The 144,179-nt window shown below is 37.0% G+C and overlaps 1 long non-coding RNA gene and 1 pseudogene across 4 annotated transcripts; one reads left to right on the top strand and one right to left on the bottom strand.

The window, feature by feature from the left end:
* Window positions 1-87,620: 87,620 nt before the first annotated feature.
* LOC118887728 lies at window positions 87,621-136,290 on the bottom strand. 4 transcript variants are annotated; one of them, XR_005018130.1, is made up of 13 exons: window positions 136,027-136,290; window positions 134,568-134,747; window positions 133,820-133,879; window positions 123,465-123,647; window positions 122,529-123,015; window positions 119,903-119,953; window positions 112,884-113,022; window positions 111,601-111,774; window positions 110,650-110,720; window positions 108,572-108,639; window positions 97,460-97,562; window positions 94,662-94,786; window positions 87,621-88,100 (listed from the first exon to the last, which is right to left on the bottom strand). It is a non-coding gene; the product is annotated as an uncharacterized LOC118887728 (long non-coding RNA). The 4 variants fall into 4 exon arrangements; XR_005018131.1 differs by having other exon boundaries at window positions 134,568-134,718; XR_005018133.1 differs by lacking the exon at window positions 97,460-97,562.
* LOC118887727 lies at window positions 121,071-121,438 on the top strand (annotated as a pseudogene).
* Window positions 136,291-144,179: the final 7,889 nt, after the last annotated feature.

The raw sequence follows: 144,179 nt of genomic DNA, 5'->3' as shown, positions 1-144,179 counted from the left end.
ACAAGAAGAATGAAGGAAACCCAGAGTTAGTAGAAAGAAGGAAATAACAAAGATCAGAGCAGAAATAAATGAAATGAAACTAAAAAGACAGTAGAAAAGATCAGTGAAACTGAGAGCTGGTTCTTTGAAAAAACAAAATTGAAAAACCTTTAGCCAGAGTCACTAAAAAAGGAGAGAGAACATGCTCAAATAAAACCAGAAACAAAAGAGGAGAATTACAACTGATATCAAAGAAATACAAAGGGTTATAAGAGACTACTATAAACCATTATACACCAAGAAATTGGACAGCCTAGAATAAATTAATAAGTTCTTAGAAACATACAATCTTCTAAGACTGAATCAGGAAGAAATAGAAAATCTGAATAGACTAATTACTAGTAAGGAGGTTGAATCAGTAATAAAAAAAACCCCAACAAACAGAAGTTCAGGACTTCACTGGTGAATTCTCCCAAATGTTCAAAGATTTAATGCCTAGCCTCCTCAAACTCTTTCAAAAAACTGAAGAGGAAACACTTTTGAACTCATTTTACAAGACCAGCATTACCCTGATAGCAAAATCAGACAAGGATACCACACAAAAAAGAAAAGTACAAGCCAATATCCCTGAGGAATATAGATGCAAAATCCTCAACAAAATATTAGCAAACCAAATTAAACAATTTATTTAATGACTCTTACACTGTGATCAAATGGAATTTATTCCAGGGATGCAAAGATGGTTCAACATCCGCAAATCAATCAGTGTGACACATCATATTAACAAAATGAAGAATACAAATCATATGATCATCTCAATAGATGCAGAAAAAGCATTTGACAATTCAACGTTCATTTATGATTAAAAACTCAACAAAGTGGGTATAGAGGGAATGTACTTCCACACAATAAAGGCCATATATGACAAGGGTACAGCTAATATACTCACTGGTGAAGAACTGAAAGCGTTTCTTCTTAGATCAGGAGCAACACAAAGATGCCCATTCTAACCACTTTTATTTAACACAGTGTTGGAAATCCTAGCCAGAGTAACTATGCAAGAAAAGAAAAAAAAAAACCATCCAAATTGGAAGCGAAGAAGAAAAACTGTCACTATCTGTTGATGACAGATTGTATATATAGAAAACTCTAAAGACTCCACACACACAAAAAAACTGTTACGACTAACATGGGTGAAACTTGAAGGCATTATGCTTAGTGAAGTAAGTCAGATAAAGACATACCATATGATTCACATATATGTGGACTCTAAAAAACAAACAAAGAAAACAGAACAAAACTAATAGATGCAGAGAACAGATTGGTGGTTGCTGGAGGGAAAGGGGTTGGTGGGTGGGCAAAATGGGCAAAGGGGGTTAAGAGGTACAAACTTCCAGTTATAAAATAAGTAAGTAATAGGGATGTAATATACAGCATGGTGACTACAATCAATAATATTGTACTGAATACTTAAAAGGTGTTAAGAGAGTAAATCTCTCAAGTTCTCAACTCAAGAAAAAAGATTTGTAACTTCCTATGGTGACATGGTAAATAGACTTATTGTGGTGATCACTTTGCAGTGTATATAAATATTGAATCATTATGTTGCACACCTGAGCTAATATAATGTTATATATATATATATCAATTATATCTCAATAAAAAAAAAGAAAATGGAATTACTTATACACCAAAATATTTTTGATGTAAATTACCAACAGTCAAATATTCAGTAAATTGCCAACATCCAAAATATAGAATATGATTACAGCTTAGGTTAACAGTCTTTTCAGTATCCTCATTAGGATCACAGTGGTCTCCATAGAAGGGACTCTCTGGGTCCCAGTCTCATTAAGGATGCTTTGAATGTGCAAGTCTATCTTAATTTTCTCAAATCATTTTTAATGAGTTACTTACAAAAGCAAACAACCAATATATTTACCTGCTCCTACCTCTCATATAACATGTACCAGAATATCAATAGAGCAATAAAATACTGAAAAATTGCAAATGGATAATTTGGGATGGGTTTTCACTCCATGTTTAACAATTAAAGGTATCTTTAATGTTTTCTTCAAATTTTTAAGAGATTTAAAGTGTTGTTCTCAGGCAATCAAAGCACATGGTAAGTAACTAGCAAGAATGTCCACAAAAAGTTGTGATAATAAAAATGGTCACATGGCATTCCTATAAATTTGGTAAATGAGTCCTGTCAAGAATAAATCCTGGTAGTAGCTGCTTTGTGTGCATAACTCACCCTTGCTTGGAGGATTATGTTTTAGAACGTCATGACCTTACTGAACAGTAATAAGAACTAGTTAGATAAGTCTCTTCTCCTATGACACAATAACTTCAGTCAACTCTTGGAGTTATGTAAAAATTAAGAAGGGTAGGCATCAGTATGGAGATTTGTCTAATTTTCTGTTATTTAATCTTTTTTTATATATCTTTTAAAAAATATTTATTTTATTTATTTATTATTTGTTTATTTATTATTTGTTTATTTATTTGGTTGCACTGGGTCTTAGTTGCTGCAGGCAGGCTCCTTAGTTGTGGCATGTGAACTCTTAGTTGCAGCATGCATGTGGGATCTAGTTCCCTGACCAGGGATCAAACCAGGGCCCCCTACATTGGGAGCTCAGAGTTTTAACCACTGCACCACCGGGGAAATCCCTCTGTGATTTAATCTTTCTTGGCTCCTTTGCCTTCTCTCAGGAAAGTTTCATGGAGAGTATTTCTTGGATCCTTTCCAATTAAGCCAGGTTTTTAGACCCACTTAGTGGAAAATATAGAAAATATTTCAACAACTCATGTACTGTATACTTTTATTTGTACAATACTTACTTCTAGTTACATAAGAAAAAATAACTGAGAGGGAAATCAAATGCTTAAGTGTGGAAGAAGAGAGGGATCCATTTAGGTTTCTGGAACAAAACCTTACCTTTTGATTTATCCATCTATTATGAGTGCTTTGGCCAGTCTCAGGTTCCCCTTCTTAAAATACAAATACTTCTTGCATTGGGATATATGTTAGTACCTTTTATTCTGCACAGCATTTCTATGAAGAAGACCTTACCTCATTTCACAGTTTCAAACTGGGAGACCCAAACCCAAGTTGAGTGCTGAGAGTTAATTCTATCTTCTGAGTACCAGAAGTGGATTTTTAACCACTATGCCTGCCTTAATGTTTTCAAGGGAATTATTTAAGGAAATGGGAATTTTAATAGAGGAATTGACATGATGGATTTGGAATTCCTATTTTCCTCATCTCCTATCAAAGCAAAAACTATAGTTCTATTCAATTCAATTAAAATTTATAGGGCATATCCTATGCTCAGGGCAGTGCACTCAGTACTGAAAGCTACAGATACATGAGAAGATTCAGTCTCTGTCCTCGAATAATTTATATCTAGCATGAAAAAAGGAAATATGATTAAATCAACCAATCTTCAACTATCCGATGTATAAGGCAAGCACTGTATCTTGTCCTATATAATATGTCATTAGAGAAACATGAAATGTTGTAGGGCTGGGGGAAAGGAAAAAATCATATTCTAGTGAGGAAGGAGGCTGATAGAGATGGGATGACTCAGAGAGAGGAGAAATACAAAAGAGATGGTGGTGGGGAGTCACGAACAGGTTTTCTTTGCTTCCGCCACATTGCTTAAAAGAAATAGAGCTCTTCTTCTGGTGTATCTGTTTCCTGTGTAAGTCGGCTTTGTGTGGTAAAGTCTTCTCCACCTAAAGACCATGTTAACAATGATGACAAACATAGATTGGGGAGGGTTTGCAACAGCTGACTTAAGCCCTAGGCAATGGGTCAGAACTGAGGAACCAGGAGCCCATGATGTTTAAGGTGCACAGGAGGTAAGAAGCCGCTACCTCCTCTCCCTGCCTTCAGGCTCTGTGTGCTTCTGAAATCTCCCTGGCCAATCTTCCCTCTCTCCCACCCCTTCCAGCAAAGCTCATAACTATTTGGATGGAGGCTGGAGTTTATGGTAAACAAAGGTGAATATTGTTTGGGAGCTACGTGGCCCTTATGAGTTGTGTTGAAAGGATTCCCTGAGGCAGGAGGAGAGATAAGACAGGACAAGAAAATAACCCAAGGGAAAAAGTGAGAGAACTAAGTTTAGAAAGGGAAAAAGAGTGCAATGAACTGGTTTGAGAAGAAAAAAAGAGAAAGTTGGAAACCCAGGGACAGCAGGAAGTTTCTACTTGTGAATAAGAAAGAAGACTATTTTCCTAGTTTGTAGTACTCTTCAAAATACACAGAAAATGACCCTCAGTTTTCAAATCTGTCCTTGGGATTGCTTCTTTCTAATAGTTTCTCATACACAGATTTTCTCATTTGAAAATCAGTTCATCTTGGTAACATTTACCACTTGCAAACTTTATTTTCTCGTCTTCATTGTGCTCTGAGAAATTCAGAGATCATATTACCCCATGAAATCACATATGCAGCATCACACTGTGTCTTTGAAATGTTGCTTATAGAGCTTGGAGATAGTCCCACTGCAAACAGAGAACATAGGAGGTCTTAAATCTGTTGGGGCTGCTATAACAAAATACCACGGACTGGGGAGATCATAAACAACAGAAATTTATTTCTCACAATTCTGAAGGCTAGACGTCTGAGATCAGGGTGCCAGCATGGCTATGGGAGAGCCCTCTTCCAGGTTGCAGACTTCTCATTGTATCCTCACGTGATGGGAGGGATAAGGTAGTGCTCTCAGGTCTGTTTTATAAGAGCACCAGTCAAATGTCCCACCTCCTAATACCATCACCTTGGGCATTGGGTTTTCAACATATGAATTTTGGAGGGATGGAAACACTCAGACCATAGCATAGAGAACTCACAAAAGATTATTCACCTCCAGGATGATTTTCCATGCTTTAAAACAGCTCATATAACTTCCTAAAAGAATAAAATAAGGAATACAAAAAGAGAAAGGCACAAAATTTGTGATGGAAAAGATAAAATAAGAAGTGAACTATTTGAAGATATCAAGGGAATCTAACTAAATTCTTTCGGTTCAATATAGAATTTATTAATAATTATACTTGCTAAGTAAGGAACCATTTTGAGTTCCCACTAAGTGATAAACATTTTTCACTGTTTGGTGATTTTGTTGTTTTTTCTCAAAATCTATATAAATTGAACAATATTATTCTCATATGACAGCTGAACTTAGTAATTAAAATAGTCAAGCTTTGAATCCAGCATTGTCTGATTCCTAAGTCTTTGCACTTTTGTACTCCCAAGGTAGCTAACTCAAAGGTCTGCTGGACTCAGGATATGTGAGGGGAAATTCAGAGTTGGGAATCCTCAGGTTGGGAGAGAATGGAGCTTAACAGCATTTTACCTACATAAAAAAATACAACAAAAATTTTTTTTTACACATTAAGTGTAACCCCCAAAAGGACAGAAAGAGACAGATTTGCCCTGAAGGTCACCATTTTGTGACTGCATCATAACATACTATTTCATTGATTTACTTGCTCTAATATAGACATGTTTTTGAAGCAATTTTCACTTGGGTTTAAAATTTGTTTCTCAAATAGAAGTCTGTGCTTATCTCCTTTCTATAATGAAAAATAAATGCGTTTATGCTTAGCAGAAAAATAGCTTTGCCAATAAGCAAATACACTAATGGTTTTCAGATTATTTTCCCCACTAATATCCTTGCTAATATCTCATAAGAAACAGTGGCTGCACTTGAGTTTGGCAGAATGCCACAAGGAAATACAACACCAAATGCCTGGAGTTTAAAATTTCCACATGGAGCTTCCACTATAACCACCATGCAGTGCTATAAGCCATGATAGACAGTGCCAAATGCCTAAGTTGGAAACCTTATATGTGTGCTGACATTGTCGTTGCCCTGGGACACTCTGTGGGTTTCAGATAGAAAATAAAGAATTACCACTGCATTAGAAATACACAAATGTGAGTTCAAAGGCAGGGGGGAAATACATGTGGATGAGAAGACAAATGTGTGATAAGAAAAGTACACAGATTCTTTGCACACTGAATCAGCTTTTGAAGAACAGTTGTTCTTTATATAAAACATGCCTCTTTAAGGAAGATTAAGACTTTATTTACACATTGGGCAAGATTATTGAATTTCCATAAAATATCTAATTTGGTGAGCACTGCACTAGACAGAAATGTCCACTAGAATCAGATGCGCTCTTTTGTTCATATCCTTTGCCCACATTTGATTTGTTTCTGTGTCTAGAATCAAAGACAGTTTTGTTGACTAAGCAAGGTTATATGGAAATGTGACAAGAAAGGAACATTCCATACAATTTACTATTTACTATTTGAATTACACAAAGGAGAAGACAATAAGATTTGTCTGCCAACAGTAGTCTCAGAATGAAAAGGGAAAGCACATTGAGGAAAATATGCTATGTTCTTCATTATTGTGATCACTAAAACAACATTTTTTCTTTGGCTTTTTTTAGGAGGTTTTTTTTTTTTTTTTTTTAATAAAGGATCTTATAAGGATTTAATATCCAAAATATATAAGGAACTCATACAACTCAATAGCAAAAAAAAGACAATCTGATTGAAAAAAGAGCAGAGAGGACTTGAATAGACATTTCTCCAAAGAAGACACACAGGTGGCCAACAAGTACATGAAAAAGGTATTTAACATCACTAATCATCAGGGAACTACACATAAAAACCACAAGGTATCCCTTCACACCTGTCAGAATAGCTATCAAAAAGACAAGAGACAAGAATGTTGGCAAGGATGTAGAGAAAAGGGAACCCTGGTGCACTGTTGGTGGGAATGTAAATTGGTGCAGCCACTATGGAAAACAGTAAGGAGATTCCTCAAGAAATTAAAAATAGAACTATCACACAATCCAGCAATTCCAATCCTGGCTATATATCCAAAGGAAATGAAATCACTATCTCAAAGAGATATTCATACCACCTCCATATTCATTGTAGCATTATTCACAATAATCAAGACATGGAAGCAACCTAAGTGTCCACCAATGGATGAATGGATAAAGAGAATGAGATATATATGTATGAATACTATAGAATATTATTCAGCCATAGACAAGAAGGAAATCCTGTAATTTGTGACAAGGTGGGTGGACCTTAAGGGCATTATGCTAAGTGAAGTAAGTTAGACGGAGAAAGACAAACACTGTATGATCCCACTTTTATGTGGAATCTAAAAACATCAAACTCATAGAAACCGTAGAATGGTAGTTGCCAGGGGCTGAGTGGTGGGGGAAATAGGGAGGTGTTGGTTAAACTTCCAGTTATAAAATGGATAAGTTCCAAGGATCTAAAGTACAACATGGGTGACTATAGTTAACAATACACTGAAAAGTTGCCATGACAGTAGAGCTTTAGTGTTCTCACTATAACAACAACAACAACAGAATAGTAATTATGTGAGGTAAAGGGTGAGTTAACTAACCTATTGTGGTAAACATCCCATTGTATCAATACACCTTAAGCTTATACAATGTTATATGTCAGTTACATCTCAATAAACAAACAAACAAAACACCAAATAATTTTCACAAGCATCTCAAACTTAACATTTCCAATCAAGCTTTAATATTTTTCTCATGGAATATCGCAGTAACCTTCTAAGAGGTCTTCCCACCACTATTCTCTCTTCGCCTCCAATATACCTTCTATATTGCTTCTAGAGTGTTCTTTGTAAAACAGAAAGCCAGGCATGTCACTCCACTATTCAGATGGAGGCAGATATTAAACCCTGCTTGATTCCTTAACATGGCATATGTGTCTTCATAATCAGACGCCCTCTCACCCTCCTAATTCCTACCATATATATCCCTTGTCTCATGGCCTCTCCCCTCTCTCTGTTTAGATTATATTATTGCAAATGTAACCATGTCATACGTTATTCACTTCCTTTTCTTTAACATGCTCTGCCTCTTTTTTACAAGATATTCTATCTCCTAAGTCGCCACTCTACCTCAACCTGGGGAACCTTTGCAAACCTGGGGAACACCTACTCACCCCTCAAGGTACAGTCCAAATATCACCTCCTTTCTAAAGCCTTCCCTAGCCACTCATTATTACTTCTTCTTGGGTTCCTCAAAACAACTTTCACGAAAGCAACGGTCCGATAAGATGTCTTCCTGTTTCTCCCTACTAAGGTGAGAAGAATATAACTTATTAAAGTTTTGCCTAGTAGTTGACTGGGCCTGGCTAATACCAGCTTGTTAGATATGATCATTAAATATTCAGGAATTTTGCAAGATGGTTGTTAAATTTTTAGTAGTTTAAAATCGACCCTGGTAGGAGAGTTTACACCCCAAAATTGACAAACACTACACATAGGACTCTTTTTTTTTTTTTTCCCTCAAAGAGGTGGTTTGTGAGCATAGCTGGGTTTGTCTCCATAGACTAGCAGAGTTCCTAAGTAGTCAATAGAATTGCTCAAGTTATTAATGTGATTTCAATTAGCTGAAAATTATTTGGGCATAAATAAAACAAAGAATTATAGAAATGATGGAATTTCATACATTGTCACAATTTGAATTACAATCAGATAACAAGAAACAAGTATGGATTTCAAGTTTATAAATACTTGGAGATTTTATTCCAGGACAACATGATCTGTAGGTCCAGGTAGAGTGGCTCAAATACAGGAATGTTGGCTTATTAATCTTTGTGTCATTATACATCATGCAGAATCTGGCATGTGGTTGATCCTCATTAAATTCTTATTAAGCAAATTTCCACATGAAAAAACATAGAGTATATTTCTGTATCTGAAGCTTTGGCTGTTTTTATCCACTCATATAGAATCACTGCTGGAAACTGGCAGCACCCATATGGTAAAATTTTTGTTCAGAAACAAAAAATTAAGCTAGTTAATTAAGCTAGTTAAAAGCAAAAGAAAACTTTTCCAAAAAAGGAAAATCTGAAAAATAATTGCTTTTTCTTCAGAGGTGTTGATTTTTAAGGATATTATATATTGAGCATTTTGTTCATTTGCTTATTTTTTAGTAACTATTATATATATTTATGTATAGTAACATTATTATATATAATAATCATATTTATATATTTATTATATTAGCTATTTACATATAATTTCTTACAGTAAATACATATATATATAGAGAGAGAGAGAGTAACTATAATCTTATAAGCAACTGAAGTTACTTATAGTATATTGTAAAAAATTATTTATGTACAGGGTAACCAAAATTTTTTCACATACATTTGTGTTTAGGTTTTTAGTCATTTCAAAAGTCATATATAACTTACATCACTGGTTGTCAGTTTTCACATCAGTAGCACCAGAGTTGCTGTATAAGACAGTGACTCTCACTGCATACATGGTGAAACCCACAGAGCCATATGGGAACCAGCCCAGGGTTAAGACTACCATCTTAGATAAACTTTGTCCAATACACTTATTTTACAGGTGAGGAAGTAATGTCAGAAGAGGTTGATTTTATTTGTTTATCTTCGTACAACTGGCTAAGGGCATAGCCAGGATTTTAAGTCTGGTCACTGACTTTTAAGTTGGCATGTTTAATAGTATGTAAGCTTCGGTGTGTGTGTGTGTGACAGAGAGAGAGAGAGAGTGTGTGTGTGTGTGTGTGTGTGTGTGTTTGTGTGTGTTGGCTGTAGAGAAGCTAAGAATGCTATTCAGAAATTAGTAAAGACTAAAGAACAAAAGAAGAAACATTTTAAATTTATGATATCTGTTTAGCAATCCAGTCATGAGCTGGGTGCCCACAGAGGAGTTATCACTAAGAATGACAAGCAAGTTGCAGACCCAAACCCACAGCTCGTATTCAGGTGAATGAATATGGACTCTCCCAGATTTTTTTTTTTTTGGTGTGTGTGTTCTTTAACCATTACTGTTTTGGTTTTTTTAAAGTAATTTTGAATTTCCCACCATAACATAGGAAGATTACTTTCTGTATCGTTTTCTTATTTCTAATTTCATATTTTTATGATTTTGCAATGTAGAGGAAAAGCATTAATAAACAATTTTATCAAACTATCAAATTTTACCATTGGTAGATAGTGAGGGTTTGAAAAATAGTTCTCAATGTATAAATGATTTTATCACACTTGATAATTCCTTTCTACTGGCTGTCCCATTTCCTTCATCTCTAACAGAAGAAATTTTGGAAATCCATTTCAACTAAATTTATCTGATCATTGAAAACTCTTACCTGAGTGTATTTTTCACATATCTTATTTTGGGCGAAATATTTCTGTCTCCCCAAATTTCTCCTTGATTATTCAGAAAGGTCAAGATATTCCTTACAACTTAGGTTAAATATGCCTCACAGCTTAAATTTTATTTTTTAATTAATTAATTAATTAATTTATTTATTTATTTTTGACTGCATTGGGTCCTCGTTGCTGCACGTGGTCTTTCTTTAGTTGCGATGAGCGGGGGCTACTCTTCGTTGCGATGCACGGGCTTCTCATTGTGGTGGCTGGTCTTGTTGCAGAGCATAGGCTCTATGCTTCAGTAATTGTGGCACGTGGGCTTCAGTAGTTGTGGCACGTGGGCTCAGTAGTTGTGGCTCGCGGGCTTTGGAGCGCAGGCTCAGTAGTTGTGGCACACAGGCTTACTTGCTTCATGGCATGTGGGATCTTCCCAGACCAGGGCTCGAACGAACCTGTGTCCCCTGCATTGGCAGGCGGATTCTTAACCACTGCACCACCAGGGAAGCCTTAAATTTTAAATTTATGGCCAAATAATACAGATTCTCTCTCAAGTGATATTATAATTTATGCTAGTGGATAACCAGTTCCAAACATTCATAGTCCCTCGTCTTGTTTTTTGTAACAATGATCTCAGTGGGATTAATTTCATAATTCAAGAGGTAAACCTACTGGAAAAAAGAAAAGTATCTTTAAGTTCTTGTTAAGGGTAGAGACCATATCATCTTTATCTCTTCAGTACTTAACGCAATGCTAAGTACAAATAAATTGTCAATAAATGTGTATCAAGTTGAACTAGATAAAAAAAATATGATCCAAAATCAAAAAAGTGTTAGCTGTCCTACAGGATTCATTTTTTTTCAAAATGTCTTTCAGCTTATACCCTGCATAATTATATTTAATGGATAGTTCTACAATATAATTTATGTTAAAAATGTATATTGGGACTTCCCTGGGGGTCCAGTGGTTAAGACTTCACCTTCCAATGCAAGGGCTGTGGGTTCAATCTCTGGTCAGGGAGCTAAGATCCCATGTGCCTTGGGGCCAAAAAACCAAAACGTAAAACAGAAGCAATATTGTAACAAACTCAATAAAGACTTAAAAAATGTATATCTATTTATTACCTTATTAGGTTATTTAAAAATAAAAATAAAAGTAAATGATTTAGGAAAATAAAGTTTTTCTACTTTTAATACAGAGACAATTTCAGAATCTTCTTCCAACTACTCAAGGTTTATTGACCCCTGAAAATATTTTTGTAATACAAAAAAAGGGCCAGGACCTAAAATGCTTCAGGAAAATAAATTAGGTACAAGTACGCCTTTATTACAAGTCCCAAATTGTAACCTATAAGAAAGCACATGTGTACTGTTGACCAATATTGAGAGACAGGGAGGCTTAGTGAGATTCTGAAGCAATGTATTTCTTCCTTTAACAGTTGCTCTTGTGAGATTCTTGTGAAATAATGAAGAATGGAATTAAGTAGTCATGAGATGGCTACCACAGAAAACTTATATTTATTTTAATGAATTGTGAATTGTTTCTTTACCTCAGTGACAACTAAATAAAGATTAGTGATTGAAAAAGTAAAAGGTACAGAAGAAAATGGAAAATAAAACTATATTGGAAAATTTATTTAATTCATTAGTTAAATAAAATAAAATTTTGTAAGATACATTGAACTATTATCATTTTAAATTCTTAGAAAAGATAAAGAGATTTTATATAATTTTGTTAAATTATCATCCTTTATTAATTATATAGTTTAATTCTGCAATCAACACCTTCAGTTATAATGAACATCTTAAAACTTGACTCTAGAAATGTTCATAATAAAATGCTTTGAATACCCAATGATACAGATGTGATATATACTTTTAATTATATTTATCTCCTAATTTTCCTCTGTTGTTCTAGTAGATGCATTGCCATATTTGGTATTACTTTGGGATGTATTTTCAAGTTTCAAATGTTCAGATATAGGGTTATACAGATTTTCAGATACTAATGCCTATTTAATTCCCAGATATTTAGATGCATTATATCATGCAATTTACATTGTAATAAGACAATAAGATGCAATAAAACTGAACACAAGAATCAAGTGCCTGTCTATCCCAGACAGATCATAAAATTTTTAAAAATGTTTATAAAGATGAGAATTTTAAATGTAGTCTAATGATACAAAATTTTCTTACAAGAGTTTTATAGATATCTAACCAACAATTTGTTTTACTACCAAAATAGGTGTGACTATATACAAACTAATATTACTGTATGCAGTAATATTACTTGTATGCAGAAAGATGATGATAGAGATAGATGATAGATTAGATAGATAGATAGATGATAAATTAGATAGATAGATAGATAGATAGATAGATAGATAGATAGATAGATAGATAGATAGATGATAGTTTTGTTAGTCAGCCTTAGTCTTTCAAATCAGAGGTAGAAGTCTAGAAATTTATTCTACTTCCTACAAATTATTTTTGTTTTGTTTTGATTTGTATTCATGGAGTACACAAAAAATGTGAGGTCAATCTGATAGTACCTACTCTGCCACTATTCTACTAGTTAAACTTAGTGTTTAGCTGAACACATGGCACATATTAGGTGCTCAAAATTGATGAATCAATTGCTAGGTATATGACTGTTTAGGTGGTTTCGAATATATTGTTATATGTTGTCAGCCTCCTTAAATACTTCTTGAAAATGAGTTAACGTCTATGTTACGCATTTTGAGATTTAGGCTAAGTAAATTGTTTGAAATAGTTCTATGAGTGAAAGTAGAGCAATATTTTGAATAATTTTAAACCTGAAGTGGATTTTAATAGAAAAATAATCTAGCTTGGTTAGGTAAATAGCCAGGTTATAAAGATTTCAGAGTGTCGGGGAGAATCACTGACACTACATGCTTTTAAAATTCTGTCCAAGGATTAGAGAAGAATTTAATGAAAAGTGAGAGTGAGTTAATCTCTTTAGTATTTATGATAATATATAAGAAAACCACATTTTCAGAAACTAAAGTGAAGTAAAATAGAATGGATAATTTTAATAAAAATGTACATAATATCTGTAGTGGATGTTTTCCTTTTATTTTATGTTGAACTTACTATAGATTATTAAATTTGTTTATGAATCCTGTTTATAAACTCTTCAAGTTTTATGTCTGTAATTTATGTCACCTTTGTTCACAGCAGCTCTCAAGTCCTTATGCTCCATCCCTGTTTAACCTAAGGATGGAATAAAAACGTTTCTGGTATCCTTAAAGACTTTGAATGATATTACCATTGTTCTGTAGGACAGATTAAGGAGTGGGTATCTACAGATTTCACAACATGAAGATTTTCATCCCATTCAGAATGTATTGGGCTGCTTGGAGGGCAGTGTCAGGTCCCTGATAGCAGATATTAGAGCTAGTGGAATGATGAGTCAGAGTGAGTCCTTACTTTAAGGGCTAGAATTCTTAGTCTCCAGTTGTGCCCAGGAATAAAATAGAAACCCTCGCTGAAACCTAAGTTACGGTCAGATGTCTCAAATACCAGGCAGTAGTTGCCCCACCAACTGCCAGGTGGTTTCTGCTACATTGTTTTGGGAAAGTATCGCTGTTCTACCTCTTCAGCACTGATTCACCTGACTCAGCACAAAGATCTTTACAGCATCCCTCTCTGACAGGATAAAGGGCAGGGGCACCTTTCCTAGGGAGCTAGAAGAGCCAAGTATGGTTCTTAATGCCCTTCATCTCAACCTTTAGGCTATTTGTCACTGCTTCTGCTAGACGGAACAGAGACACGGAACCCTAGGCACAGGAGTAATGAAAAGAACTTTCACAATGACAAAAATAAAATCGAATATCTCCCCGTGATGGACAGTCAACAGCACAGCAAAGCATTTCACTTTTGCATAAAATTATTGAGATCTTGTAATGTTATTTTACCCGGCTCATCTGGAAATCTGTCAGGGTAGCCACAAAACTGTCAACTCTACTGTAGTTACTTTGGTGGCACTGATTTTTCTGAAGGTTGGGCTTTTATTATAGTGGTTGTGGGAATAGAGGGAGGTTATTGATGGAATACTAGTAATAGTAAAGGCAGAGTTTTGTACGCGTTACTAAACCAAAGACAAGACAGATCATTTCCTGAAGAATTGTTATTCCATTTCTAAGGATGAAAATGAGTTTTAGCAGATGAGGCTTGGGTGTCAAAAAATTGGGATTTCTAGGATGATATTAAGGTTTATGGGACCAACAATATAAGAAAATGCTTCAGAAATCCCAGAGTCATATCAGAATATTTAGAGCAAATGGTCACGATGGATATAGTAAATAGTGCCAGCACTTAGGAGAGAATTGCTGTGGGATTTATAATATTTACAGCTTGCAAAGAACAAGGAGTCAGACTACGTAAGACGCTGCTGTGGTTGTCACAATGGACAAAGCCCACAGAGATTCTTTCATACTCACTGTGGCAACATGGAGATACCTAGTGTGACTTGCTCAAGAAATCAGTGGTTCAAAACCGATGAAGTAAACGTTCTTTGCATTATATAGAGTTCATGAAAATAAACTAAAAAAATAAAATCGTAGTGTACATTTAACTTGCATTTTCTCTGTACTCTCAGCATTGTCCCCAGACTGTGGGGTTCAGGGCCTGGAGCGGAAAAGTTCAAAAGCTTTCCACAGCCGAAAACAGCGTGCTCAGGAGCCTAAAGCATTCCGGAGTGACTGGAGAACTGACTTCTCATCAGACCCAGGGTGCTAACTGACCCCTCTTAGGTAATACATGTCTGCTTTTGAGTTTAAGGTCCTACAGGGCAGGATAAGTCTCTTTGCATGGTTCCTAGAACAGCTCTCTGCACATTTAAGCATTTAATCAGCGCTACTTGATAATGAATATAGGATTTTGTAGCACAGGATCAAATTGGTCCTGAGAGAAAAATATCTCACTCTCGGAGCGAAGCGCTTTCTTCTGAGTTGCGAGTAGCATCTCCTGAGCTTATCCTCAGGTAAAGAGCCACTTTCACTTCCCTTGAACTTCCGCAAGGTCAGACTCAGGAGTGAGTAACAATAGAAGACCGATTACATGGTCCACTTCACTTAAAAACCTAAAAAACTAACAGTGGTTCCTGAAGGGTCACCCATCCATAAGGCCACTTTGCAAGAAACTCATGCTGCTTCCAAACTGTCACAAACTGAGAAGCACTCAAGGCCCAGAGGTCCTTAAAACGTCTTGAGAGACTATTGAAAAGACACTTCACCTCTAACATCTGGGCCATAATTCTTTCTACTGTGTGAGAGAATACGATACGCACTACGTATCCACTCATTAGACTCACATCGCCAAGTGCAGTCAGGAGTCCTGACAAAGCTGTCAGGGTCCAAGGGCAGCAAGCCCAGTGCCAGTGCGGGTGGGAGGTGGGGGAAGGGAAGGAGGGTCTGAGGTAGGATTCCTAAGGCCAGTTCTAACCTACTCTTCCTCTTCCTCGGTTCCTGCCTAGACTGCCAGTTTTCAAATTTGACTAATTCTATGAGCTACCCAGTGTCCTTCCAATGGTTTCCTTTCCTCTGTAAATTAACCAGTTTCTGTTTACTTTTCTTAATTCAAGAACCCTGATGAGTAAACATGGGTACTTTATGAATGTCTTCATTAACAAGATGTATTGATAAATAAAGGGAACATTAGAACTATATTTATTACAGAATGCCATTTTTGTTTGAAATATATTAATACGTTCACAAGAAAATAGAAAAAATAACACTTTCGTCAGTGGACATAATGAGAGTCCTATTCGTCTATAAGCTATGCCTGATGCCTGGCCACTTTGGGTTCCTTGTGTTCAGAGACCTGCAGTTAAGAAAAGGAAAAACCAACTTGGCAAAGGTAATTGCCTTGACTGGGAGTAGGGCTGCGGGTCGCAGCGGGGTGTGGAGGAGTGTGTGGGGAACCCAGGTGGTCCCCTTGGGTCTCTCTTTGTCCTGCAGGGCTCAGGGTATAAGCGTCCTTCCCAGTAAGCCACGAAGGCAAGCAGAGGTGCCGGTGAGGAGGAGGGGAATCGAGAATGCGCAGCGGAGGAGGGGGGTGATGAGGGGCAGGTGTGGAGACAGGGATACTGGCCATCCTCTGCGAAGTTTCCTTTAGGCAGAGAGGCCCGCCAGCAGCCTTAGTTGCTGCTTCTCACATGTATACGAAGAAAGGGAGTGGCACCAGGGGTTGACTGTGAAGGACAAAGAGGACCACTGCATAGGTAGGACTTCAAGGTAGGACTTGTTGCCCCAGATGCTACGAGTCCTATCAGAGACGGCCTCTGTTTGTAGCCTCTGTCAGGCTTTGCTTCAGCCTCAGAGAGCTGCCTCACCCAAGGTCACATCCCTCCCAGGGTAGCCCACGTCTTATGACTAACATGATAGGACAAATGTCTGGCCATTTTACCCCAACATGGAAGGATTCTGATAGGTCATTTTCTCTCTGCCACTGGCCCCAGGCTGCTTCCTTCCCATCAGTGTATCCTAAACTCCGTCTCACATTTGTTCCCCAGGAAATCTAACCTGTGACATAGGACTTACAGCACAGGAGACCTTGAGGTCCCAAATAAAAGTGATTCCTTTTATTCTAAGGAAAATGTGAAAACTAAATATCACCACTGGTCATCTAAGGAATTATGCTATATATATATATATATGCTTAGCTCACTTAGTGAAATCACTTCACAGGCACCCGTGTACTCTGCTCTGTTCAGTGAGGGGAATGACCTCCAGCTAGTCATCTTGTAAATAGGTCTGATGGTCATAAATGGGACTAGATAGGAAGGGAAATGCCCATCTATCATTGAACCTGAAAACAAAACATTATCCCAAAATTCCCAAATGACACACCCTATGAATAATAAGGCTATTTCGTCAGCCACTGATTATTCCACTTACTACAATACACCTTTTGCCAAGGCTTCTCCCTAATGAGGAAGGATGGCAACAATATGGAGAAATTTCAGAGCCCCAAGCCTGAATTCTGTGCTTGGATTTAAAACCTTGTCCAAGCTCCTTCCTTTAAGCAAACTGTGAGCCCCTCTTTGAAGCTTTGGGGTAACGGGAGAACTTGTTTATCTATTGTAGAAGAGCATGCAACCTCCCAGGCTGGACAGGCCAGTGCCCAGGTGGCACTGAGCGAGGAGCTGTGAGTTGCTTGTGCTGAAGATGGCAGCCCTTTTGCAGCTTCCAAATTACTGCCAAGATCTCTTCTGGGTGCTGCGGCCCAGATGTTAGAAGATTTCTCTGTGTTTGATCCCAAACCTAGATACTCCTTATAAATTTCACGTGCAATCCTTTAAATCCTTAAATGTGTGGACTGAACGAAAAATAGCAATGAACTTGGAGTCACATATTCTGGGTTTAAATCTCAATTCTGCCACATAGAAGCTGATGAATTCAATATATTTTCTCAGTGGCAAAAAACAACAACAACAACAAAAATTAACCAACCCAAGAATTTTTAAGGAAAATTTAATAATAAAAATGTAGTTAAAAACACCCTTCCCAGGACCTGACATCTGTTACAGCTCAATGTTTACCAGTTTTTTAGGTAAATTTGGATTCTCAGCCATAGGACTACATTTTTTTTTGCCCTGGCTTTATTCTTCCCCCTTACCCCCTAGTTATTTATTTATTCAACTTGACTTTAGAATTTTAAGTAAAATCCAGACTTAAAATTTACACATCAAGATTTACTTAAGATTATGAAAATTAAAACAGTTCCAGAAACTAGATTATGCCTTTCTAGCATTAATTATGCTACCATTTTATGATACAAGCAATAAACATTTTTAAAGATGTGATTACATTAAATGCCTTGGCTTTTCATGTCTTCAAATAGTTTTAATAATTTGCATAGCATAGTAACAGGAATAATCTATTAGTTTCCTTCACTGTTTCTCTGTCCTGGTGAATTTTGTAATTATGTATAATAACATAAATTCTTATGAAAGGTATTCTTGTTTTAAAATACTTGCTCTCTCTCCCCTGGGTAAGGATTAAAATTAGGCTTGGCCCTATGACTTATTTTGGCCAGTGGAAAATGAGTAGCAGTGATACATGTCACTTCTTAGAGAAAGCCTTAAGGTCCTGTGAGCGTTTTGCAATTTTTTTCTCTCTGCCAAGGCCATAAAACTTCCAGATAGAGAATGTTCCATCATCCTGACTTGGAGACTAGAATCTCTAACCTTCCAAAGCCCGGAATTGCCAAGGTGGAAAGCCCAAAGTCTCCTACTGGGTTATCAAGAATGATGGTAAGCAAGGTCATCCTGCTTCCACCCTTGGGTTCCCCAACCAATGTGTTTTCCTTATTTGGGACACAGTCCTATTTAAGGTCTTTGATTCAAGGTGGATATTGCATCCTGAAGGAGTGTGACCCATCCTCAGAAAGTAGCACCACTGAGCTGGTGCTTTAGCTATACCTTCAGTGGGCCATTCTAATGCTCCATTTTATCTGCAGCAGTCTGTAATATGACTAATGGACCCCATGGTATGCTGTTTCAAATCTCCTTTGCTGTAAAGTGAGCCCACTTTATGCTGAATCCCATGCCAGTAGATGACTTTGTAAACACTTGGAGTAGGAAAGGCAAATCTAAAGCTGGAATATATGTCTAGTTCTGTGATAACGAACTGTTTGCTCTTCCAGGGTGGAAGGGTCCAGTGTACTCAACTTGCCACCAAGTGGCCAGTTCATTTTCTTGAGAAATGGTGCCATAATTGAGTCTCAGTGATGGTCTCTGTTGCTGGCAGGTTGGACATCAGATGGCAGAAACAGCTAATCAGCCTTGGTAAGTAGGAGTCAATACATAGCCTCCATTTCTTCCACTATGACCACTCTAAGCTGGCAGCCCTTTTTGTCACTAAGTACATGGGCCAGATTAGTATTTCCAGGTGTGGAATATGCAGCTTCCAAAACCCGAAGAGGCTTACCAGGTATTGTGTTTTCTAATTCATGGAGGGATGTGCCATGCAATAATTTATCTTTTACTTTGGCTGGTGTGTCTTGGCATGGTGCCCATGATCTCTGGCTGCCTACAATTTTTAGTGATGACGAAGAATTCTGATCATTCATAAGGTTTATATCCCACCCCCTGGAGCCCATATGTCTTAACAGGGCTTCCAAGGTACTGGCGCCTTCTTGCATATCCGATTTGATTAGCATGATACAGCAGCTCAGTGTGATAGTCTGCAGGCTCTCCAGACAGTTCTGAACATGGCAGATTATATTACGGCAGAAGGAGAGAGAGTTAACAAAGCCCCAGGGCAAAACTATAAATGTATACTTTTGTGTATTATAAGTGAATGCAAATTGCTTCTGATTTTCTTTTCTGATAAGGATAGGGAAGAAACTCGTTTGCCAAGTCAAAGGACGCATGCCATGTACCTCAGGTCCTATTAAGCAGAGATACAACATCTGGCATGGACACTACAGCTGGGGCTACTCCTTGTGGTCTGCAGTCATCCTTCGGATCCTTCTGGTTTCTGGAGGAGCCAGAGCATTAAATTAAATGGTGACATGATCCTTTAGATCTTAAGGGAGGCACTAATTTCTGCTATTTTCCCCATCACCCGGGGTGCAGTACTATTTTGATTCACTATTTTGGCAGTGTCAGGGATGACTTTTAAGGGTTTTCATCTGGCCCTCCCACTATCAAAGCTCTTATTCTCTAGGCAAAGGGCCCAGTGTGAACGGTCCCAAATACCAAGCATATCTATCCCAATTCTTCATTTGAGGGCCGGGAAAATGACCTGTGAGGGGTGAGCAGACCGTGCAGACCCGTGGCGAGCCTGGTCAGAGAAGGAGCGTTGTACATCACCTGACCTCACATCCCCCCATGCTGATAGAGGACAGCATCCCACACAGAAACAAATACAGCAAAGAAAGCTCAAGCAGTTCTAACGTTCTAGGCACTGAAAAGCAAGGATTGTGACCAACGTGTCTCAAGCACCTTTAAAAAAATGATCTTGGACTGTGGAAAACTGTGAGATGATTCAAGTAGTGACACTAGTAATGATATTCAGACCCTGATGTTAAAGATGCACATGAAGAAAATGGCTAGCTGGCTTCCCACTCCCTCTGTGCTGAGCGAGTCTTAGGGTATCATCCTCTCCTGACCATGGGATGCGTGGAAAGTCTGCATGAAATTTCCATGAGTTCCTTTTGCATCCCCAAGTTTAGAACCACATGACAGCTGTCCTCAAAATCGCCAATGCAATCCTTCACTATAAGTAATACCATCTATATAGAATCACCTTTTAATTCAATACGGCAAGGAGTAACAATGGAGAAAATTTGGTGTAGGAGAAACACTTGTGGAGGAAACAAAGAGGAGAAATAGAAGAGCAGAAAACTTGAGTTTAGAATAAAAGAAAGCTAGAAAAATAAAAATTCAGTAAGTGTACATAAACGCAATATTGCTCAGGGATAAATGCATTCTGCTATTTTAGGCATTTCATTTTATTTTATGCTCTGGGCCTTTGTGGACACATTTAGGAAATCTCATTTGGTGGACAGTGGCCTGTTTCCCAGAGTTTATCAGAATCCTATTATACTTTAATCTGCTCCTAAAGCATTTATCCTTGGCTTTGGATTGTCCACGAATCCAATTAGCACACTTTCAACTCAATTTACCAAGTATTTAATAGCAAGACTGAGTAGAATGAGATTGAAAAGGAATTCTAACGCACAAGTTATCATTAGGCTACTACAAATACATGCAATTCATATTCTAAAGTTTTCCCCTTAAGATTGGGATGAAATCCTAACTGTTACTGTAACAGCACTAATAATAACCAACATTGGTTTACTACATTTATTTTTATAAAACTAGTTCACAACCATCATTTTATTCTTTTCAATAACCCTTGGAGGGCAGCTAAGCAGCACCACATAAATTCTTGATACACTATTGATCTGACTTTGGAAGATGTGAAAATAGTCATCTATCTTTGTAATACTGATAAGAAAACCTAAAATGGCTTCGGCAGTTTGGAATACATAAAGTTTAAACTTCTGTTCAGTATCTTAGTATTTCCTATTAACCCTGTCCCATGATATCGAACCATATTTTTCTTGTCTCAAAATATTCATCCTTATCTATCTGTCATGGAACAAAAATTGGCTACTCTTTTTACAAATATGAAGGAAGAAGAAAAACAATCATCATCTAAATGTTCTGACAGCATCTATTCGTGTATGCAACACAACTGTACTGACTCACTTTATCCATCCCAGGATGGCTTTGGACACTGCTTTGGGCGGCTGTTATGTGTCTCATTATCCTGTCAGATGGCTTCTCCTCCCTTCCACTTTCCTGCGGAAACTTCACTGTAGTGGACCTCTGCTGACCACATGACAAATGACGAAGCAAGAAGGAAAGTTTCATTAAACTCTCTAGAAGCCTGAACCATCAAACAGTTTTTTTCGGAAAATGCAGACCATCACTATAATAACTATAATAACCATCACTATGATAACTCAGCATCCTCTGAACACTTAGCACACTGACATGCACCCCCAGGAGCGAAGTGTCATGCGGAATTGTTTTAGAAGCAACTGACCCCAAGATTCTCTAACCCCAATCAGGTGCTTTAAAGTTACCATGATGCCAACACAAATTTATACTCGCTTTGCCTGGAAGGAACACCTTAATGTCTATTTCTCTGTCTAAAGAGATTGCTAGGATCATTAGATTCTAGCCGTTGTTGACTGAGAAATCCACTGTGGACGCAGTGGTGGCTCTTGTAACGGACGGAGCCCCTGACGTGGTGGACGCCTGGCTGAAGCCACTCCAGGGCTTAGCGAGCTCTTCCTCACCTCCCTGGTCCCTCTTCTCTTTAACAGAAAGCTGTTGACTGAGCAAGTGAAAGGTTTTCCTTTCACACATCTCTGAGATGTCTCTGGATGTGCCCGGAGCTTTTTCCAAAGCCCCCAGAGCAGTGCTACACCTTTAAGGGTTGCTCTTCTGCACCAGGATTCCCACCCTCTACCCTCAAGCGCGTTCGAGGGGTCTGCTATGAGTCTGTAAAAATAAGTTGATATTTTATTTTATTTTTTTTATTTTTTGAAAGTGAAGTTTTTTGGTTTTTTTTTTAAGTATTTGTTTATTTATTTATTTTTGGCTGTGTTGGGTCTTCGTTTCTGTGCGAGGGCTTTCTCTAGTTGTGGCAAGCGGGGGCCACTCTTCATCGCGGTGCGCGGGCCTCTCACTATCGCGGCCTCTCTTGTTGCAGAGCACAGGCTCCAGACACGCAGGCTCAGTAATTGTGGCTCACGGGCCCAGCTGCTCCACGGCACGTGGGATCTTCCCAGACCAGGGCTTGAACCCGTGTCCCCTGCATTGGCAGGCAGACTCTCAACCACTGCCCCACCAGGGAAGCCCAATAAGTTGATATTTTAAAAAGGCTTTCTTAAAATCCTTGATATTTTTAATGATACTGAGTTTTGATGAGAATATTACTTTTCAATCAATCCCTTTTCTTTCAAAATTTCCTGTCATCTTCTGTGACTCCCTAAGGTACTTTTATTCCCTTCTGCCATCAAGGGTGGGCCGGCTGCCAGGCAAAGTCATAAACGTCCCCATCTATGTGGGAGGATAGATTCAGTTTTTACATGAACCAGGTCAGAAACTTTTCAATATGAAAGAGAAGAGTTGACTCATCACATTGAGTGTACTATGCAAAAATGGGTTTGCTTATTTTGATTCACTTTGGCTATGGGCCAAAGTGCAAAGTACAAAATAAATGTTACTGTCATTGTCTGAACGTGCGTCCCCGTATAGCAAAGACTGTGTTGGCAGATGCTGCTCTTTTACTAGGGAGTGTGACCCTAGGGGCACGGGAGTGGGTGGAAAAAGATGGTGAGTGAGCTCAGAGAAGAGCAGGAGGAGAGATGCCCCTTCCCTTCCTGTCAGTCCCTGATCACTGCCCAGCCTCCCACAGGCCTGTTCCCGCCGAGATCCACGGTTACCTGGCTGTAACTGTCCATGGAAGATAGGTACATATATTCCAAAACATTTATCCATGTCACTTTGTAAATGGTATTCTGAAACAGACTTCATATTCGAGCAATGCAGTCATAATTTTGGAAATAACATGGCATATCTTCTTAAACCCCTGATTAATTGTTCGGGCTTGATGAAATCAACAGACATGAATTAACACAAGATTTAAGGCCCAACAGGCTCCTCCCGCAACCACAACACCCGGAGGAACTAGGAAACACTCCCTAGAAAACAGAAGGAATTCACAGTTGTAGAAATAAAAATTTGGAACAGGAAAGGACATATGCCATGTTTCTAAGGACAATATAGGATCCCTTGTTTGCAGTGACCCGTACAAACTCTTAAAAGAGGAAAAGGACATCTTCTGATGTCTGATATTCATCCACCAAAGAACTGATTTAACTGATGTGTTCAATCCATTTGTGACTATAATACTTGAATTAGAATCAGGTGAACGGTCGTGATGAAATTCAACAGTAATCTCAGGCTTCTCTCACAGTGTTTTTCTCAGTTGAGGAGTTCTGACTTGTTATTTTATTATTCACACTTAACATGTAATGTAGTTATTCTATATATAAACTCAAGAGGTAACATTTGACCTCTTTTGTCATGTTTGTTTTTCAAATAAGGAAACATCTGTGAGACATGTACATCATCACTCTTTTTCCTGATTTGCAAAAATCACTTCTACCCTTTTTAAGCTGAGATACCCTCTGGTGAGATCAAATGTAATGAGATGACCTCTCTTGCATAATTCCCTTCAAAGATGTGCGGAGAGATACTCTTTTACTACATTTATAATTACAGACCAATTTTATAGAATCCTTAGCAACATTGCCTGGAAGAAAATTCACACAGATTGATATATGTGATGAGAAATGATTCCCACAATTTTGAGTTCTCTCACTCAATCTGCTCGTGGCAATGGAAAGCATTTATATGGAGGAGCGTATTCTAAAACGGTAGCAACTGGATGAATGGATCATTTGTCAGAAATGCACTAAAACAGTAAGATGGTTGGTTCCGCCATGGTGTCTGCAGGAGGGTGATGTGTGAAGTAGCTCAAGTACTCTGACCCTGGGCTAAGGGAGCTTCCACACATCCCTCCATCCTGTTCATGCTGCTTCTCCTCTATTGACTGCTGCTTGGTAGGAGGAAGGGAGTGAGTGCTGGATGAGGGAAGGTGGCCGTGGATGGGACCAGGGAACGTGATAGGGTAGGTGGCATGGCAAAGCTCAAGGACAATTACTTTGAAGTCGTTGGGACTTAACAGTAAGTTCCTCATGATGAAACAGTGGCTCCCCTGCTTTCTATAGTGTGTGTTTGATAGCCTAAGGGAATGACCCCTGACATTTCTGATTTATAAACAGCATCTCTACCTGAGAAAACTCCTGGTGGGTGGCAAGCGGGGGGATATCACACAAAATCAATGTGTGAAACATATCAAAGAGAACAAGTTACCAGGAATAAGCAGAATGCTTGATGAAGGTGGAGCAGGGTTGGCTGTTAAAGGGCTGCTGTAATCTTGTCTCATCCTATTTCAGTGAAATCCTTGCTCAGAGGAATAGATAAAAGAAAGTTGAGTGGGATTTTGAATGTGGGGAAGACTTTATATTTGATAGCCTTAGCATGTTATTACCCCCACGTACCTCCTGTATATCTGCATAGTTGCAGGACTTTTTTTTTTAAACTATCAGAAGTAAAAAGTGAGTATTCATTTTTGTATTAATGTAGAACAGCTGAGTTACTAAGTTCCATGTGGCATGCTTTGAAAAAGAGTATCTCCTCAAAGTTCACTAAAATCTAAAATGGATTAGAGGGCTGATTCCTTTGAAGATTATATTTTAATTCTCTGCTAGTCATTCAATCCCCCCCCCAAAGGAGTTTAATATATAACTAATTTTAGAATTTAAAAGTGATTAAATACCCAATTAAATTGAACAATGAAATATAATTTAACAGAAATTAACAATGTGTGAAGGATAATATTCTGGAGTTTTTTGATGTTTGATGATTTTTGTTTGCTTCTTCTTTAACACATGAATCATTTCTCTGTATTATAAGTACAGGGACTTCACTGTCTCCCTCTGAACAGTACTGTGATGGCAAAAATAGTTTCTATGGGTTAAGCTCCCCTAATCAGAAGACCAGGTAGAATAAATACAGATATATATATATATATATATATATACACACACACACACATACATTTGTAATCAGAAGACCAGGCAGATTGAATACACACGCATATATTATATACACAATGTATTATATAACTATCACCTATGTTTTCACAGGCTACAAACCTAAAGAGATTAAAATTATCCTCATAAATAGTTATAAAATCAGCATTTCCTAGGTGGTGCTTATACCTCAAGGGTCTGTAACAAAACTCAGAAAGAGGCCAATGTAGCCAAGGGTGTCTCCTTCAGAGATTGTGTGAATGGCAAACTGAATAACTTTTCCTCACTTGTGTATGATACAGCTGATGTCCCTCACCACTCAGGAGTCCCACTCCTTTCCACGTACTGGCCTCATGGTTTCCTTGACCACAAGTTACAGTTTTACCTGTCCCAAGGCCTGGATCACATCTGGTTATACAGCATGCTGTAATTGTCCCTGTATGGGCTGCCCTGAACTTAGAAGGCCACGTAGAACTTTAGTGAAATTCTTTTTCCATACCTTTTGTGGCCATCTCCCCTCTTAAGAGCTTTAACACAAGTCTCTGGTATGGGTAGGGCAGGGAGAAAGTGGAGCAAGAAACCACAGAAGCACGATCTCGCACTCTGACTCACTCTCCTGGGACCTGACTTGTGCACTTAGAAACTCTCCCTGCTACCATGGATTTCTTTCTGTCTCTTGTACATGACCAAACACATCTGAATTTTCTGGGGAACCAGGCTTAGGTTCAAAACTTGAAATACTCTCCCCCGTTACCTATTTTTAAATGTATTTTTCTAATATATGATGATGAGAAAGGGAAATACATCTACATCAATGCAATTTTACCACCGAGACACTGTATTCTGCTCTAGGGTCACATATCAACCGTAACGCCAAATGCCAAGCCCAGCTGATTAAGAAAATTGATAAACACAATGCAAAACAACCCTTTATTTCTCTACAGTCATGCAGTCAAAAGAGGTGATATCCCACTTTGCAAATAACTTCAAGTTCCAAGAAGAGTACTATTAGTAATTTATGCCTAAGTATATATATACTTATATCAAAATAGCTTCTGCTTTGCACCTCTTATGTTGTGCTTTAAAATCCTAGCACTCGGGCTTCCCTGGTGGCGCAGTGGTTGAGAATCTGCCTGCCAATGCAGGGGACACGGGTTCGAGCCCTGGTCTGGGAAGATCCCACATGCCGCGGAGCAACTGGGCCCGTGAGCCACAACTACTGAGCCTGAGCGTCTGGAGCCTCTGCTCCGCAACAAGAGAGGCCGCGATAGTGACAGGCCCGCGCACCGCGATGAAGAGTGGCCCCCACTCGCCGCAACTGGAGAAAGCCCTCACACAGAAACAAAGACCCAACACAGCCAAAAATAAACATAATAAATAAAAGTTAAAAAAAAAAAAAAAAAAATCCTAGCACTCATTCAATTCAGTCTTTTATTTCTTCCTACATTCATTTACAGAAAATTTTTTAAAATAGGTCTACTATGGTGTTAGTACTTCTTTGTGCTAAGCTAGTTTCTCCAGAAATACAAATGATCACCATGCAGTATCTTTAACTAGCACAGTTTAATTTATCACTTTGCAGTCCCTCACAGAGAGTGAGGTCCTACAGCAAAGAGTAGGTTTTGATGTGACTGTTGGAAATACGGCTTTTACTAGACACAGATTGCTTCCTGCGTGGGGTACCACATGGAGGGATTTTGGTTAAATAAAGAATACCAAAAGCATATGAGAGATGCTGTATGCAGGAAAGAAGATGGTACGTGGTAAGAAAAGGGAAGAAAAGGTGTCAGTAAGATGAGCTTGCCAAGACCACAGTGGAAGAGACATAGAGTTGAATGCCTCTGAGGCCAGGATAAGGTGGCCAGCCATCTCCATTTATCTGGCACTGAAGAGTGTCCTTGGATGCGGGATGTTTAGTGCTAAAACAAGGATAGTTGCTCATCCTAACCCTAAACCAACTAGAAACCACCGAATCCTAGTTGGGGTTGTGACAGTCGGTACAAAGATATAGGAAGCTTATGAAGTATATATACAAAGCAAGGACTAGAAGATTCTCATTGGGTATCAGTTTTATTTCTACTTTCTTATTAGGACCATCCAAAAAGTCACTTAGCTCTTAGAACTCTTTGTACTGCTTGAAAATAACTCATCCCCTAAATTCACTTGATGCTTCAAAAAATGGTTCTTTAAGGAAAAATATCATGGCTCATTAACTCACAAAAGTAGTTGAAAGGGCTCCAGACACCCTTATAATGCAGGGAAATTTACTTTTTTCTATTATTCAAAGTATTGCCTTTTAGTTCAAATAGCTAAAACTTTGTACATTATTGTGATTTATCAAAAATGCTCATATTATACTATTTTAATGGAATAAAATATATTCTAAAATCACTCATTTACTTTTGCTTACTTATCACTTCAAGCATTAAGAAATGTAATTAATATTTATGTCGGGCCACACAGTTAAAAAATGTATTAAGGTATTTCATTTTATTTATATATCAAAAAAGGTTTTTTGTTTTTTCAGGAAAAACTTAATTTAATATCATCCAAATAAATCTCATTGTGTCTTTTATCAAAGACTTCACATTCAGCTTAATTTTATTGTCCACATGTGGGCTTCAAATTGCTTCGTATTTATAAAAAACTACTTTTTTCTAAATACAAAGTATTGATGTCAACTTTTTACAAATTAATTAATTTTAGTAAGGTAATTTAACGAATTAAATACTCTTAAGTATCGATATTATTGACAGTTTTGAGATGTCTGATAACTAACTATAAGCAGTGCCAAAGTTTAAGGAACAGGCTAAAAGAGTTGTTATGCAAATAGTAATTGTCATTATGTAATAAGGAGTGAAGATCGCTGCTTCCCTGACACCCTCAGCTGACAAGATTATATCTTTTTTTTTTAAATAGATCTTTATTGGAGTATAATAGCTTCACAATGCTGTTGTTAGTTTCTGTTGTACAACAAAGTGAATCAACCATATGCATACCAAAGAAGACATACAGATAGCCAAGAGGCACATGAAAAGATGCTCAACATCACTAATTATTAGAGAAATGCAACTCAAAACTACAGTGATCTATCACCTCACACCCGTCAGAATGGCCATTATCAAAAAATCTAGAAACAATAAATGCTGGAGAGGGTGTGAAGAAAAGGGAACCCTCTTGCACTGTTGGTGGGAATGTAAATTGATAAAGCCACTATGGAGAACAGTATAGAGGTTCCTTAAAAAACTAAAAATAGAATTACCATATGACCCAGCAATCCCACTACTGGGCATATACCCTGAGAAAACCATCATTCAAAAAGAGTCATGTACCACAATGTTCATTGCAGCACTATTTACAATAGCCAGGATGTGGAAGATTATATCTTAAAGCGTGAGATGTGCCCATTTTTACTCTCTCCTCCGTCTATATATGTTCATTGTTATGGAATGCTCCAGCCATTCAGCTATGGAACGTAAATCCCTATGGGGCTTGCTATGGTGATGAATTGATTCATGATAACTCAAGGACATGAGATTTAGCTTTAAAAACATTCTCTTTTTATTTAAGCATTAATAATTGTGATTATCTAGTTTTCACATAAACCAATGTCCCCAAATAGATGCACTGAATCTGAAAGAAAACTCATCAAGCCTTCCAAACTTATTTCCATGTTTTGTTTGTGCTTGTTATGATTCAGGAACTTTTTTAAAAAAATGTTTTTAGGTTGTAACCATTTGACTTTAACTTACTGAGTAACTTGGTCCAAAGAAAGGCCAAGTTATTTGGTCCAAAGAAAGGCCAGAATAGAAAGGAAGAGGCACAATGGCATCCTTATTACTGTATATATTCAAGCTGAATTTTTATTGATCACTGGGAGTCAAAACAAGTTTTTAAAAAATAGAAGGGAAATATGTGGAAGAACTTTCTGGACCAGGAAAAGACAGTGACCTCTCTCTATCTACTACCAAGTAATGTCAGGTCTTTGATTAATTATTGATGATGCTCATCTTGAAGCCACGTAGTAAGCTTGTGAAAAATGCATTTGCTAGTCCAGCTTCATCTACTCCAGGAGTAAGTTTTCATTTTTGGTTAACCAACTTTTCTTCAAGAAAGAGAAAACAGAACTATATGTAATATATGTTTAACCAACTTTTCTTCAAGAAAGAGAAAACAGCTATATGTAATATATGTTTAACCAACTTTTCTTCAAGAAAGAGAAAGTAGAACTATATGTAATATATGTTTAACCAACTGTTCTTCAAGAAAGAGAAAACAGAACTATATGTAATATGTGTTTAACCAACTTTTCTTCAAGAAAGAGAAAACAGAACTATATGTAATATGTGTTTAACCAACTTTTCTTCAAGAAAGAGAAAACAGAACTATATGTAATATGTGTTTAACCAACTTTTCTTCAAGAAAGAGAAAACAGAACTATATGTAATATATGTTTAACCAACTTTTCTTCAAGAAAGAGAAAACAGAACTATATGTAATATATGTTTAACCAACTTTTCTTCAAGAAAGAGAAAACAGAACTATATGTAATACATGTTTTCAAAACCCTCGTCTATCCACTGCATGATCCTCCTCAGTTTTGTGAATTTTATTCTTTTGTGACTAATATTTAACAATTTGTCTCATTTTGAGCAGGTTCCCCATATGAGGATATTTTAGGAATGCGATCACAAAGCAGAAAAATCTGAGGAAACTGACAGCAGGGAGTATGTTTACTCGCTCATGAGCTTCGTAGGTATTGACTAAGCATTTACAGCATGCCGAGCGCTGCTGAATGGGGATATACTGGTAAACAAGAGGAATAAGGTCCCTGACCTCAAATAGCAATAGATAAGTAAAGATGACGTTGGAGGAGTTTGCCAGTGTGCCACAGCAAGCAACAAAGATAAAAACCTTTTTCATGTTGCGCTCAGCCTGAAGGTTGCGTCTTTCTGCCCCAAACAGCTAAGGCTGTCTATAAAGTCACTCCTGGTGACACTGAAGAGTGAAGATGCTCAGAGCAGAGGACCAAGGTCAGCAGACTCTTCCCGGGTAAGAGAGAGAAAGACATCACCTCCAGGGTAACAAGCTGTGCTCCGGGTTTGCAGGTGCACATTGGAAAAAGGCCTCTTTAAGACACTATTTATAGGATGAATCAGCAGTGGTTACTAGGAAGCAACTGAGATACAGTTGAAGCATCTGTGCTTAACTTTTGAGTACTTCAGACAGGGAGGCTGGAAATGCCACACAGGCACGATAAAGGCTCTGAAATAAGTGCAATGTGAGGTCGTCTATATGGATGGGGGCCCCTTCCCTTTAATATCCAAGTGAAGTGACTCAAAACTCCATCCTCTACAGGAACAGAATTTTTCTTTCTCACTCCTCCTTGGTGGATCATCTTCCTCTAGGACTTGAAAATAAGATTGGCTTTGTCTCGTCTGCTTGAGAATCGGTCTGCCTTCAGCCTGCCTTTCCACCCTCTCCTGGGCCGTGACCGCTGCTCTAGCTCAGCCTTGGGGGTCTACTTGTTTTGCTGTGGATCACAGCTTGCACACAAGGAGTCCTGCCTCCTGTCTGCATGCCCCAAAATTCCAGCAGCACAAGGCAAGTGTGTTTTCTTCATGTGTTTTACTGAGAATGTTTAGAACAAATAGCAGAAGGTTACTTTTCCTAGAAATGTAGCACAACCTTTCTCTGCTAAAGGGAATTTCATTGCCCGTGCCCACCAAGCGGTCTAGGAAGCCTGCCATGTCGCCAAGTCCCTCTTCCCGTTTTCCTCTCTACTATTCCAAAGTCCTCCCTCCTACATGTGCACCTCCAGGCACACTGCCAAATTCCTATTACTTTTTTTAAAATTAATTTTCATTGGAGTATAGTTGATAAAATTCCTGATACTTTATTTGGCAGAAGAAGAGACTGATGGAACCCAACTTATGATGGTTTGACTTATGATTTTTCCACTTCACGATGTTGTAAAAGCAACACCTTCATTTTGAATTTTGATCTTTTCTAGGGCTAATGAGCCACATGAGGTACGATCCTCTCTTGTGATGCTGGGCAGCAGTAGCTGCAGTGCCCAGGGACCCACAAGCAAGAGGGTGAACAACTGATACACTTAATAAAACCATTGTTTTTCACCTTCACTCCAGTGTTCCATACATTACACGAGATATTCAACCCTTTATTATAAAATAGGCTTTGTGTTAGATGATTTTGCCCAACTATAGGCTTCTGAGCACAGTTAAGGTAGGCAAGGCTGAGCCATGATGTTCGGTAGGTTAGGTGTATTAAATGCATTTTCAGCTTAACAATTATTTTCAACTTAAGATGGATTTATCGGGTGTAACCCCATCAGAAATCAAGGGAGATTGGTAATTCTTATCTAAAATATTTCCACTTAGGTCATCCCAGGAGCTGTTACACAAAAGCATGTGATCACACTGAGATGTTGCCATGATCCATATTTAAGCCATTCAAAGAGGAAAGCATATATCTGTGAAATCTCCTCATTTTAAGAAATACTTCTCATAGGCCGTACTTGGAAATCCAGTGCAACCTTCTTAACCTTAGACCTCATGTTTAATAGAATATAGAAGAAAACCAATGTTTGGATAGTATTTGGTTTTGTTGGTTTCTTTGTTGGTTTCAAAAGGTCCTCAAACACATACCACATCAACTCTGGGAAGCACACAGAGATTACTGCTTGAGGATACTGAAGATACAGGAAGCCTGTGAAATAGTCCAAGTTGCCCCCATGGAGTTAAAGATGAAAAGAAATGAACAAGCTGGGGCACACTCCTATACCCCAGAGATCAGCTAGCTCAATGAGAGGCGTCTCCATCCCCCAAGAGATTCTAGTCCCCAAGCAAGCAAACCATTAGGACTGTGTACTGGGGAAAGGGGTGAGGTAAAGTCTATCCACCATCTGCCCCTTATCTTTAAGGGGAAAATTTCTTTCCTTGTGCTCAAAAATACATCACATGGGGCTTTGTGATGTGATTTATAGTAAAAAATACATATTTGGTCTTAGACCCAGTTTCTAGCACAGGGGTCCTAAAATCTTTGAAATTTCCTAAGTGTTGAGAGCAGTAAATGTGTCTTTTTGTTATGTGAATGAGGTGACTTTTGGATACACTAAGGAAGGGGGCTGGTTGCCAGGAGAACCAACCTTGTGATTGGAAGGTTGGAACTTTCAGTCTCACCCCCTGACTTCCAGAGAAAGGAGAGGGGCTGGAGGTTGGACCAATAGCTGATGACCATTAATTTAATCAATCATGTCTATGTAATGAAGCCTCCTTAAAAAAAAAAAAGGATGGAGTTTGGAGGGCTTTTAGGTTGGTGAACACATGGAGATTTGGGGACAGTGGCACTCTCGGAGAGAGGATAGAAGCTCTGTGACATTTTCCCACACTTGCTCTATGCATTTCTTCAATTTGACTGTTCCTGAGTTATATCATTTTATAAGCAGTAATCTGGTAGATAAAATGTTTCTCTGAGTTCTGTGAACCCCTCTAGCAAATTAATTGAACCCAAGGAGGGGGTTGTTGGAACTTCCCATCTATAGCCCATTGGTCAGAAGCACAGGTGAAAACTTGGATTTGCGACTGGCATCTCGAGTGGTGGGCAACCTTGTAGGACTGAGCCCTTAACCTGGGGATCCGACACTATCTCCAGGTAGATGGTGTCAGAATTGAGTTGAATTGTAGGACACCCAGCTGGTGTCAGGAAACTGCTAGGTGTGGGGCAGAGACCCACACATTGGAATTAGGTGCAAAGTCTTAAGCTTCTTTCTGGGCTATCATTATAGAACTGTGCTCTCAAGGAGATTCTCATCTTCAGCTGAAAATAAGCTGAAAGTTAAGGCTTATTTTTGTCTGGGAGGCAAAATAGAATAGTGATTAAAGGCTTTAACTTCTGAGTCAGAATGTCCAGGTATGAATTTTAGATCTGCCAAAATTCTATGACATTAAGCATCTAAAACCCTCTAAACTGTAGTCCTCTCCTCAGAAAATGGTCCTGTTAATTGTATTTACCTCATAGGATTGCTGTGAAGATTAAATGAGATGATGCATGCAGAGAATTTGGCACAGTGCAGGATATAGAGTAAGCATAAATAAATATTAGAAATTATGTATAAGGACCTTATCTGCCACTCTTTAATTTTCTTAGGGAAGTCTGAGGTGTTTATGTTCCACTTTGTTAAGAAAGAGAGAATCTGGGTCTAACAAACTGAATTAATGACTTTGAGCAGAAAAACTCAAATTGGTTTTAACTGAAGGTTTCCAACAGTTGGAACGTATTTCATGTCTTCAGAGTGTACACTTTATAAAGGTAACTGGAGATGTTTTAACTACAGCATTCCAAGTCAGTCCCCATTTTTCCTCCCAAACACTCAATTGTCCTCTAAGATTTAAAAAAATTCCACAGCCAAAGTTATGTCATCTTGAAGAGACAAAGACCTCTTCTCTTATTCTTTTTTTTTTTGCATAAAATAAATTGTTCTAAAAGTTAACTCTCATCATTATGAAAGCAGAATTATTAACGGACTCTTGAAGATACACATAAGGAAAAATAAGCCCATGTTTATATTTCTCATCTGGCTTCAAAGAGAGATCATTTGGTCACAGCTTGGAGTCAGCCATCAGCTCCACCATGGAAAGAAATGACCTATTTCACTTCGGTATTTCTCACTGGAGATTAAAATATATAAAAGTTTAAAGGGTGGTGTCTGGATAGATCTATGCAAAGAAATCTGTATAAATATAGAGGTGTATATATATGTATATATATATGCTTAACTCTATAAAACTATATAAAATTATGATAAATGTATTTCAAATGCATGCATTTTACTTACAACTTAATATATTAAAATTCTATAAACATTTTATTATAGCTTTTGCTATGCCATTTCCAGGAAGAAAATACAATTTCAAGAAAGTCATCTTAGATTTGTATTTCATGAATGCTTCACTTTTTTTTTCTTTCCATCTGGGTTGAAAAATAAGGGCAGACTTAATTCCATTCAACCGTGTCTTTAAACAGCTCTTGGAGCAATGAGATTATAACAATGGAAAGTCGTAAATTGATCAGAGACTGTTGTTCCTCTCTTTACTTCCCCAGCCCTGATTTCTCAGGACCCAGCCAGGGCAGCAAGCAACCCCTTGGTAGGGTGAGGGCTTGCGTATGTATAGGATGGGACGGCTGCTAGGAGGAGGAGTTACTGTTGCCGTCCTCGCTGGAAATCAGCAGGTTCCGGAGTTGCCCTCTGCCTTCAGTCATCCCAACCCGCTGTGCCTCCAACCCGGGAAATGGCATTGCTAACAGTTTGATTATTTCTGAACCTCATATTTACCCCTTCATGATTTAGTTGTTTATGCTTCCAGAACAGTTGAGGAAAATAGAGTGACATATAGAAAATAATTAAAGAATAGCATCATATTACAAATTGATACAATGTATAACTAAATATCAAATTAAGTGCTAAATTAGGAAATTGATTATGTAAGGACTGAGGTATTCTAGAGAACATTTGATCTTTGAATTGAGAGAGTTGCCTGGAGATTGGTGCAGGTGAGCATAGGTGAGGAGGAGGAGGGCTTGATAAGTGTGTGCTCATTGGGAACTCAAAGAATATATTGTTTGATGGGACGGGTGGAGCCTGATTGGAGAGGGGATGGATTGACGACCAGATAGAGGAGTTTGGGATTGATGATGTAGAAAATAGGGAAAACTCAAATGTTTCTGAGCAGGAAAAGCCTGATGAAAAGCTGAATGGCAACATTAATACTAAAATCTGAGTTTTCCAATGTGTAAACACTGACGTGTTTGTGCACTCATATATTACAAATATATTGTGCAAGGAAAAATTTGAGGGAGGTAGGAAATAAATGTGTTACTGACATTCTTAAGTGAGAAACTCAAATCTTTCAATTTTGCATTAACGTTAAAAGCATAAACCCTTCTTTTCAAAGTTTGCTTGTAATCCAGTCATGTGTTAGTTCTGCCAACGGCTATGACAGCTCCATCTACATCATGAAAACAACAAAGGTAAAGAGCACAGGAGCTACTGTATCTGTGAGCGTTTAGGTAAAATAGACACTGGTACTGCTTTATTTTTGGTTTGGAATTATATTCTTATTTCCAAAGTCTTAAAATGCACAATCTAAAGAAATCTAAAGGAGCCTACAATCTAATGGGATCCAGTAGACAGTTTAGGATAACTTGCTGTTCATGGAAGCTGTGACGGATGCTGGCTCCCAAGAAGGGATGCTGGGCGTAGCATGCACATGGAGGCTGAACCAGATTCAGGTCTATGACAAGCAGAGGAATATGAGGCACCAAGTTCTTTGTGAGCCAGGAGCAAAAGGCGCCATCTTCACGTTGTGAGGTCTGGCTCACCCCTCTATTGGCTGAAAGAGGACTCTGGCCAAAAATAGAAAATGGGAAGTGATTTTCTAGAAAGCTTGCTTTCTATTCATATTACTACATTTATCAGGGTTCCTAAAATGCTTAATAAATTAATTTTTTTCTGAACAAATACTTTTAAAAAGTTATAATTGGATGGCATGTTATAAAAACATCACGCATAATACATATATATTTTTAAAATTAATTTCTTACACAGTTGTCGAAACACAAATTTTGTAGTTTAGTTGCTTAATGTGCCTAAGATGAAAATTTCTTTAAACAGGACAAATACTAACAGCCATCCTCTGCTTAGAATGCTTTCTGTTTTCCCCATATTAGAGAGGACGACTAGAATTCATGTTCTCAAATCAAGGCAAAAATATCTTTGAAACAGTATGATTATTATGTAGGTTTTCCCTTTTAGTGCTCTTTTTAAAAGGCACTGCAGTTCATCTTTAAAAATTAAAGTCCACTGACATGTAGAATGATCATAAAATAGATGTTTCATTGTTAGTGTGGAAAGTTTCTGTAACTGGGTTTTAATTAAGTTATTTTAAATGGATATTTCAAAACCTGAGTGGGTGTGTTAATAATGTGCTAATATATGCAGCTGGTAATGTCTTTTCTCCTATTGACAGTCAGTGAATTAAGCTTTTATCAAGATTTGCCCCTGTCATTTCTTCCTCAACACCCCCCTTTTTTTTCCCCACATAGGCATTCTGGTGGCAACCATGAAAATACTCCTAACCAGGAAACAAAACTGTGAAGCCTATTACCAGGCTTCAAATCAAAACTTCCACTGTACATCTTTACATATTATGTCCACATTACTTAGTATGTCAAACAGCATTGATGCTTCAAAAGGAAGCCTATGGTATGTCATCTGAAGGTCAGGCACAGAAGACATTGCTATGAACACAGATCCTTTAGCTTTCGTAACATGTTGGAGGAGAGGAAGGAGCTGGCGGATACAGGGAAGTCTGCCTGCTAGGGAAAAGTCAAGTCCCTCAATCATTTCATCCTGTTTTTATTACTGGGAACTCAGGGTTCTAACTCAGGGTACCACACAAACTCTCTGGAACCCACGCCTGATGGCTAGAGATGAGACTTGGATGAACTAAGAAGACTCCTTGCTCCCTGTTGCAGGGACTGATTTGGTAAGACTGCCCTTTCCCAAGAGTGTCCCCGTGGCTGGCCCACACGCCGGACCTTCTGACTCCAAACTGTGTTTGCAGTTCATGTAACAGGCTCAGCAGACTTCAGTTCTAACATGCCACCTGGTAATCTCTAGGAGCTGCAGCGAGTTCCCAAACCAGACATCCACTGTGACTCCAGCCTTCTCGTTCTGGTCCACATCTCCCATACGTGTAGCCCTCTCACGCTTCGAGCCCTCTTCTTATGGTTTATCTTCAGCATCACGTTGCTTCTGAGGCGCTGGAGAGCATTCAAGAAAAGGTAAGGCATCTGTGACTTGGATATACATCAATACTGATATTCTCTCATACCTTAAAAGGGCTGTGCCAGAGTGTCAAGAGGGCAAGAAGTAGCCTACTACTCTTTAACCCACTGACCAAATTTGGGTGGTTCAAGGTAATACATTGCGTTCTCATGCCTAGATGCTGCATTGGCGCCAGCATACTTATACATCAGTATCTTTATGATAGAAATATACTGATCTGTAGAAATGAGTTAGATGACTAAAACCTGAGAATATAAGGGAAAGAAAGTGCTGTCTTGGATTTAGGTTGCAAACTCTAGAATAACATGTGCTGTTTCAATAAAACAATGTGCTATGCTAGTTGGTTTGATAAATGGAGGGCAGGAGCAGGGCTAACTAGGTTCACATCCTGGTTCTACGACTTCTACGACTTGTGTGAGGTTTGGAAGAGTTCCTGAACTTCTCCAAGCCTCAGTGTCCCCAACTGTGAAATGGTAATGTTGACTCTCTCCTGTGATTGTTGTGAGAACTTAGTGAATTATTACATGGTTAGAAAAGCCTCAAGAAGTCCTCCTGTTACTGTTATCGGATCAGGCAATAACGTTTGAATGGAGCCCTGTTTGCACAATAACTTTGACTCAGTGAAAGGCAAGTGAAGCACATGTTCAAAGAAAAGCACATTCACTCTACCTTCATAACAAATAAGGATATGGCAAATATGTTTAATGTACAAATCACAGATAGAAAATGCAAATTCAATACATTCCAAATACATTTGTTCAATAAATTGTGTTCTACCCAGCTTCTAGTATCTGAGTGATTTAAACATTCCCTTTTAAGTGGCTTCATTTGTTAAGCCTCTGAAGCTGGTTTTACAAACTTGTTCTTCTGTCTCTTATTCTCAAACTTCCCATTTTTACCAAACCTATAATGCCTACCAACCCAGCTTTGATCTGTCAGTGCTGTCCTTACTTTCTTCCTACATCTTTACTAAGACAGGGGTTTGGAAACTAATATCTCCCAAAACTTCAAAACAAATATTTCACAATCCTCAGAAAAATGCCCACATTATCTGTATTAAAATGGCACTCAGCCTCAGCACAGAACCCAGAATGGACAAAGGAAATGGAAAGTTTATTATTTAAGGTAGGCTGGAAGAAACCACACATGCACAACCACTACAAAATGAGACGAAGTCCCTGATATTTAGCTACAGGTGTAGACGTGGTTCTTGCCAGGTGGGGTCTTGCTAGAATAGAGCATCTCAGTTTCCTGGTGTTTCACAGCTTTTTCATGCCCATTCAGGAAAGACATGCTGAAAATTTACACACTTATGGGCAGACATCAGTGCCCCTCTGGATTCTTGACGGAAACCAATGATCAACAAGGCTACACCTTCAGTTAGGAGAAGAGCAAAGAGTTGTTAGAATGACATTCCTGATCTGTATCTCTAACCCCACAGCAGTGCCGTTTCCACCTCCAGCTTTTCTTTATCACTTACTCTGCCATTGTATTGGCAATTTGATTCTGAATTTTGTCGACCAAAATCCAATTACCCACAAAATGCTATACCCATCCAAAAAAGAAAATAGCAAAAGTTGATTTCTTTACTCCAAATATAAGCCTTATGTCAGAGTAATTTCATAGCATAAAGAAAAAAATATATAAACATAAGTTACACATGTATACAATTATGATGATGTTTATGGGTCTGTGTATTAGTCTTCTTGAGTTGCTATAACAAAACACTGGGGACTTGGTAAGCTAAACAACAGAAATTTGTTTTCTCATAGTTCTAGAGGCTAGAAGTCCCAGATCAAGGTCCCACAGGGTCAATTTCTGGTGAGAGCTGCCTTATTGGCCTGTACGGCTGGCTCCTCACTGTGTCCTAACATGACCTTTCCTTGGTGAGTGGAGAGAGAGAGAGAGGGAGAGAGAAAGAAAAAAATTCCTCTTATAAAGCCACCAATCTGGGACTTCCCTGGTGGTGCAGTGGTTAAGAATCCGCCTGCCAATGCAGGGGACACAGGTTTGATCCCTGGTCCAGGAAGATCCCTCATGCTGTGGAGCAACTAAGCCCGTGTGCCACAACTACTGAGCCTGCGCTCTAGAGCCTCCAAGCCACAACTACTGAGGCCGCGAGCCACAACTACTGAAACCCATGTGCCTAGAGCCCATGCTCCACAACAAGAGAAGCCACTACAATGGGAAGCCCGCGAACCACAACAAAGAGTAGCCCCCTCTCACTGCAACTTCAGAGAGCCTGCGTGCAGCAATGAAGACCTGATGTAGCCAAAAATAAATAAATACATAAATAAAATTTTTTAAAAGCCACCAATCCTATCAGATTAGGGCCCCACACTTATGACCTTGTTTAACCTTAATTACTTCCTAAAACCCCGATCTCCAAATACAGTCACACTGGAGGTTAGAGCTTCAGTATAGAAATTGTGGGGGAGGGGTAAAATTCAGTCCATACTATATAACAACCATATTAACACCACTCTCATACAAATTTATTCAGAAAAGTAACATCTATTATAATTAATTGTAGGTCTTCCAACTTACTTTGTAGCTCTTACCAAACACTCTCTTTCATTTCTGGTCCTATCTCAATAACAAGATAGCTTTTCTTATCACATTTTTCTCCTGGTGAGTTCAGTTAACACACACAGCATTATTTCAGCAGTTGATGTATGAAATCAACAACCCCGCTTTTCCCATGCAGGCCAATTTCCTACCTTGTACATGCCAGTTCTATTTTATGAGATTTGAACTTGTGGTGCTTTTATTCTGCAGACTTCTCCAGTAGCTGAATTTCACACTAAGATTCCTAAAGTTGTTTATCCTCCCACCCTTCTGAGATCTGGAAGCTGTACCATAAGTGCTGGCCACCTCACACCCATATGTGTTTGCATCTCATGTCTGAAACCCAAGCTTCACACACTTCTGCAAGCTCACTGATTTGTCAAGGGAAAGGAGAACTTATTTGTGATCATCATATTTTACTCTGTCTCCCTGAGATTTTTCAGATTCCAACCAGTATATCACTTCTGATTTTCCTCTCTCACCATTATGTCTTCTGAGTACTCCCCTTCCTGCCACCCCAATTAACACACGCATCCTGGCCACCACACCTCCAAGGACATATACACCCTCCTTTCCAGGGTATGTTCCTCCATTACTGCCAAGTAGTGACCTCTTTTCAGAAAAAAGAGATCACATTTCATCCGCCCCTTAGACCACCTCCCAAATATGTACCCAGAAAATTTCATAGAATTCAAAGCAGCCTTCAGACAAAAGCTTAGCGTGTTTCCTAATTACAGGCAATACAGCTTAGGGTTTTCTTTCTTTTCTTTTTTTTAATTTACTTTTTATTGAAGTATAGTTGATTTACAATGCTGTGTTAATTTCTGCTGTACAGCAAAGTGACTCAGTTATACACATATATACATTCTTTTTTATATTCTCTGTCATTATGGTTTATCCCAGGGTATTGAATATAGTTCCCTGTGCTATAGAGTCGGACATTGTTGTTTATCCATTCTAAATGTAATAGTTTGCATCTGCTAACCCCAAACTCCCAGCTTGGGGTTTTCTTAAAAGTCACTGCAAACTACCTTGACAGTCCTTGTAGGCCCTGACTATGATAATAGAACACTAAACTCCATAGTTAAATTATGTTGTAGATTATACGTGTCTGGGAAGTCTAAATCTAGAAACCGTGTTAGATGGCCTTGAGTTATTTGGGGAATAGTTTTAAAAACTTAAATGGTTTCTCAATCAACATTGGAGACAGGGTGGGATGAATTGGGAGATTGGGATTGACAAATATACACTACTATGTATAAAATAGATAACTAATGAGAACCTACTATATAGCACAGGGAACTCTACTCAGTGCTCTATGGTGACCTAAATGGGAAGGAAATCTAAAAAAGAGAGGATATATGTATATGTATAACTGATTCACTTTGCTGTACAGCAGAAACTAACACAACATTGTAAAGCAACTACACGCCAATAAAAATTAATTTAAAAAAAGAAAAAAAATTGGAGACAGTATACAAACTTATTATTTATTATTGATCTCCATGGTATTGTGACTTTATTTAATGCCTGTCCCTTCCAGGACCTCAGTCACCTGACCACACCCTGGCTATAGCTGAAGGAACCCATGGGAGGGGCTGGATCTACACTGGCCCGTGAGATCGCTTTGTTTTAGGAAAGTAGGATTGAGAGAGGCCGGTCACTCTCCATGGGCCTCTTGAGCTAAAGGTATGTAAGTCTAAGATCTACAGGGTCCTTTTCCACCGTAAAGAGAGCCAAGCTACAGAGAAAAATGATGGACGCTGACGAGCAGAGAGAAGCAGAATAAGGATCCAGGTAGCCCTAGAGGAAGACAGACGATGACTGAGAGAATGAGCTTGGTTTCCAGGGGAACTCCCCACTGCTATCTCCCGTGGCTTCTGAGGCCCAGCTGCTAGTTCTTCACTTGAGTTCCATGACTTTCCCTTATATAGTGGTTTGAATGGTGTTATGGTCTGAATGTTCAGGTCTGCCTCCCAAATTTATATGTTGAAAGCCTAGTCTCCAACGCGATGGTATTTGTGGGAGGGTGGGGGGTAATTAAGTCATGAAGAGGGAGCCTCATAAATGGGATTAGAGCCCTTATGAGGAGAGATGTTACAGAGCTTGCTTCCCGTCTCTGCTCTTCACCATGTGCGGACCCAGCAAGAAGAGGCTGTCAGCAAACCAGGGAGTAAGCAGCCTTCACCAGACGCTTGATCTGCTGACACCTTGACCTTGGACTTCCCAGCCTCTAGAACTGTGAGAAATAAATGTTTCTTATTTAAGTCACCAAATCCGTTGTAACTTGTTATAGCAGCCCAAACTAAGATATATGGTGACCCCCAAAAGATATGTCAACCCAGAACCTCAGAAGGTGACCTTATTTGGAATAAGGGTCTTTGTAGTTACAAGTAAGGCAAAGATCTCAAGATGAAATCATCCTGGATTAAGGTGCGCCTTAAATCCAATGACGGATGTACTTTTCAGAGACTGAAAAGGAGAAGACAGAGACATAGAGGAGAAGATGATGTAAAAATAATGGTGAAAGATGGAGGCTGAGCTTGGACTGATGCTTAGACAAGCCAAGGAATGGCAAGGACGGTTGGGCAACCACCAGAAGCTCGATGAGAGCCAGGCGAGGATTCTCCCCTGGAGTCTTCAGGGGCAGCGTGGCCCTGCTGACACTTGATTTTGGACTTCTGGCCTCCAGAGCCATGAGAGAATAAATTTCTATTGTTCTAGGTCACCTGGTTTGTGGCAGTTTGTTACAGCAGCCTTAGGAAACTAACACACCCCATAAATCTTACAATTCATTCTGTTTAACAGGAGCAATATTTAGTTTTACTAATAAGCAAAATTATTTCACTAAGACAGAGGTTATTTGTAAATAGAAGTTACTTCACAAACACGATTTAAAATTATAGTTATTATAGGACAACAAAATATTTTAAATAATATTAAAATTATTTAACAAACTTGAATCATAATGAGGAGATAATGTATAATTAGGACAACAACCTCCCTATAATCATTGTTTGGCCATTTTTTTGTTTGTTTTTTTGTTTGTTTCTTTGTACTGCAAGTTCTTATCAGTCGTCAGTTTTTTACACATCAGTGTATACATGTCAATCCCAATCGCCCAATTCAGCACACCACCATCCCCACCCCACCACGGTTTTCCCCCCTTGGTGTCCATACGTTTGTTCTCTACATCTGTGTCTCAACTTCTGCCCTGCAAACCAGTTCATCTGTACCATTTTTCTAGGTTCCACATACATGCGTTAATATACGATATTTGTTTTTCTCTTTCTGACTTACTTCACTCTGTATGACAGTCTCTAGATCCATATACGTCTCAACAAATGACTCAATTTCGTTCCTTTTTATGGCTGAGTAATATTCCATTGTATATATGTACCACAACTTCTTTATCCATTCGTCTGTTGATGGGCATTTAGGTTGCTTCCATGACCTGGCTATTGTAAATAGTGCTGCAATGAACATTCGGGTGCATGTGTCTTTTTGAATTACGGTTTTCTCTGGGTATATGCCCAGTAGTGGGATTGCTGGATCATATGGTAATTCTATTTTTAGTGTTTTAAGGAACCTCCATGTTGTTCTCCATAGTGGCTGTATCAATTTAAATTCCCACCAACAGTGCAAGAGGGTTCCCTTTTCTCCACACCCTCTCCAGCATTTGTTGTTTGTAGATTTTCTGATGATGCCCATTCTAACTGATGTGAGGTGATACCTCATTGTAGTTTTGATTTGCATTTCTCTAATAATTAGTGATGTTGAGCAGCTTTTCATGTGCTTCTTGGCCATCTGTATGTCTTCTTTGGAGAAATGTCTATTTAGGCCTTCTGCCCATTTTTGGATTGGGTTGTTTGTTTCTTTAATATTGAGCTGAATGAGCTGTTTATATATTTTGGAGATTAATCCTTTGTCCGTTGATTCGTTTGCAAATATTTTCTCCCATTCTAAGGGTTGTCTTTTCGTCTTGTTTATGGTTTCCTTTGCTGTGCAAAAGCTTTGAAGTTTCATTAGGTCCCATTTGTTTATTTTTCTTTTTATTTCCATTACTCTAGGAGGTGGATCAAAAAAGATCTTGCTAAAAAAAAAAAAAAAAAAAAAAGATCTTGCTGTGATTTATGTCAAAGAGTGTTCTTCCTATGTTTTCCTCTAAGAGTTTTATAGTGTCTGGTCTTACATTTAGGTCTTGAATCCATTTTGAGTTTATTTTTGTGTATGGTTTTAGGGAGTATTCTAATTTCATTCTTTTACATGTACCTGTCCAGTTTTCCCAGCACCACTTATTGAAGAGACTGTCTTTTCTCCATTGTGTATCTTTGCCTCCTTTGTCATAGATTAGTTGACCATAGGTGCGTGGGTTTATCTCTGGGCTTTCTATCTTGCTCCATTGATCTATGTTTCTGTTTTTGTGCCAGTACCATATTGTCTTGATTACTTTAGCTTTGTAGTATAGTCTGAAGTCAGGGAGTCTGATTCCTCCTGCTCCATTTTTTTCCCTCAAGACTGCTTTGGCTATTCGGAGTCTTTTGTGTCTCCATACAAATTTTAAGATGATTTGTTCTAGTTCCGTAAAAAATGCCATTGGTAATTTGATAGGGATTGCATTGAATCTGTAGATTGCTTTGGGTAGTATAGTCATTTTCACAATATTGATTCTTCCAATCCAAGAACATGGTATATCTCTCCATCTGTTGGTATCATCTTTAATTTCTTTCATCAGTGTCTTATAGTTTTCTGCATACAGGTCTTTTGTCTCCCTAGGTAGGTTTATTCCTAGGTATTTTATTCTTTTTGTTGCAGTGGTAAATGGGAGTGTTTCCATAATTTCTCTTTCAGATTTTTCATCGTTAGTGTATAGGAATGCAAGAGATTTCTGTGCATTAATTTTGTATCCTGCAACTTTACCATATTCATTAATTAGCTCTAGCAGTTTTCTGGTGGCAGTTTTAGGATTCTCTATGTATAGTATCACGTCATCTGCAAACAGTGACAGTTTTACTTCTTCTTTTCCAATTTGTATGCCTTTTATTTCTTTTTCTTCTCTGATTGCCGTGGCTAGGACTTCCAGAACTATGTTGTATAATAGGGGTGAGAGTGGACATCCTTGTCTCGTTCCTGATCTTAGAGGAAATGCTTTCAGTTTTTCACCGTTGAGAATGATGTTTGCTGTGGTTTTGTCATATATGGCCTTTATTATGTTGAGGTAGGTTCCCTCTATGCCCACTTTCTGGAGAGTTTTTATCATAAATGGGTGTTGAATTTTGTCAAAACCTTTTTCTGCCTCTGTTGAGATGGTCATATGGTTTTTATTCTTCAATTTGTTAATATGGTGTATCACATTGATTGATTTGCATATATTGAAGAATCCTTGCATCCCTGGGATAAATCCTACTTGATCGTGGTGTATGATCCTTTTAATGTGTTATTGGATTCTGTTTGCTAGTATTGTGTTGAGGATTTTTGCATCTATATTCATCAGTGATATTGGTCTGTAATTTTTTTTTTTTGTAGTATCTTTGTCTGGTTTTGGTATCAGGGTGATGGTGGCCTCATAGAATGAGTTTGGGAGTGTTCCTTCCTCTGCAATTTTTTGGAAGAGCTTGAGAAGAATGGTTGTTAGCTCTTCTCTAAATGTTTGATAGAATTCACCTGTGAAGCCATCTGATCCTGGACTTTTGTTTGTTGGAAGATTTTTAATCACAGTTTCAATTTCATTACTTGTGATTGGTCTGTTCATATTTTCTATTTCTTCCTGGTTCAGTCTTGGAAGGTTATACCTTTCTAAGAATTTGTCCATTTCTTCCAGGTTGTCCATTTTATTGGCATAGAGTTGCTTGTAGTAGTCTCTTAGGATGCTTTGTATTTCTGCGGTGTCTGTTGTAACTTCCCCTTTTTCATTTCTAATTTTATTGATTTGAGTCCTCTCCCTCTTTTTCTCTTTTCTTTTTTTTTTTTTTAAAGAGAATCCTTATTATTATTTTTAATTAATTAATTTATTTATTTTTGGCTGTGTTGGGTCTTCGTTTCTGTGCAAGGGCTTTCTCTAGTTGCAGCGAGTGGGGGCCACTCTTCATCGCGGTGCACGGGCCTCTCACTGTCGCAGCCTCTCTTGTTGTGGAGCACAGGCTCCAGACGCGCAGGCTCAGTATTTGTGGCTCACGGGCCTAGTTGCTCCGCGGCATGAGGGATCTTCCCAGGCCAGGGCTCGAACCTGTGTCCCCTGCATTGGCAGGCAGATTCTCAACCACTGCACCACCACGGAAGCCCTCCCTCTTTTTCTTGATGAGTCTGGCTAATGGCTTATCAATTTTGTTTATCTTCTCAAAGAACCAGCTTTTAGTTTTATTGATCTTTGCTATTGTTTTCTGTTTCTATTTCATTTATTTCTGCTCTGATCTTTATGATTTCTTTCCTTCTGCTAACTTTGGGTTTTGTTTGTTCTTCTTTCTCTAATTCCTTTAGGTGTAAGGTTAGATTGTTTACTTGAGATTTTTCTTGTTTCTTTAGGTAGGCTTGTATAGCTATAAACTTCCCTCTTAGAACTGCTTTTGCTGCATCCCATAGGTTTTGGATCATCGTGTTTTCATTGTCATTTGTCTCTAGGTATTTTTTGATTTCCTCTTTGATTTCTTCAGTGATCTCTTGGTTATTTAGTAACATATTGTTTAGCCTCCATGTGTTTGTGTTTTTTACGTTTTTTTCCCTGTAATTCATTTCTAATCTCATAGCATTGTGGTCAGAAAAGATGTTTGATATGATTTCAATTTTCTTAAATTAACTGAGGCTTGATTTGTGACCCAAGATGTGATCTATCCTGGAGAACGTTCTGTGCGCACTTGAGAAGAAAGTGTAATCTGCTGTTTTTGGATGGGATGTCCTATAAATATCAATTAAATCTGTCTGGTCTATTGTGTCATTTAAAGCTTCTGTTTCCTTATTTATTTTCATTTTGGATGATCTGTCCATTGGTGTAAGTGAGGTGTTAAAGTTCCCCACTATTATTGTGTTACTGTCGATTTCCTCTTTTATAGCTGTTAGCAGTTGCCTTATGTATTGAGGTGCTCCTATGTTGGGTGCATATATATTTATAATTGTTGTATCTTCTTCTTGGATTGATCCCTTGATCACTATGTAGTGTCCTTCCTTGTCTCTTGTAACATTCTTTATTTTAAAGTCTATTTTATCTGATATGAGTATTGCTACTCCAGCTTTCTTTTGATGTCCATTTGCATGGAAATCTTTTTCTATCCCCTCACTTTCAGTCTGTATGTGTCCCTAGGTCTGAAGTGGGTCTCTTGTAGACAGCATATATATGGGTCTTGTTTTTGTATCCATTCAGCAAGGCTGTGTGTCTTTTGGTTGGAGCATTTAATCCATTCACGTTTAAGGTAATTATCGATATGTATGTTCCTATGACCATTTTCTTAATTGTTTTGGGTTGGTTTTTGTAGGTCCTTTTTTTCTCTTGTGTTTCCTGCCTAGAGAAGTTCCTTTAGCATTTGTTGTAGAGCTGGTTTGGTGGTGTTGAATTCTCTTAGCTTTTGCTTGTCTGTAAAGCTTTTGATTTCTCCATCGAATCTAAATGAGATCCTTGCTGGGTAGAGTAATCTTGGTTGTAGGTTCTTCCCTTTCATCACTTTAAGTATATCATGCCACTCCCTTCTGGCTTGTAGAGTTTCTGCTGAGAAATCAGCTGTTAACCTTATGGGAGTTCCCTTGTATGTTATTTGTCGCTTTTCCCTTGCTGCTTTCAATAATTTGTCTTTAATTTTTGCCAATTCGATTACTATGTGTCTCAGTGTGTTTCTCCTTGGGTTTATCCTGTATGGGACTCTCTGCGCTTCCTGGACTTGGGTGGCTATTTCCTTTCCCATGTTAGGGAAGTTTTCGACTATAATCTCTTCAAATATTTTCTCGGGTCCTTTCTCTCTCTCTTCTCCTTCTGGGACCCCTATAATGCAAATGTTGTTGCGTTTAATATTGTCCCAGAGGTCTCTTAGGCTGTCTTCATTTCTTTTCATTCTTTTTTCTTTAGTCTGTTCCGCAGCAGTGAATTCCACCATTCTGTCTTCCAGGTCACTTATCCGTTCTTCTGCCTCAGTTATTCTGCCACTGATTCCTTCTAGTGTAGTTTTCATTTCAGTTATTGTATTGTTCATCTCTGTTTGTTTGTTCTTTAATTCTTCTAGGTCTTTGTTAAACATTTCTTGCATCTTCTTGATCTTTGCCTCCATTCTTATTCCAAGGTCCTGGATCATCTTCACTATCATTATTCTGAATTCTTTTTCTGGAAGGTTGCCTATCGCCTGTTCATTTAGTTGTTTTTCTGGGATTTTATCTTGTTCCTTCATCTGGTATATAGCCCTCTGCCTTTTCATCTTGTCTGTCTTTTTGTGAATGTGGTTTTTGTTCCACAGGCTGCAGGATTGTAGTTTTTCTTCTGCTGTCTGCCCTCTGGTGGTTGAGGCTATCTAAGAGGCTTGATGGGAGCCTCTGGTGGTGGGTAGAGCTGACTGTTGCTCTGTTTGGCCATTTGACACGAGCTCAACATCCAATATAAATATTTTCCCAGCTATTCTAAGATGGGAAGATCCTGGCATGAATTTAATTTTTCAAAGTTTTGTTTTCTAATCATCCATGGGAATGATAATGCGTTTTTTCTTTAGATACCAAAATGAAGTACAAATCTATAGAATACTATATTGAAAACAGGAAAAAACCATCTAATGGGAAAGGGGAAAAGAGGCATTAGATTCCTAGGGCTCTATACTAGACTCACCACCCACGGTCTCTTTCTCAACTCGATGGGAATGTTCTCTTCAGCTGTAGCCCGTTAACTAGCTGATCTTCTAGTATTTGGGGCTATAGTAAGAGATTCCATCTTCCCACAGGGGGACATGCAAACTATAAACCCACAAAGACCTAGAAAATTGACCAAAACACTGGAACAGGGTATGATTTAGCCAAACTCACTCAATTTACAGAGAAAAGCTATGGCCCAGAGAGGTAATGTGAATTCCCTACTGCCGCATAGCCAGTTAATGCATCCTTACCGTTAATAAGTGCAGGACCAAGGATGCAGTAGGACTGGACTGCTTAGTAATGCACAAGCCTGCCAAGGAAAAGAAAAAAAAAAAATCAAAACAGCAAATACAAAACACTACAAGATTTTAAAATGCTATTTTTGATCACTGGAGGAAACTGATTTCTGCTTTCGATTCCATCTCTCTGTCCCTGAAGTGAATAAGAAAGAGAAGTTCATGTTTCTTTTGACAGCTATGTTGCCTGTTAAATAAAGTCTGAATAGTAAGGAATTAGGTTCTGCCCTGTCCCCGTCAGTATTTTTCAGCTGGGTATATATTCCCGAACTATGTCACACATCTGCAAGTAAATTAATCCAAGAGAAAAGAAAATGGTGTTTATTTAAGTCCAAAGCGTTTCTTAAACATAAGCATTTGGTCCAATGGCTCCATTTTCAGAGCACTGATAACAAAATCCATACATTTAAACATTAAGAAAATAATAATAAGGAAAACCTTTTACTTGTTTTTGCTTCTTCTCCATGACATTTCTTGAGGGTTTAGGCATTTGGCCCCTAATTTTATTTTCACTCCACAGCTCTGACAGCTGAGCCACATAGCTTGGCATTTAAAAAAATCAGAATAAGTGGTTGAAATATATGATTTCCTTGGTTTGGGAAGGCTCGAAATATCTGGACACTTCCTTCCCAGCCATCTTTGTTGGTTTTATTGACACGATGGGTCATACAGCTTTTTGATGAAAGATGAATCGGAAAGAAAAGAGGAATATAATTATCCGGTTTCGGGTCCAGTGGAGTGGAGATGAACTGGATTGCTTAGTGCAAACCCGAATCCCTGTCCTCTCCCCCACAGCAGGACATGAATGTCAACTGAGGCTGCTGATTCCATATTCTTGTCATTACTCAGACAGGAAAGTAGTGTTTTGTTTTTGAAGCATTGACACTGTGTTTTCTGTAATCTTTATAATCATTTACTTCTAATCTCCTCTCAATCCTGCAAACTTAGTCTTCAGTTTCACCAGTCAGATCATCATCCTTATCAGACAGTGCTTCTCTTAGGTTTCCCAGCTGAACGCTGTCACCTTGGTAGCCTTGCTTCCTCAGGCCATTCTCAAATCTATCCTCATCTCAGTTCCAGCCCCTCTGTAAACAACCTTCAGGTGAGATTTTTAGATTCCAACGAAATTCAAGGCTCCATTCCTGCCTTCCTTTAGCTATATCTATGCTGGCTATTATTTCTCACAGGGAAACGGCAACTTGCACAGAAAGCACTCACTTCTTGGTATAGAGTATTGAATAGCCTCAGAATCTTTAGCTACACTGTTTGGGGACAGAGGCAAGACCCTGCCGCCCTTCAAGCTCCAACAGAAGCCATACAGGGCCATTTTCTTAACTAGATTTGAAAACAAAAACACAAGCAATGCCTAGAAATGCCTCCATTTGCTGAGTTTATAAATTGTGAATGAATTGTGTATGTTTTCCATTGTTGTGGAAAAGGAAAATCTAAATTTTAAATATCTGCTCCTCAAAAATAAACACAAGAAGGGATAATCAAGAGAAAATAAAATGAGAGCAAGTTGCAGTAATTTTTTTTTTTCTACAAGGCCTAACGCGGGGCTGCAGTATAGCTGTGTGGGCTGTGAGGGTGAAGGAGTGGGTCATATAGCAAAGGTGGAGCTGGGAGTGGTTCTCCCTGGCGTTGTTCAGTGCAGTGGCCTCAGCTTTGGAGGAGTAGGCAGGTCGGGGACAGATCCCTTCTTAGCTTAAACTTGACTGAATGGTGCTAATTGTCAGTTAGTGCAAGAGCCCTGGTAGAACACCCTCAAAGCAGCCTCAAGATGGGGAAGAACCCACCTTCCTATTGAATTGGAGGTCTAGAGACTGACATGTATTTTTTCCCAGTCTCTCAGTGTATTCTGCTTGGAACTGGGTTCACCCAACATTTAATGCCCCCTTGCCCTTTTAACGTAAGGATATGCATATGTTATTTCTCTCTTTTCTCCATTCTTGTATATTCCAACCTTTCCAGGTTATTGCCATTATTTATGACTCTACTAAAATGTAAAACTGGCTTCAGAAATGTCAAACAGAATAATGGGAATGGAGAAATCAGAGAAGTCAGCTATAACCAGTCCCATAGCTCCTGCTTCTACGTGGCAAATGTGACTTATTTTCTTACATAGAGTGCTTTTGTGGCTGTGTGAAAATGCCATTCTTTAAAATGCAAACACACACACACACACACACACACACACACACACACACACACACACACACACACACACACACACACACACACACACACACCAACTTGTCCACAGAGGTAAAAAGACCATTTGCTAAGATGTCAGTTTACTGAATTAAGTCTGTATTTAGTACTGCCCCAGTTTCATATTAAAGGGCTTACATGCTCTTTTTGGAGACAATATTCAGTACAGTCCTATGTAAGCTCATTTTGATAGGCTATATTTCAATCAAAAGGAAAAAATGGAAATGAAAAGGAAAACAAAGCTAAATTATTCAAAATGGAAAAATTTTTGCAAAGCAATAAATACTGGTAAGTAAGGATTGCAAGTCAAAAATAATTGACCAAATTTCTTTTATCATTATAAGTTAAAAAATAACTATGAAGAACTAGGGAAGTGGGGACCCCCTATGTCTAGCTGTGAATCTTTTTCTAACTAATCATATAACAATAGACCAATTTCTCAGTATTATGTTATCTCCATTTCATCTGGGAGAAAGAATTTGAATAGACAATCTCTAGAGTCTTCTGAGACTCTTAATTTATATATACTTTTAAGTCATATACAAATTCGGATTGAAAAATATCCGAAGAGGTTAAAAGTGCATGATTGTGAAAAATTCACCTATTATTTTTAATAGTGGTATTTCTCTTTTAAAAATATGATTATGTTCATAGATGATAACCTATTTCTAATTTACAAATTTATTTTTGTGTCTAATCTCATTTGGAATATTATTAGAAATCCACAGGGTAGATGCCATTAAGCTGACTTTTAAGTGCAAACACTGATACATAGAAAAGTTAAGAGTAAAAAGTAAAAAGTATAATCCAAGTTTTCTGAGTCCTTCGCACTATGCTTATTCTTTTAAGCCAAGCTACTTCTTCAAAGGTGCAAGAGACATAAATAACTTCTTAGAGAACCATTGAATACATACCTAAAATACTGAGATTAATTTCAGTAAATCTGAGGGAGATAGTAGAAAACAGAAAAGAAACTGAGCTCTGAAAGACAGTATCACGCATACAAATCTCTCCCATTTGCAGGGGCAAGAGTGAGAACAGGCTGTTAATGTCGATTATGAATATATGCTGTCTTAGCTTGGTTCCCTGGAAACAGACTCTAAATTGGAGACTTGTGTGCTTGAGATTTACTGGGGATTGGTCTTGGGAATTATACATGCAAGGGAGTAAAAGAAGCAGGATTTAGCACAGGGCAAGGCTGAACCATGATGCAGTTGCAACATGGACCTCAAATGATTCTTCAGGGAGTTTTAGAACTGAGATCCCTACAGAGCTGTCCTCTACTGAGGCAGGGGAACAGTCCTTTATATGCCCTCATTGATCACCATTGGAGGCAGGCTTCCCCTGGGATGCAGACATGACGTTGGACTGAGGGATTCCCTTTTGCCAAGGGAGATTTTCACATAGGGACTCAGCTATGAGATGTCATCACCCAGTAGTCCCAGTGGCTAAGGTATTCAGTTCTCTCAGCTAGTAAATGAGGACTATAGTAAATAGGTTATAAGGAAGGGATATAAGCAAATTGGCCTTCTAAAAGGCATGTAAGAAGCATGCAAAACAGATTGGATTAACGGGACAACGCAAGGGTCTGAAATAGTCTTTGGCATTCAAGAGCAAGTTGACTTTCTCGCCTGCCAACTTGACAGGTGTGGATAATCAGGTTTTTATGGAAATGGCATATGAGGTAAAAATTATCAAATTAAAATTTCTGTATACATTTTATCCCTATATTATATTTCTATTGTAGTACTGTTCAAAAAGTTATATGTTTTCTAAAAAATGGAGTACTAAGCAATCATTTTATGTCGAAGCCCACAAAATACATTAATTTTCCCCAAAGCTAACCTTTTTTTCTCTAGGGTTTTGAATAACAATAGAACACTTTGAATGCATTTGTCTAGACTATTTGAAGGTTTTTTAAAATATTTTTCAAGACATGTTACCTTTGTTTCTCTATGTGTTTAACTTCTATTCTCTCTGATAATCTTTCTTTTTTTTCTCTCTGACGATCTTATATCTAGCTGGAGATCTAAACATTTCTTTCCACTCAAGAAATATATTAAACTGCAAAAACATGATATCCAGGGTCTGAATAAGACAAAACAAACCAACCTTGAGATATTCATGAACTTCAAATCATTCAAAATTCACAAATCTGTATACATTAGGCTGCAGGAATTTTAACAATACGTGTAATGTGACATGCTGTCTGCTTTACATCTAGACAAAATAAATAAAAACGGTAATGGTTTTGTGGAAATCTTAATACACGTGAACATTATAAGATACATTAGGTAGGAAGTCTGTTATGAACATTAAAACAGCATCTTATGACTTTTGCAATAAAGAACCTGACCCAGATATCTGGAGAGTACACATGATCACACCTCTTCTATTTTCTCAAGCATCCACAATTTAGACAGTTCCTGGTAAAGAGAAAATGTGATTGATTTTAATGCCATTTTCTTTCAGTCACTGCCATTTGGATACAGACTCTATGCATGAACCTCCTCCTCTACTTACCTTTTAAATATTGAAGTATCTCACAGCTAGGTTCTAAGCATTCTTTTCTTACTCATATACACTCTGCCCCAGTTGATCTCAACTATCCCCATGAATGTAGATACCATCTGTAGGCTGAGAAATACTAATTATACCTTTAACCCAAAATGCCCTCCTAAATCTAGGCTTATATCCATTTGAGATCTACAATGAATGCCTCTTAAGCATCCCAGATAGCTTGATTGTCCCAAATATGTTGTCTGACTTTCCCAGACATATCCTGTCATGGTCATCTACATTTCAGGGAATGGTGCTGTCATTCATTTAGTTACCAGCCAATAACCCAAGATTCCCCTTTGACCCCTCCCTTCTCTCATCCCTCACAACCACTTCTCAGCCTCTCTTGGTGCTTCTTTCCATATCGATCTTATACTCACCTACTTTCCTCCACCTCCACTTTCATCACCCTGGTCCAACCCACAGTTATGTTGTTCCTGGATTATTCATTCACTGTTCTCCTGATGTCTACTCTTGCCCTTTTCAACCTTCTCAACCATGAAGCTGAAAAAATAATTTTTTAAAATGTAAATCCTGGGACGTCCCTGGTGGTGTGGTGGTTAAGAATCCACCTGCCAGTGCAGGGGACACGGGTTCGATCCCTGGTCCAGGAAGATCCCACGTGCCGCAGAGCACCTAAGCCCGTGTGCCACAACTACTGAGCCCGCATGCCACAACTACTGAAGCCCACGTGCTGCAACTACTGAAGCCCGTGCATTCTAGGGCCCACATGCTGCAACTACTGAGCCCACGTGCTGCAACTACTGAAGTCCGCATGCCTAGAGCCCATGCTCCGCAACAAGAGAAGCCACCACAATGAGGAGGCCGCACCCTGCAACAAAGAGTAGTCCCCGCTCAGTGCAACCAGAGAAAACCTGTGCGTAGCAACAAAGACCCAACGCAGCCAAAAATAAAACGTTAAAATAAATAAATAAATAAATAAATAAATGTATGTATGTATGTATGTATGTAAGTAAATCCTATCCTAGGAGCAAGACACTTCCCACTAAAGTCTTTCAGTGGCTTCCCATGACTGAGAGGGCCCTACATGGCCTGACCCCTGCTTTTCTTTCTAGTCACCCCATTTCCCCAGCCACTGAACTCACTGTTCCATTCATACACCAAACTTTCCAATCTCATGATCTTCAAAGTTTCTCTTCTCTTGTCTTTTCATATGACTGGATCTTTCTTATCCGAGTCTGTTTAAACCTTACTTCCATAAAGGGCTCCCTACTCCAAACCATCTTAAAGTAAATTATCTAGATGTTTTTCCCTCTATTTTAAAGACCTAATTATTATTAAATAAGGACCCGGAAATACCATCTTTGTTCTTTGTAACACTTTTCACAGTCTGGATTTTATTTTATTTGATTATTTGTTTGTCTCCCTGAGAAGAGTATGAGTCAGAGTCAGGATCTGTTCAAGTTAGATTCCCTAAATGCAGTGCCTGTCTCATAGATGATAAGCCACAAATATTCTGGAGTGAATAAATAAATGCATGGATGAATGAAATTTGGAATTTGAATTAAAATATCAACAGTACTAAAATTACAAATTCCCTTCTAGAAATTATTTTCTTAGAGCTTAGTAGGTAAGCGTAACAGTAGAGATGTTCAACAACCACCATCTTGGAACAAAGTTCTTCTTAAAGTCATAGTATGGAAAAATACAGGGAGTAAAATATTTCCATGAGAAAAAAATAGACCATTTGTAATAAGGTTGCCACAAATTTCTGGCTGTTTCAGAAGGAATTGGCTCTCTCCAGTTGAAGCCAAGCCAAGGACAGTAAATAGAGTGTGGTGATGTATCTCAGAAATTGTGTACATTGGCAAAGTTGGAGGAAGACAATTTTTCAACTGCTGCTTCTATTATATTTGGGCACAGGATAGTATCATTAGTCTTTTTCTTCCTTTCAAGAATGACACAATTTACAATTTAAGAAAACTCGTTTTATTTCTAAAAATAAGCTCTAATTTTATAATATTCACATTTAATAAGGTGTGAATTAATAGCCCCTTAAAACGATGTCATAAATTGGACATTTATTAAACCCTCCAGTTTTATTTAAATTTGCAACAAAATCACTATTGTAATTAAAAAACTCGGGCTTAGCCTACCCTGGCATCATAAAAGAGGACAAACTAGTAAGACACATTTTTATACTAAAATAAATAAGTAATCTTTGGTAACTCATTTTATAATTTTGGAAACAAGGCTAGTTTTCTTCTTGAAGGGAGGAATTTTATTCTCACCTCTGACATTATCCCTATTTACTGGGGTTTCAACTTCATTGCCAAAATTCCAATCCCCATTCATGATTTTGACAATGATGTATTTTGCTTTCCTGAGGCAGAGACAAAGCTATACGGCCACCAAACCTTTCTCATTTTCCTTTTGGGCACACCATGAGACTGTTTCCCAGTCTTGCTTACAGTTAGGGTGGGGCTATATGACCCATGTGCGTAGAAGTGATTTACACCACTTGCAGGTTTGACTTCTGTAACACCTTACAGGATCCTGTTTCCTCATCTGCTGGGCAAAGGTGGAGGCCTCCAGTGGAGGAGTCCGAAGATTTCAGATCCACAGCAAAGAAGGAACCTACGTCCCAGAGTAACTTCATGGAACAGAGACACCATCCTTCATCTTGACCCTGCTGATTGGACTCTGACGGATGCAAGAGTTAAACCTTTATTTTGTTAAATAACTGAGATTTTTGGACCAGTGTCTTTATAGAAGTTAGCTTTTCCTGACTAATACATCTGCAAAACCCCACTTTTCTATTTAGTTAAAAGTTGTGACCACTTATTGTTTTATTTTTTTTTAATTAATTAATTAATTTATTTTTGGCTGCTACTCTTAGTTGCGGTGCGCAGGCTTCTCATTGCGGTGGCTTCTGTTGCTGTGGAGCACAGGCTCTAGGTGTGCGGGCTTCCGTAGTTGTGGCACGCGGGCTCAGTAGTTGTGGCTTGCAGGCTTTAGAGTGCAGGCTCAGTAGTTGTGGCGCACAGGCTTAGTTGCTCCGCGGCATGTGGGATCTTCCCAGACCAGGGCTTGAACCCGTGTCCCCTGCATTGACATGTGGATTCTTAACCACTGTGCCACCAGGGAAGTCCCAACACTTATTGTTTAATTATATGATTATGCTAGGTACAGGCCTACCTTGTTTTATTGCAATTTGCCTTATTATGCTTCAAAGATATTGCGTTTTTTACAAATTGAAGATTTATGATAACCTTGCATCGAGCAGTCTCATGGTGCCATTTTTCCAATAGTTTTTGCTCACTTCATGCCTCTGTGTTGCATTTCAGTAATTCTTGAAATATTTCAAACTGTTATTAGTATTATATTTGTTATTATGATCTGTGACTGGTGATCTTTGATGTTACTGTGGCAAAAGATTACAACTCGATGAAGGCTCAGATGATGGTAGCATCTTTTAGCAATGAAGTGGTGTTTTTTTTTTTAATTTATTTTATTTATTTTTGGCTGTGTTGGGTCTTCGTTTCTGTGCGAGGGCTTTCTCCAGCTGCAGCGAGTGGGGGCCACTCTTCATCACGGTGCGCGGGCCTCTCACTGTCGCGGTCTCTCCCGTTGTGGAGCACAGGCTCCAGACGCGCAGGCTCAGTAGTTGTGGCGCACGGGCTTAGTTGCTCCGTGGCATGTGGGATCTTCCAGGACCAGGGCTCGAACCCGTGTCCCCTGCATTGGCAGGCAGATTCTTAACCACTGCACCACCAGGGAAGCCCCCGCAATGAAGTATTTTTAAATTAAGGTTGTACTTTTTTTTTTTAGACATAATGCTATTGCACACAAGACTACAGTATAGTGTAAACGTAACTTTTATAGGCACTGGGAAACCAAAAAATTTGTGAGACTCACTTTATTTCAATATTCACTTTATTTTGGTGGTCTGGAACTGAGCCCACAATATCTTTGAGGTATGCCTGTACTATACTGCACACATTATGTAAATTTTCTTATTTAAATAGATAAGAATAATTATTTAAGTACCTTTCATACTTGCCAGTTTTTTGTATTATTTTATTATTAACTGCTTTATTTGAAGGAATACAGTTTTTGAAGGCAGTCCCTTCATATAGGACCTGACACTCAACAAAGAGTGACTTAAAAATATGTGGTAGCATATATATGGTAAAACAATACCTTTACTTCTTGGAATATTTATCAGTCATAATGAGAAGATAATGAATAAGAAAAAAAATATGCCAGAAGGCTTTTTTTTAAACATATTTTGATCAGTTTATCACTATAAAAGCAGAATCTGTTGTATTAAAAGAGTTATCAGACTGATTAACATGGGGAACGCTGATATGTAAACAAGCTTTACATTGTTAAGATCCTGCTATATAGTCTACAGTTGTGAACATATCAGAACCAGCAATAAAATAATAGAGATATTCAAAGGAGATCCTTTTGATTTCAGGGAGAATTTCCTCTTATTTATGATTATATGGGTTAAAGGAGGATTCCAATATTTAATGACAAATTAGGAGAGAACACACAAGGAAATTCACAGTCAAATTATAAGAACGAAATAAAGTTAAATGTCAAGGCACAGTTGGAAAAAGTATTTTATGCTATTATTTACAAATCATAGATACAATTTTTGTTTCAGTTTATTTTCTAGTGACTAAAATAATCAAACTAATACAAAAATCAAACTAATAAAAAATATTTAATACTTTAAACATTTTTTAAAGTATAAAATATTAACTTATAAAATCTCCTGATACAAAAATCAAACATTCTTCCACAGTAAAGAAATTATTCATATTTTAAATGCATGCAGAGCACTGAATATTTGCTTTTTAAGTGTAGAATACCTTTTAAGACTCTTGAGAAGCATGCTGTTGCACATATTTTACTTTACCCAGTTAGTCCAGAGCATTCATCTTATATCTTTCCATTGAATTCTTCTTTGAGAAACTTTTCTGATGGGCACTGAAGTTTTCCTTTCATCTTATAAAAAAGCACATGTAGATTTTAAAATTAAATGTTTAATATTATCATTAGTTCCATAATAATCAGGGATCAAAAGTAACCTCTCTCTCCTCTTCCTTCTTTCTCTTCTCTTGATACAATTAAGATCATCTTGAGAGTATCTTATTAAATACTCTCCTATTAGATACTCACAATATGACTTTAATGGTATTTATAATCAAGAACAATTCTGTTTCTCGTGAAGTTCCCACGAGGTACTTTAGGAATTCTGAATCCAAAGAGTAGTCATCCTTATCATTAATTGCATTCAGGGACTGGGCCTAAAATTCCTCATTTTATCATAGTGGAAGGTGAAGGGGGGCAAAAAGCCTTTCAACAACAGCACAGACAGGAGAAGCTGACCCATAAATCAGCATTAGTTCCTCCACCTGAAGCAAGAGGTGACCCTCACTCAGCCATAATTACTATGAACAGCCACTGTAAGACTCAAGGGGAGACGGCTCAGTGAGGAATTTAGGAGTTATGGTGTGGATAGTACAAGTTCTTCTGTCTAATGATAGAGTCTCAAAGGAGCTATCAACTCCTATCTCTGCAGTGCCTTATGAAACATCCTTTCTACAGCCTGAAATATTTTTCCCAAAATAGAACTATTTCTTTAAAAAGCAGACACCTTATGCCCCAGCCCCCCACACAATGAACTTTCCACTGACAGTTTTCCCAAGTGGTACGATGGCTTCATGTGTATCACACAATCCCTCAGAAATTTTGTTTTTTTTAAATTTTAATTATTCGTGCATCTGGAACAAAGTTAGCAACTACATGGTAAATCAATTTCAGATTATAAGAAATTCTGGGAGACAGACATCACATATACACATAAATAAGCATCAAAATAAATAACATGAAAACAAAGTGTCTGGATGTCAATATTTTTTTCACTGCAATGGCTCTGATTAAAAATGCAGGGAGGAAATTTCTAGTACAATCGAGATTTTTACAGTCTCTTCACTAAAAGATTTCAAGATTTTTGGTTAGTGCTTAGAAATGAAAAGTTTCTCAAAAACCCTTATCACCAAAAATACAGGACAAGCCAAAAAACATGATATTTTAAAAATCCTTAGAGGATTTCTAGGGGCCCACTCCAAAGCCACTGAGCTTAATATAATAACTTGAATAGTTGAAAGATTTTGTATGTATTGTACAAGTGTCTTAGTTCACTTGGATTGCTGTGACCACATACCATAAACTGGGTGTCTTTTAAACAACAAACGTTTCTCACAGTTCTGGCAGCTGGGAAGTGCAGGATGAAAGCACTGATGGATTCAGTATCTGGTGAGGGCCCCCTTCCCAGATCGTAGATGGCCGTCTTCATGCTGTAACCTCACGTGGTAAAAGGGCGGGGGAACCCTCTCTGGCTTTTTTATAAGGGCACTAATCCCATTCATAGGGCTCTACCCTCATGACCTCATCATCTCCCAAAGACCCCACCTCCTAACAAAACCATAACCTTGGCGGGGGGATGTTTAGGATTTCAACCTAAGAATATGTGGGGGACAAGCATTCAGTCCGTTGTAACAAGGTTGCAGATTGGGTCAGATATGGAATTTTAAATTTAACCTGAATGAGATACAGGGGAATCTGACTGTATTGAAATTGGAATTGACATAAACCATAAAAGAAGCAGACTTAGGAAGTTTGTTCCTAACAATATGAGGTTTTTAGGAGCCCCAGAGTTGTCTCTCCTTCCAACCCCATGGGAATTGTGTGATGTCACTTTCCACCAAGCACAAACCCAGTCTATGAACCATCACTGTCACTGCCATCACCACCGCCACCACTGCTGCAACTCCCTTTTGGGGAGATGGCTGCAGACCTCAAAGAAGGGAGCAGTGCACACGCCCAGGGCATGAGGAAGTGTGCAGAGCGTATTAGCACAGTGCATTTAAGGAAATGGGAGGGTTTATCATTCATTCATTCAACAAGGATTTATGAAGATCTTCTGTGTGGGACACTCCATGCTGGATGCTGGGTATAGCAGTGAACCAGTCAGACACGGGCTTTGACTCTGTACTTATGCTCTGGTGGGGAAGAAAGATATTGACCACACAATAGATATGTACAACTCCAAATATGGAAAGTGGTATGACAAAAAGATAAAGTTACTCTATGTATTAGGGGGATTAATCTAAGGGTGGTCAGGGAGAGGATCTTGGAGGGAAAGATAGTTCAGCTGAGAGCTAAAGAATGTGCAAGGAGCTAAGTAGGTGAGAAAGAAAAGTAGTACCTTCCAAATAGATAAAGCATTGTGTGCAGAACCTGCAGCAAGTCTTGATCAAAGGGAGCCTGGGTAGCTAGAGCGAGGAATGAGAGCAAGTGTGGTTTGGGATGCAGCTACGGTGGTAAATCCATGGACTATGTTAGATTTCTTTTTATCCTACAATCAGTATAAATCCATAAAAGCACTTTAATGGAGTGGCACAATCAAATGTTTTTCTTCAGAAATTATTACACTGGATACTGAATAGAGATTGCTTAGAAGCTTTGATAAATATGAACTACTAAACACTGATATATATAATTTGAAACATATATATAATTTGAAAAGCAACAGGTAATGACTAGGCAATTCATTTTCTGAAACTGCAAACTAAATTCAACTGCTTGGGCCTAGAAGAATCAGATTTTACTTCTTAATACATGTACCAGCATGCCCCAAACTCTGATGGTTTATTCATATTTTTTCTTAGTGACTAAATATGACACCTGTAAGATTTTTTTCATGATATTTAAGAATAAAAGATTACAGAAAGTATATGTATACATACCATTATCAAAAATGACATTCATTTTTTTAAACTTTCAGAATTCAAGTTTTGAAGAAACCAAACACAAAATCTATATGAGCCAGTGCAGGTTCGAGCCCTGGTCTGGGAAGATCCCACATGGCGCAGAGCAACTAGGCCCATGCGCCACAACTACTGAGCCTGCGCTCTAGAGCCTGTGCTCTGCAACAAGAGAAGCCACCGCAATGAGAAGCCCGCACACCTCAAGGAAGAATAGCCCCCACTCGCCGCAATTAGAGAAAACCCGCACACAGCAATGAAGACCCAGTGCAGCCAAAAATAAGTAAATCAATAAATTTATTTTAAAAAATCTATATGAGCAAAATTAATATTTTATGGAGAAATTCAAGACTTATTAGATTGATTACCTTCTCTCCCACAGATGTTTGTAACTCCCTGAGGACATGGAATCAAGCTAATACTGACAGTCCCCTAAGTGACCGCCACTGTACTCTTCAGGCTGTAGGAGGTTAGTGAATATTTTCTGACCCAGTGAGTTTTCTAAGTACTAATATATTCTACGTTAGAGGAGCATTTTGATTTAGTAGTTAGGGTAACAGCTATGCACTAGGTGTTTTATGTTTTAGAGAATGGAAATGTCTAAACTATGATGTTCCAACTTTAGTAAGATAAAAAGAGTTTCCTGTCTAGTAAAAAACATGTTTCCCAATAAAATAATTGACCCTCACTGAAATTACTATTCAAAGAACTAGGAAGCAGAGAATCAGTCATAAGTCTGGAATGGTTAAAAAGAGGCTGCTGAAAGCACAGCTGATTTATAGTGCTTGGACTCGAGGAGGAAGTTTATGGACAAGACACTTTCTGTCATGTATTTTCCCAATGACAGGGCATTTACAGACTAGTCAAGTGTTACTGAGATGAAGAATCTGACTGACCTGACATCCCAGGGAATTTTTTTTTTTTTTTTAAGTTTTAATTTATTGATTGATTGATTGCTTGATTGCTATGTTGGGTCTTCGTTTCTGTGCTAGGGCTTTCTCTAGTTGTGGCAAGTGGGGGCCACTCTTCATCGCAGTGCGCAGGCCTCTTACTATCGTGGCCTCCCTTGTTGCGGAGCACAGGCTCCAGACGCGCAGGCTCAGTAGTTGTGGCTCACGGGCCTAGTTGCTCCGCGGCATGTGAGATCTTCCCAGACCAGGGCTCGAACCCGTGTCCCCTGCATTAGCAGGCAGATTCTCAACCACTGCGCCACCACGGAAGCCCCCATCCCAGGGAATTTTGATGTGGGGCACTGGATAGCCTGGCTATGAGACCTTTAGGAGCTCTCCTCCCACTCTCTTGGAAGCAAAAGCAAATTCCAAGACAGTTAGTGCGTTCCCTTTGGTTTAGGAATATCTGGGCTGGGAGGTAGGATCCCAGACATGTGCTGGCCTAGAGGCCTTGCACCGGGACAGCATGGCTGCAGGAAGGCTCAGGGAGAGAGTGCAGACTCATCTGGGGCCGCCCCACTGTTAAACTACACCCAGAGAACTTCTGGAGTCAAGATCCTTCAGGATATTCTAAAGTCCTACAGATAAGTGTTGAAGCAATTACATACTGTTCACTTTACAGGTATGCATTCCAGTGTTTCCAATACAGAGCTCCCTTTAGAGCTACTGATATGCCCAAGTCAAATGTTTATCTCTTTGAACTTCAATCCTAGAAGCAGACTATTCAAATCTCTAATGCAAAGGCTTTGAGAGAATGGAGCTATGGTACCTTTCATTGTAACTTCTGGGGCTTTATGATTACACACATTTTTTTTTTTTGGAGGGGAGTCGGGGGGGAGGAAAGAAATAGATGAGAGAGATTAAGAAGTACAGACTTCCAGCTGCAAAATAAATGAGTCAAGGGCATGAAATATACCCTGTGGGGAATATAGTCAATAACTAGGTAATATCTTTGTATGGCGACATATTGTAATTAGAGTTATTGTGGAGATCATTTTGAAATGTGTAGGAACAGTGAATCACTATGTTGTGTAACAGGACCTAACATAACTAACATGCTGTAGATCAATTATACTTCTTTTTTATTTTTTAATTTTTTAATAATTTTTATTGGCATATATGTGCTTTACAATGTTGTGTTAGTTTCTTGCTGTACAACAAAATGAATCAGTCATATGTATACATATATCTACTCTTTTTTCGATTTCCTTCCCATTTAGATCACTGTAGAGCATTGAGTAGAGTTCCCTGTGCTATACAGTAGGTTCTCAGTAGCTATCTATTCTATACATAGTTGTGTATATATGTCAATCCCAATCTCCCAGTTCATCCCACCCCCTCTTCCCCCCTTGGTAACCATAAGTTTGTTCTCTACATCTGTGACTCCATTTGTTTTGCAAATAAGTTCATCTCTACCATTTTCCAGATTCCACATATAAGCGATACTATATGATACTTGTTTTTCTCTTTCTGACTTACTTCACTCTGTATGACAGTCTCTGGGTCCATCCACGGCTCTGCAAATGGTACTATTTCGTTCTTTTTATGACTGAGTAATACTCCATTGTATATAGGTACCACATCTTCTTTATCCATTCCTCTGTCGATGGACATTTAGGTTGCTACCATGTCCTGGCTATTGTAAATAGTGCTGCAATGAACATTGGGGTGCATGTATCTTTTTGAATTATGGTTTTCTCTGGGTATATGCCCAGTAGTGGCATTGCTGGGTTATATGGTAGCTCTATTTTTAGTTTTTTAAGGAACCTCCATACTGTTTTCCATAGTGGCTGTATCAATTTACATTCCCACCAACAGTGTAGCAGGGTTCACTTTTCTCCACACCCTCTCCAGCATTTATTGTTTGTAGATTTTTTGATGATGGCCATTCTGACTGGTGGGAGAATTCTGACTCATTGTAGTTTTGATTTGCATTTCTCTAGAATTAGTGATGTTGAGCATCCTTTCATGTGTTTGTTGGCCACCTGTATGTCTTCTTTGGAGAAATGTCTATTTAGGTCTTCTGCCCATTTCTTGATTCAGTTGTTTTTTTGATATTGAGCTGCATGAGCTGCTTGTATATTTTGGAGATTAATCCCTTGTCAGTTGCTTCATTTGCAAATATTTTCTCCCATTCTGAGGGCTGTCTTTTTGTTTTGTTGATGGTTTACTTTGCTGTGCAAACGCTTTTAAATTTAATTAGGTCTCATTTGTTTATTTTTGTTTTTATTTTCATTACTCTAGACACATTCTTAAAGAAACAAAAACTATTGTATCATAACAATTTTAAAACATACAGAAAAACAGAAAAAAATACGCAAAAAAGACATATACTTACCATCCAGATTCAACACCTGTTAACATTTTGTCTTTTCTGTTAATCTAGATCTATACTCTATATCCAAATCTATGCTTGTATCATTACTTATGTTTATCTTTTTGGCTATATTATTTAAAATAATTTACAGATATCACGATTCTTTCCCCTAAATTCTCTAGTATGAGAAGAAATGCTCTCCTAGTATGATCATATACCTAACAAAATCAACAATAATTCCCTAATAACATCAAATACCTGGTCTGTATTCCAGTTTTTCCAAATGTCTGTCCACCAGGATTCAATCAAAAAGTACTCAATACATTTGTTTGTCTCTTAAGTCTTTCTAAATCAAGTAGTTTCTCCCTCTTTTTTTTTCTCCCCAAGCTATTAACTTTTTAAAGACATCAGACCCAGTGTCCTATGGAATGTCTTAAGCATCCTGTGTTTGTCTGACTGTGTTTTCGCTTATGATTTATGTTTCTCTATCACCTGTATTTTCTATAAGCTGAAATTTAAAACTCACATCATGATTAGATACAAGTTAAATACTTTTGTGAAAAATAGTTCATGGAGAAAATCGGTTTTCTTGTTGCATTTAATTTACAGAATGTCTGAGTTGTTCAGGATTAAGTGGTGCCACTGGATTAATGTCATTAGTCAGATCTTTCCACCATAAATGTATGTTTTCTCCTTTGCAATTAACAAGTAATCTGTGGAGACATACTTAGCATTATGTGAATATTTTTTTACCAACATTTCCCCGAAAAGTGTTAGCATCCATTGAATTCTCTTCCCTTAGGTTTTTCATTAAGATTAGCAAATGGTGATTTTCTAATTCTACTTTTTTTTACATTTATTATTATTATTCTGCAAATAAGTAAAAACTTTTTTTTTATTAACTAGGGTCACTTTTTAAAAAATCCTTGAATCTACAGTTCTTATTGAAAAAATGGGATATTCTGTTTTGTTCTCATCTTTTAATTACCAATCTTCAAAGTAAGGAATTGGTATATTATTCATCTCCAGTGGTGATAAATTAGTTTGTTTGATTTATAGTGTCTTTTCTTAGTATTACTATTAACTCAATGATATGTATTTATATAATAGATTCCAATGAATTATAGTTATTGTTATTATTATTATTATTGATGTTTGACCTCTCCCAGTTTGGATCAGGAGGGGTCACTTCAGGCTGGCAACTGCATCCTTTTAACACAACCCATTTGTCCTTGAATACTTTCTCTCTCAGAATATGTAAAACACTCATGGTGTTAAAGGCTCAGGCTGTCACCACACCCTGCCACCTCCCTCCCACTCCCTCCTTTAGAATCAGCCATTTCCTAAGGGTCTCTGATTCCTTCAGTGTGAATAATAATTAGAAAACAAAATCTGGGTGTGAGGAGTGCTGATTTCCACAAGGAACATTATTGTTTCTGGATTTTTTCCAATGGAGAGAGCTAGAAAATTTATCTTGTAAAATTATATTTTTATTTGGTATTTTCAACTTTTAACATTACATGGTTTTATTTGACTTTTAAAAAATTTTATACATATATCTCTTTTCTATTTTATTGCAACTCTTGGGTCTTAAATAATACAATTACTATGAACACAAAACAACCAAGATAATTTTAAGATTCCCCTGCATTTTTAAAAAATTAATTTATTTATTTTTGTTTTTGGCTGAGCTGGATCTTTGTTGCTGCACGAAGACTTTCTCTAATTGCGGTGAGCGGGAGCTACTCTTTGTTGTGGTGCGGTGGCTTCTCTTGCTGCAGAGCATGGGCTCTAGGTGCGCGGGCTTCAGTAGTTGTGGCTCTCGGGCTCTAGAGCGCAGGCTCAGTAGTTGTGGCACATGGGCTTAGTCGCTCCATGGCATGTGGGATCTTCCCGGACCAGGGCTCAAACCCGTGTCCCCTGCATTGGCAGGCGGATCCTTAACTACTGCGCCACCAGGGAAGCCTCCCCTGCATTTTTTAACTTCAGAATACATCTCTAAGAATAAACAGAGTATGTAGTATGTTCTAAAGTCATTCTGATGTGAACACATATTTCGAAAAGCTTGTAAGTGCTACACATTTTTTATTTGTCTTATAAAAACCATCTCTTTACATTTCCTTTCTCTTGTTTTAGTGTAGACCTTCTAGTAGCTTCCAGTTAACCTGTAGTATGAAATCTAATTGATTTGGTCCTCCCAACCTTTTATTCTACATTTCTATAATCTCTGTTATTACTTGTAAACCAAGACTCCTCCCTCCAAATAAAGAAAAATTTCATTCTCTGACACTCCAAACCCGATGCCAATTCCTTTAATTACCTCCTCACTTTCAGAACTAATCCAACATCTTCCTCCAAAATTAACAGGATCTTCTCTAGTAATACCAGCAATTATATATTTTGAAAGACATTTGATCATATTTTTATGCTGTTTGACATAGGTGTTGTGAATAGAAAGTCTTTTTAAACCAATCACAACATGACACCCAGATACCCAGAAGTTAGGTGTTAGCTGTTGAGCTGGAAAAGGGAAAGCCTTGAGCTGAACCAATTATTCTGACAACTCAGACAGGAAAAGGAACTTAACTAAAGAATACTTCTACAGTGGAGAAAGTGGGAGAAATTTGGCTAAAGTTATCCCAGTTGAGTGTCTAGTTTGATCAAATCCTCAAAATAATGGCTGGGTTTTCTATTTCTTTCTACCTGACACCATGGGCTTTTTTGCAGTCTTTGAAGCATTGTGGGAAATAATTTCGTAATGCATTCTTGTCCATTATAAGATTTGCAGTGTTTTCCACCATGGCTTTGGGTGTTTTCTTTCTGTAATAACTGACCCTCACTTGATATTTATCATTTACTTAATTGATGATCTATTTCTCACACAAATAATTTTGGGGGAAATTTTATGAAGCAGAAAACTTGCAGTGCTCCATGTAAAGTTCTGCTATTTCTGTAACCTTCACTAATAGTCTGCCCTGATTCTTGTGACAAATAAACTAACTTTTACCTCATTCTAAGACTCAGTAACAAGATAAAATGATGTTAAAAATAATTTTAATTTACCTGAGAATGTTATCAAAGTATGCTAGATACCCGAGTCACATTTTAAAAATAATGTGAACAGAGTTGGTTACATATATTAAACAAGAATATTTAATAAAATTTGTACTGGTGTAGATCCTTCTAGATCTTTAACAATATACTGTAAAATACTAATTTACTGTCTTCTATGCGATAGTTTGCATTCTGTTTTATTTAATCTCAGAATGTATACTTTAGACAAAAAGAACCCTCAGATGGAATAAATAATATTAACTAAAGGGAAAACTGAACTGTAGTAATTTTTAAAGGAAATACAAGTATACAGAATTTAACTGCATGCAAAGTCTTTACTCTTATGTGTTTTCAAATGGATACCATTGTGTTTGTTTCATTCTATGCAATATTTCACTTTCTATGTGCATTTTAAGGGCATCTAATTTTGAAGAAAGCAAACAGAACTACGTGGAGAAGAATATGTCGAGATGTTTACTGCTGAGTATCTTGGTAGCTGGAGCACTGACCTTGAAGATTCATTACTAATAATGAAAAGGATTGGCATTATTTGTGGGTTCACATTAGGAATATTGAAATCTAAGAGCAAGTTGTGAAGCTCAGATTCTTTTAAAATCCGAAATTCAATTTTTCTTTGGGATTTAATATTAACAGTAGACAGAGGAATCATATGAGGAGACTGAAGATCATCTATGTTAGTTTGTTTGAGAGAGAACTAGACATTAAAAGCGTAGTGAAGCAAAAGAGAAGAAATGAATTAAATTCACAAAATACTAAGATAATGTTCTTCAGCTGCTGAAGAACACAAGCAATAATGTTTCCAGCCATAGACATCTTAAATAAGAGCATTTGATACGTGACAGCTGTGGCAGTCAGATAAGAAAAGTATTGTGAAACAGTAGAGAAGTAATTTTCCTGCAACTTACTTAGAGTCGCCAGGGCTACAAAGGTGCTGGGAGAGGGGTGTTGGGGGGGGGCATATAAAAATCAATCCCAGACTTGGAGAGAAAAAACTCAATACTTATTTTGTAAACATTATACATTGAAACAGTGATACCATTATTCCACTTCATTTCCCACGGTTTTGAAATATAAATCAGCCCAGTGAAGAATTCTTATTGATACCAAGATGCGTTTCTTGGTAGTTGTCAAATGTTGTGAGACAGCTGTAAAACTGCTAAGAGTAATTCAGTTTTAGCAGATTCTAATGACATTTGTGTTGACAGAATAATATTCATGGCATGTAGCTGGACGGAGCCTCGTGGAGATCTAATAACCTCCTGGCCTAATGTGAATGCCTATTATATCTCCCTAAAGAAGCGAGGAGAGTTATTTGAAACAAGGTGCAGAGACACACTGTCTTCTGTTTCTGAAATTTCCACTGGGCATCTAGCCCAGATATCAGTGCATTTACAAAGTATTACACACTTTAAATAGGAAACACAAAATCTAACTATAGACCAGCAAATTGCTGGAGCATCTTTAAACTCTTTCCTCTCCCCAAGACCGCTGAGTACAGTTAAAAGAGCAAGAAAAGGGGGAGAAAGAAAAGGAAAAAAAATTTACCCTTCTATGAAGGAGAGGCTATGAAATCATAGGGAAAAAATGTTCTGACAAAATACAGTGTATAATCTTTTCAAAATACCCTGGATGCCCCTTTACCCTGAGTGCTTCAACTGTGAAAATAATATGACTTTAAAATTGTAAAATGCATCTTTTAAGAATTTGACTTTTAAAGTAGATTAGTTATAACACTGTGGCTATTATTCCCACAGCTTCCCTGAGGGGCTTAGCTTACTTTCTCACGGAAAAAGTAATGCTGTGTATTACAACTCCTAGAAAGAACTCAGTCTGCTCTTGAAATAGCTACGTAGTATTCCAAAAATAAGAATTTTATGACTATGGGAATTCCAGGGTCAAAAATTTCGCCACCAGGGACCATAGTCCCATGCCAGCTTGCTTCCTCTCCTTTGAGGGAAGCTCTAAGGCCAGTCTTTTTCAGAGGTGACCCAGAGGCCTTGTGGATCAGATAGAACGAAGGGGTGTTTGCATAGGTCAGCAGAAGTGGAAAGAATAGAGAAGAAAATCAAAATGAAAGTCAAAAGAAAACCCATTTATTCTGGAACATGTAAAATCAAATATAGAAAAACTGGGAAAACCTAGTTTCTCTATACAGCTATTGCTGTGAACCAAAATATGTTTTTTTACTAATTCTTTTAAAGGGTCTGTTAAATCATCTGGCCTTAGAAATCTTCCTTTATCATTTATTTTTCTCTTCATGATATACACGTAGGGTGCTTGGGATGTAACTTAAATGAAAATAAATTCAGGAAGACTCGGTCACCCCTGCCTGAGGCATATACTTCATTTGCTCCGTTCACCTGGCACTTGTCACACACTGCCTTACTTCCTGATTTTATAGATTTGTCTTATTTCCCTTAATAAGGCATAAAATTCTTGAGTACAGGGATCCTGTCTTATTCAACTTGTCTCCTTCAAAGTGTGAAAGATCCCAAAGGAGGACCAGAGGTGGCAAGATAAACTGGATCCACAAAAGCACAGCCCGAAGAAAACAAAATCACGTCACAGAGAAATGCCCTTCATCTTCTCCTTCTCAGACACTGATGACTATTTCTACAGAAAGAGCATGAATATCCTGACAGAAAATTGGATGGATGTGGCCATAGTAATGGATTCCATTTTTAGAAACAAACACATAAAATTTTTAATATATTGGAACTTCCCTGGTGGCGCAGTGGTTAAGAATCCGCCTGCCAATGCAGGGGACATGGGTTCAAGCCCTGGTCTGGGAAGATCCCACATGCCACGGAGCAACTAAGCCCGTGCGCCACAACTACTGAGCCTACGCTCCAGAGCCCGCGAGCCACAACTGCTGAGCCCGTGTGCCACAACTACTGCAGCCTGCATGCCTAGAGCCTGTGCTCCGCAACAAGAGAAGCCACCGCAATGAGAAGCGTACGCACCGCAACTAGAAGCCCACACACGGCAACAAAGAGTAGCCCCTGCTCACCGCAACTAGAGAAAGCCTGCACACAGCAATGAAGACCCAACACAGCCAATAAATAAATTAATTAATTTAAAATTTAAAAAAAAATTTAAAATATAATTTTACTCTTATTTCCCAAAATAAATTGTATATTTAACCTCAGGGTTGCAGGGTGACAACCACAGTTATGCATGTTTGGAAGTAAAAAATTTTTTTTCTATAATAGGCTAATATTTCTTCCACACCATTCAACTGGGAAGTAGAAGAAAAGAATACTTTCACTTGTTCATTAAGAGTGCATGTCATTCTTCTAGTATTTAAAGAGTAACTGCACTAACTGCCCCTACTTCAGATAAAGACTCGGTCTTTTCAATTGCAGCTCATGCCACCCTCCCACAAGCATGTACACAGCACACATACGTGCACACACATATGAACTATATGTGCACACAGATACATACACATAGCTCCTCCACAAGATGGTGTCCAGGTGAATGAAGAGGAAATTGGATGCCTTTTTAGCAAAGGGGGGAGAGAGACTTCAGTCAGCAAGCTTCTATTTGCAGCTTCCCTTGTCTTTGTTCCAAAGTCCCAGGTGAAACTGAGGCTCGTTCTCATTACTCTGGAAGGATGTTCCCTGGTGACGGGTGCTGCTGAGGCCTCTGCGTCTGAGCCTCAGCCACGCCGTGGCACCTCATGGGCCTCTGCCCAGCAGTGGCTCTCTCACCGTGGTGGTTCACGGGCAGACTTGTTGGCCCTTAGCTCAGGGACCTCCTGCTTCTGAATCCTTTCCATGACACACAGAAGCTTGAAAATGCTAACTCAGACCCACTTTCTGTCTCAGTCAACAGTGCCGCTTCCACAGTTCAGTGGCCCTGGTCCGGCTGTCCCTTGGCAGATGGGCCCTGGGGCTTCACGCTTTTTATTATGCTGGTGGCAGTTCCTCTGCGGTCTCCATTGTTAATGTGGGACCTGCCTGTGAGCAGCCTTCTCCCAAAGTTCGAGTTAGAAAAAGGAGCGTAAGCCCCTTGGATTTGTTTCCCCTTCAAATGATCTAAGAGTCCCGACCTTCCCTTTCATTCTAGAAGAGTGAATTGAAAGAGAAACATATCTACTTTCTTTTCTTATCCTTTTCCTCTTCATCATTTCACCATCGTTTAAGGAGCAGATTTCTCCTCTTTTTTGTCTTCTGGTTTAGAAGGAATTCACACTATATAACATCCTCTTCTTTCTCACGGTGCATTTGTTCTGCTTCCTTCCAGAGGCCCTGAGGGTGGACAAGGTGCAGAGAGAGAGGCTGGATAACTAAAAAAGGCTTTGCCAAAAAAAATGTTTTCTCATTATATAGCAAATGAGTGGCTTTACAGTCGGGTCCAAAAAAGGAAAGCACTTGGTGAAACTGAATTATCCTTTTAACCACAGGCGACATCAGAAATCGTAGCGGAATCTAAAGCAGCCAATGTCAGTCCTTCTCTAGAAGTTTGTATCAGGATTCTCACCACTGTGAAACACTCCTCCCATAAGGGCGGTTGAACACAGCTGCAAAGTCTGCTCTTGAAGGCATGAGGTATTCAACCACAAACATTTTTTTCTCAAAATATCATAGTGGTTGTCTCATGAAAAAATCATTCATATGATATTACCTTAAATGTTTAAGAATAACACTGAAAAATAGCACTGCAGTATTAACTAATAACAACCACGAAAAATTTTTAGAAACACTGAAGAATTTAGTTGGATTATATGCCCAATTACATTATCAACTGGAAAATATTTTTGTACGGGAATAATATGAAAAACATGGATCTAATCCAGAAAATCTACTACCTAATAAACTGAAGTAACACCTTTTAAAAATTTTCAAAATACCCTTAATTTAAGACCTAACTCCATGGCAGAGTGAGAAGAGGTGAGTCTAATTCTAGAATCAGTACTATTTCCTTAGTTCAGTTCCATTCAGCTAGTGCCGTCAGCATGATCTGTATGCTTTTTCCCTGGGCCTATCTCTCAGTTTAGCTAAATGTTCCTTGATTCTTTGCTAACTGTCCAACATTGTGATAAGCATCAAAGATTCAGCAGTCCCTGCTCACAGGGTGCTTATAATCTAGTAGGGAGAGATAAATGTACAGTTAATGATAATTCAAAGTACAGGAAGGCACATGTCACAAGAACAGTATAAAAGATTAGCTAAGGACCATGCAGATTCCATTACTGATGTTTCTTTTCAAGTTTTATTATAAGAACTTTATTTGGTATGTGTTGTTAGTGGAGTTTATCCAGACTACAACAAACTTAGAATATTACCTTAAAAGTTTATTTATTGATAGAAAGTCTCTTAGAAGAGTAGCTGGTTAGGGAGAAGGAGGTAGAGACATTAACTTGTAGGATACGAGACTGATAAAACTATTATTCTTAAACCTCCATATATTATCACAAAGGAGAGTATAGGAGCAGTTTTATTTTTTTCTATAAACAACCATCAAGATACACTTCACCTGTTTAAAACATCTATTCTCCATCAAATAAACCCTTATAATTTATTTTAACCTGTTTTTATCTGTACTGTTGTATAGGGAATACAGTATTTCCCTAAATTTTATATTCACTTAAGAGTTTTGTGGCACTTGTTAGTAACTGTTCGGATTGACATATGTAGACCTAGGAGAAAGATAAGTGACTGTATTCTGCAGCACTAAAAAATATAAAAATAAAAAAGAAGAAAAGAAGGAGTCAATGTCATTGTGCCAAGTTACCAGATGGAAGAAAATAGTAAAGATTAGACCAGAGACTAATGGAAAAGAAAATAGAAAAACAATACAAAAGATTAACAAAACTAAGAGTTGGTTCTTTGAAAATATAAACAAAACTGACAAACTGTTAGCTAGAGTAGACAAGAAAAAAAGAAAGATGATCCAACTATATAAAATTATAAATGGAAAAGGAGACAACTGATACCACAGAAACACAAAAGATCATAAGAGACTACTATGAACAATTCTACCCCAACAAATTGGACAACCTAGAAGAAATGGATGAATTCCTAGAAATATACAACCTACCAAGACTGAATCGTGATGAAATAGAAAATCTGAAAAGATCAATGAGTAAGGAGTGAAGGAGTAACCAAAAGCCCGCTAATAAAGAAAAGCCCAGGACCAGATGGATTCACTGTACAATTCTACAAAACATTTAAAGAAGAGTTAATGTCTGTCCTTCTCAAACTCTTCCAAAAAATTGAACAGAAACATTTTCATACACATTTTATGAGGCCAGAATTACTATTATACTAAAGTCAGATTAGCACACTAAAAGAAAATAAAATTGCAGCAATTTGCCTAATACAGATGCAAAAATTCTCAACAAAACTGTAGCAAACTGAATTTAATAGCATATTTAAAAGATCATACACCGTTATCAAGTGGGATTTATCCCTGGGATGTCAGGATGCAAATCACCCAATGTGGTATACTACATTAATAGAATGAAATAAAAATCATACGATCACCTCAATGGATGCAAAAAAAGCATCTGACAAAATTCAACATCAATTCATGATAAAAATTCTTAACAATTTAGGTATAGAAGAAACGTACCTCAACATAATAAAGGCCATGTAAGACAAGCCCACAGCTAACATCATACTCAACAGTGAAAGATTAAAAGCTTTTCCTCTAAAATCAGGAAAAAGACAAGGGAGCCCACTCTCACCACTCCTACTCAACATAGAAATGGAAGTACTAGTCAGAGCAATTAGGCAAGAAAAAGAAATAAAATGTACCCAAATTGAGAAGGAAAAAGTGAAATTGTCCCTGTTTGCAGATGACATGATCTTAAATATAGAAAATCCTAAAGAATCCACCAACAATTTTTAGAACTAATACAAGAATTCAGTGAAGTTGCAGGATACCAAATCAACATACAAAAATCAGTTGTGTTTCTGTACACTAACAACGAACTATCTGAAAAATAAATAAAACAATCTCATTTACAATAGCATCAAAAACAGTAAAATAATTAAGAATAAATTTAAACAAGGAGATAAAAGATCTGTACACAAAAAACTATAAAACACTGATGAAAGAAATTGAAGAAGGCACAAATAAATGGAAAGATACTCTGTGTACATGTATTAGAAGAATTAATATTGTTAAAATGCCCATACTACCCACGGCTATCTATAGTTTCAATACAATCTCTATCAAGAATCCAATGGTATTATTTACAGAAGCAAAAACAATCCTAAAATTTATATGGAGATAAACATAAGATCTTGAGTAGTCAAAGTAATCTTGAGAAAGAAGAACAAAGCTGGAGGTATCACGCTCCCTGATTTCAAACTATTTACAAAGCTATAGTAATCAAAACAGTACAATACTAGCATAAAAACAGACACATAGACCAAAAGAACAGAGTTGAGAGCCCAGAGGCAAACCCATGCATATATGGTCAATTAATTTGACAAGGAAGCCAAAAATACTGTATGGGAAAATGATAGTCTCTTCAATAAATTATGCTGGGAAAACTACATCTTAACACGCAAAAGAATGAAACTAGACCCTTATCTTACACCACTCACAGAAATTAACTCAAAATGGATCAAAGACTTAAATGCAAGGTCCGGAACCAAAAAACTCCTAGAAGAAAACATATGGGAAATCTCCTTGACATTACTCTTTGCGAAGATGTAATGGATATGACACCAAAAGCAAAAATAAACAAGTGGGATTACATCAAATGAAAAAGTTACACAACAAAAGAAACAATCAACTAAGTGAACCTACAAAAGAGAAGAAAATATCAATATTTGCAGACTATATATCTAATAACAGGCTAATATCCAAAATAGATAAGGAAATCATACTTCTCAATGGCAAAAAACAAACAAAAAGTCCACAAATAATAAGATGGACAAAGGACCTTAATAGACATTTTTCCAAAGAAGATATCTGAATGACCAACAGCTATATGAAAAGATGCTCAATACCAGTAATCATCAGGGAAATGCAAATCAAAGTCACAATGAGATAGCACTTTATACCTGTTAGAATGGTTATGATCAAAAAGACAAGAGAGAAAAAGTACTGATGAGGATGTGGAGAAAAGGGAACCCTTATATACTTATATACTGTTGGTGGGAATGTGAATTGGTGCAGTCACTATGGAAAACAGTATGAGATTGCTGGATCAAAATTACATATGATCCAGCAATCTCACTTCTGGGTATATATTTGAAGGAAATGAAATCACCATCTTGAAGAGATATCTGCACCTCCATGTTCACTGCAACATTATTTACAATAGCCAAGACATGGAAATAACCTGTGTTCACTGATGAACAAACTGATAAAGAAAATGTGATATATATATATATATATATATATATATATATATATATATATATATATAATGGAATATTACTCAGCCATAAAAAAGGAAATCCTGCCATTTGAGACAACGCAGATGAAACTAAGGGGCATTGTGCTAAGTGAAATAAGGCAGACATAAAGATAAATATTGTATGATCTCACTTAACATACGGAATCTAAAAAAGCAAAACTCACAGAAAAAAAGAACAGTTTGGTGGTTACCAGAGGCAGGGAGGGAGGTGGGAACAATGGGTAAAGATGGTCAAAGGGCACCAACTTCTAGTTATTAGATAAACTTTAGGGATGTCATGTACAGCATGGTGACCATAGTTAACACTACTGTATTGTATATTTCAAAGTTGTGAGAGAGTAAAGAGTAAATCTCAAAATTCCTCACCAGAAAACAGTGGCAATTACATGAGGTTATGGATGTGTTAACTAACCTTATTGAGCTAATCAGTTTGTAGTAAATACATATATCAAATCATTATGTCTGTACATCTTAAACTTACACAATGTTATATGTCAATTATATATCAATAAACTTGGAAAACAAAAACTCATCAAATTGCATACATTAAATATGTGCAGTTTATTGTGTGCCAATTATACCTCAATAAAGTTGTTAAAAATGAATAAGTAAAATATTTTAAAAAAATAACAGGAAGACCGTCTCAGGAAGAGAGAAAGGAATGTGCAAAGCCGTGGAAGCTTGAGAGAGGAGTTCTGGGTCCCTCAGTTAGCATAAATTTCAATGTGACATCAGTATAGGTGTGGGAGGAGGACCCATGAGGAAAGAAAGGACAGCAGAGTGGAAAGATCAGTCCTAAAACTTTGGTTCATCTTAGAGGTAAAAAAGTTTCATCTGTTTATGCATTTCTATTCCACTTTGCTCTAGAAAGAAATTCTGGCAACTTAATAATTTACAATGAAATGATTCTGTAGACCTTTTCATAAGCCCATAAGTTGGATGGGCTCCCCAGCAACACTACCATATGCAATTTCTTTGGTGGAATGTGAAAACCTAGCAACCAAAAAGGAAACAGTTATTAAATGTAATTTTAACAGACTCCAATTTGGAAAAATATGTAATGAGAAACAAAACAGAAAAATTAAAAATAGTCATTACTTAACTAGGGAATCCTGGATAGACATCAGTATTGAAAAAAGAAAGTGATGTCACATACATTACTCTTAATGTTGTCGTAAAACCAGGCCAAACAATAAGAAAAAAATCTGTAGACAGTAATCTGTCATGAGTCACAGGAAAGTCTCAATCATCCATGAAAATTTTTCCAATTCTAATTGATCTAATTCTGTGAACATTGAGAGATTTGTTTAAAGAAACACAACAATACAGGAAAGAAGCTAGATGGAACTTGCCAATAAACAAAGTATGCCAACTTCTATGCCAAGTTATGTTGCCAATATTCTTTAAAAGCAAAGCCCAGAATTACTATTAAGTGATAATTAAAAGAAAAACACAGGCTCAGGGCCAGCTTGATTTACTGGGGGAGGGTAAATTTTGACAGCCTTGTACTTCATAAATTTGTGAGTAATTCTGTTATATAGTGGACTAACCCAGGCTAATATATACATGCTTTAATTGATTAAAAATGCCAATCTATGCTGATCAACTTACTGTTTCTTTTGCCATAAATTTAATCATTAATTCACTGTGAGTCACTATACAACATAAAATACATTTTTAATTATTATAAATCCATATTTTGAGAGAAAACTAAATCTAGCAATGTTCCAGCAAACAAAAGAAGGAAAGGAATAGAGCCTTAAGAATAATCTCCTCTCTGAAAAGTTTTAACCAGATTGGAATAACTGTAGAGACTTTTCTTTATCTAAAATTAATGTCAGTCTAGGGACTTCCCTGGTGGCTCAGTGATTAAGAATCCGCCTGCCAATGCAGGGACACAGGTTCGAGTCCTGGTCCAGGAAGATCCCACATGCCACGGAGCAACTAAGCCCATGCACTGCAACTACTGAGCCTATGCTCTAGAGCCCGTGAGCGACAACTACTGAGCCCACAGGCCACAACTACTGAAGCCCACGTGCCTAGAGCCCGTGCTCCACAACAAGAGAAGCCACTGCAATGAGAAGCCCACGCACCGCAACAAAGAGTAGCCCCTCTCACCGCAACTAGAGAAAGCCCACGCGCAGCAACAAGACCCAATGCGGCCAAAAAATTAATTAATTAATTAATTAAGTTTTAAAAATAAAATAAAAATTAATGTCCGTCTATACAACAAATAATCTCATGCACTAGCATGGGCTTATACAGTTCTGATAAACCCAGAGAATAATGGGGAAGTCACCAAGTTAGGCCATTGTCTCTGGAAATATTTGACTTCTACAATACTTAGTACACTTATAGACACTTATAACCAACCTATATGCCTTTTTGCCATATGCCATTTTTATAGATGTGCTTAATACCATGATATTTTTGATCCTAAAGTTATTTGAACTGTATTTCAAGGCCCAGTTCACTGTACCATGAGTCCAGCCCACAGGAGTAGATAGAAAAAAGAAAGAGGCTCTAATTTCTCTCCTTTAATTCTCAGAGCACGTTAGAATAACTCCATGACCTGGTGTCACAGGGGAAAATGAAATGTTACTTTTTGTTTCAGATAGGTGCTTGAACACCACTATGGAAAAATCTCCACCATGTGGGGAGAGTTGGAAGGCTGTAATCTGGGTGTCCTGCAAACTCCCCATTTCTAAGATTATATTTTGTTTTACAAATGAAAGTTTGTTTCATAAAAAACAGTACAGCTCTACTTGGGCTTGTTAAAAGACTGTACATTCCACAGTGGCTACAGAAAATGGATGCAGAAATCAGAGCCCTGGGGTTATTTGCCTGAAAGGATCTGAAGAAATACAAAACTGCTTTTATAAAAGTCTTTCTAGAGATCAGACTGCTGTGATTAGGATGTGAAAATTGAGGGGTTTGCTTTCTAATATTTCCATTTCCATGCTCCCTTCTGGGTCATGATAATGAATTGGCCTACTTGGGGCTAAGTGCAGCCAGCTCTGTGATAATTGCTAAAAAACCTATCCTGGAGCCAAAATAACTCCTTGGGAATTTCACTTTTCAGTCAATGAGAGACTCCAGGACAAATACTTAATCTCTGTCTGATACATTCTTCCCAGTTACCTTTACAGGATGACTAAAGGGTCCACATGTTGAACCTTGTGAATTAAAAAAAAAAAATGTGTGCAGTCTGAAGTTATATTGTTAAACATTAGAGTGGCAAAATCTTTTTAGAGCTATAGTATTGAGTCTTGCTGACTTTCATCTAGTTTGCCCATGACTGGAGTGATCCATGTGGATTAGGCAATAATTCAATCTGAATGTTTGCTTTGTATGTTAAAAACAAATGAAATGTTGAACCGTTGTCAGGTGTTAGCTTGATCTTTATTGTAACTCTTTGCTAAGATTACGAGGATTACACTGAGCACTTGAAGTAAGATTTGAATAGTGACAAATACCAGGTTACTACTATCTGGTTTCAGCATCAATCAGAGAAGTGTTAAATAATCAGATAATGTCCCCAAGCTCTCAAAAAACAAAATCCCTTTATGCTAATCCACACATGCTACTAATCATGAGGCAACCACAGAAACTACCCAGAAAACAGTATATATGGTTGCATTCACAGATCCTATATTCAATATAAATTAGGAATTAAGATACTCTGTTCTGATTCATCCACATGTCTTATACCTTTAGGCAAGAACAATTATCTATGGGTTGCAGGATCTCTTCTGGCTTATGAAACTCACTGTGAGATCCCCATTCTTGCTTCTGGTGATTCCTTCCTATTTTTCACTTGTCTTTGGACCCAACTTTAAAATGAAAACATAATTATTATAGAATCATGGTATTTTGAGTCTAAATTAGACCTTCAAAATGGTTTAATCTAATCCATTCACTTTATAGATAACAAAACTGAAGCCTACAGGATTATAGTTCATTTTTAGTAGAACTCAAAACTTCTGATCCAGAGCTCAATTATATTTTTATGACACCAAATTAGTTTTTTGTTTTGGAAATTTATTTTCTGTCTGCTCTCTAAAGTATCATTATTTATGAAGAGGAAGACACTTAGAATTTTTTAACAAAGCTCTAGAACATTGCTTTCCATTTTCATTTGATGATATGGGTGCCTTTATGAACATTTTCAGTGAGAAGCAAGGATTCTAAGCATACCAAAAAGTCAACATGTTTACTTTAGTATACAGTTGATCCTTGAACAACATGGGTTTGAACTGTGCCGGTCCACTTATATGCAGACTTTTTTCAATAAATATATTGGAATTTTTTTGAGATTTCTGACAATTTGAAAAAACTCTCAGGTAAAATTTGTGGCCCCAAAATATTGAAAAAATTAAGAAAAATGTCATGAATGCACAAAATAAATGTAAATAGTAGTCTATCCTTTCATAGACAGAAGGTGTGTAATATTTAATATGAAATACTGAAATTAGCAGACAATAATTTTAAACCAAGTATAATAAATATTTTTAAGAATTTAAAGGAAAAGGTGGCATAATAAGTAAATATATGAGGAATCTCAGCACAGCAATTAAATCTGTTATAAAGAATCAAATGGAAAAGTCTAGAACTGAAAATTACACTATCTGAAATAAAAATTCATCAGATGAACTTTACAGTAGACTGGAGATCAGAGAAGAAAGGACAATGTAATTAAAGACAAAAAATTAGAAATTATCCAATTTGAAGAACAGAGAATAGAGTATTTTTTTTGAAGTGCAGTTATTTGTGGAATGACATTAAGCAATATAATACTCATGTATGTTTTGTGCCAGAGAGAAGTCAAAAAAATTCTTGAAAAAAATGATATCTCAAATTTTCTTCATATTTGATAGAAACCATCAACACAGATCCAAGAATTGCAGCAAACCCAGAACAAGATTAATGCAAAGACAGCCACATCTAGGCACATTTAATCAAACTGCTGAAAATCAAAAATAAAATATCTTAAAAGCAGCCAGAGAAAGAGACAATTTTTATAGAGAGGAACAATGATTTAATTGAGAGCTTACTTCTCATCAAAAACAATAAAGTCCGGAAGACAATGGAATGGCATCTTTAAAAGGTTTTAAGAAAAAAAAAACTACCAGAGTTACAATATTCTTTTTTCTAATAAAAGTATCCTTCAAAATATGAGTTAATAGAGATTCAAATAAACAAAACCTGAGAGAATCCATTGCCAGTAAATCTTCACTACAAGAAATAGTAAAGGAATTCTTCAGAATAAAGAGAAATAACACCTAAGGAAAACTTGAAACGATAGCAAATACCTGAAATGGTAAATATGTGGGTAAATAGAAAAGATTTAAGAGAAATTTGTCTTCAAATTCAGGGGCTCACTGTTGTGGTTTTCTGTCTCTGACCCTCAGGTTTTAATAATTTCGGTTACCTACCTTTGCCTCCAGAGCACAGTGAAGCTCTTATTATCTGCTTGGGCTATTGCCCTGAGGGAATAAACCAAGGTAATTCTCTGATTTCTTTTTCTCAAGTACTCTCTGTGCCCTTGCTCTGCAATGTATTCAAAGAGCTGTTTTCTATATTTTGTCAAGGTTTCACTTTGTTGTCAGCAAGAGAGTCTTACAAGCTAGTCAGTCATGGCTGAAACAATAAGTCAGCCAAGCAACCTTTAAGGAGGAAACCAAAGCTAAAGAGCTTAACTTTGTACTTCCAGACATTACAAAGTTACAGCAATTAAAACAATATGGCTTCATGTAAGGAGAAAAAAAAATACACAAATTGAACATAATAGAGTCCAGCATAGACACACGTAGATGGAACTAAATTTATGACAAAGATAGCACTTGATCTCAGAGGAAAATGTACAGACCTTTCAAAAACTGAAACTGGAAATATATATATACATATATATATATGTATATATATATATATAAAATCTGTACACCTAATTCACATTATATGCAAGAATCAATTTAGATGAATTATAGATCTAAATGTTAATTATAAAATAATAGAGTTTTTTGAAGTAAACACAGGAGGATATTTGAATGATCTTGGTCTAGGCAAAGACTACTTAAACTGAACACAAAAAGCTTTAAAGATAAAGGAAAATATTTTAAAATTAAATTACATTAAAATTATAATATTCTGTTCAACACCAATAAATCAAACAACACCAATAACAGTGAAACTACAGAGTGAAAATTGTGTTTAGTTTTTGTTTTGGTTTCGTTTTGCCACAGTTAAGGATAGAGATAGGACTAAACACCTATCAGAATAAATATAATTTATTTAAATTTATTATAAAAAATTATAGTAGTAAGTGTTGTCAAGGTTATGTAGGAAAAAGGACTCTCACATATTTTTTGATAGGAGAGTTAATTAGTGACACCACTTTGAGGAACAATTTGGCAGGGTCTATTAAAGCTAATATTAGTGAAACATCTAAAACTGAGAAATTCCATTTCTAATATATGTCTAAGAAAAATGTACACTTACATTTGGTAAAAGATATGTATAAGAATATTTATAGTAACATTATTTATAATAACCAAAATGTAATCAACCCAAATGCACATCAGTAGTATAATAGATAATTAGACTTACAGATAGTTACACAAAAGAATACCATCCAACAATGAAAATGAACAAAATCATGCTACTCACTATAACATGGATGGATCTCATAAATCGAATATTGAGCAAAAGATGACAGAATCAGGCATACAAGAGCACTTATGTATATAAATTTATATGAAGATCGAAACAGGCAAAAGTAATCAGTGATGTTAGAGGTCAGGATAGCGGTTATTTGGAAAGAGAATCAGAGACTGGGAAGGAACAAAGAGGAAATGTCTAAGGTTCTAATTTTTTTTACCCGAATAAAGGTTACAGAAGTGTTTAACATGAACAGTCTTTGAGCCCTGTTTTCTGGTTTGTATGTTTGTATATAAGCATACTGTGCTTTGATACAAGAAGCATCTTACGAAACATGAAGCTTGGTAGAACAGAAGGTGTAGGTACAATGATGAATTGGCAAGAAACAGCAACAACAGCAAGGTTACAAAGATAATTGTTTTGAATTGAGTTTTTCTAGGCTAATAGCTTTCAAACTCTTTTAAAGCCAAAAACTCACATTGTGTGTGTGTGTTTATACTTACTTAGGTATATATAGAAAATGAAAGAGAACTTTTACAAAACAGTACCACACCAATAGCAACACACTCTGGTAACTTCTAGGTACTTTTCAATTATCTTTCTCAATCTGAAAAAGATCATCTACAAAAAACTATGGCAACATCATTTTTATTGGAGAAAATTTGAATACTTTCTCCATGAATTTGGGAATAAGACTAAGATGTTCACTAACACCACTACCAGTCAGCATCGTACCAGAGGTGTTATCCAGTTCACTTAAGCAAGAAAAATAATGAAATTATAAAGATTGGAAAGAAAGTAAACTTAAATCACGTCAGGATTGTATATGTAGAAAATCCAGTGCTTGGTTGGGAGATTCTTCAAAACCAGGATTGTCCAATTCCCTAGTTTATCATTTTAATCAATAATCTATAATATCTTTATTTTCAGTTAATGAAAACATAGCATGTGTTCAATACATACTTTTTTTTGAGGTAGATACATACAATGAGTGAGAGTGAGATTCAAATTCTAATTGTAGGTAGGCTTTGAACCAAAATTGTAAATTTTCATAACATGGTTTTAATGTCTAAAATCATTACAGTTTCAAATCTCTTTATCAAATTTTCATACAAACTTCTTCTTTGAATGAATAAATTTCTTAGCATACAGACATTAATACTATTATAGAACTATTAAATCTAATAATTTAAATGCCCAGTGAATGCCTAACAAAGTTAGTTTAACTATACTAGGAATGAGTATATAAGTTATCAAATGCTAAGTACAGACTTAAGTATGTAGAATAAAGCAAATACCTTCCAAAGATTGTCTTTCCATCTTTAGCTCTATTCTGCCTTTTATTTTCATGTTATCAAGTAAAGAAATTAGGTGTGTATGGGTATTTGTGTGAGTGTGAATGTGTGTGTGTGTGTTTGGGTGTGTGTTCTGCAGGTAATACTGGGTAATTCTACAAGTGCTCCATAGCCAAGACATTTCTAGGGCAAAGGAGCTGGAACTTTAGTACCTGGTTGCCTCTGGGAAAACTACCTTGGTTAACAGGAATTGATCCAACAGGCTTTTTGGCTAGCATCCAGCTCAATAGGAGGTCACATTTTTCAAAAGTGAGTTTTTAATTTTGTATGTTTATTTATTTATTTTGGAACTCCACTGGGACTTTTCAGGATTTAAACTTGTATTACTTTTTAAATATATTCTCATAAGGATATTTAAAAGTTCTCTTTCATGTATAGCTTCAAATTGAGTTCAGAAACTCAAGGCAAGGATATTCTGTGTGTCTTAACCCTTAAAGTTAATGACTTCTAATTAACCCAGCAAGAAGCTAATGACTTGTAATCACTTGCCAATTGATTGAGTCTTTTTTTTTTTTTGTGGTAAAATTAGTCTGGGTGAAACTGAGAGGGCTCTGGCTGGTGGGAAAAGGCAGAGGAGGATCCAGGTTTAAGAAGTCACTCACAAGGTGAGTTCTGAAAGATATTCAGGGTAATGGGAACCATATTTGTGGTCTTTTGCCAATTATTATAAGACCTATGAATGGTGTTGTAAATAAAATGCATGTATTGGAGACTGAATATAACTGAAACAATGAGGCAGTCATTATCTAATGTCATTTCAGTGACCTTAGTGCTTATCACTCGCAACAATTCAGTTACAAAAAGAGGAATACACAGCAAAACTATGCATCAGATAATTGATTTTATGAGATACTTCACTTACAAAGATATATATACTTTGGTTGATGAAAGTTGTTCTATAAGAAGATGGTAGAACATGTATGATTATGAATCACATAAACATTTATTAAGAATCTGCCTTTGAGCCAGAATCTGGGCTATCCATTGGGCATTGAAAGATGCATAACCCACAGACCCTTTCTCCAGGAGTTTACACTGTCCCAGATTAATAAATAATCACCTAGAGCAAGGAACCCTATGACAAAGAAATACTTTACAGAGTATAAATTTTGAAAATGCATGCATAATCCTCTCAGGTCCTTCATACAGAGCACAAATATATTTTTATACCTCTTAGAATTTGCCAGTTACTAGCAATATTGAAGTTCAGGAGGCTGACAAAGGAATCTCAATATAAGGAAGATTTGATGAAACAGTGGTAGTGGCTAGCCTTATTTGAATTGTAAGAAATGTTTCAGAGAACATTCAGAAACAGTCCCTACAATTCCAGCTATGAACAAGATATCTAGTTTAAGACTAACACTATTCAAAAGCATTATGCATTAAAAAGAGTGGTTTGTCATTAGGTATAATTGGTTGTAATAGAGTGATAAGAAACTGGAAAAAGTTGTCATTATTCGTTACTATTTTTCAAGATAAGAAAGCATACAGAGAAGCCTGACATTATGGAACAATTTTCACAACCATGATGTAAAAAGCTGTACCAATAAGGAGAATTTTAAAAATAAAATAAAGCAAAAAAAAGCACAATGCTTCAAACACTATCTTTCCCCCTTAGAACACGGTTGAGAGCAATTCAGCCCCACAGCTTTTTCCAACAGAGAAACAAGACGGTCAGGGTTATCTGCAGCCCTGGGCACTCACGAAGCCATGGCCCTTTCCGCCTCTAAACGTGGTCAATACCTGCTTCCTCATCGGTCCTGCAGCAGAATCACCCACTGACTCACTCATTTTTAGCTGGCACCGCTCTTTTTAAGTGCCTGTCAAAATATCCTACTTACTACTATGGCAAGAAAAAATCATCAAAGTAGGAGAGTAAAGGAAAAAAAAAAGTAGATGTTGTTGTTTTAGACCAGAGCCTGGCATTTCTTCTGGTTTCTCTTCTCATCCCCCAAAGCCATTCATCCCCCAAGGCCATTGTCTGCGCAGGTACCTTCCAAGCTGGCCTGTCACTTTCCCTGGGAGGGAGCTCTGAACTGAACTGACTGCCTGAAGTCTTAGGTTCTGCTCTCACACCAACCACTATGATTCCGTGTGAGCTCAGCCAAACTCTTTGATCTCACCGGCCCTTCCTTTTTCAGAGGGGAGACTGGTTTTGTGTGTTTGCTTGTGTCGAGTATATATGCTCAAACTTCTGGGTATGGCTAATCGGATACCTGATTGGCTTTGACTTCTTTGGGGTGTATCACTTTAACTTTTGTTCTGTTTTATTCGATGGTGTTAGATGATTTCAGTAATTCTGATATAAATATATAGGTATCTATATATGTATTATGTCTGTATATGTGTAAGTGTATATATATAACACATAATGTGTGTGTAGCTTTATAAAAGGTAGCTATGTAATAAGCACATTGTTTATTGTACTTTGACCAAGTACAAAGGCTAATTTGAAAGTCCTTGGAAAAGCAGTCAGAAATTTCTATTTTTTAAGGATTCATTCATGCATCTGCATGCCTCTAAGGACAGAAATCAACATGACAATTCAGCATGATAAAGGTGACAGTTCAGAAAATAAAATAAACTCGTGATTTTGATTTGATTCGATTTTCCTCACAAAACAAAAACTGAAACATGACAGAGTTTTGTTATTGTTTTTGTTTTAGACCAGAGCCTGGCATTTCTTCCGGTTTCTCTTCTCATCCCCCAAAGCCGTTTTCTCCTACTGCTCTCTATCTGATGACTCTCAGCACCACAAATCTCCAGGGGATCTAGTTTGAAAACTCAGGTAAGTTCAACCCTACCTGCTATTTGTACCAGTAAAACACAGCATGTTATCCTTGCAAATAAATATACATAAAGATCATCAATTAATCTTTCCTCCAAACTACACAATCCTCTGAGTAAAATTAATAATTACAGACACAATTATGCTCTATTAGCATGAGTAAAATGTTTATGCAAAGAACCTTAGCTAAGTAAATGCAAATAACGGTAAATCACAGGCACAGAATCTTTACTTTGCTGTTTCCTCTGTCTGGAAGGAAATTTTCTAAGATCTTTGCCTGCTTTCTTGCTTCTCATTTTTGAGGGCTCAGTTCAGATGCCATCTACTGAGAATGGCCATTCTTAACTATCGCCTTTCATGAAACACCCCAAACTCCGTTTTCCACATTACCTTGTTTAGTTCTTACAGCACTTTGATTTTTATTTATTGTTCTTTTGTTAATTAATTGGCTGTCTGAATTTTCAAATTCAACTTAATCTGAAAAAGGTACTTCAGAATTGCCTATGAATCAGAGTTGGTAACAGAAAAAGAACTCCCATTACCATGTTGATTTCTGTTCGTCTCCTTTCAATTTCTAGAGTTTGGAAACAAAATTAATATTTTCATTTTTATCTTAAATTGAAGCTTAAAAGTGGCATGTGATTAGGACACTCTTAAGATTTGTTGGAAGCATTTTTGACATTTGTAAAATAGAATTTGTGATAAAGTTAATATATCCAGGTGCTCACCAAAGAAACATGTAACAACTAAAATTAGATTTTAAAAAAACTGTTCAGTTCACTCGTTTATAATCAGTAGGAGAGACTGTCTAGATGTTGGGGCAGCTCTATGATTTGGGTCTGTAACATGTAATAACTGAATTCAGTACCCTAGTTTTATGTTAAGCTATTAGGATTTTCTTGATAAAAGTTAATCCCCTTGCCTCCCCAGCCTACCTGTATTTCTCTTCATGACTTCTGGGTCCTGAGCTCCCTGTGGAGCCTGAAGAAGGTACTGCAGTCAGAACCATGTACTGATGATAAAAGCCTCTGGTAGCAATAAAAGTTGTCCTTAACCTTAAAAAAAAAAAAAAAAAAAAAAAGAAAAGTAAGAAAATTTTTAAGCTAGATCTTGAAGAATTAGTAGAAATTCTCTAAGTTGAGAACATTTATCATGTTAGACAGAGAGGCTAAAGCATGAACACAGGGAAAACCATAGTTTATTTGATGAATGATTGAGTAGCGGGAGGACAGATAGACTTATGGGAGGAAAGGTATTTGGAGTGATAAAGAATGGTGGAAAATAGACTCAAAAGACAGGTAGAGAACAGGACTCGTTAAAGCCCTTTAGGCCATGCTAAAAAAAAGAGATACATTTCTTTGTATTTGACAGAATGCTATTAAAGTTTTTCTTAAGAAAATCAGCATACTCCTTTTGTTTTAGAGAAATAAAACACAACTCTTTTAGATAAGATTTCCATCTCTGATCAAAATTGTCTACGGAATCTAGGAATTAATAATACACTTATTATAAGACACTGATTTTGACTGCTCATCAATTGAATAAGTAGGAAGAGCAGAACTCTTCCACTTTCTGGGAAAGACTTCTTTTAACTTTACGGTTCAAGAGGGAGCTGATATAATCTTACAGACAAACCTTCCTGGCCACAGGTATATCCAGGGATATTCTTGAGCCAAGTAAAGTCAATCATAGTAACCGTGACACGGTCCAAAGTCTTTGGTCCTTTGTCACCATTTTTTTTTTCTCTAATTGGGACTAAGAAATGAGATCCCCTTTCTGTTTGATGGTAAAACTGAAAAAGTAAGGTAATCCAAAAGTCACTGATTTTATTGGTGCCAGTGTCATAGAGAATGTCTGTTTACGGAAATTAAGTAGAAAAGCAAAAACTGGCAGCAGTAAGAAACCAGGGGCGTCCTGATGGTATTCAAATCCATGGTTCTAGCACTCTCCGAGGCCACACCCTGCCCCTCTTGGTAATGGGAGCCTAATTTCCTCTTTTGGGTGAAGCTGGTTAAAGTTGAATTTCTGTCACTTGTGGCAAAATATTTCTAACAGTAGTAGAGTTAGCCAGTTTAAGCAGTCACTAGTAGATACTTGCTGGCTTATTTGATGCACCACAATTTATCAGCCACCTGATATCTATGACCTTCTGGTTTGGCTAGAACGTGGATATTAAACTCAGAAGCAAGAACAATGTGTGTGTGCTGTGAAAGGGGAACTGAAAAGGGAAGAAATGAAGAAGTTTCATAAATTTTTAACATCAGTTCCTGGCCGATAGATGTTATTATATTCTAAATGGACACATTTACTCTTAGAAAGTCATTTACAACTAAGAATGTAGGTCAGAGATTCCAAATATCTAGCATGTGTGTCAACTCTCCCTCCATACTTTTGGCAGGCATGGCTAGCTGACAACAGAATTTTACTAAACCTGGATGTGCCCTAGAATTCTTCATGAACAGCCCTCTAGGAAGCCACTGACAATTAAGTAGAGTTTGCATGCAAGATAAAATCTACTTGCCAGCCTGGATTAGGTTAGTGATAATTATCTTAATAAAATCATTATGACCCCTTTTCTCTCTTCTCTATAAAGTTAAACCTTACTATCAGTTTAAGACAGAAAGCCTGCTTTCAGGAATCTATTACTCATGTATGCCATAGTGTCATTTTAAGCACGGGGTCACCTTTCCCAATGTATGTGCATTTTAATCCTTTACTACAAACATTGGATGAAAGGATTTCCTTTTGGTGATAAATAATTTCAGGCATCTGAGAGCAAATGGAAGAGTTATTTCAGGAGGACTTTTCCCCAGAGTTCCTGAAAGCCCACCATGTGTTTGGGGCTAATCCCCCCTTTTCGGAAGTCATACCACCTCTATTCCACCCACCAGGCCCACTCTAGACAAAGAGAATTTGAGAGAAAGTTTGACCTGGTTCATTAAATGAACTGCCCGCAGTTCATTTTATAGAATAGTTCAGAAATCTGTCAAATCTGATTTCAATATCCCTCAATATTCTATAGACCTAAAGTTAAAAATGATATATATTTTTTCTACCTGGTAGATTCTCTAATTTCTCTTAGCCAAGGTAGGGGTGGGGGGATATCAACCAGCTGCTTCTAAAAGCTAAGCTCCTGAATCCTTGCAACAACTGTCAGGAGCCTGTTCTCTTACACACACACACACACACACACACACACGCACACACACGTGCACACACGCGCGCGCGCACACACACACACACACACACAGGACTATGACAAACTAAGGAAATCATACTAATTTAATTTAAGGCACATACACACATTTATACCAAAAGTGGAAATCCAGAAAGTGTGCATGGAGCAAAAACCTTGTCTCCTTTTTCCCCTCCTAAAGAAGTCCCATTGTTCTTTGTCTTTTTCACGATGTTGTCAAGAACAATGAAGGGCCTGAGATTTTATCCTAACTAGAAGCTAATTAGGTAGCTCACCAAAGTTCCATGGATTCTGTCAAAAGTCATGAGACTCACAGGTCAGTGACAAATGACTTTGTTATTCAAGAAATAACAGTCGCCAGAATAACAGCATTTTCCTGCTCCAGTTCCACAAGCCTAATTCCCGAAGGGCAACTCAAAGAGGTTCAGGTGACATTTGTACCTGCAGTGGGTTGTATTAGAGGAGAAGAAAACTGGGTTTAGGGAATTCAAGTCTTTTATAATGGGCAGTAAACGTGTCTGCCCATTTGTGCTAGAGGAATATAGTATGGTATGGTATGGTATGGTATAATATAGTATGGTATATATAGTATCTTTAGTATTATTATTATTATTATTATATTAAGCAAATCTGCCTTTTGCTCTAGAGACACTATCTGTATCTTCCAAGGCTGTTTGATATTTTAAAAATCCTTAGAAAAATAGCACAAGAACGATAGTAGTCAGTGCCTCTGCTCACAAGACATGTAAAAATGAGACACATGGAAAATTATCTCTCAACAGATGTGTACAACAGATTCTTATTTGTTAAGTCAATATAGGTTGATTATATTAAAAGTCATAGAAGTCCAATTAAATTAATAATGATCAATAGATTTCATGATAAATGTTCTCATTGAGAATTTCTGAATGTAATATTAACTGATTATTGTCATGTAATGGTAAAAAATACTGTCAATGTATAAATTCAGAAAATCAAATTTCAAAAGGAAACAGGGGCCATTTTCTCCCTATCTTATTCCAAGTGGAACGCACATTGAAAACAATCAGGGAAGGATTTTATAATTAGAGCAGCAGCTTCATCAATCTGAAATCAACCATTTAAAGATGGTGTAGTACATATTGGACATTGGTTTGCCTTTGTGACAAATGTGTAAAAAATATGAAAATTAATTGTGTGTGACCCAGAAAGCCAGCTTTATTTTAGATAAAATATGTAACTGACTAAAGTAAGCATCATATATTTATGCCCTCAAATGACAGCTCACTTCAGATTTTATAATGTAAATCTATAATCAGTAGTAGTTTAAAAGTATGCTATTGCTAACTAGAAATAAAATTTGACACGCACTCCCCTTCAATCACTTAATAAAGTGATTGAAGTAATTCCAATATTTTTACTATAAACTTGTCAGGTGTGTAAAATGCCATTACCACGCACATGACTCACATAGAAGCTGTGCTTACCACTGTGGAACAGGTGATGATCTCACTTCCAAACTTACTTCTGCTCATGAAGGGCCCTCACCTCTCACTTCAGGCACAAATTGAGCCCTGCCTTCCCCTATAACTTCAAGGTCTTATCTTCCCTAGGTTGGCATCTCACATAGGGACCCTAAACAAGAGAGGCATTTTTAGGAGCCGCCATATAATTGCTGTACATTATTTGAGTGATACGCCAGTCGCTAATCCGGCATGAACTTGATCCAAGACCACATCTGGTGGGCGTCGGACTGGATTGAACCTTTCGGGCCACCTGAGCTCCATGCTATTATCCAGGACTGTATCCATGGTTTCAAGGCTCTAAAAACTCCAAACTCTAATAGTTTCCTTTAGCTCCTGTGCTCCCGATTTGTCTGTTCCTTTCCAGGCATACGTTTAAGGGACCATATACCAGGTCATTACAGTTCAATTGAAAGACTTTGTAGAGGCAAAGTTGCCTTTCTTTAGAATAAGCCTGCATAAGTAGATATTCAAATACTTCCTCTCTGTCGTACTCCTTGTTTATATATCACACACATGCCTGAATGTTAACACACTAATGTTTCACTTGTCATCAGGCTGGCCTGTGCCTTGTGCTAACAATTCCTTCATTCTTTTGTCACTGCACGTAAATCTTCACCCCGTTCAAATTAGCCCATTTCAAGTTGTTCTCCTCGAGTGTGGCTCCCTGATCAACATATTGCTGTCAGTTTCCAACATGGAAGAAAACCAGCATGACTTCCACCTTCCATGAGGGTTGGTTCAATTTTAAGAACGCTGATAGCCAGCAGCTTAATGACCACTTTTTTTTTTTTCTTCTCTATTTCCTGCCTGTCTAAACAGCAGAGTGTACGAGACTGAATGAACCCAGTAAATGTGGTACTGGTTTGTATTTTTCTTGAATGAAAAGCCATAATTAGTTTGTTTCCTTTATACAGTGTAAAACGAACAAGATGGATTAGAGTGGTTGCTTCAAGTAATTATGCAATTAAGATGTGTGTGCACTGCTAAGTGAATTCATAATCTTTAGGAAATTCTTTTCAGTTATGACTAGTGCATCGTAAGCAATGTTTTAGCTTTTAAAATCTCAACAAATGTTTACTTTTTTCCTTAACATGCTGAACTAGACTTTATTGACATACTGGCCTACAAATGTTGGTGTTTAAATTTTAGTTGGCTAGAAATGCTCTAGAAAGGTTCATAATCAAGCCTGAAAATCTGGATTACCTAAAGAGCACTTGTTAAAAATTACCCTAATGCACTCACTGAAACTAACAGTCAACAGCTTGGATTTTATGTACTTCTTGCTTCTAAGAGTTTGCTATGAATTAAATTTGTATGGCCTGACAATAACATTATCTGAACATTCAAAACTAATTACATTGCTGCAAATATTCTGCAGGAAGCTAAATCAATATGAAATTCAAAAGTGCACAGCAAGCTTATTTGCTTCATAATATACCTATTTACCATTTTTAAATTATAGCATTGTGATTTTTGAAATTCCATCCTAATTTGGTGGAATGATGAAATTCCATCATTCCATCCTAATTTGTCTTTCATTACTACCAAAACATAATCAATCAGAAATGCACAGAGAATTTGTTCATTCAACAATTATAACCACCTTTCAATAATTCATATCTAATGAACCAGAAAATATTCTCACTTGTATTATAATTATCTTTGTACATGTTTTATATTACTCTGTCTCATTTTCATCAGCCAAAGCACCTAGTTTAGTACACTGAACATACATACACACATATTTGTTGAAGGGAGTGTTGGAGGGAAGCGGGGAAGGGAAGGAAGCAAAAGGAGAGAGGGGATACCCACTTTTAGATTTTTTTATTAATTATTTTACACATTTTCAAAAGTTAAATATAAGTTTAATTGTAACTGGGCAAGGGTATCATGAAAAGATTCTGATTGTTGCAGTGAATCTTTAAAATTATTTCAACCCTCTGCATGAAATTTACTTTTAGAAGAAGTTGAGACTATGATGGTAAATACTTTATCTCAGGGATAAGTTAATAGAAATATTTCCTGGTTTTAACGTCCTAATATTTTACAAAGGTGTTTGGTATTCTCTAAATTAAATATGTTTAAGTATATTTACAGTTTATAAACAATTAACTAATCCATATTTTCCCCAAATGTGAAACCGTTCCATCACCATTTTCAAATATGTTTACTTAGCTTTAACTTAAAAAGAAGTAATATAGGGGGAGGGCGGGAGGGTGGGGGGGAAAAAAAAAAAAAAGGAAGTAATATAAAGACCAATATTTGTGCTAATGATAATCAAGTTCTTCAGTAACTATGAATTTTCACAAGAATTTTTTGGGGGGGTTCCTAAGATTTTGGGTCATCAAAATACGGAAGGTTTTCTTTCCTTTTGTTAACTTTGAGGTTTTCTGTCTTTCTCCTGTGACTCCAGCTTTGGAAATGGCATCTTGTGGTTAGCCTCAAAGTGAGCATCTTAGCCCTTCAACTCAAATTATATTTATGTTGACCAATTCTAAATTTTAATTTCAAACACAGTTGTTTCCTCCAAGCTCCGAATATCTCCAACTGCCTAATCAACATTACAGTTCAAAAGTTGTGTTATTTTCACTTAAAAATGAACTTAAATGTCAGTGTACTTTTTACTCCTTATCTTTCTGTTTGGATCAGTGGCACCTATACCCCATGTGACACATGCTTGAAATAATTGTTGACCCTCCTGCATGGTGACAACCACCTTTTCTCTAAATTGTGCTGGAATTGGACTTTTCTTGGGAAAGAATTGTAGTCACACACTGGAAGGCTTGTGATGCTTTAACGTGTGAAAATAATCACCCACGTACTTCTTCCTGATTTAAGGATGTTAGATACAGACTCAGTAAGAAGAAGCATGTTATTTAAAAGCAAAGCTCAAGAACTGTAATATGACCTTTTACCTTGTGTATCAAGTGATCTTGAATGTCCAGGTGACTACAACATTGAGAACCTGTACCATATTCAAGAGTCAGCAGCAAGATGCCACAAAGTCCTTTTGTATCTCCATCAGGATTTACAAGTGTTTCTGACAAAAGATGAAAGGTGACACCATTTGAGATACACCATAAACTAGTGAAGATTCAGTCTGCATGCTGTACTTTTTCTAACTCTCTTTCAAGCTTTACTCATCAGTTATTGATTGTTAACCAGTGTATTACAGGTGATCAAATACTTATCCCTGAACATAAACTATTCCAACTATTCCAAATAATTCCAAACTATTCCAAATATTTTCTATACTCTTCCAGTATTTCATGGAAAGACTAGATTTCTAGGATTCTTGGTGTTTCCAAATTCCATGATGTCCTCTGTAACTTGTTCAGTGAACAAACCTGATGTGTGAGATGCTTATCACAAAGCAAACTTATTTGAATTATTATTTTCATTAAGTTTTCCAGAACTCTACTTTATCCTACTTTTGGATTAAGAAAAAGAAAAAAAAAAAGTGGTCCCATTATTTTCTGAACATTCTTAGGTAATACAGTGTCCGATGGTGACTTTTAAAACATAAAAAAACAAACTAAATTTTTAACAAAATAGAATGTCAGAATGTTTAGTTCCATGAAATAATCAACAGTTTGATCTTCATTCAAAGATATTCTTTCTCCTCTATCATCAGCTAAGGTAAGGGAAATGATCAGCCTCTTCCCTTCTCCTTCTCCCTCCTCCTTTCTCAGTAGCTACTACCTCTGCCCTCCCAGGTTTGGGGCAGGGAGGATTGGAGGGTAGGAAGAGGGACCAGGAAAATCCGTACTGAACTGGTAGGCAGGTTTCATTCTCTTGAGTCTGGAAGTTGTTTGAAGAAAACTCTCTCCTCTTTGCAAGTTATTAGGTTTTCCGGAGCCTCCCTTTCCTTGCTCTACCCCTCCCTCTGTTCATTCGTAGGGATCTCTGACTTGTAATTCTCCTCTATTCTGGTCTCTTAGTCCTTCTGTAGCTTTTCAGAATTCAGAGGTTGAACTCTAGCAATTCTCTTCATGAGTAGGTACACAGGGCTGTGGGGAGTGGGGACAGGGCAGGAGGAAAATAATTAAACCATCCATAATCTTATTTCCACCTTGTCCTAGTCATCAGTCAACTCAGCCTTTGAGTCGGGAGAAAAGAATTGTAAAAAGACATTTTGAGACGAGACACTGAGGACACAAGAATTATAAAGGAAGTTTCAATGGGCCCTATAGGAGAATGACTTCCACTCAGCGTATAAAGAAGGAAATAATGTGATTCAAGTTTTAGACTCACAAATTAATTAAACTTGCACTGTGTTTCCTAAAAACTCTGAGGATCTGTGAATCTATTAAAAAATTCTAGAATATTTTTTCTTCCAGCAATAGGAAGATAGATGCTGCTTTTTGTGCAGACTTAGAAAGTAATAGTAAAAAACCCAAAGGTTTTAGTTTTATCCATATTCACCCATGGCTGTGTGGATCTGACCTAACTTGCTCACTGGTAGAATTCAGTCTCAGCCTCCATTCTGTCTGTTACATGGCATTGTAAAGCTGAAATTGCCTAAGACCTTGAATTTAAATTCCAAGCAATAGTTTGGAAAATCCCACAATGGCAAAAAATTTGGGCAGCAAGAATGGAAAAGTGAGCTTTGTCAGGACAAAAGGACAGACCTGACCCCTGAAAGTAATCAGACGCTCTTTCAAGAAGGTTTCTTAAAGTCAAAGCATGTACTGGCTGGTTAGAAACTCCACTCCAACCAGTTCTCTTGGAAGGTTAAAATTACACCAATTCAATGTCAGAGCTTTCAGTGCAGGGTTGATATTGAAGTGTGGTATTTAATTCAATGGGATGGAATTTTCTGGTACAATTAAATCCAAAGCTATGGCTAATGTGACTATAAAAAGGGCATTTGATTATCCAAGTACTGTGACTCAGAGAATATGTTTGTTCATTTAAAATGTTCAAGATATTGAGAAGTAAATTGATAAGTGATTTGTTAACTGAAGAGGGGAGGGGAATAGTAGGAAGAGGACTAGCAAAAGGCAAGAAGATTAGACGAAAATTAAAGTAGACTTTTAATCTCTTTCTATAATTTTTTCTTTGCTTTTTAAATATATAGTTAAAAGCCTTAAAATGTGCTTATTCATGGCCTCACCAGAAACAAATACATAAAGAGAAAGAAATCCAATTGCCTTTTAATTGTTGGACACCAAATTATCAATTCAGAAAAATTTCTAGGAGAAATATAAAATTAGGTACTAATGCGAGCACACATGTCCTCTGCATCTTGTGAAGCTACAACATAGCCCGGGGAAGCTGAGCACACATTAACCAGGGCCAAGATATAGCCAATCAAGACCATTAAGCAGCATGAAGTCAGTCTAGAAAACTACAGGTCTGGATGGGGACTGCTTATACTTCTTCCTATGATAGATATTATTTGACTACTGCTATGAAATTTGAATTTATATGCCCTTTCCATTATGTTCACATTATCAATGTATTTATATCCATGCCCTACATACTGTCAACCTATTATAGTCTATAGTACTTCTTGCAAAGTCAGCCATGTTATTAGTAGCTTATTTATTTAATAATGATGATTGCTAATAATTTATTTCATGATGCTCACAACAAAAACTGAAATTTTCATTTTTCATATGGAAAAATAGGAAGCTTAGTTTGTTCAATTAAGTTCCCCTAGGCCATTTACAGAACTAGGAAGTGTCAAAGTCAGAAATGGAATACATACGTGTCTTAACTTCATTCAGGGTGCATGATCAAAATACAGTTGCTCTTTCTTTTCTCCCCCCTTTGGCGTTGGCTTCTCATCCACAATGCTTGTCCAGCCCTACCTGTCAAAAGGAAAGTGTTCCCTTAAATCAATACTCACTATAGTACTTGTTCTTAAATAATTTGGCCAATTTCCATTGCCCACCTAGTGAACTGCATCTTTTTTTTTTTGGCTGCTTTGGGTCTTCGTTGCTGTGTGAGGGCTTTCTCTAGTTGTGGTCAGCCGTGGCTACTGTTCGTTGCAGTGTGCAGGCTTCTCACTGTGGTGGCTTCTCCTGTTGCGGAGCATGGGCTCTAGGCGCACGGGCTTCAGTAGTTGTGGCACATGGGCTTTGTTGCTTCGTGGCATGTGGGATCTTCCTGGGCCAGGGATCAAACCCCTAGTCCCCTGCATTGGCAGGCGTATTCTTAACCACTGCACCACCAGAGAAGTCCCATGAATTGCATTTTTAAAGAAGCTTCTAAATACCTAGAAGGGCAAGGCCTAATTCTATCAAGCAATTTTCTATCTGGGTGCATTGGAGCCAGTGGGCAGGTGAAATATTGGGGACTAGATTTTCTCTCATACCACATTATATAAACAACTTTTAACTCCACCAAAGTGGAAGGAAAGGCCGTCTTCTCTTGTAGTTTCTCTGCTGTCTTGGGACTGTAACTTGCACAGATATAAATGTCCTGGAGGGACGATAATGACTATGAGAGGCAACAACACTGAATAGAAAACTCTTCCTATGCAATTGTTGAACATTTAATTTTTATTTAAAATCCCTATTAGTATGTAAAACTCAACTAAAATCTTTTAAAAAATTATACAGAGAACAGCATACATGTCTCAAGCCAGGCATTATCTTTTATTAACAAATTTAATTTCCAGCAATCAAATAAGCCATCCTCCTCAAAACATCATTTAAAAAATCCAGTTGTCTTGCTTCAGCCATTTCATTAGCTGATGCCCACAAATGAACTGACATCCTTAGAATTTTTATAAATTTTATTTGCAATATATATTTTAGCTGAGCAATTTTTCCTCATGACCTAAAATAACCTAAGGGCTCAACTGTCGTTCTTCATATAATACTGACTTCCCTTCTGTCAAAGTTAGAAGTCCTTTCACCCTGTGATATGCTGCCTTCCACCCCTTGCTACCAAAACTCCCAGGTTCCTAAAACATCAATGGGTCTTCTACCTGAAGCTGCCCTTTGAGGTAATGCACTCTTTTGAGTCATCTGTCTTTTAATTTCCTTCCTTTGCTTGTCTCCCACTCTAGTTTCAGGTAAATATCACCTGGCATTCATATGACATTACCATGATTGCAATATTTTGGATGCCATCTAAAGAGTTCCATATTTTGCAGCTCCCCTGTAGATTAGCTCCCACTGCTGGGAAACACTGTGGCCTCCTACTTCTAGCTTCTTCACTAATAGCTGACACTCCTCACAATGGAGGGGGTCAGATCTGCCGGAAGAAAGTGATTCCGTCTAGGGTGGACTAGAATAACAATGTTGCTAAGTGTACCTACCACTTATTGAGCACTTACTGCATGCAAAGCACATGCTGAGTTCATTTCCTCCTCACAGTGGTCTTATGAGAATGTATTCTTTTCCTTAGAAATTTCCCAAGTGAGGAATTAAACACAGAGTAATGAAGTCATTTGCCCAACATTACACACCAGCAAACAGTAGAGTGGAGATTTTACCCAGGCAGCCTCACTCCAGAGCCTGCTTGCCCAGCAATAGTGTGAAGTGCCCACAGTGGTTTGGGTGGACAGTACCGAGACAGTATAGTGGTGGGCAGCAAAGCAAGTGAAGACGGATGGGTTTCTGGATGTACAGCGTTAAGTGTGGCCCAGGCGCTACAGTTGTTTGAAGAGAATAGAAATCAGCGTGAAGGGGGTATCAAGGATGAACGCTTTCAAGACTGCAAATTCATTTTACTCTATCTCAGTGCGTAAGAATACGGATGGCTGCATAATTTAAGCCGGTCTATGTAAATGATTAGCAAAATAACTCAAGCCCTTGGCCTTTGGAAAAATTGTCAATGTGGTTTCAGATGCTTGGAACCTGTGCTCCCTGGACTAAGTCAGGCAGGGTCCCTTAGGTGAATTAGTGCCATTCTGTGAATCACCACCCAAACGTGTAGGCTATGTACTGTATTTTTATTTATTAAGCAACCATGAAAGACAAAGCTGCAGGGAATTCCCAAAGCACCAATAAACAATAAAAGAAAGCCCCACTGTTGTTTTGTTCACATTTCAGTTTTCCCACATGCCCCTCTTCTCAAACTGCAAAATTGCTGTTCATCCCCATGTTGACTTGAACGAAATGTGGTAATCCGTAGGGATCGTTTTCTTTTAGAAACAAATAGCAATGAAGCTTGCTATGTAAATCTTCCTTCCATTGATGCACTTGAGTATTTAAATTGCACAGTTAAAAGTAATGAGCACTTGGTACCATTTTCTGTCTTCATCAAACTGTTCTCTCCCATTATCTACGAGAAGTTATTTTCATTCTAAGCTTCTCAGATGTAATAGAAGAGACTTTTTACCAGTTTTTTCTTTTTTATTCTCATAATTCCTTGGTTCTCCCAAGTCTTAGCCCAACCACTTTTAGTTCTTGCATGCTTTCTTTAAATGATAAAGAGCTCCTTGAAGCTGTCTCAGCAATAATGCCTTCTGCTTGCTTTTTCAAAGAGCTGTGAAAACTAGTAAGTCCACAACACAAGTGTTTTCCCTATCATTCTTCCAAATCAGTGATATTAGCTTCTTCTGCTGTGAAATACTTTATAAAATAGTAAAAAAAAAAAAAAAAAAAAAGATTAGCATATTTTACTTGTAGCTCAATATGTGACTTGCTATTCTGCCACAGCAATGATTTCCAGTCAGAAGTGTCACAGTGAAAGAATGATTTAAAAATCAACTTGCTGATGTTCAGTGACCAAGGCTTTGAAGTGTGGCTTCACCCAACCACTAATTCTCAACATTAAGGATTGACCCTTGGAGATCTGTCTGGATACATTGTCTGTTTTGCAATTAGATTGTGCTTTGTCATCCCTCCTTGGGCTGGATACACTGAAACATGAGGCAGGCAAATGGCCCATCCCCATTGGTGCCGAGCCAGTGGCTCAGTTTGTACTGAACCGCGTCCATCCGGCTGATGCTCTGCTCACCATCCTGCTTCCTAACATGCTGGGCACCCCAGCTGGTCTTCCTCACTGCTTCACGGAGTAGCGGGGAAGCAGCACAGCTCACAAGCTTCCTCTGTGAAGAACCACCTCTGCACGTAACATACACTAGACCTGCTCACACCCAAGGGAGTCCAGCCACCAGTGCACCACACACCTCTCACCTGACACTAACGACTTTATATTGCGCTACGGTATGCTTTTTTTAATAAGAAAATTTTTTCTAAAAAAGGAAAACCAAGTATAAATCCCAACAGTAATTCACTGTTTTTTGGAATGTGCTAGTAAATAGACATTGAAATGACATAAAAAAAGAGATTCGTGGGTTTTTGCTTTTTATTTTTTAGCATCTTTGTTGGAGTATAATTGCTTTACAATGGTGTGTTACTTTCTGCTGTATAACAAAGTGAATCAGCTATACATATACATATATCCGCATATCCCCTCCCTCTTATGTCTCCCTCCCACCCTCCCTATCCCACCCCTCTAGGTGGTCACAAAGCACAGAGCTGATCTCCCTGTGCTATGCGGCTGCTTCCCACTAGCTATCTGTTTTACATTTGGTAGTGTATATATGTCCATGCCACTCTCTCACTTCATCCCAGCTTACTCTTCCCCCTCCCCGTGTCCTCAAGTCCATTCTCTACGTCTGCATCTTTATTCCTGTCCTGCCCCTAGGTTCTTCATATTGTAGGTTTTTCCTCTCATCATTTTGAATATATCATGCCACTCCCTTCTGACCTCGAAGTTTCTACTGAAAGATCAGCTGATTGTCTTATGGGAGTTCCCTTGTATGTAAGTAGTTGCTTTTCTCTTGCTGCTTTTAATAGTCTCTCTTTAACTTTACTTTTTGCCATTTTAATTAAATTCATGCCTAACTTTGCCCCTTACCGTTCATGTCCCAGTGACCTTCTGTGGTCCATTCTTTTTTTTTTTTTTCAACATCTTTATTGGAGTATAATTGCTTTACAATGGGGTGTTAGTTCCTGCTGTATAACAAAGTGAATCAGCTATACATATACATACACCCCTATATCCCCTCCCTCCCACCCTCCCTATCCCACCCTTCTAGGTGGTCACAAAGCACCGAGCTGATCTCCCTGTGCTATGCGGCTGCTTCCCACTAGCTATCTCATTTACATTTGATAGTGTATATATGTCCATGCCACTTTCTCACTTTGTCCCAGCTTACCCTTCCCCCTCCCCGTGTCCTCAAGTCCATTCTCTACGTCTGCGTCTTTATTCCTGTCCTGCACTTAGGTTCTTCAGAACCATTCTTTTTTTGTAGAATCCATATATATGTGTTAGAATACGGTATTTGTTTTTCTCTTTCTGACTTACTTCACTCTGTATGACAGACTCTAGGTCCATCCACCTCACTACAAGTAACTCAATTTCGTTTCTTTTTATGGCTGAGTAATATTCCATTGTATATATGTGCCATATCTTCTTTATTCATTCATCTGTTGATGGACACTTAGGTTGCTTCCATGTCCTGGCTGTTGTAAATAGAGCTTCAGTGAACATTGTGGTACGTGACTCTTTTTGAATGATGGTTTTCTCAGGGTGTATGCCCAGTAGTGGGATTGCTGGGTCGTATGGTAGTTCTATTTTTAGCTTTTTAAGGAACTTCCATACTGTTCTCCATAGTGGCTGTTATCAATTTACATTCGCACCAACAGTGCAAGAGGGTTCCCTTTTCTCCACACCCTCTCCAGCATTTATTGTTTGTAGATATTTTGATGATGGCCATTCTGACTGGTGTGAGGTGATACCTCACTGTAGTTTTGATTTGCATTTCTCTAATGATTAGTGATGTTGAGCATCCTTTCATGTGTTTGTTGGCAATCTGTGTATCTTCTTTGGAGGAATGTCTGTTTAGGTCTTCTGCCCATTTTTGGATTGGGTTGTTTGTTTTTTGATATTGAGCTGCATGAGCTGCTTGTATATTTTGGAGATTAATCCTTTGCCAGTTGCTTCATTTGCAAATATTTTCTCCCATTCTGAGGGCTGTCTTTTCGTCTTGTTTATGTTCTCCTTTGCTGTGCAAAACTTTTAAGTTTCATTAGGTCCCATTTGTTTATTTTTGTTTTTATTTCCATTTCTCTAGCAGGTGGGTCAAAAAGGATCTTGCTGTGATTTATGTCATAGAGTGTTCTGCCTATGTTTTCCTCTAAGAGTTTTATAGTCTTGTCACATAATTTTTTGATCAATCTGGAACTGATTTTTAGCTAACTTCCAAAACCAGTCCACTGATCAACAATTTCATTTCTGTCATACTTTAATATTTCTATATACATATGGTTTCTTCTCGATTCTTTGTTCATTGCATTCATCTATCTGCCTTTTCCTGCATCAATACCCACTATATTAATAATAATAGATTTTTAATAAGAATTATATTTGGCAGGGCAGGTATTCCTGACCCAATCTTCTGCTGCAGGTGTGATTGTTCATTATGGCCCTTTGCTCCTCACATATACATATGGTTAAATCATATTGGTTCCACGAAAAACTGTTTTGAAAATTTTACTAGCAATACCAAGAACCTCTGGATCAATTTGGGGGGAAACTGACAAATTTATGATACTGAGCTCTCCCTATCAATGTACATGGTCTTTCCATTTATTACGGTCTTCTTTGATGTCTTTTAGCTAATGTCATACTATTCTTTATAAGAGACTGGTACATTGTTTTTAGTTTTATTCCTATGATACATTTTTCCTGCCCTTGTATGTAGTATCTTTTATTTAGCAATTCTAAACATTATTTGCTAGTATATAAAAATAAAATTGACTTTAGTACCTTGACTCTTCTACTTAGCCACGCTGTTCAATCACCTTATTAATCTCAGTGGTTTGTGGATTACTTTGGGTTTTCTGTTTCCTTTAAGATAAGGATGGTGTAGTAGTGCACACTAGAAAAGGCTGGGAGAAATGAACATTCACTTTAGATCTGAGATGTATGTGATAAGCTGTATAATACTGATATAGAGAAAAATGTGAACAATGCATAAGCCACCCAGGCACCCTCAAACTAGGAAGTTTCTGAAGAGCTTGTGTAGAAGATGTCTGGGTGAATTTCTTTTTAGTTGTCTATTCATTGTTCAAGTTTGAATCAAACTATTCAAGAGCTTCCTCCATAGGTTTGTTACTCTCTGCCATCTTCTTTTTCAAAAATTAATTGTTGACTAATTCAGTAAAAACGTATTTTTTACCTTTTAAAGAGTATATTAAATGAGGTAGTACATGGAACAAATATTATAAAGTAGACAAAATGATAGCACTTTAGATGAATACAAAGTGTTTTGAAAATGTCCCTATGTCAGGTTCAATTTTTTGCAACAATTACTCATCGAGGGCCTTCTACAGGCAAAACCTTGACCCATTAAGAAAAGTATTTGTTTGGTTATCCCGTGCTAGGAAAAATTAAGAAGATAGTAAATTTAACTAATATAAGCCATCAATCTTAGAAACAGAAATAACCCTCACCCCCATCTTTACTCTGTAATAGGTTTATCACCCTGATTTATTGGATAATTGCCTAATCCCTCTTGCATGTGTAGACAAGAATTCATCAACCTGAGGTACTTAAATGTATTCATCGTTGAAAGAAAACTTCAACTAGCTAGCCATTACCTCCTAATTCATTAGCTATGGTCATCACTCAACACTTTCTAGGGAAAAGTCATACAAAGGAAATGCTTATGAGAATTCTTTTTCTGACTCAATGAAAATTCTATTATTTTTCAATTCATGTCTAAAACATGGAAATACTATGGTAATATTTAGCCTACCTCAACCCAAATAGTTCTAGGGATATAATTCCTGGCTGTACCTCTTATGAGAAGCAAATCCTTGTAAGCATAAGAAATTTCTGAACATGTCGTAGAATTTCAGTAATTGTTATCTTCACCCTTTCCTTCTCCTTTCTTCCCTGTGGTGGGTTTGGGAGGGGCGGGGAGGTTATATCTTTCAGAGGAGATAACACTTTGAAGACTCAATTAGATTTAGGTATTTAAAAGATTTAAAATATTAAGTGTTCTTCCATTTAGTTCTTTATTTGAGCTACTCAAGTCTTCTAGACTTGTTACATCTGCTAGTAATACAGAAATATATTTATTTATAATCAGTGCAAACAATACTGAAGTATATTTGGTAAAAATGCAAACCCTGCACTGTTGCCACCAATCTTTTTTCCCTCCCCAGAAGGAATGAAAACAGTGTACTTTGTAACTTTAGAGTGTTTCTCTATGCATTTACATAGATACATTCATAAATGGATAAAAAGTTAGAACATTTAGGATAAACAGTTTTGTTGTTTTAATACAAATGGAATCATATAAATATTTCTGCAAAATTATTTTCTCATAATAATATGTCTTAAAGATGTTTCCATGTTTATATTTTCAGGTCTTTACCATTGAACTGCCACAGAGTAGCTTTTTATATAGTTTGGGATATTATCTAGCCATTCACTTACTGGTGAAAATTTATAATATTTACATCTATCTGTGTATATATTTTATTTTATTTTTAAAAATTTTTATTGGAGTATAGTTGATTTACAATGTTGTGTTAGTTTCAGGTGTACAGCAAAGTGATTCAGTTATACATATACATATATCCACTCTTTTTTTAGATTCTTTTCCCATATAGGCCATTACAGAGTATTGAGCAGAGTTCCCTGTGCTATACAGTAGGTCCTTATTAGTTATCTATTTTATATATAGTAGTGTGTATGTATGTATTTTACATCATCCTGGTGTGAATATCCTTATACACGCCTCCTTTTACAGGAGTGAACAGTAGGTACTAAAGATACTTGGACATTACGTTTTCCCAAAGCGGGGGGGAAAAAACCCTACCAAATCCTCCCCACCTACACATTCTTACATTAGCAGGACCAGAGACTCAGGGGCCTAGAAATTATGTACCTCTTCCCTCAACATACAGAACATATCCAGAAGATTCCTTTAAATTCAGTTATGTGTTTTTCAATATGTCCCCCTAGTAAATTCTCATGGCCATGTACTCTATCTCTTCCCATATCAATTACATCTATCAGATTCTGTAAGATTTGTTCCCTAGATTAGCTATGATTTCTAGTATCCCAGCATTGCCTAATGTGTCATACAATCAATGATGTAGCTGGTAGGAAAAAAATTGCTTAAATTTGGCCGAATGCAGGTTAGCTGAAACCCAGCTATTCAACTCCAGCAGTCTGTTCAAAAATTAATATGTACAAGAACTCTGTTAAAAATGAATATATATAGGAACTGGTTTTTCAAGTATTCTTTTGTTAAATATTGTGCAACCACCTATTATCCTTTTAAATATTTGTACAGACCATTTTCTAAAATGCAGTGTATATTGTATAATATATAAATATTTATATTTTATTTGTTAGTAGAAATGATATAGCATTAATTTTTAACTTACCATAATTTATTTAGGCTATTTTGTTTCATGCTGTGGAAAGTTTAAATTTTTGCTATATGTTAGAGTTTTCTAAGTAAAATCTTTCTCTAATTTTGCAATACCAATTTTCAGGCATTATCTGCTTATTTCCCTATTTTTTACCTGTATTTCTAATCCAGTCTTAGATAACTATGTCCACTCTTTCAGCTTTCATAGAGAAACATCAAACAAAAGTGGCTTAGTTTAAAAAAAAAAAAACCTGCTTAATTTTTTCCCTTGCACAAAAAGTGAAACATAGATAAGCAGAATAGGCATAACTGTCTTCAAATTGTTATTTTTAAAGTAGAAAAATCCCATCCTTCAAGTTTCAGTTCTTTTTTTAAAAAATTATTTTTTGGAATTTTATTTATTTTTTTATATAGCAGGTTCTTATTAGTTATCCATTTTATCCATATTAGTGTATATATGTCAATCCCAATCTCCCAATTCATCCCCCCACCCCCACTTTCCCCCCTTGGTGTCCATAACGTTTGTCCTCTACATCCGTGTCTCTATTTCTGCCTTGCAAGCCAGTTCAACTGTATCATTTTTCTAGATTCCACATATATGCATTAATATACAACATTTGTTTTTCCCTTTCTAACTTACTTCACTCTGTATGACAGTCTCTAGGTCCATCCACGTCTCTACAAATGACGCAATTTCGTTCCTTTTTATGGCTGAGTAATATTCCACTGTATATATGTACCACATCTTCTTTTTTTAAAATTAATTAATTAATTAATTTAGTTTTGGCTGCGTTGGATCTTCGTTGCTGCACACAGGCTTTCTCTAGTTGCGGCGAGCAGGGGCTACTCTTCATTGCGGTGCGCGGGCTTCTCATTGCGGTGGCTTCTCTTGTTGTGGAGCACGGGTTCTAGAGCGCAGGCTCAGTAGTTGTGGCTCACGGGCTTACTTGCTCCGCGGCATGTGGGATCTTCCTGGACCAGGGCTCGAACCCATGTGTCCTGCATTGGCAGGCAGATTCTTAACCACTGCGCCACCAGGGAAGTCCCTTCAATTCTTTTTTAATTAATGACTCATTATTAGCTTTTTTTTCTATTTTTCCATATTTTAACAGAAATGTATGCTTTATTTTAGAAATAGAAAATGTAATTTTTTTATTTTGAAAATATAATTTTTTAATATTTTAAAATAGAAAAATACAAAATGGAGCACAAAAAACCCTAGAATTTTACCTATGCAAAATATCTATTAACATTTTATTATCTCTACAGATTCTTTTCTAAAATACAAAGTATGTTTATTATATATTATGTATTTGTGTCTTACTTTTCAGCAGAAATGGGATCATGCCATTATTTTGTAACCTACAATTATTTAGGCAGTTTACCAAATGTTAGATATTTATTTTATTCTAACATCTTCTTATCTTAAACAGAGTGTGCAGGAATAATTTTAATATGAATTAGAAATGTAAAAGCAAAAAGACAGAGAATAAGGAGAATGGGTTAAACATGAAAAAACATGACTGAAATGATGTTAAATATTAAAAAGCAAAAAAGCAGAAAAATGCCTATAAACTGGAAAAGAATATGTAATGATGTATGAAGGTCTGCAAAGTGCCCCACGGTGTATCAAAAATAACTAAGACTAAAAAAAAGCAGCGTCCAGGAATTTTCATTTAAACCCCATCATCATTTCAGCCAAAATGACCTGCTGACCAACTTGCTTTTAACTAAATTGCTTTCAATGAAATTATGTTCTATAAAATTGCATTTGTCCACATTGCTTTTTCTAAGTTTTTTTTTTAATGGTCAAATTGTATCTTGCTATTAGGACAGAATTAGGAATCCAGAAGCCATTTTTGTCCCATGCTTAGTTCTTTCCTCTACCTCTGCACCTCCATCCCCCCATCATCTTTATCCTCAAATTTCATCATGGATCAGTTTCCATCCCAGGACCATGAGATTCTTCCTGTGAATGTAAACGTTGTTTGGAAGATGACCTTCTTCATACCATACCTTCAGAAATACTCTGGAGTTATGGCTTTTTAACCATAGAACGTCTAACTCTAACTCTCCTAGTTTTAGGATGTTCCCTTCAGTCCTTTTTCAAACTAAATTTCATGTATCATGTTTTTACCTCTCCTTATAAGATGAAGACTAAGCATTTTAAGCGAACTCTTGAATTGGTGCTATATACCCAATGAACAATTCGACTAAATCAACTAGGCTACTATATTGCTCATTGCAAAATTTTTATGATAGCACACTCTTTCCATATATACCAAGAACACTCTATTTCCTCCATCTTATGGCTTCATCCTCAAATTCCCAAAGCTATCTGCACAATGTTATTCCCATAATAGCAATGCAACAGAAAAAAACCCCAAATTATCAATATGCCTTTATTTGCAGCCCTTCTCACCTGAATTCCAAAGATTCTTGTTTAAAAGGCAATCTACTGACCTCTTCTCTGTAGCCCCAAGTCCAAACATCAAGCTGTCTGTGAGACTGTGCTTTCCCAGTAGCTGTACCTAGAGTAAAGGAAGGGTAGAGGGTTTGGTAAGAGTGAGATGTGGTGCATGAGAGTGTGTTGAATGAGGGTTAAGAGGTAGGGAGGAGCTAGTGAAATAGAGGAGCGGAATGGCATGAAGGAACAGGAAATTTTTACTTTTGCTTCGTGTATGTGTGGTTTTCATAAATGTATAATATCGAAAGAGGGAATTATGTTTGAAAGCATTTATGGTAAACTTCCTGTGTCATGGGTAGAGTAAAATGCCTGGCTGGACTTGTTAAGAAGGTGAAAAGCAAAAATGATGCCTCAAAGTTTCTGGAGTGAGATTTGTGTTTCCTTTTAACATGATTTTTGCAGAGACTGGATCATGTGGAGACATAGCTTATAAATATGATCACCTGGTCAAGAACTGAATAACTTGTCCTGACCACTTCACACAGGTAAAATTAGAATAAGAACCATCCTCCGCTTGATGACAAGCTCCCAGGGAACACTCTAATACCAAGGGGCAAGTCTGGCTCCCTTGCCATCATTTTCACTTCATCCATCTAACAGAAATTGCACAAAAATCACCACCTACATTCCATCTCAAATTTCTCTCAACTCTATAAGGAACCCGTATCCTATTTTGCGTTAATCCCTTTCAGCCTAACCACATCACACGCAGCATCTCACCTGAGAATGTAACGCAAATCTGTCATCTGAGCAATACTGAAATCTTGCTGTAACACAACAAGCTGCTGTGTTTAGGAAATTGCATTGTTCTGGAGAGAAAACCTGAGAAATCATGATCCATCTACAAATCCCTCTATACCTTATGGCATCCTTTTATCACTACCATGCCAAGAGGACCAGACTCACACTGGCAGTAGCAGGAAGGGAATAACACTGGAAATATATCATAGGATGTTGGGTTCAAGTGCTATGACAATGGCAGCAAGATTTTGCACATAATTTCAAAAGAAACCCTACCATAGTACAATATAAGGCTATCCTCAAGAATTCATCTGGACCTACTTTGTAACCTCCCTGTGTCTCTCACTTTCCTTGCCACTTGTGTCTCTTATTACTCCTCAGAAGCATATCTTTATGTTTTCCCTTATTTGATTTGCAATGCCCTGTCTTATGAAGGTTGTCCTGGTCCTTAAGTTCATGCTTCCCCTAAATCTACCTATTCACTCTTTACTGTTACATTCTTAGCACCTAGGACAATGTTGGTACATAGTACATGTGCCCATTTGATGGTGCCTATATCCTATGTGTTCTTTACTCCTGTTTCAGTTCCAAAAGCTAAAACTGTGCCCCCTAAAGTAGCATAAAGGATCTGCACTAACTTTAATCATCAAAGGAAAAATATTCATAAAAGTTCGTAATAGTTAAGTTAAAGATAGGAGAAAGCGCAGAAAAATCCTCTGTTAAGAAAAATAAGGACCAAATGATGTTTTGCAATTGTTTACAATGCTCTAGGAGCTGAAGTTTGTGAAAAAACCGTAACTAGTGGTTTCTAAGAAGGTGGTTACCTTTGTCAGGGTGGTCAGGAAAGGCCCCTGTGAGGAGCCCCTGTGAGGATATTTTAGTAAGAGAACCAAATAACGAGAAGCAGAGAACCATGTACAAACTTGAGAGATCATTCCAGGCACAAAAAAGAGCAAGTTCAAAGGCCCTGAAGCAGGGGGGAGCTCAGCATGTTCTAGTGGTAGGACCAGCAAATGAAGTGATGGTAAGAGGTACTACCCAAATTAAAGAACATTAAAAAAACAATTCATATTTAAGGATGAGATATAAGTTATTTTTCCACATCAATAACCTGGAAATTGTGAGATATCCTGTCCAGAGATTTGAAATAAAGAAATTAGTTCCTTCACCCACAGTAATATACAAGGAAACATTTACTAGGCATATGTTATGTGAGTTTCCTTAATTTACAATTTTTAATAAATTTTATTGAAGAATAGCATACTTATACAGAAATGCCCAAAGCCTAAGAGCAATCAGTACACATATTCATTTGACAATTGTAATTATGTACCTGGCCATGTTCTAAGCACTGGATACAGGGGTGAAATGAAAGAGGTCACACATCTTTCATGCAGCACTTATCTGAAAGGCAGGAGATAGAAAATAGATACATAAACAAATAAATAAAATCATTTCTCATGTTGGTCACTGCTATGATGTGAGTATAGCCACGTAACTACATAGTAACAACTCTATATTTGGCCTTACTGATATTAGAATAGAAAAAGAAAACTTCTACAACCTTGGTTTTCATTTTTAGTATATATAAGTATCACCTGGGGAACTTGTTAGGAATTCTACCCAAGGCTCCACCACAGAAACTAATTCAATAAGTTTGTTGGGGCCTGGATATCTGCATTTAATTAACATCTATGTAACCTTAAGCAGCTGAATGCATAGGGAAAAACTTTTTAAAAGAATGATCTAGACGGTAAAAATTTAAATTTACCCCAGGACTATCTAGAGAGATGGAGACAGAGAGAGACAGATAGACCGAGAAAGAAAGAAAGAAAAGAAGAAAGAAAAGAAAAAGAAAAGAAAGAAAGAAAAGAAAGGGAGGGAGGGAGGGAGGAAGAAAGGGGAGAGGAGAGGAAAGGAAAGGAAAGGAAAGGAAAGGAAGGAAGGGAATGACTAGGTTGTTCTGATGGATAGTTCTCAGTGAAATAGTGGTCCCAGTTAGGTGGGTATATTATCACTGTATAGATTTAGTACATACTTGGAATCTTAGGTACTAAGATAAATGATCAAAGAATTATACATTCTCAGACTTGAAAATTTGTGCATTTAAATATTTATGTGGTTGAAATTATCAAGAATTATTAAAATAATACATTTTCATATAGATTTTGAAGACATATTACCATGGAAGCAAAAATAAAAGGATTACGATGTATAGGTACAAATGAAAAAGTGTAAGTTGTTAGAGATATCTATTTATAAAATTTTGGTTAAAAAAATTTACTTTAACTCATTTCAGCTGGCAAAATACTCCCTAGAAAATGGTAAATTAAGGCTAGAGACTTCAGGATTTTTTGCAAATATAGTGGGAAAATCTGTTACTTCAGTTTATTTTTGCCATATAGACTACTTTCTTATGTCACTATGGAGCTGCAGGCAATTCTGTTTTAATAAAGGCCTGTGTGAGCAGGAAAATAAATGCAGTATTATTAAGGAAATGTATCAAAAGAAACACAGCCAATGAATGTTTAAGGATATAAAAATGGAAATAACTGTTGTAAATTAGAGTAATGACACGTGTAAATGACAAAATATATGACACTATAACTGATAAAATTTTGATCTCAAATACAAACACTCACACACACAAATATATAAGGTTACCAGCCACAGTCTGCTAAATAAGTGCTTATTATAATTAAAAAAAAGCTTACCCATAATAATAGAAATCACAAACCATATTAAAAAAATACATAGAAACACAAAAGCAATTTTGTTACCATTACATATTGCAGTTAAGACTTCAAAAATAAATTTCAGTAATACACAATGCTATCTCAACTTATGGCAGTGTGTACTGGCTCATTCCTACTTCAGTGCAATCTGGTTAGGTGCAAAAATACTTTTGAGAATCAGACTACATGAATAATATTATAATAAATAATATATTAAAAGGCTCTAGAATTATATTGTTGCATGGAAATATAAATATTCTATAAATTGCAGAAGTCAAAATGAGTATATTTTTCAACAAATTATATGTATAAAAATATATACATAAATATTAACAAGAATTGAAATAAAAATTTATAGGATGCAAAATATTTTTGCTTTTCATGTTCACCGGTGTTTTGTTTTTCTAAAAGTTTCTGAATTATCTTAGGCAATAGATAATTAAAATTCCCCAACATATTCTTTATCAATAGAAAAGAAGCCTTATCTCATGTGAAGAAATGTTAATTTGTTTCTTTCCGTTAATGAGCCCAGAATCAGTGTCCTGTGACAGTTATTTATTCATTTCTCTCTGGGTGACACAACCTTCAGAATAACATTTACTTCTTGTCTTCCTGGCATCTCAATCTAAAAACCTAAGGAAATAAGATCACATTTCAGCATTTCCCTCACTAAAGATTTTTATTAGTCAAGAGAATTGCTGTTCTCAAAACAACAAATGACACTCAATATAGAAAATCGTCCATCATTTTCCAGATTTGGGAGTCACATCTTGCTAGCTTCACCAGATGCTGTGCCCTTGCCTCTACTGGACTTAGATTCACATCCACTTACCTGTGATGACTGTTATGTTTCCAAAGGATAGGATAAAGGGTATGCCCTCAACAAATACAACTATTCGTCCCTGGCTGGGCATCTGACCCAAATCCTATCTCTTCACCAATTGTTAGTTCAACCTGCCAGCTGCGGAAACCTTAAGATGGGAGAAAATATTTGCAAATGAAGTAACTAACAAGGGATTAATCTCTAAAATACACAAATATCTCATGCAGCTCAATATCAAAAAAAAAAAAAACAACCCAATCAAAAAAAATGGGTGGAAGATCTAAATAGGCATTTCTCCAAAGAAGACGTACAGATGGCCAAAAAGCACATGAAAAGATGCTCAACATTGCTAATTCTTAGAGAAATGCAAATCAAAACTGCAGTGAGGTATCACCTCACACCAGTCAGAATGGCCATCATCAAAAAATCTACAAACAATAAATGCTGGAGAGGGTGTGGAGAAAAGGGAACCCTCTACACTGCTGGTGGGAATGTAAATTGGTATAGCCACTATGGAGAACAGTATGGAGATTTCTTAAAAAACTAAAAATAGAACTACCATATGACCCAGCAATCCCACTCCTAGGCATATACCTAGAGAAAACCATAATTCAAAAAGATACATGCACCCCTATGTTCATTGTAGCACTATTACAATAGCCAGGACATGGAAGCAACCTAAACGTCCATCAATAGAGGAATGGATAAAGAAGATGTGGTACATATATACAATGGAACGTTACTCAGCCATGAAAAAGAACAAATTAATATTATTTGCAACATGCATGGATCTAGAGATTGTCATACTGAGTGAAGTAATTCAGACACAGAAAGAGAAATATCATATGATAATGCTTATATGTGGAATCTGAAAAAAGGGTACAAATGAACTTATTTACAAAACAGAACTAGAGTCACAGATGCAGAAAACAAACTTATGGTTACCAGGGTATGATGGGGGGGAGGGATAAATTGGGAGATTGGGATCGTCATATGCACATTACTATAAATAAAATACATAACTAATAAGAACCTACTGTACAGCACAGGGAACTCTACTCAATACTCTGCAATGGCCTATATGGGAAAAGAATCTACAATAAGAATGGATATATGAAAAAAAAAAGAATGATACTTGTCCTTTTCCTCAAGGCCTAAAAAGAATGGAAGAATCTAGATCCTAGCTTCATAGTACTTGAAACCTAACCTGACTTTTCTAAATTCTCCGTAAGGAAAGGGGTTTCAAAAGCAAAGGGAAAGATAAAATGTATAACCTTAGACATTTTTCATTGTTGCCTAAAGATCTGGTACTCTCCGAGAGCAGGGCTGAAAGAAGATATTGGTCGGTGACCAGACTGTGTAATCTTAGCATTTCAGAATTCTCCCTGAATATAGATGTGAGGGGAGAAAAAGCTCATCAGTGTTTGCCAGTCTGAAAATTGTTTTCCAAATATTTGCATAATAATGCCTATACTGGTCTTGCAGCATCTCTAAGTTTTTTTTCTTTTAAGTATCTTACTTTCCCTCTTTTTTTCAAAAAACGTTTAAAAAGATTTATATGGTTGTTTAACACACTCCAAGTTATCTGAGAACTTTTTTAGACTTGAGTAGCGGGAGGAAGTGAAAACAATTTGTGAAGTATCTGATTGGGAAGGGCACCTAGAGAAAAAATTTAAAGTACACATGTAAATAACATTTATATTAAAATATTTAAAAGACTATCATTTTTCCCAGACCATTATATTGCTCAGCGACATGATTTTTGCTGGAACATAAGGAAGTGGACAAGCAGAGGGAAGCTTGGAACTTAAAAAGTTCCGACTTTGCCTGACAGTTTCTAAGAGGAAATTATTTATGTCTCTCTTAATACAGGGATAATAAGGGGAAGTGGAAGTCTACAGAAGATAGAGGAAAAGGCTATAAAAGTTTTGATACTTGAATAAGGTATTTTAATTCCCAGATGAGGATCCAGTGACAAGTACCATAAAATCAGGATGACCCAATAAAGACTTGTGATGAGCTAATTTTACTCAAGAATGAGGAAAAAATCAGCATGAATAATAACTGAAGATTAGAGGAAAATGTATTTAATACACTTAACTTTGTAAAAAAAAATTCTGACCTAAATTATATATTATTCATTTAAATGCACAGTATTTAAATGCACTAGATAGTAATTCTCATAGACACTAAGTATAGCTTTGTTAAGCACTCTGTGTTTTAAAAGAGTAGAAAAGGAGCTTTGGTTTAAATCTCTCAGTTAATCATGATCATAGGAAGTAAGAGGTTAACATGAGGACTCAGCTCGGCTATCTCCACACACCAGGTGGATAAATATGGACATCTGAAATATAATGCCCAGAAGATAAAATTTAAAAATCCTTGAGTTGTAGCCTACAAAATACATAAAAACTTTAAAAAATATTAGTGTGTATATATATATATATATATATATATACAAACTGTCTTTAGATTTTCAGCTAGATCAGTTTTCCTAGCTGGTAACTTTAGAAAATGTAGGAAAGCTCACCTAACAGCTGCTGTTATGATTATGATTCCTCATCTTTGAAGCATACTTTCAGTGAATAATATTCTAAGCTCTATGTTAGGTTTGAGGAGAAAGTTAATTACATTCTTGAACTTTCCTGGATGGATTCAGATGTCACAATCTATTTTTTTCATTGTTTGGGCCAGAGATAGAATCAGAAATATGTTCACTGTGACCAGGAAAAAGATCTAATCTCTCGAATTAATATTTTTTAATAGTATTTATTACTGCTAAATAGTAATTTTTCTCCCAATTTGCTTCCACATATGGACATGGAGTATTTCCCCATTTTACAGCCATTTCTCTTCTACAATGTTTCTATCAAAAGGTCATGTTTCTAAGGGCTGCATCTGGAGTTCCAGTGTTGAACGTGTTTTCATCAGAGAACAGATAACCAGCACTAACTTCATTTGCCTTGTGATGCCCCATCTTCTACAGAAGAATCTATCTTCCCTCACAAAGCATAGTCTATAAGATCCAGCACTAAACATGGGCTAATTCTAAAGAATAGAATCTCCTACTTAGATGATCAGTACTTTTACTCCTATTTCTCATTTTAATTCCTATACTCAGATACTCCTCTTAAGTGCTTTCATATTTACTGTTAACTATTTGGTTTATAAATTGTAACGTCTGCCACGAAAATACCAGACATTTCTCATGCACTTTGGGTTCCATTTAGGATGTTAGGATTCTCTTTGTAGTTGAATTGTGAAAATATTATTTGTAGATTTATATTGAACTTTGAGTTTTGTGGAATCATATAAATCAAAATTATTTACCCCATGGCCTGACCATAGAATTTAGTGGGTATTATTTAATTTTTCAATTTTAGCCCTATATTTGACAAAAGCATGCATTTATTAATAAGTTTCCATCAGTAACAGTGATATGGTATATTTAGAATCTTTCTTCTGAATTTTTTTCTAGTAATATTTTCTTCTAGCTGTAAAACCAGACAAAATTCTAATCCAATCCCATTTCTTCTATTTACAAACAGTCAAATTTTGAACATTACTTAAACTCTCACTTTGTTTCCTTAATCTGTATAATAAGCGTAATACCACTGTCATAGGCCATTATAAAGATTCAATGACTATATATAAAATAGATAACTAATAAGGACCTACTCAATACTCTGTAATGACCTATATGGGAAAAGAATCTAAAAAAGAGTAGATATGTGTATATGTAAACTGATTTGCTTTGCTGTACAGAAGAAACTAACACAACATTGTAAATAAACTACACTCCAATAAAAATTTAAAAAAAAAAACTAAAAAAGTCTTAAAAAAATAAGATACAAGGATGTAATGTATAGCACAGGGACTATGGTCAATATTTTATAATACCTTTAAATGGAGTATAATCTATAAAAATATTGAATCATTATGTTGTACACCTGAAACTAATATAATATTGTAAATAACTACACTTCAGTAAAAAATACAGTAATGTAAAAAAAAGATTCAATGAGAGGTTATGCTCAGTAAACATTACTTCCCTTAATCTAACTTTTAAAAAAATTTTTTATAATTACATTTTTTAGAGATAATAGTAGATTCACATGGAGTTGTAAAAAACAATACAGAAATTTCTTCTTACCTTTTAACCAATTTTCCTCAATGGAAACATTTTTCAAAATTGTAGTACAATATCACAGCCAGGATATAACATTGATAGAATCCACAGATCTTGTGCAGATTTCCCCAGTTTTATCTGTGCTACTGTGTGTGGGTAGTGTGTGTGTGTTTAAAATTTTATTTTAAACTAATTTTAAACTTATGAAAAGCTAGAAGAATAATACCAGGAGAATTTTTTCTTTTTCCTAAATCATTTTAAGTTGCCAACCTGATGCCCCATCACCTCCCAAATATGTAAGTATGAATATCCAACAAACAAGGCCATTGTTCCACATAACTGCGCTATTACCATCAAAATCAGGAATTTAACATGGGTACATTATTACCATCTAATCTACAGAGTTTATTCAAGTTTCACCATTTTCCAATAATATCCTTTCTAGAAAAGAATCCAATTCTATTTAGTTGGCACATCTGTTTAAGTCCTGTTCACATTGGATCTATTCTTCCATCTTTACTTGACTTAAATGATTTGACACTTTTAAAAATTGTAGGCCAGTTATTTTATAGTATGTCCCTCAATTTGGGTTTGTCTGATTTTTCTTCATGACTAGATTCAAGTTAAGTATTTTTGGCAGGAGTATCAGAAAAGTAATACCCAATTATTCTCACTGCATTCTATCAACTGATAAGCAAATTCAATGTGTGCCATTACTGGGGATATTAAACATTAGCATGTGATTAAATAGTTTCTTCCAGGTTTCCCCAGTTGTAAAGATTCCCTCTTTTACCTTTATAATTGACAAGCATTTTGCACAGAAGTTCTTTGAATTTATAGAAATATCTTGTGCATCATTTAACTCTCACCAAAATGTTTTACATGCATTGATGTTTTTGGCTGAGTTACTTATTACTGTGATAATTGCCAGATGATTTTCTTATTCTGTAATATTCTCCTCTATTTATTAGTTGGCATTCCACTGTTACGAAAATCTTTCATCTCTGCTCATTTAGTCATTCATTCATTTATTCATCCATTCATTTATTCATGCATTCATATCTGTATGTACTGGTGGATTTCTGTTTTATTCAATTGATTATAATATGTTGCTATTATTACTTATTTTAATGCTCAAATTGTCCCAGATTTGACCAGTGTGGATCTCAGGCTGGTTTGTGTATCCTTTTGACATGGTTCCATCATATGGGGAACATTTCTTTACTTTCTGGTACATCAAAATGTTCCTGGCTCATCTGTTTCTTCCCTTCCCCAGTCCAGGAATCGGAAATTTCTCCAAGGAGCTCTGGTTCCTTTTAGTGGAGAATGGTATTTATAAAGGAAGATCTGAGTGAAAGATATGCTCATTGCTACTGGAGTATCTCTGCTCCCAGGCTCTCTCAGGACAGAGCTAGGATATATATGAACTATGTTATATACAATTACATTATCTATCCCCACATTTTCCTTCCTTCCTCCCTCCCTCCCTTCCTTCCTGTCTTCCTTACTTTTTTCTTTCTATTTGTCATCTATCTATCTATTGAAAACTATAAATTCACATTAATATTTCCATATCTAATCTAACATTACAGGGTTCATTCTAGTTTTCTTTTTTTCCATATTTGTGACTCCCTTTTCTAGCAGCAATAAATCAGACTCAATTTTTCTCAATATAAATAACTATTTGATTAGTTACCATCATAGGTACTCAACTCATATCAAAGCCACCATCACCCTCCTCTCCACCCTCCCCATCTCTCCGCCACCGGTGTGACAAACTTCTCAAACTGCTTGGTTTCTGAATACCCTACACTAGCAACTGCCACTTCACTCCTCCTCATGGATGCTGTGCTCACCCTACTCAATCTTCAGTCTTTCACATTAGATGCCACTACTCACCTCCGCCTTCAGACATCTTCCTCAACTCTCTCATCCTCGAATAACCAGGCCAGGCTGCCACCAGTGCACCCAAGCCCCCAGACACTCTGGAACCCCACTCAGATTCTGAAAGCCTCCCTTAGGCACTGCCTGTAACCCTGTATGGATGACAGTGTTTTCACATCTTCACCTAGTCGTTTGTTGACCAAATTAGGAAGAAAGGAATGGAGGAAATGAGGAAGTAAAGGAAAAGAAGTGCACAGAAAGAAGGAAAGGAAGGATTTTGTTTTAAATCAGAGATCTATAGACCCCTATCTTACACTATACATAAAAATCAACTAAAATGGATTAAAAACTTAAACATAAGACCTGAAACCATAAAACTCCTAAGAGAAAACACAAGGGAAAAACCTCCCTGACATTGACCTTGGCAATAATTTTTTGAATACGACACCAAAAGCTTAGGCAACGAAAGCATAAATAAATAAACAAACTAAAAATTTCTGCACAGGAAAGGAAACCATCAACAAAATGAAAAGGCAACCCATGGAATGGGAGAAAATATTTGAAAACATAAATCTGATAAACCATATAACTGAAAACCATATATCTGATATCCAAAATATATAAGAAACTCATACAACTCAATAGCAAAATAAACTCATAAAAAATGGGCAAAAGAGCTGAATAGACATTTTTCCAAAGAAGATATACAAATTACCATTAGATATATGAAAAGGTGCTCAACATCACTAATCATCAGAGAAATGGAAATCAAGATCATAATGAGATCTCACCTCACATCAGTTAAATAACCATTATCAAAAAGACAAAAAAGGCAACATATGTTAGGGAGGGTGTGGAGAAAGGGGGACCCTTATATACTTTTGATGGGATTGTAAATTGGTATACCAATTATGGAAAACAATATGGAGGTTCCTCAAAAAATTAAAAATAGAACTACCTTATGATCCAGAAATCCCTGTTCTGGGTATATACACAAAGAAAATTAAATCAGTACCTCATAAAGATATCTGTGCTCCCATATTCATTGCAGCATTATTCACAATAGCTGAAATATAAAAACAACCTAAGTGTCCATTGATGAATGATTGAGTAAAGAAATATTTGTATGTACATACAATGAAATATTACTCAGCTTTAAAAAAAGAAGGAGATTCTGCCATTTGCGACAACATGCATGAAAATGGAAGACATTATGCTAAGTGAAATAAGCCAGAATCAGAAAGAAAAATACTGCCTGATCTCATTTATATGTGAAATCTTAAAAAAGTTGAATACATAGAAACAGAGTAGAACAGTGTTTACCAGGGGCTGGGAAGTGGAGGAAATGGGGAGATGTTGGTCAAAAGGTATGATGTTTCCGTTACGTAGAATGGATAAGATCTGGAGATCTGATTAACAGCATTGTAACTATAGTGAATGGTACTGGATTGTGTACTGGAAATTTGCTCAGAGAGTGGATTTCAGGTGCTCTTACAACAACATGTTAACTGTGTGAGGACGTGGATATGTTAATTAACTTGAATGTAGTAATCATTTCACTATATATATATGTATGTATCTCAAAACACCATGCTGTGCACCTTAAATATATACAATTTTTATTTTTAAAAAAACAAATAAAAATAAAAGTAGAATTACCTTGAGATCCAGCAATTCCACTTCTAGAATTTATCCAGAAGAATTGAAATCAGGATCCAATAAGTTTTAGTACCCCTATGTTCACTGCAGCACTATTCACAATAGCCAAGTTGTGGAAACAATTAAAAGTCCATTAACAGATGACTGTGTAAAGAAACTATGGAATATACATCTAATGGAATGTTGTTTAGCCTTAAAAAAGACAGGAATTCTGCAATGCATGACCATATGAATGAAGCTTAAAGACAAACTAAGTGAAATAAGCCAGTTACAGAAGACAGGTATGGCTTGATTCGATTTGTATGAGGTATCTATGAATAATGTCTAAATAGCTGCTGTACAATATTGTACCTATAGTCAACAATAACATATTGTACATTTAAAAAATTTTAAGAGGTAGATCTCATGTTAAATGTCATTTCCGTAATAAAATTTTAAATTTAAATTAAAAAAATACTTTTCTTTTTCAACCATCTTGGACCCTGTGGAGGCCTGCTGGGAGCAGGACTTCTAAAACAACAAATATGTCTGGAAGGCTGTGGTCCAAGGCCATTCTTGCTGGCTATAAGCAGGGTCTACAGAACCAGAGGGAGCACACAGCTCTCCTGAAAATTGAAGGTGTATATGCTTGAGATGAAACTGAATTCTGTCTAGGCAAGAGATGTGTTTATCTGTACAAAGCAAAGAACAACACAGTAACTCCTGGTGGAAAACCTAACAAAACCAGAGTAATCTGGGGAAAGATAACTCTTGCTCATGGAAACAGTGGCATGGTTCATGCCAAATTCTGAAGCAACCTTTCTACTAAGGCCATTGGACACAGAATTCGTGTGATGCTGTACCCTTCAAAGATTTAAACTTACTGAAAAGTAAATAAATAAAAGTGTGGATTTGTTCCCTTGTAAAAAATAAAATAAAAAAATAGAACCATTCTGATCTCAGTGTCTAGCATAGGACTGTACTGATTGAATACAAGGTAATAAATATTTGATGAATAAAAAATTTTTAAAAACCAATCAAGAGATTTATCACCTATCCCAATAGAGATATGAGAGGGAAATTTTTCTTTTTAACTGGCAGTGTGGTTGTGTAAGGGAGAAAGAGTAGTGAAGGAAAAAGTTAATTTAGGATATTTAAAATAGGCCAAGAGTTGCCCCCTGAAAAGTTTACAGAATTGTCACAGTTTGGCTTTAGAGTCCACAACCACCTATAAAAATTAATAAAAAGACATCTTAATTAAAACAGAGTCAGGAAGCCAGAGGGGGAGCTCTCCACCCTACAAGGATTGCAGATCCCGACAGGAAGAAGAAACACTTCCTCTTCCTGTCTGGCAAGAGCTCAGCCAATGAGAGACTGTCACAACTCAGCCAGTGAAAAGCCACTATACTTGGCACTCTCAATTCCTCCAATGGACTCTATGTTTAGTACAGCCCTCCCAACTTCCTCTTCTCCTCTTTAAAAGAGTTCTCCTCTCCTTGCTGCGGGGAGACTTGTGAGTGGCTCACCGTTGCAATTCTTTGCTGATCCCGAATAAACCCATTTTTTGCTGGAGAAATAACTGGCAGTCTGTTTAAGGTCAACACTCCCCATTTTGTGCTTTTCTGTCTCACATATTGTGGACACCTAGCACCCTCATGGACTCTCCCCACCTTGCCTCCACTTATTAGGCAAGGATTTGAAACTCACTCACATATTGTAAATAAGCAAAAGCCAACTTTTTTTTTCTTAGATAATGAATATGCAGAGACGAGGTGCTAAGTATTCTTTATCTACCTCACATCTTTTTCTAAACAGATGGCTTCTCTAGGCACCAACCTTGCCTTTCTTCTCCATCATGCTTAAAGCTGAGGTCATGGCTCGGTTTTTGACCTGTATCTCATATCTCATTCCTCCCTATCTCCACCAGACCACGCTCTAGATAGTATTCATAGCTGGTTCTTGCTTCTTAATAAACAAAAAGATAGAAGGAAATGACTTCTCACCTGCTCAGGGGAAAAACTGATTGATTGCAGACTTTATGGGTGAAGTATGGAAAACTGAACCAGTGATAGGGCCCTTTGTGTTCTCTCTGACATTACGGAGGAAGACAGGCTACAGAAGACAAGCACAGGTAGGACAGTGCACCAGTCTGCCTGGCGATGGATCAGAGGTGCAAAAGGCAGCAGTTTATAAACAGAGACCAAGATGAGACCCCAGAGAAGTGGTTCTGAGAAGCCTGAACATACGCTCCTGTTGCCTCTGCTGATGGTTGTGGTGATCTCACACTCAGACCTTCAGTCAGACTTTCTTTGATTTTCCTTCCCCTACAGTTTCTCGGCAGTGAGGTGTTTCATTGAACGTCTGGAGTAGCAGCATAGGAAAGTGTCATAAAAATGGAGGAAATTAAATGAAACATGCCCGGTAGGAGCCGAGCATGAATGCACCAGTTCCTGTTCTTCATTGCTGTTCTTTCCAGATGTGGAGACTTTTCTTGAAATGGAAGAAATAAAAAAAGAATGGTTAGTGGTGTCTAAAAATATATAATTGGATTCAATGACTATTGTGCTGGAAAGGTGTTTTTCAGAGGTACTTCCTGGAGAGAAAAGACATAGGAGAAATTATATTTTGGCTGGCCTGGCAACATTATTTTCCACCCTGAGGACTGTGAATGTTTTATCTGGCTGTCATCTTACTGGCTTTGCCAGAAAATTTAACCCTTTGAACATATATTAAGAACCGAGTGCCAAGGTAGCTGTTCAGTGTCTCCACCTCAGCTTCTAGTTGGCTGGCATTGCTGCATATTAAAAAAAATAAGATATATTGCTGTGGAACACAGGGGAATATTTTCTTTACGGATAGAACCTTAATGGAAATGTGGAAAAGAGTCACTAATGTCTTAAAAAGTTTCTTTGTATTTAAGTTGCTTAAAATCTTCTTACCTTTCACTCAGTGCTGTTGACTGGGGTTTTTACCTCCTGCTGTTGACAGGGTTTACCTTTTTGAAGGAAAGTCATTTTCTCGATAATTTTCTCAATGGTTCTAATACCAACTCATGATGAGTGATTAAACTTCACTTGGTCTTTTTCCTCTTTCTAATTCCACTCATACACAGTTTTCCTTACCTGAAAGGGGAAAAAATTGTACCTTGATCTTCAAAACTATTTCATGGAGTTGCATATGCCCTCAACAAACTTCCCTACTTTGTACCCCTCATAGTTTTCTTGTCACTTGGAAAATGACAGGATCATTTTCCAGCCCAAAGTCTGAAATAAAAGAACATATAGTTTCGATCAAAGGAAAAGGAGAGAGGCATCCTGCTGTAACAAAGCAACTTTGACATTTTCCTTCTATTCAGAATGTTTGATTCATTCTTCCATTCATTTAATATCTATCTATTGAAATGTACTAGCTATAAGGTAGAGAATTACACATTTCAGGTGTCATTACACATTTTAGGTGTAAGGATCTTAGACACATTCTCTGTCCTCAGAAATTTAGATTCCAGTAGGTAAGAAAAGATATTTTTAGAATAACCTAAAGGCTGCAAGAGAAGTACCCATTAAGTGCTAAAACTGAAAAGATGAAAAGACGTATGGGAAGCATGAATCAGGGAATTATTATATTAATTTAATGAATCAGGGAGTTATTTTATGGGGAAAGTTCCATTTGATTTGGGACAGGAACACTGGTTGAATTTCCATGGGTGGAGATGGGGTGGGAGGAATTCAAACAAGGAAGAATGGTATAAACAAAATCGCTGACAAGGAACTGACCAATATACTTGTTTGTTTGTGTCACATGTTTCTCATGTAGGGAAGACAACGAAAGTTCCCCACACCGGTATTGCCTTCCATTTCTCATGTGTTCCTCCTAGTTCTATGCCTTAACAGGGCTCCATGGAGCCAAGGAAAATGTGAAAGCTTCCATGTGTTCGCCCCCCAAAAGCTGTCTACTTAAACTGAAGTGTATGCCCAATCCACCAACCCTCAAGGTCTGAGAATTACACATAAGTGATGAGGTATACAAATGAATGTAGCCCCCAAATGAATTTTCAGAAATACTCTCAGCAATGGAAAGGCAGTTGGGCCCTCTGAAAGCTTTTATGGGTTTGTTTTTTTTCTCTTACAACTACCCATCCCCTGCTTAAATTCCTCTAGTCGCATGGGACTCACTACTCTAAAGAGAATCCTTTTTCCTTCTGAAAACTCTACTACAAATTTATTTTTCACATGTTAAGTGGAAACCTGAACTTCTGCCCTCCAGTTCTTTTCTCCAGGAGGACTGCTCCCCGAAGCAGTCAGGCTGTGAGAAAATCCTCTTCTGCTAGAGATAAACTCTATTTTCCTTACGTAAATTACCTACAGGTTTCTCTATAGGGTGACACACATACACAATAATTCCTACTCTCCAACCCATGATTTGGAATGTTGGATGGATTATTTTGTGTATTTACTCCTAAATTCCAAAGACCTCAAAAATACTTGCTAAAATAAAGCTCTTACCATTAAGAATGAATCATGTGGAGAGAAAAGAATACAATCAACATCCTTGGCAAAATAATAATAATGATAATGAAAATGATGATGATGATGATGATAATAATAATGGCTTTATAAACCTCTTTTTTAAAATAAATATATTTATTTTTATTTTATTTTTGGCTGTGTTGGGTCTTCGTTGCTGCACGTGGGCTTTCTCTAGTTGCAGTGAGTGGGCTTCTCATCACGGTGGCTTCTCTTGTTGCTGAGCACGGGCTGTAGGCGCGCAGGCTTCAGTAGTTGTGGCTCATGGGCTCTAGAGCACAAGCTCAGTAGTTGTCTCACATGGGCTTAGTTGCTCCTTGGCATGTGGGATCTTCCTGGACCAGGGCTCGAACCCGTGTCCCCCGCATTGGCAGGTGGATTCTTAACCACTGCGCCACCAGGGAAGCCCAACCTCTTTTCTTTATGACCCATTCTCTTATGGAACCAAATAGCTTGGGTTTGTAGAGCCTTTGTTCCAGAATGTTTAAAACATGGCAATACAGTAATTCAGGAGGCAGGAGTGGCAGTGAATATTGTGTTTTCAGGGATTATTTACCACAGCCTGGCTGTGAGAGCCTATTTTGTGAAGGGAGATAATATTAGGACATTGGGGAAAACCACTGGTTGTCAAAAGTACTATTGAATCTTTTATAAAACAAAAGAATAAACCTAAGCTCGGAGACCAAAATACAGAATGGTTCCAAGTTTTGCTTTGGCTACAGGAGCTTGTCTGCATCTCTAAATAAAATAAAAATAAACGTTAACAGTTCTGTATTTCTCAATGTCTTGGTGAGTAATGCTTGTTTGTTGCCAGATATTTAGTCAAGCTGAGCTCTCCTACAGAAAGTCCAAAATGCTTTGGGTGCTTTTAAGACTGTGTCCCCAGCTGGCTAGTGAAATTCCTTTCTCTAAAGTTTCAGAGGAGTTCCTGGATACCAAATCTAATGGCCTCTTCTAAACCAATTCTCTCTATTTTTATAGAGTTGGGCAACCTCTCTTTGAAATTCTATCCTCCTCATAGATGTAAACATAACAAGAAGAGCTAGAAAAACACAGGGCTGCAATTCAGAGCTTGGATGCTTTGGAAACTAGTTGGCTGATGACATTTTTAGAACTCTTTTTACAAAAACTGATAAAGAAGAAGGCATATCTCTCATTAAAATTATAGATTTGCTCTTCAAATTTTTCTCATTTGGAGTTTATTTTGTAATATGCTGTGAGGTAGGCTCAAAGTCATTTTTCTCTACATAGTCAATTTTTCTAATGTGATTTAACAAATACTCTATCCTTTACCACTGATTTTTCATGCCAGCTCAACATATACCACATTCTCATACTTAAAAGGATTTGCTGAACTATCTATTCTCAATTCAATTGCTCTATTTATCTTTTTCATGCTAATGCCATACTCTTTTAATTAATATACCTCTGTAACTTTTTTTTTTTAAATCAGTCATCAATTTTATACACATCAGTGTATACATGTCAATCCCAATCGCCCAATTCAGCACACCACCATCCCCACCCCACCGTGGTTTTCCCCCCTTGGTGTCCATACGTTTGTTCTCTACATCTGTGTCTCAACTTCTGCCCTGCAAACCAGTTCATCTGTACCATTTTTCTAGGTTCCACATACATGCGTTAATATACGATATTTGTTTTTCTCTTTCTGACTTACTTCACTCTGTATGACAGTCTCTAGATCCATCTGCGTCTCAACAAATGACTCAATTTCGTTCCTTTTTATGGCTGAGTAATATTCCACTGTATATATGTACCACAACTTCTTTATCCATTCGTCTGTCGATGGGCATTTAGGTTGCTTCCATGACCTGGCTATTGTAAATAGTGCTGCAATGAACACTGGGGTGCATGTGTCTTTCTGAATTACAGTTTTCTCTGGGTATATGCCCAATAGTGGGATTGCGGATCATATGGTAATTCTATTTTTAGTTTTTTAAGGAACCTCCATATTGTTCTCCATAGTGGCTGTATCAATTTACATTCCCACCAACAGTGCAAGAGGGTTCCCTTTTCTCCACACCCTCTCCAGCATTTGTTGTTTGTAGATTTTCTGATGATGCCCATTCTAACTGGTGTGAGGTGATACCTCATTGTAGTTTTGATTTGCATTTCTCTAATAATTAACGATGCTGAGCATCTTTTCATGTGCCTCTTGGCCATCTGTATGTCTTCTTTGGAGAAATGTCTATTTAGGCCTTCTGCCCATTTTTGGATTGGGTTGTTTGTTTCTTTAATATTGAGCTGAATGAGCTGTTTATATAATTTGGAGATTAATCCTTTGTCCGTTGATTCGTTTGCAAATATTTTCTCCCATTCTGAGGGTTGTCTTTTCGTCTTATTTATGGTTTCCTTTGCTGTGCAAAAGCTTTGAAGTTTCATTAGGCCCCATTTGTTTATTTTTGTTTTTATTTCCATTACTCTAGGAGGTGGGTCAAAAAATATCTTACTGTGATTTATGTCAAAGAGTGTTCTTCCTATGTTTTCCTCTAAGACTTTTATAGTGTCTGGTCTTACATTTAGGTCTCAAATCCATTTTGAGTTTATTTTTGTGTATGGTGTTAGGGAGTATTCTAATTTCATTCTTTTACATGTAGCTGTCCAGTTTTCCCAGCACCAGTTACTGAAGACACTGTCTTTTCTCCATTGTATATCTTTGCCTCCTTTGTCATAGATTAGTTGACCATAGGTGCGTGGGTTAATCTCTGGGCTTTCTATCTTGTTCCATTGATCTATGCTTCTGTTTTTGTGCCAGTACCATATTGTCTTGATTACTTTAGCTTTGTAGTATAGTCTGAAGTCAGGGAGTCTGATTCCTCCTGCTCCATTTTTTTGCCTCAAGACTGCTTTGGCTATTCGGGGTCTTTTGTGTCTCCATACAAATTTTAAGATGATTTGTTCTAGTTCCGTAAAAAATGCCATTGGTAATTTGATAGGGATTGCATTGAATCTGTAGATTACTTTGGGTAGTATAGTCATTTTCACAATATTGATTCTTCCAATCCAAGAACATGGTATATCTCTCCATCTGTTGGTATCATCTTTAATTTCTTTCATCAGTGTCTTATAGTTTTCTGCATACAGGTCTTTTGTCTCCCTAGGTAGGTTTATTCCTAGGTATTTTATTCTTTTTGTTGCAATGGTAAATGGGAGTGTTTCCATAATTTCTCTTTCAGATTTTTCATCATTAGTGTATAGGAATGCAAGAGATTTCTGTGCATTAATTTTGTATCCTGCAACTTTACCAAATTCATTGATTAGCTCTAGTAGTTTTCTGGTAGCATTTTTAGGATTCTCTATGTATAGTATCATGTCATCTGCAAACAGTGACAGTTGTAACATCTTAATACAATAGTTTGGGTTTCTTTTTTTCAGAATTGCCTTACCTAATTGTGAGCCCTTGATCTTCAATATATTTTTTAGAATCAGCTTTTCAAATTCCCTGGTAAAATCTTGCTAGAATTTTTATTAGGAATATTGAATAATCAATGTCTACATTAATTCAGAGAGAACTGACAACAAAGTGGTATTTCTTTCCACTTATTTTGATCTTTTTTAAAGTTCTTTAATAGAGTTTTTAAAGTGTATGTGTGCATGCATGAGTATGAAGGTCTTATGCATTCTCTGATAAGTTAAACTCAAGATATTCACATAAATGGTGTTTAATTTTGTATTATGTGTTAATTTGTTATTGCTGATGTAAAGAGGTGCTATGGATTTTTAGGTTGATTTAATTCTTGGAAATCTGCTGAATTCTTATTAACATGAATTATTTTCTGTGAAGCTTTTCTATTTAAGTGACTAGAGCACCTTCTAATAATAGTTTTTATCTCTTCACTTCTATTCTTATCTCTTGGTCCCTTTTTTAAAAGGTATTTTTATTTTTTGCATTGGCCAGAACCTCCAGCACCACCTTACCTATTTCAACTCTTAATTGAAATGTTTCCTATTGATCCATTTATTTAAACTCGTAACTCCCACCCAGTACTCTCTTTCCCCATTCCTGTGTTATTTTTCTCCCTGTGCCTAGGAGAGTGCTTGGAATATAGTGGGTGACAAACAAGTACCTGTTGAGTGAATAAATGTTGGATAGGAGGAGTGGTAGGGGGTATTCTTTCTTATTCCTTAAATTAAAAAAATTGTATCTAACTTATGAAAATTTCTATAAACATAGCTTTTTTATGTAAAAAATGTTTTCTTCTAGTCCTAGGGTTCTAGTATGTTTATACTAAAAGTTTAACTTTATCAAATGATTTTTCAGCATCTATCACAAAAGAGGCAGCATAAAGAGTGATTAAAAACCTAGACCTGGACGCTGGATTGAGATTGCCTGTATTTGAATCTCAGCTTTGCCTCTAATTAGTGCAATGAACTTAATTGGCCTAATTAATCTCCTTCAGTTTCATCTTTAAAATGTGGATGATAATACTACTTACCTCATAATATTATTATGAAAATTAAATTAGTTAATATGTGTAAAGCCCTAGACCAGTGTCTGGTGCAGTGTGAATGCTTTAATAATATTGTTAAATAAATACTATAATAATCATGGATTTTTTCTCCTGAATTCATTTTATGGCATTTTACTTTATAGGGTTTTTTTATTATGAAAATCCTTACACTTAAAAAAAAATCAGGCTTGATCTCATTGAATTCATTTTTTACTATTCTATTGGATTTAATTACAGTTGTATTTAGGATATTTGCAACTTCTTTAGAAATGAAATTAACATAACATTTTTTTCTGCAGAGCTGAATTTTTAAAAGTATGATACTGGTCTCATGAAATGAATTGGGTAGTTTTCTGTCCTTTTATATTTTCTAAAACAACTCATGTAAGATACAGATCATCTATTTCTTGAATTTTTGGTAAAGCTTACTTATAGAACATTCTGGGCCTAGTTTTACTTGTGGGAGGAGAAGTAGTGAGAAAGTGCTTGAAAATGAAGGTTTCAAGAACTTTAACGCAAATATATCCTACTATTTTGCTAAAATCTATTATTTTGTAAATTATATCTAATTTTAATTCACTATAGTGAGAAAATATAATGTACATAAAGTTGTTTTTTATGGAGGCTCTATTTTGGCCTAGTACATACTCAATCTTAGGAATATTCACCTGTGCTCTTTTATTCTATGTGTGTTTGTGTTTGTTCGCAATAAATTCTCTCTCCATATCCCTCTGTATGTATATTATATATGTATGTACATATATATGTAGAAAAAATTTAAACCATATTTTAAAATACTATAACCTTGTTTTTAATCTCATATTTTTCTGAGAGAAATTTTTTAAATACCTAGTGGGATCTTATGCTAGTGATTTTAAAATCTAACGTGAAAGCACTGTTATTTGATGTTAAATTAAACTCATTTATATTTATTCTAGGTACCATTCTATTAAGACAATTTTTTTCAACACACACAAAAATGTATATGCACAAACAAACACACACAGAGTTTTGCTTTATTTTTACTTTTTCTTCTGTCCTAGTGTCTATCTGATATATTGAAATTTCTTCTGCTGATTTAAAAGTTTATTTTCTATTTTTACTATTCTGGTGATTATTTGAATTTAGGCCTGTATTTACCCAATAAATTCCTAAAGCTTCTCAATATTGTATACTCCCACTGATAACAACCTTATCATTCCTGATCTTCCTTGTTCCTCTTCCTCTTCCAATATCCTTTGGAGTTTTAGTCCCAAAGCCTTTATTTAAGTTAAATTGACCCTTGAACAACATGGGGGTCAATGGAGTCAACCCTCTGTGCAATTGAAGATCCACATATAACTTACAGTCGGCCCTCTGTATACATGGTTCCTCCTCATCCTTTGTTCTGAATCCATGGATTCAACCAACTGTGGACTGTGTACTACTGTAGTGCTTACTATTAAAAAAATCCTCGTAATAGTGGACTTGGGTGTTCAAACCCGTGTTGTTCACGGGTCAACTGTAATTACTTATTTAGATTTACTAAATAAGATTTGATAAATTCTTTCTTGAACTTATTTCATTTCTTTTTCAGGAACTTCTTTTTTCTTTAGCTAAAGAATATTTCTACAAGACTTTTTTCAAATGGGGATCTGTTTCCTAAACTTTCGTCAAACTTTATATTATTTATATAATCATCTTTATTTCATCTCACATTCAAATGACAATTTGAACTGCATATAAAATTTTAGATTGAAAGTTGCTTTCCTTCAACATCTTGATAGTATTATTCCATTGCCATCTTTTATCTAATATTGTTCATAATTGGAACAATCCAACATAGTATCGAGAATGTATAGATAAGATAAAATAGGAACCATGTTCAGAGGACAGAACTATACTCCCACAATCCGAAACAGAGAATTCTTTGCAATAAATTGTTCAACTACTGCCTGAAATGTTTTGCCCTTGAAAACAGGGAATCTGCATCTCTATTCTTCAGATTCCTGTTCCTAATATCTATAGAGAATTTATATGTAAGTTAGTTATAATAACATGTGTAAAATTTTATATATACTATTAATAAAGAAAATAAAGCAAACTCTTCCAATATTCCCTATTAATTAGTGTTCTTGCTTTGATCTAAGAAAATTAATAAATATATAAATCAGAATACTCTTCATCAAGTTTTAATTCCAGGCTAATTTATTAACTAACCATTTCTTCATCCTTGTGGCTGCATACACTATTTACTTGCTACTTTAAAATAAATTTAATCAAGTCCACAAACTTAAGTTTTAGTTTTGAAAGATATTATCAGCAGCTAAGAAATTGAAATAGTTCATTTCAATGATTTCTATAAAATGTTTACCTGTATTCCCTTTGGTTTAGGTTTAGTTGAAGGAAAAAGTGATATTTTGCAGTTTTAGATCATCTCTAAACACATCCAAAGTCTTCAAGAAATTTAAATCGGACAAGTTTAAAAGTTAAGTACAATACTAAAAATGTTAAAATTCTAAATAAGATACTTTTTTGTTTTTAGTAAATTTATATAATTGTTTTGATTATCCAAAAATGATATAACTAGGGACTAATTCATTTAATGAAACATTGGACTTTAATTTCCAGAGTCACATATTTTTGTTTATGATAGTGGGAGATGGTACCAGTCAGCTACAAACATGACCCCAAAGATTTTCACCTACTGGTATTTATACCTTCATGGAATGCCTCTCATTGAGTGTGGGTAAGACCTGTGACTTCTAACCAATAAAATATGACAAAAGTGATGGATGTCACTTTCATGATTATATTGTATTATGTAAGACTCTGTCATTGTAGATTGTGGGCCTGATGAAGTAAGTGGCTATGCTGGAGAAGCCCACATAACAAGGAATTGTAGGCAGCATCTAGGACCTGAGGGCAGCCTCCAACTGACAGCCAGTGAAAAGCCAGGGAATGTGAGTCAGTCATTCACCCTCAAGAAGATGAATTCTGCCGGCAATCTGAATGAGCCTGGAAACAGATTCTTCCTTAATTAAGCCTCCAGATGAGCCCAGTCAACACCTTGAAAGTCTGAACAAAGGATTCAGACAAGCTGTGCCCAGACTCTGACCCATAGAAACTGTGAGATAATAAATGTATGTTGTCTTAAGTTGCTAAGTTTGTGTTAATTTCTTAGGCAATGATAGAAAATACACATATGATAATACATAGATGTGATAAATGGAGGAGACTAAAGTTTGAGGAATTTTAATTGTTTACTTTTTTTAGCCTAGAGAATGCTAAACACAAAATATATTGTTATGATCCAGTGAAATTAATATGATAATAGAAAATGTAGGCAACTCTGCAAATTGCTTATCCAAAATGAAAGTGAAATTAACTTTGTCTTAGGTGGACTTCAAAATTGGAAGGCAGAGAAGGCTGTTCACACATAGATAAAGAAGGCTCTTGATCATTGGTATTTGACAAAAGCCACTTAAAATCAATTCATATATCAGAGACTGATGTAACAGTAAATATTGGGGAGTGGGCTGGGGAAAGGCTTTACCAAGACTTTCTCAGTAAAAGTTAGAAAGTTGTAAATTATAAAATAAGTTAATTTTACTTTTAATAAAAATAAGATTATAACATGTTAGTTCTAAGAATAAAATTAATCAAATGTTAGTAGATGGATTGGGCTTTTATTTTTTCTCATAATATTATGTTATAGAGGCATAGGATTTCCTACTTCATTTATTATTCTTTAAAAGAATTCTTAGTTTTCATCAATTTTTCCCATGATCTTTTAAAATTCTTTGATGGTTAAGTCATTATATTTTACTTACCTATTATTCATCAACTTTGTTTCCTTTCCTTTTCTTCAGTTATTAGCTGGTCTAGATGGATTGACTTTCATTTGTCATTGAGTTTGTTGTGATCTGAGCAGTTCTTTCATATCACTTTTATTGACTATATGAAATATTGCATCTTTTACAATAGTCACCCTTTTGTTTTGCAAAAGCTTTATATTATTTTCCATTGTATTACTGAATATCTAACAATTTGCAAAACCACTCCCTGTCTCATGGCAAAGACAGATTGTAATATTAAACCTCAAATGTGAAATCTACAAGAGCAAGGATTTTGTCTGCTTTTTCTGTAACAGCCTCTTTCAAGACCTTAATGCAAAAACCTTAATTTCTACTTTGAAATCTACTCCACCTTCTATTTCTAGCCTCATTCAGCCCACAATTTCCTATCCTTTCTAACTCTAGTCCTCTGGAAAAATATACAAAAGTAAGTCCACGATCTAGACTTTCTGATAGTACTTACAGTTGGGGAGCGGTTACTTGGTACCTTCTTAGAGTTTCAATCCGTCTCATAGAGTGGGCTCTATGAACCAAGAGAGAAGGAAAAGCTTCAATACTTTATTTTTAAGTGCTAACTAATAAAACCGAGAAGTGTATGTATATATTTATTTGTTGTCTTCTCATGGTTATAGGTCAGATTTACCACATCTATAACTCTCTCAACAAGATAAATCAATATAATGGATACGTTGAGCATGAAGTTATTCACCTTTCCTCTGAAATCTTCCCCTTTGTCCATTTCCACATTTGCTATCTTCTAGTATTTGACACGGTGCCTGGCACAAAACAGCTTCTTAATAAAGAGTTGTTAAGTAAAATAGTCAAACACTCTCAAGCAAGAAAATAATAATTTTTAATGTTTTAAAATACAGAATTATGCGTAAATATTAGTTGTAATAAATTTCTTCATGCCACGCTGAACAAATGCAAATTTAGGTGTAAAAAAATGTCAACGAAGAGAGGAAGGATTCCAGGGAAAGTTTTGTACTTTACACTATGTGTTAAAGGAGGTTGATGTGATATAACTCTGTGGGGTTCGTATTTAGTAAGCAAGTGACAGGCATATACATGGAATCAATGATTTTTTTTTTTTTTAAATACGGGCATGAATAGACATGATTTTTTAGTGATCAAGTATGAGCAATGGCAAGGCAAACTTGATTACCACTGGCTCTGGGAAAAATCCAAGGCTTCCTAGTAGATAAACTTACAGTGTATATAGTTCATTAGTTTCGTTGATTAGAACACAGCAAGGCCCCAATCAGAAGCTGAATTCCTGTGGCGATCAAATTATCTTCACTCTATACCATGGCAAACTCTTAACTCCGAACAGCAAATCTGAGTTGTTGGTCTCAAGATGATCTGAATGAGAAGAGGGTGCAGTTTTAACCCTGTCAAATCAATCACAGCTATAACAATTGCCATTCTGGGATCACCAACATTTACATATTATATTTAAACACTGAATTTTTACAATAAAATATCTGATAAGTAATTGAATTATTTTCTACATACATGTTTTGTTATAAGTGGGTGTGGGCTAAAATTTCAATCATTTCTGTTAAGAAATGAGTTTTGTTTCAAGTTAGCAAATGCATACCAGTCCTAGCAGAGTCTATCACAATTCTTTTTTCTGGTCTAGGATCACACATTGCTTTTAGTTTTTAATGTCCCTTTAGCCTCTGTAATCTAGAATGGGGCTTCATTCTTTCGTTGTCTTTCATGGCTTTGATATTTTTGAAGAGTATAAGTCAGTTATTTTGTATGCTGTCCCTCATTTCGGGTGTGTCTGATGTTTTCTCATGATTAGAGTCAGTTTATGCATTGCTAGCAGGTGTACGGACATAAGTGATGTCATACCCTCCACAGTGCATACCAGGAGACCCATAAATGGAAACATTTTAAAGAAGAAATTTAATAACCATTCTGCCATCTTAATGAATAAGCAAGTTCCTCTTTTTCTATGAATGTTTCCATAATTTTTTCATATTTGTAATTACAGAATGATATAATTTTTTATTCTGCTTCCTTTTCCAACATTATAGCATTTTTATGTCTCTGTAGAACTTTATTTTATAATTATAATTTTCACGTAATAATTGCATAATATGCTGCTAAGCTGAAGTGTCATAATTTATTTTAACAGGTTGTCTATTAAGCATTCAGGTTGTTTCAAATGCTTCACTATATTTTTTATTAAGTGGATAAAAACCATATATATTGCACTGCTGATGAAGTTATTAGGTTTAACTGGACAAAAAATTGTGACAAAATACTATGCTAACATAAGTGAAATTCTCTATTCTCAAGTCTTCAGCAATAGCCCCCCTTTTCTCAACCAACAGACTTACAAATGGGAGCTTTGCAACAAGCAGGATCTGGCAGGGAATAAGGGTGGGACTGACATGTATTCATTCCCAACCCTAGAAAATAATTTTAAATGTAGGCTGTGTTATTTTTCTTGATGGACTACAGAATAGCTTTGTATACAAATGTGCTTGGGGGGAAATATAATTTAAATTGGCTTAAATATGCTTAAAATTATTATTTTTTTAAAAAGAACTAACTCATTATAGAAAGCTTAGATATATACCTGGGAATTTTACTCATGCTTTCTCCAACTTTTACACTAGAAAAGAAAATGTCTTAGAGAAGTTTTTGCATACTTACACAGGTGGAGAGAGAATGATGTCTTACATACGGCAATTATTGTGAATGTAACCAGAATGCTGTCAGGTGATCAGAAATAGTATGTTGATGTTCTGTAGTGAAGCCTTACAGATCCTCCATACAATATGAGATTTTCCATTAGTGCCAGCAGTGAGCCATTTGGAAGATATCAGAAATTAAACCTTGAATCAGAATGCCAAGCATCTTAATGCAGTGCCAGACTCCCAGGACAGAAGGCTGGAGGGACAGAAGAAAGGAAGAGAGGAGGAGCCTATTGGTGATCTCTTCTTAGGCTGTGTAGTTGCCTAGGTTCACAGCAATTAATTGACTGCACTTCCAAATCGTGTCCAACCACGAGCTCGCAAAAGAGCCTATCAGAGAACCATCTGCTGAGTGGGAGGGAAAGAATTCACATAGCTCTTGCTGGTTATATCACTGCTTAATTTGACTCTTCCCTGTATCTAGTCAACTCATAATTATCTGCTCTAATGGGTCTCAGAGGGAGGGATGGGAATGGGTAGCTGTGACACAGATAACACTGAAGAGCAAAGACTGCAAAATATTTTCGGTTAGGCTTTTGCATATATCATATGCTTAAGAAGGAAGTATGTTTATCTTTCTAATTATGTTTTGCTTAGACTAATTTTCTTTTTTTAATTCCCAGGCCAATGTAAAAGCTATTTCATATTACATGGGTAATAGGGGAAAGGAGCCTAGGTTTTAAAATCTTCAAGGGAAAATTCCTGAAATTGGTAAACTGCAAACCTGAAACATGTTTTTCTGAAAAGGTGGCCTCTCTGGTGTTCCCGTGCCTCAGTTCAAGCCTTCATTACCTCTTAACCAGACTCCCCATTACTGCCTCTTTTCAGTCTTCCTCCTCTTCAACTCTGCAGTCTAAAGGGAGCCCAGCGGCTGCGGAAGGGAGTGGTGCTGAGCTAGCACCACTGTCCTGACTGACCCATAGTTCAGGTGCTGGGGCTGGAGGGCAGTGTTCCCTTGCTCATCAGCACTAGTTCCTCCAGGATTCCATACTCTGTGCCCGAGGGCCTATGAGGATCTTAACCTACGGAAAGAAAAAGTCCAGAGAGTGCAGTGCAAATGGCAAATTTCGGCTCCCGTGATCCACAGACAGGTAGGTCCAGGTAACCGCCGTGTCAATGGATGGCCTTCCTAAGAGCAGTGAGACTAGGCAGCATGGCTTCTCAGCATGGGTGAGCTGTGCTGCTCAGTACCTGGGGTTGATGGTCTTAGGCTTTGTCTTCACTTAATGGAACTGGAGACAGCTGTGCTTGATTCTCTACTGCAACTCCATTCATCTGCATGTGGCCAACCACCCGCCCGGCTTCCCCACCCCTACCCCAACAATCACCCCTGTTTGGTGATCAGGCACCCAAACAATCACCTCTACAACCACCCCATTCCCACAGTCAGGCACCCCCTCTGGCCCTGCCCTCCTCCAAAATATCAATGCATCCAAGTCTCCTCTCCTAGGATACCGCATCTCAGTGGAAGTGACTCTTCCTGTGCACTCCTGCTCTTTTTCCAGTTTAAGGTTTTAAAATAAACTTTAGTCCTTGCTTTAATAAGGTCCTGCTGCTGATTCTCAAGATTCTTATCTTCTTTCCATAAAATACATCTTTTGCAAAGGAACTTGTTTTGTCTTTCAAAAGTCTTGATGGGAGGGTTGGTGAACTTCAAAAAACTATTTTGGAGAAAAAGAAACACCAAATTTTACTTTTTTGCCTCTTTGCATTTCTAGTATACCAACCCAAACTCTCCTCTGGCAGGCAGTTGGCTATCGCTCATCATCTAGTAGATAGGAGGCCACTTACAAGAAAGTTTAGGGGGCTTCCCTGGTGACGCAGTGGTCGAGAATCCGCCTACCAATGCAGGGGACACGGGTTCAAGCCCTGGTCTGGGAAGATCCCACATGCCGCGGAGCAACTAAGCCCGTGTGCCACAACTACTGAGCCTGCGTGTCTGGAGCCTGTGCTCCACAACAAGAGAGGCCGCGAGAATGAGAGGCCCGCGCACCGCGATGAAGAGTGGCCCCCACTTGCTGCAACTAGAGAAAGCCCTCGCACAGAAACAAAGACCCAACACAGCCATAAATAAATAAATAAATAAATAATTTTTAAAAAAAAGTTTAGAAAGAAAAGCATGGGTATAAATATGTAATCTGTTATTTCAGTAGAGGGATTGTTCTAAAACAGATCTCTCTATGCTGTTCTCCTGTTTAGAACCCTCTGGTGACCTAGCATTCATGGCATTAAAACTGCATGTCTTATAGTTGCAAAATTTCCAACTGGTCTTTCTAGTTTCATTTGTGTCACTCCCCTACTAGGCCAAACACAAAAATCTATTTTCCATTCTCCAAAGGTGCATTTGTTCAAGTTAATATACTTTTAGGATAGTGTCAGTGTTAAAAGAATATGGGCTTGTAGCCTGAATATAGGCTCCAGGCCCACATCCACCAACACATTGTTTTGGTCAAGCATCTAAAACTTTGTTATCCTTGAAAAAGGCAAAACTGAACGCTACCACTCACCCTGCCTTTTTGGTCTATTTCTTTATGAATTCAAAAAGACAAGGCTGTCCCTGAAAATTGCATAATACTAAAGTGCTGCCCACATTTTTCTGTGGATGTATAGTTCCCTGGGCTTGTGGTCATAATTAACGTGGATGAGAAGGATTACTACATTTCTCTTCTCCATGCCCCTTTCCTACACCAAAGGCAACGTGATTTTTATTACAGATAAATTCATATTTTTTCCTTTTGTTTTTATTTTATTTATTAATTGGCCTACAATATTATGTTAGGTTCAGGTCACTACATAGTGAGTCAATATTTTTGTGCATTACAAAATGATCACCACGACCGTCTAGGTCCATCCTATTGCTGCAAATGGCAAGATTCTTTTTTATTTAATGGCTGAGTAATATTTCTTCCTTTTGCTCCTCACATATTAGAAAATCCTGTTGGCTTCTCTCCAAACTATATTCAAAATTGACCACATCTCCACCACTGCCCCTCCAGTCCCCTGGACCCCAGCAAAGCTGCCTAAATGAGCTACTTTTCACTCCACTGACCCTTTAAGGTCTTCCTCACAAAGGAGTCAGAGTGATCCAGTTAAAATGTGAGTTATATTACATCACCTGTCACTGAGCACCCTTTAATAGCTTCCTCCCATCACACTATAAATCAAATCAAATCAAATCAAATCCCATGCCGTAACTCATCCTACAATGTGCCACCTGATCTGTCCTGCCACCTTTTCAGTCTCATCTTCTACTTCATTTCCTGCCATTTCCCCCTGCTCATAGCACTTCAGCATCAGACCAGCCACTTTATTTTTCCTCAAAACACCAAGCCCTGCCATGGGCCATTTTCAATTGTCTAGAATCTTCCTCCAAAACTTCTTATACAATAGGATTTACTTATTTGTCATGCTCATTGTTCATTTTTTATTTCCCACCTGTAGAAAGTAAGCTCCCCAAGGGCAGAGTTCCTTGCTTTATTTACTGGTATATCATAAGTAGCTAGCTAAGTAGCTCAACACATTTTTGGTGCTTCTTAAGGATTGGTAGTTGAATGAAAAAATATTGGCTCTTACTGTTGATACTATCAATAACACAAGCTATGCTTAACTCTACACACATACACAACAGTCACACAGCTCCATTTCTTTTCAGCATCAAACAAAGGACAACCATCACAGATTTAACATTTTTGAATATCAATCTTGTAAGGTAAGAATGGAAGAAAAAAATGATAAAGTTAATTACTTTTGTACTGGGTTAGTCAGTCAGGCTTATGTAATTAAGGTTTCTCAAAAATGTTCTCCTTTTCTAATAAATGATGAAGTCTAATATTTCAGGCTTTGTTTCCACAATAATCCAACTGAATATTTATCATCAGTATTCAGTGAATGTTTTATAGAAAAGTAATAAAAAAATGCCTGCTTAGACATTTCAGAAAGCCATTTCTATATGACTAAAATTACAAGCTCTTGGGGACTCAATGAAATGAATGTCATTTTATCTATCACTGGTCCAAAGAGAGCCAGTTTGTTATGTGCAGTTTTTAATCACTCTCCTGAGGCATTCTGGTTTGGCATTTTTCATTCAGAATATTCAGATGAGTCCATTCGAGACCATGTAGGTTACATTTTTGATTATGAAACTGCAGACCAAGTAAGCACAAGAGTTGACAGCATGGGGACACTTTAATGATAATTCCTGCCCATGTTAGCCATGGTTTTCCCATCACTGCAACAAGGTTCAACTGTGTAATCGGTTATAATTTAATTCAGTTCAGGATTAATCTCGAAGTCTGAGCATTTCTCTAGCGCAACACTGTTGAGGATTAGCCAAAGCTGGATTCTAAGTTCAGAGATCAGGAGCAACAGAGGGGAGAGGGGAGGATGGGAAAGGGCTGCCAGAATGAAGGTTGGCTCGCGTGCATATGTCTGCTTTATCCCCTTCACGTTTATAAAATTCTGGAAGACCAGTTTATTTTGGAAAATTAATCTTTAGTATACATTACATTTTGCAAAAAAATGGTTTATATAAAAATGTCTATACTAAAGTGGCCATGGTGTACATTGTAAGTGCGTATATATTATATAAGGCATAAGGAGAGAAATAAAATCTGCTTCATACTTCTTCCCTTGGGCAGATTCCAACAACCACCCAGCCAAGCAATAGGCTATTTGATCTCTGCTTTGTTTTGCTCCTTTTGGAAGCGGTGAAATTTGTATGATTAAGATACAGAGAAGCCCTCAGGTGGTCATGTGTTAAAGCAAGCACCATTGTTCTACATTAGTTAGAAATTCCTATGGGTTTTGTTTCATTAAGTGGGAAGCCATCCTTAATATAAAGCAGAGAAAAGCATCAATGTCACCTGCTCACCTTGGTTGAAAGAAACTTGGTTGAAAGAATACAAGCCCTGGATTATGTTGCTTGGGTTCAAATCCCATCTCTGCCACTGACTAACTAGACAAGTTTGGGCATGTTACTTAACCTTTCTCTGCCTCTAGGTTTTCTCTGTAAGGATAGTAATAACGCCTTCCTTAAAGGATATCTTAGGATTTAACTTAAATAGTGCTGTAGTAGTCTGCTTAGGCTGCCCCAACAAAATACTGCAGCCCAGTGGCTTAAACAACAGACGCTTATTTTCTCACAGTTCTGGAGGCTGGAAGCCCAAGATCAACATGCTGGCACAGCTGGTTTCCGGGGAGGACTTTCTTCCTGGCTTGCAGACAGCAGCCTTCTTGCTGCGACCTCTTCTCTGTGTACACACACTCCTGGGGTGACTTCCTCTTCTTAGAAGGACACCAGTCTCACTGAACTAGGGCTCCATTCTTATGAGCTCATTTAACCTTAATTACTTCCTTAGTGGCCCTGCTCCAAATACAGTCACAGTAGGGGTTTAGGGCTTCAACATATGAACTTTGGGAGGACAATTCAGTCCAGAGCAACTACATATTCAGTGCCTGACACATAGTAACTTCACAATGAATACCGGCTCTTATTATGTGATATGCTTTTACTCTTTTCTCAGATGTGTATATGACTCCTACTTTCAACATTCATCACTTTGGCTGGTTAAAAAATCCAGTTTATAAGTAGAGGCAAATTTACATGAGTAATCCCCAATGAATGCATTTATTTAAAATGACAGTGTAGTTTTGTTTCTAGTGGGATGATTTGAATGCAGACATATACACCTTACCCATTAATTTATGTTTTGTAAAAGGCACTTGACTGTAAGCTTGTACAGTACGTCATTGCTCAATGTCAGCAGCCTACAGTCTGTGGGCCTACGCTAGGTCTGTGGCTTGCTTTTTTCATACATCATGTGAGCTAAGGGTGTTTTTTACATTTTTAAAGTGTGGCAACACACACACACACACACAAAAGAAGACTATGTGACTGACACTTTACGGGGTTCACGAAGTTGGAAATATTTACTATCTGGCCCTTTACTACATGGAAGGAGTCTAATTTGAGCTCTTCAAATACATCCATTTCTCGTCATGCAAACACCTCGGCTTCACCTCGGCTTTTCTCTATCCTGAGCAAGGTTTTACTAGTTACCCCCAACATTTTCTCTTTATCTTATTTTGGGGAGAAGTAGTTCTACAGTCTCTGGCCTGTCTCACCAACTTCTGAGAAATGTGCTAAGTATAGTTTCACCTTTTCCTGGTTCCTGGGACCCACTGATGGCCTCAGAAGTGAGTAAGGATCATGGTGTTTTTGAGCTGCTTTTTCTATTTGATACCTCTTATGGTCAGGAAGGATCTCTCATTTCCTGCTGTTGCTGTTCTGTGCATCTTTAAAATCTCCTGCTTTCCATCTGCTGTGGGCTGGGAAAAGAAGGAGAAAAAAGAAATCATGATTGAAGAATACTTTGTATCTATCAGGTTTCATTAGATTCTTTTCATATGTTAGGTTAATTCTCATAACTTTATGGTTAAATGCCATTATTTCTGCTTTACAGATGAAGAAAATGAGCCTCAGTCAGCTTCAGAAGGGTTAATTTACTTGAATTCAAGCCCAGTCCTTCTGGCTCCAAAATTTAAGTCCTTTCATCAAAGAAACCAAAAAACCTGGCTGACTTGGATTGTAAGTAACATAAGGGCAAACAGACTAAAATGAGGCTTTCATAAATAAAGTGCCCAGTGCTGAAGTGTCCTGAGACTTCTGTTTTGTTTTGCTCTTTGCTCTTAGCTGTGTTACAGATAATTCAGTTGTCTGACAAACAACTTCCAAATTAGTGAGGTGTTGTGATGACACTTCCCTTGTTCAAATATATCCTTGGAGACCATTCATTCAATAAACTCATTCAAAGGTAAATATTGAGAAAGTGTGTGTACTTATAACCCTAGAGAAGGTCCAAAAATGAGTATGGTTATGGAATTATGGCTCATTTATAGTGTTATGTACATAACTCTCTCTATATAGGTATGAATGTATGTGAACACACACACACACACACACACACACACACACACACCCCATTTATTCAGGCATGCACCTTGGAGACCCAACTACAACATTTCTGCTCACTTCTGTTTTACTCTTCCAGCCTTTCCCCCAAGGCAGGCTTTAAGTTAAACTCCTGGGATGCATCTGACGTCCACTCTTCCTCCAAACCTCCTATACAATGTAGGTCCTTGTACATAACTCTGCCTGCCTGAAACAAACAGGAGAAACTGAATCATTATGAAGATACACGTTCACTGAGAAAGCAGAAACCCAAAGTATAGGATTTAATAAATTATTTTGGAGATCTTTTTAATTACCTAATACCAGACTCTAATTGGCTAAATATTTGAATTTCTATATCATTATTACATAAATGCTATATATGATTGTCTTTGCACAGTAACAAATATTTGAATAAAAAGAGAAAGAGCAACGTCAGTACCGCACCAAGTTAACCACGAGGTTTAGCTTCAGGCAGAGTCTGACAGTCTCACCAGAGCAGGGAAGAAATTCTGGGCTTTAAGGGATTAGAGATATAAGGCGACTGGAATGGCACACTCGGTTTTTCTTCCCAAAGTTTTTGAAAAGCAGCTCACAATGGAAAGTATGAGATATTTACTGAGATGGAAATTTACTTTAGTTCTCTTTGCATATTTCTTTCCCTGTGACAAGCAGGTGGGTCTCACTGTTCTCTCCTGTCACAGGGAAGGATTGAACTCCAGATAGAAAACAGAAGGTGGTTAAAATCACTCCTTTCCTGGAGTTTGGGTTCCAAAAGCCCAAGCTCTTTTAGAGTGCTTTGCTAAGGGGAGCAAGTAGGATGGGAGGTAGTCTGAACAGATAAGAGGAAGGAGAGAAGATTCTCGTATAGAGAGGCATAAAAATCGCTGGATTCCCCAAACAAGAGCGACCTCTGCCTCACCCCAAGAGTACCTGCAGAGAGGTGGAAAGCCTTCACAGAAGAATGGCTGCATGTCCTCCAGAGGAGGACGAACTCTACGGACTGTGTCATGGAGCATCAAGAAAATTCCTAAGTTGGCTACATGAAAGGTCCCACTGATTGGGACTAAGAGGATACCGGGTGTCACATCACCATGCTGACCTAAAGATAAGAGAGTCATTTCCCCAATTTCTAGATACCTCAAGACATGCTCATATTCTTG

The sequence above is a fragment of the Balaenoptera musculus genome, chromosome 21, assembly GCF_009873245.2.
Source record: "Balaenoptera musculus isolate JJ_BM4_2016_0621 chromosome 21, mBalMus1.pri.v3, whole genome shotgun sequence".
NCBI classification, from domain to species: Eukaryota; Metazoa; Chordata; class Mammalia; order Artiodactyla; family Balaenopteridae; genus Balaenoptera; species Balaenoptera musculus.
The sequence above is the reverse complement of the archived record's forward strand: the minus strand, read 5'-3'. Positions and strand labels throughout refer to the sequence as shown.